Below are 144,179 nucleotides of genomic sequence, written 5' to 3'. Positions count from 1 at the left end.
TCAACTCTTGGATTAAGTTGCCTTACCATCTGAATACTAAACATCATGGGAGTGTATCAGTTACACCCACGAAGATGGTGGCCATTTGTCTTCTGATGGAAGAATGCTCTGAGTGAAACGCCAAGTAACAAACTCCCTTTCCTAAGGTGGTTTTGTTCTGGTGGTTACTCAACAGAAGCAGGAAAGCCATGAGGCTTTTGTCAGCTGTTGCCATCGGGTGGGAGAGCAATCCCATACCTGTGGTATGGTGCGGAGAGTAGTCTGGGTCAGTGCTTGGGGAAAACCTATGTGTTAGCTTGCTTCTGTATCACTTACAAGTGAGATTTTTACTGTTGAGGTTTGAAGATGGATATGTGAAATGTGGGACAGATCTGGGTGTTCTGAACATGTGCTTCCAGTTGTGAAGATGCTGCAGCAGCTCTGAACTGGTGCGTTCAGACCAGAATGTTCTTGGTGATTGGTTCATCCAGATCCTGGCAGTGTCTGTCTGGATACAGCTCAGCTGGAATAGAGACGTAAATAGGAGATAATATTGAAGCCTTTGCTCAGAATTTGCATGATTTTCTGCTGGCTCCTGAAAACTGTTTCAGTGCTTTCACTAAAAAAAGCAGTGTGGATTTTTAATGTTGTGCTTTCATTGCAGCCAGTAGCGCTGTGCAAATGTTTGTTTAGATGTCCATGTAGGGATGTAATTTCTGCAGTGACTTCAAAAGTTCTTCAGATGTGATCAAATGACTTCAGTAGGCTTTTTTGAGACCTTTGTGATTACATGAGTTCAAGATACTCAAGCCTTGAGTTTTAAGACTTTATACACTTTCAAATTGCAAATATGGCATTAATACTGAAGTGCTGTATCTAGTTACCCAGGCGATATGTTGTTACTTTTTTCTTTACACATTACCACCTGTGAGTGTGCTTTACCTTAACAGACAGAGGAACCTTTGCTTAGAGTTAACATTAATCACATATTGACAGTGAAGCCATAAGCATTTTATAGGACATACTATTTAGTATTGATATACTATTTAATATTGGCATACGTAAAGTTTCTTATGGGAAGCAAGAAATAAAGTTTTATTGCTGAGGTGCTGACAATAATGATGCCTATTGATTCCAGCATTTAAAGAGGAAAATTACAGAGTTTCAAGCCAATGTGTTCCTTTCAGCAAGTAATATTTTGCAAATGCCTTGATGGAACTATTTGTACTATTGTGAGCCAGAGTCAATGTCAGGTTGGTACTGCCTGTACTGGAACAAGACACTTTATTGTTTCCTGAATCATCCTGATTATAGAAATGTGAAGGCCAAAACTGTAATAAAACTGGATGATTATTTATTTTCACTCAAAAAGCTGTAGCTGAATTTGTTTTATTTTTAATTCTTTGTGTCATTTACTTTTGATAAAACCATAGTTGATACTTTGTTTTTAAAGAGAAATGTATTCCATAAGACTCAGAATTTGGGCTTCATTAAAATTAAAACCACTTTAGTCTAAGTTTTAATATCAAACTGCCTAGAAATTTATGTGGGTAGAGCTGTTTTAGTTAATTTTTAGTGACTAGCATAAGGTAGGTAATGTAAATCAAGTTATATGTGTAGCATTTGTAATACCTAGAAGAACTGTGAATAAAGTTTGCTTTTTGGCTGCCTAAAATTCCTAGTGTTATTGCTTACAACAAATGTACACATAGCCGTCTGGTCTCTTTGTAAACGATGTGCTACAGATAGCTGCATTGGCACAGATTTTCCAGACTCATCACACTGAAACACCAGTGGGACATGTGCCAAAGGGTTAAGTGTGTAGAGTAAGAGGCAGGGCATGTGATATTCAGCACATCACCAACAGTGAAATGGTTGCATTTTTTGGGGCTCTGTTGTTATTTGTCAAGTTTGTGTAACAGGGCTTCAAAACCTTGTATTTATATTGCTACTTTAGGTGCTTGGGTTTGTGGCAAGAGGCAGAGAGTGGGAGGGTGAAAGCTGTTTGCTTGCATAAAATGCACAGCGAAATGCCAAATTCAGCAGAGGCTCTGTTGTGTTAGCCCAGCTGTCAGCCAGTGGCTGATGGCAGGAGTGAAGTACCCATGCTTGTGGTTGTTTTGGGATTGGGGTTTGTGGCAGGTGGAAATTGGAGTTCACTGAACAGCTGAGTGTTTGCTGTAGTGATTATGGCATGCTTCTGGACTTTGGCTGTAACCCCCCTGCTCAGCTCTTTGGCAGAAGGACAGGGTGATCTGGTCCAGAGACTGAGGTCAGCTGCTTCGGGCTTCCACATCTCTGGGAGACGTGTGGGGAAACAGCCTAGCTCTGAAATGGCTAAAGGGGAAGAAACTGTGATAACAGCAGAGATTAGTAATGAAGCTTTATGCTTCATGCCGTGGCCCTCTGCAGAGTCAAAAATGTGTTTGTGAGCTTTAATGCATGTTGTTTAATGGCTGTCTTTGTACATACAGGGAGTCATATAGGTGTGCATCATACAGGAATACATAGATTAATCAAGGAAGTGGTCTAGTGTGAACAGGATATTGTTAAAAACGTGGGCTTTTCAGTAGCATTTCCCCTCCCGTGTCATGTCTGTGTCTACTGAAATAATGCAACTTGTTTTTTTTCTCAACTTGAATGCTTTAAGCACTCAATAAAACTCACTTGTAATCAAGCCATCTGTATTTGCTTACATTGCTGCTGGTTTTTTTCCACCTAAGTTTCTTAATGTGCTTAAGGTTGTTTTAAGGATATAAAGCACTTCTTATTTAATCTCTCCCAAATCAAAGACTGCTTTCTCCATTTTCAAAACTCTTTTACTTTAATAGCTAATTATACCTGCTTTCCAAACTTTGTGTGAAGAGGTTTGTATGTTTCTGGGTGACTGTGATGTGGGATGGACCAAAGGCAGTCTAATCTTCTGTAGCTGATGAAAATGTGAGCTTTTAAAAATGTTGGGAATTCAGAGAAGAAAGCAGGCTGAGAAGAATCTCTGAAACTTCTCTTAAATCTTTGAGAAGTTGTGGAGGAGATGATGAAGGCGCCTGAAACTTTCATCCCAACAATCAAACGCTGTCTAATATAAGCAAATGAGGTAGTTCCCTTTGTGTGGAGTGGAGGTACTTGAAGGCTGGAAAAGGACAGTGTTTGTCACCTTCTTGATGACTTCCGTTTCCTGCAGAAATCTGAAAGCGCTGAATTCAAGTGTAATTGATGGTTTTACAGTACTACCAGGGCTGTTGTATTCTGATGGTGATGGAGGGCTCCAAGCAGAGCTTTGGTGTGTTAGGAGCTTATGGTATATAAACACCTGTGGGAGACACTGTCCCTTCCGTGGGAAATTTACAATATAGTGTGAAACAAGAAGAAAGTGAGCCTCATGGAAGGATGAGAAGCAGAATTTGGAAGTTAAAGATGCTTGTGTGGTCCTGCTGCATGCAGTCACTGAGCTGTGCCTTTAGCTGTTGTATCTGAAAATGGTTTGTTGTAAGTCTTGCCGGTGATGTGCATCCCAAATGCATGGGGGGGAGAAAAGGGCAGTGGCTGTTAGTTTACTGAGTAACATGCAAAGTGAAATGGGTGTGAGGCAGGAATATAAGAGTTAGGTCTGAGCTGTGTGACTTGGTGTCAAACTTCAAGAGTAGATAAGTAGCAAAGGGGGCATAGCTGGGGAGGATGGAAAACTGGATAAAAGCAAGAAATTACAAAATTCAAGTGTCCTCACAGGAAATAAGATTTTGGTGGCTCCTTGAGAACAACAATGGTGAGGATCGTGTCTTAAGATTTTCAAGTAAATTTTTGATGTGCGGAGGAGGAGGTGACTTGAAGAAAATACATGGCGTGCAATTTCTAGATGCTGATGTTCTGTTCTGGAGTGAAACTACAGCATGTTACTGATTTTCTGAAAGCTGATATTTATATTATTCTGATCCACATGTTTCTTTCTTGGTATACCCACTGCAAAGCCCATAAACACATTTACTTTTTATTTTTCTCCTCTCCAGTTTATCAAGAGATAGATATGTAATTTTATTTTCTAAAGTATTTCTGCAGAGGGGGGAAATTAGTCCATTTTATAAGTCCAGTGTTATTCTACTGGTACCTCTGCTGACAGGGTGTGAGAACTTGCAAATTTGCTGCTTGTTACTATGTTGTTCACACTGTAATAAAAATTTAAAGATTAATGCTTGCATCTATGTATCTAGATATACCAAATGCATTGTGAGTCCGTTTCTACAAATGGATTTTCCCCGAGGTTTGTATGCAGCCTGCACCGATTGATCCTTGGTGATAGCTGTATCAGTAAGCTAAGTTTTAGTAGGCAGCTGAAGTGGGGTATTTGGAAAGTGGCTTTATTGGAATATGGTTCTCATTAGGGGAGAGCACTATATTTAAAGTCATTTTAGCTTGTGACAATGCTGTAGTGCTTCGTGGAGATGATGAGATTACTCCAGGGAGAAGGTGGAAATGCCTCATATCACTCAGCTGTCTCGTGCTGATTAGGCGGTGACACTGTCCGAGATGCCTTTTGGAAACAGGCAATTATTTTCAGCTGGAGAGATGTTAACCAAGAGCTAAAGCCTTAGGGAAGGAAAGGGTGAGCAGGTCTGGGAGAGGGAGGGGGACACTTAAACATGTAACATTTATTTTGATGCTTCTAAGTACTAGTCTCTCTTTTAGAGAGGTTTCACCATTCATGTGGTGCAGCAGTTAACAGTTGCAGCTGACTCTGTGCAGAGTGTTCTCTGTTTCATACTCTGATTTTTATAGTTGCTTAAATATCAGACAACTTAGTGCTAATTTGCATCCTGCTGTATAGTTAGTGAGATCAGCAGAGATGCTTTTTATTCTTGCAGTTCTTTTCAGGTAGTATTGGGGGCTTTTGTGTTGTGTGTTGTTTTTTGGTTGTTTTTTTTTTTAAATTTGTTTGCTTATGGAGGTTTTTATGTGTATGTGTTTGGTTTATGGGGTTTTTGTTTGTTTGGGCTTTTTGGTTTTAATATTGATCTAAAATCTACTTTTAAGCAGCAAAGGGATTTATATCCATCAGGCTGCTGCTGTGCAGTCATTATTTTGTGGCAGACTCATTACTTGATGGCAAAATTCAGACCACTGCCAACTGCTCAAGGCAGCCTTTTGCTATGGTCTTTATGAGAGAGCCACAAGAACAGCCATGCAGTTTGGGTTGCAGGTAAGAAATTAATTTTTTAGGTATTTTGTCAGGCAGTGTGAATGGAAAGCTCATTTAAAGATTCCTTATCAGGTAAATTGTTGCGATAGGGAATAATTTAGTAGGAGCAGAAAATAATTGTCTGAACTTGTAAAATGCCGTAATCTAGGCTTTGAGTGAGTGAGGTTTATATAGTATTGTTGCTGTTGACCGACTGGTTTCATTACATCATAACTAACAACGAAGCTGTCTGAATTACTCAGCAGATTGAGATTTCTTAAACTGACTGTGCGTCATGTTGCCTGTGTGGAAATTAGTTGCAAATGATCTTACATTTATGTGTACATTGGAGAGGGATCTCTTTCTCTGACTAGTCTTCTTAATATCTGTAATAGTCTTGGTTCAGCTTGAGAGTACCCAGGCACACACATGCAGGCATCATCCCCCTAAACAGCAATGTGCCTGTGTTGCTGCGATATGATCTGTGGAAGTTCTCTTTTTTTTTGTTGCTACATTTTGTATAGATACTGTATGTTTTCTCTTGCCATACAGCTTAAATATGAAGAATTAATGAGAAAAACCTTTGATGTGTGTATTGTGTAAATTGCAGCTAGCAGGCGGCTGCTTTGTTTATCATGTGAGTGTGCAAGACTAGTTTGAATCTTGAGAGCTATTTTGAAGTCATCAGGCTTTGAAGACATCAGACTTTGAAGTGATCTGTATTAGTGTATAGGGAATAATCTTTGTTTATATAAGTAACTGGCAGTTGAATATCAATATTTTTTGCTAAAGGACTGTCATGCTGAAGTTGAAAGAATAATGGAGCGGGACAATGGGGACAGGGACAGACCTCGGTTGTGGTTGTGCTCTAGAATGTGTTACTGAGTTTTCTGCTTGTTGCAGTTAAATCAAGCTGCTCTGATCTTGTTTTTTATTAAAACTTAAGAGTATGTGTTACAAAACTAGTATACGCTTTTTTTGCTTTAACACTTTTAAAATTTAACTGTACCTTGATTATCGGCATTATTGAGGCTCACTTGAATAAATGAGCAGAATTTATGCCACTTAAATCCTAAAATCAGTAGGGTCGAGTTTGCAAATACAGGCAAAGCAAAAGGCAAACTAAGAATAAAATATGCCTTTTAGGAGACCTCAGAGTAATGTTTTTATACTTATAAAAGTTCTTTCTTCCTTAATAATATCAGATGAAGTCAAAGCTGATTATGGAGAATGCTTTTACAGTAAGTGAGAATATGGTGGTGACAAAAAAATCGGATACCTGTCTTGAGGACGTCCATCTTTGATGAGAAGGGAGTTTTTCCTGGGAAATGTGATGGAGTAGATAGTGGCCATGGGTCAGGGTGCCGCAAGCACAGGAGAACAGTGTTTGGCCTGGAGGTGGTAGATCCTTCAGAAGGTTTGCCACAGCAGGCTTTTCTTGGTTTTGGTTTGGCTTTTGCGGCTCATGGGAGATGAGGTTTGTTTTCGTGGGTGCAGGTTTGAGGAGTTGGTCCTGTCTGTCGGTGGGAGATGCATGAGATACAGACGTGCTTTTCTCCTGAATGGCTGAAAAAGGTGATACATGATGTAATTTTTGGGTATGGTAAGCTGATACTTCTGATCTGGAGGAGCTCTTTGGAGTCTTGCTCTGCGGTTGGTGCTGCTCACCTCATTTTCTGTCTGAGTATGTAGCTGCTCAGGTGCCATGTGACTGGTGTCTTGCATAACTCCCTCTTTTAAGGGCCTCGGTTTATTAGCGCACTTCTTGCAGACTGTTCTGCCTTTGCTTTTGTACCTGCCTCTTGCACTGAAATTAGTTTTACCCATGTGTTTGCAGGCACTGCAAGCCAGGGGCAAAAGTGCCAGCACTGCAGAGCGGCTCAGCAGGTCCTCTGCTGACCTCCTGGCAGTGGCTGCTGCTGTGGGCCCTCAGTGGGGCTCCTGCCTGCCTGCTGCCTGTGGCCTCTTCTCCCAGCCTGCCTACAGACTGTCTGCTGGTGAATACAAACACACAAACAGGCTGTTATGGAGGCTGCACAAGGGACCTGCTGACTGCCCGGCGTGTCAAGGAGTAAGCTGTGATGACTGCTAGCTAGGAGAAATGAGTGTTCCTCATGTTAAGTTCTGTCCTCTTCTGTTGCTGCTTTCCTTTTGCACAAAGCACGTTTTTCTGGAACTTTTTTTTTAAACCCACAAACACTTGTATTTGCATTTGCAAAATATTTTTTCATTATGCAGTTTTTTTTGTGTACTGAAAATTAATGCTTTTTAGTGGCAGAGTTGTGCCGTAAGTGTAAGCTGAAGAAGTGTAGTTGCAGATTTGGAGTGGACGGTGTTCAGATTTCCTTTTCATTGTTCTGTCAAGAACTAATGGTTAAAACAGTGGAGGTTTCCAGTTACCACATTTGTATCAGTTGACTGTGTGTTTTTCTTATAAATGAAATGTGGCTAACCAGATAATTGGCATCTGCTGTGAGAGAGGGTGAATGGGAGAGAGAAATACCAAAGATCAGTTTTACGTCTTCGCTTTGGAGACCAGCTATTTAACATAGTGCAGTAGAACTTAGCAATTTCAGCAATTCAGAACGATCCTGGCAGTTTCACATTGTCTTATTGTGTGAACAAAGTGGCTATTATTCTTCTGGTTGTTGCTGTTTGCTGTTTGCCTTCATCAGTGTAAAACAAGGTCCACAAGAACTGCTGTGAAACCAACAATCTCTTTTGAAAGAATCACAAACGTTTGGGATTAGCCCAGCATTGCTTCAGCAGTGTGAACAAGGACCATATGGGGTGTGTAGCACAGCATGCCAGAGCGGGAGCCAGTGGTGCATGCTGGCTTTCACAGTTAAAATGGCTTGTAAAAATAATGCTGACAAAGTCACCCATTGCATTAGCTTCCAGAGATGCAAATAATCAAGAGGCTTTGGGAGGGCTGCAGTGGCTGAAGTACCATGTTTTGTTTGGCCTCTGGGAAACCTGTAGCGTAACTAAAGACAGAATGAAGTTTGTTTTTAAAAGTTTTATGGGACTTTGGGTGATAGCATCATGGTTATGAAATTATGTGGAGAGCATAAATCTGCAGTTTGAATCTTACATGTGGGAGGAAAAATTTCAAGAAGCTCAGTAGGGTGCTTAAATTTGCCTGAAAGACCAAAGTAAAGTGCGTGTGTAACTTGACTTTCATGGCTGTTAGATTTTTTATATTAAATGTTGCTTTCAACTTCAGCGGCATCGTCAATTAAAAGTCTGTACCTTTCTAAATTTTATTAATAAATATTATTATATTACTTTATTAACATGTAGTCTAATACCTAACATGTAATACATACTAATATATATTATTACAAGTAATTATAGTAATTACATTATTAATCACATAAATACAAATTTACTTGTCTGGAAATCTAGTGGAGGACAGGATCCTGACGGGCCCTGTTTGCCTGAAGTTGAGATGTTGTTCTGAGGACACCTGAGGAACTTTGAGAAGATATGATAAGTTATACTTGTTTCTTTGATTTGAGAAACTACTAGTTACAAGCACAGGAACCCTGCAGCTCTTACTGTATGATCTGGCTTCTTGCTTTGAGTTTGAGGTTGCCAGAAACAGGCGGAATATTGCAGAAAATAGTCAAGAATGGAGAAGGGAGGCTGCTTGAGCTCACTGTCAACTGATCAGGTTTCATCCATCTTTCTAGGTGATGGGGATTAATTATTTCCTGAATGGACCACCTGTGCCTTCAGAGGCTTAAGGCTTACAGGGCTTCCAGGGGTAGAATTCCTCATCCACACCAGGCACTAGATCAGAGGTCCTGCTCCTCTGCTTGAGAATTTGCAGTCTTTTGGAGGTAAAGGCTAGGGGGTTGGTTGGGGGTGTGTGTGTGTAAGAAAGATCCTTGCATTGTGTTAGCACATGCTGTTGACTTCTGTCTGGCAAGTGATTTCCAGAAGGATGGTTCTTCTCATGTATTTTCAGTAACCCTTCAGCCCATGTGCCTTCATGAGGGGAGTAACAGTGGGAGCACAAATGCTTTGGTTGAATGATAATTTAGAGAGATATGTGGTACCAAGAGGGATGAGAGAGTGCCTTCAAACCACGCTGATTCCATAGGCAAAACACCACATGCTGCTGCTCTCCTTTTATTCCAGACCATCCCATACGGCTTCAGATCCTGTGACAAATTTTGAAAGAGTTCTCTGAGGTCTGGCATGCATGCAGAACACACTATGTCTTGAGGCTGAAGTTTACCTTCCCATTAACTTGATTTTACAGTCTATCACATTCCTGGCCTACGATGAGATTTTTCTCCACATGGGATTTCTCATGAAGGCTCTTAATTTTCATGTGCAGTTTGGGGACTTCCTTTGCATTACCTTCAGCTGATGGTCTGTCCGTGCACTTAAGTTGTAATTTATCTTGTGCTATAATTGTTGTTTATGAATTACACCTGCACTATGCTAGATTTTATCTAGAAATTGAGAAGTAAACTGTATAGCACAATATAGACATAAGAAGTTAATGTGTACTGAGACATTTCCTTTGCATTAGTGTGAACTGTCTTTTAGTTAAATATGCAAAAATATGCAGAGAATGTGTGTAATTATGCCATGCAAGGATGAAGGAGTTAATATGGAGAACTTGCATCAAAATGATTCATGGCAAATAAGAGCAAACTTGGAGGATTGTGGCTTTGTTAAAAGAGACTTGAAATCTAGGTAAGATTTTTCAAAGCTGTGTGTACAACCAAAGAAAAATTAAGAAGATTTTTTCAAGATAATTTTCAGATAGATGACTTGAGTAGAGCTTTGTTCTGTAATGGCTGGGCATTGTGTTTCCTAAGCACATAGGTACTGATGCTTGGGTTTGGCTTCCAACTTGGGAATGGCTTGGGCAGAGTCGTTATGAGAAAAATCTGGGCTTAATGATGACTTTATTTTCCACCACCAAAAAAAAAAAAAAAAAGAGAGAGAGAAATGTATTCAAAACAGCCAGAGGACTCACTGCCTTGATCTTCTCTCTCTGAGGTGTGTGCATGAAAAGTCTTTATAAGCCGTGCATAGGTTGAGACATTTTCTCATTTGAAGGCCGTAGCACTTCAAGCAGCAGGCAGTTGAGTGAGTTGCTGCCCTGAGAAGGGGTTACACTGCGGAGTGATGAATGCTACTGATGCAGGTTTCATTGCTTCTGCAGCTTGTAGCTACAGCTACACTGTAGAAATATAAAGCAAAAATGTGAAAGTTAGGAAAAAAATCATGATAGAACCAGGTAAGCATCTTGGGTAAAGGATTGTTGTGTATCACCCCAGAGTTACAGCAGCTGGTATTGTCCTTGCCTTTTCAGTGTCCTCTCTCTTGCCCAAAACAGAGTGGTGAGGTGGGTGGGGTGCCTGAGGTGAAAAGATGAAAGAAGTAACCAAATACTTCCCTGAAGAAAAGCAAATTGAAAGTGTTACGTTAGCCACTGAGCAACATGGACCTCTGGAATGACTGGGTGAATTTCTGTACAGAGCCCTGGATTTGTCCACTACTCTCATTTTCCCCACCCAGAAAATGGATATCTCCTCAGTTTGTTTCTAATGATTGCAAATCCCCCGTGCCATCTTATTTCCAATGGTTAATTACTCTCCGTCTTGACTGTCTGCACATTTGGTTGTTGATCTTTGGTTTCTGGCTGCTGGATCTTTTCAGTACTTTATTTAATGAAAGACTGTGCTATTTGCAAGATCTGGGTTGCTCGCATGTTGCTTAAAGTGTAGTAAGGTTGCTTTTTCCTTAAGGAAATGGTTTACTGTTAAAAGTGTTGATCCCAGTGTTCACAGAGGTGCATAAATGTCTATTATTTGTAGTGTTAAAATTACAGAATATAGTTTTGCAAAGCTGGAAGTCTTCAAATACTGTAAAATGAGATTATACAAAAAAATAAGTGATAGAGCAGAATCTATAATAAATCTTGCTTGGTTTTTATTTTGATGACTTATTAAATCTTTGAAATACAATGTTAAGTAGCTCATTACCTAAAAGCACAGGTTTAGAACAATCAACATGATTATTTTATATTAAGTAAATAATTTATTTTGCTGCTTTTACCTTTCTATGAGAAGGTTGGAGGAAAGGATGCATGATCATGTTGTTGAGTGGTCTGGTTAAATAACCTAGGCTATTTACACTGTAGCTAATATTAATGCCAAATAACTTTCGGAATGTATTTGTTTTTACTTAGTGTGAATAGAGAGCTAAAGTAGTTGCATGCTATATTACATATGAAAACAGTGTTTAAATACAGGTAGAGTAGCAATTTCTGAACCAGCAAGTGCTGCAAAACTTGAATTAAGCTTTGTTGAACAAATTAATTGTATGTTGGTAAATGTATGCTGATCTGTGAGCTGGAGCCATGTGGTTTGGTGCCTCACCTCACTCCTTCAGCAAACTTGGCCCGTGTCTGCTTTAAGTCTTTCTTTTGCTAGGAAAGAGGAGGGGGTGTTTTAGTAAAGAAAAACCAAGCCCCGAGGGGGACAGCAGCTGACCTGTGATGGACAGCAGAGGCTCAAGGCAACACACTGCAGTTGACAGTATGTGGTGTCTGGAGTTAAGATTTGGGTTCTCAAAGACGTGAGGTGGGGTAAAAGCTGCTTGGTGCATTGCCTATAGGTATACTTTGGCAGTAAAGTAGACCCAGCAGCTGAAGTCCTAATTCTGGACTATGTGTAAAATCAGTTTAGGAGGAGGAAACTCTTGCTAGCAATTGTGTGAAACTGTTCTTGCAGATGATGCTGACTTGTAATGAAAACATGCACTCTTGTATTTATACCCTTACCTTCATGATGCTGATGTGCCTAAGTGATGATTCTCATGAGATGTGCAAATGCAGTCTCAAGTGTCCCCCTTCACAGTAGCTTTTTGTGACATACAGTCTGTCTTTCAGTGCAGTTTACTTTGACGTACACTCAAGTAGGATTTTCTGCTGTAAAGGGTATTTTAGATATCTTATCATAGGGTTTACAAAAGCGTTGCATTTAGTTGCTCACACTGAAGTGCTTGCCCCTCCCCACTTGCACACACTACCCATCAAACATGTTAATCCCCTCCTGCCCTCCCCCCATTGAAGAAGCTTGATACGTTTCCTTTCGCATTAGTTAGGCCTTCTGGGAAATACATGCAGAAATAAAAGGCTTTTCTATAGCCCTTTCTCCCTCAGGAATGCATAGAAACCTGTTCCTTGGATCTGGTCCACAAACTCGAAACTTGATTTTAAGGAGTTGGTGGGGGGGATCTATAATCTTGTGCACATGTTACTGAGAAAGTTCTAACTACACATTGTGGTAGAGGTGTAGGATCTCATAGGATCCCATGAGATCTCATGATACGTTAAAAAAAAACAACAAAACAACAACTCATGTTTCTTATTTGCAATCTGTCTGTTGTGCTGAGGTTTGTCTCTGAAGCGGGTATTTAAAGCTCTCAGCTTTGTAACCTTTGTTTGTCCTTCATCTTTATTAGCAGTGTGTACCCAGTCTGCAGAGAATAGGCTTGTTTTATTTACAAAGATTACTCAAGTACGGTGTTAATTTCTCAGCTCCTCATGTACTCAGTATACCTTAGTATACTTAGAATCATAGAATAGTTAGGGTTGGAAAAGACCTTAAGATCATCAAGTTCCAACCCCCTTGCTGTGGGCAGGGACACCCCACACTAAACTATATATACTTAACTGTACCTTAACTATAGGAAGGGATGTGCCCTTTGCCTTGGGATAACTGTTTCTGCATACTAGTTACACATGCATGAAAACCTGTGGGAGAAGGTACTGCAGGGTTTTACAGCAGTACTGCTATACTGACAGTTGATATCAGTACTGTTCCAGAGGCAGAAAGGCCAGGCTGAGCCTGGTGTAGTCTCTGCCTCTCTGTGCATTGGGAATATAGGAATATGTAGGAATGCACATAGGAATGTCTGCAGCTTGGGGTGGGCTGACCATCATGTTATGAAGGACACAGAGCTCTGAGTTACCTATGTGTCTCAGTGGCTTTTGGGGCACATAGGTGCTGTGCCCTCCTAAGACTTTGTAAAGAGCTAACCTGGGATTACACATAGTGGTAGTGCCAGGGTAAGGAGAATATACAGTTGTGTGATGACTCGGGCTCAGGGCCTGTGTGTTGCTGGGCATGTGTTGGTGTTCATGCTTTCCTCCTCCTGCCTAAACCAGATGTCAGTATGGCTTGGGGCATGCGAAGCATAAAATGCAAGCCCATATTGGCAGGACAGTGTGGTGGTTCCTGACATATGCTTGCCTGTGGGTTCATCTTTACCATGGGCAAAAGCAGAATTGCTTTTTTCTCCACCAAGATTATGTGTGTTGTTTGAATGTAGTTTGAAAGTTATATATGAAACTTATCCTGTGTGAGAACACATATGCAAATATCCAGTGTGACTGCTTTCTTGTTACACTAACTTCAGAACAGCAGTGGTGGTGGTTTACGTGGTTCAGGTGATCATTGCATTCATGAAGGCTTGTGCTTCTCAATGTTGGTGCACTGCTGCCATTGCATATGCCAGAAAAGCCAGCCTGAACTTCTTTTGCCAGTTCCCACTCCCTCTACTTGCTGCCTTGCAGCCTCTTCAGAAGTGGTGGTGCAGCTGCTTGGAGGCCTCATGCTGTGCCACATCAGTGCTGCTTGCTGGTGGTGTGGCCCCACCAGTGATGAAGCAGCACTTCTGTGGGGGCAGAAGCTGCTTCAGCTGGTTTTGCCAGCAAGAGAAGTGTCGGTGAAACCGTGGTGTGATTTGTGTCCATGCTGCGGTGAGTTGGAGTATGAAAATGGGCATCAACAAATTAGGGGGAATGTGACTTGACTGAAGTGACAGTTTCTTCCAGCTGATAAAAATATTTCATAAATACTGGCTTTCTTTCAGTTCTTATCTACTGTGGAATTGTAGGTCATGTTCCTTGGCAGCCACCAAAGGGGAAAATTATTTTGATTCCACGCCTTTCCCTGGAGCGAGAGATGATCATCTCTGTATGACAGGTTGTCAGGTTATCTCTTGTCTCCCCAAGGTTTGGGATGGAATTGCAGAGGATGGGGTGTAGGAGACCTGTTGCATAATGCCCTTCTCTTTGTGATGCTGGCGCTTTCACCTCGTGGCTTGGTGATTTCTGCTCCTCAGCTTCTGTTACGGCTTGGTTTAATAACAGTATCAGGCACCCAGTCTTCTGCTGACAGTTGCTTAGAAAAGCTGGGGTTGTGTGTTTTCTTCTCTCTGATTTTGATTTCAGGTTAGCAATTGGTTTTGTTCATTCAAGCACAGTTTTTCATCCTCTTGTTTGGTCTCAGTAGGTAGTACTTTGTTCTGCAAGCTGACTTGGTTTAAAAATGGACCTTAATTGCAGAGGAGAGCACTTCATAAGGTGAGCAAAGGTGGTGTAACCTGGTCTGTAGGCTTTTGGGTACGCTTTCCAACACTGACCAGCTTGCTGTGACTGATCACCTTCTTACCAATGAACTGGGGGGCCTTTCTGTGCTTTTATTACTGTCTATGGGTGGTGCTTTTTCTTTCATAGCTCACATTCTGCTGCTTAAGTAGTTTTCTCAAGATTTAATATGCTGCTTCCAACCTATATTTTTTAATTACATTGAGCAAGTTGCTGATTTTAATAGGGAATAGTCATTCAGTAATGAGTTTTCAGGCAGTAGGCGGTGGTTTGCTACAAAACTGTATTGCTTTAGCTCATCCTTATGTGACAGTTGCTATGAAGTTTGATCCAGTTAACTCAACACCAAACTAATTATTAGGTAAGAAGGCATAAAACAAAAGTTTGTTTTAATTTGAGAACTGTTAACTTTCTGTGGATTGATACACTTTTTATAGAATTGTATAGTACATAAATATAATATATGGCGAATCTGATTTGTGACTATGGTTGGCTTTTGGGTGGTAGAAAAATTCAAAGAAAAATGTGTTAGAAAGAAGGCTGTTTAACGATGGGGCCTTAATTTTCTCCTTGATTTGAAGTTTTTATTAGGTATGCAGCGACCTTTCTGTATCAAAACTTGCCTCATAGGGATAGAATGGTATGCAGCTTATTCCCTTTAGTCATCTTGCTGAGTGAAGGGCATAGAGGGACAGCCACCAGCTTTTCTTGTGGGTGGTAGGACAAGAGCTTTGCCCCTGCAGTGCCATCTCCCTGGAACGCCAGCCTTTGTGAAGTGCTGTGAACCTGAACTGGGCCAGGCTGGACCTGCTCTGACTGATGGGCAGGAAGCATGTTGTTTCAGTTCCCTATCGGTTAATGACCGAGAGAGGTGCAGTGGTGCCATGGCTCCTCTCAGCACCACTGCAGAAATGGCCTCTGTTCCAAGTAATTTGTGCCTCTTACTGACTTTTACATGGTGTTTTCAATCACGAGCATTTTCTTCAGCTGACTTTCGTAGCCTCTCTTACTCAGGAGGGCAAACCTGTTTTCAGTGGCAGCTTTTGGCTTTGTAGCTTCATGTTTTGTCTGTCTGTATTTCCTCTCCTGTAAATGCTTAACATATATTAATTGTTCTTTGTGGTTTTGTTTCACTGCTTACAGTTTTCCCATCTTAATTTCATGGCTGTTGTGTTACTTACCTTTGTGTTTCAGCTTCCTACATTGTTTCATCTGTACCCTAGTTTAGAATAATAGACATTTAAAAGCAAGAGAAATGCTGGTACTTGGGGAGAATTACAGCTTACATCTACTCTTCTTGAGGTTTATTTTGGAGATAGTGTTAAGGCATGCCTTCATAAACTTAAAAAATGGCTTAAAACTCATAAACTTTTAAGACTTGAGTCTTCAGCTGTCATTTTTGTGAGATTATCACTTACAGGCACTTAACATCAGCCAATCCAAATCTATACTGCTAATAGAAAAACATTTTCTCCTTACGTGAATTCCTAAATCATGTGGGCTCATTACATAACCTGACACTAACTGGCTGTGATAGAATAAATCACTACTATTAGAGGCCCTTTACTTGTCTTAGCCTTTTATTTCTTCTTGTTCAGGGGTTTCTGTCTTTGCTTGTTTCTGAAGCTTTGGGCATTCTTTCAGCTGTTTCACTCTTCTCTGGGAAAATTAGAATGAAAGTATTTATTTTGCTCTTTTGAGTTGGTGCTCACTTTGTCGGCTGTGGTTGCTGTTTGAAGTTAGTGTGGTTGATAAAACATCACAGTTTAGAAAAAGTGCCGCTATGAGTAAGAATCAGTTTTTGTTTTTTAAATGTCTTGCATAAGTTCATGGAACACCACCACAAGCTGAAAATCCCCCTTAAGTTCCTTTATGCAAGGAACCTTCTCCTTACCACCTTCTTCTGGTAGATGCTTTGCAGCTTCTTGTTATGTCTGTTTTTTTACTTGAAGAAAAACTGTCGTATCAAACGTTTTGAAACAAGTGGGTACCTCATTATATGAGACATTTGTCCCATTCAGATGTTTCAATGTCATGTTCTATTCATATGTCTGAAAACTTGCAAAAGAACACTAAATGTGACAACATGGAAGGAAGGGAGAGAGTAAAGTGTCCTTCCTTGGGTGGCATTTTGTGCTGTCTTTTCTAGCTAATGATAGTGGATAAGTAGTATGATGTTGAAGTTATAAAACTGGCACTTATGAAAGGGTGCAATTCAGTGAACAATTGTAGTAGAAAGCTTTTAGTTCTGTAAGAGTGGTTTTTTTGTGTTTGTTTGGTTTAGTTTTTTTTTTTGTGGGCTTTTTGTTTATTTGGTTTGTTTATTTTTTTTTAAGAGTTTTCGCATCTTTAAGTACAAGATCTTTTGCTGCTTTTTGTTGTTGAGAAGCAATGCTACCTGCAGAAGTTCAAGTCCTTGTTGACTGTACAACCGTCGCCTTTTGTTCTGCAGTTGAATATGTAAAGGAAAGACTAACAATGGTTTCCTTATGTGAAGGCTTCTGAATGCACTGTTGCCTGATGGGCAGAGAAGCGTCAGCTTTAATTAATGGACAGGCTGTTAGTACAGTTTGTTCAGTTTGAACTGTGCTAGCAGACCCATTGCTCAGTGATACACTAACCTTCAGGAATATGTTAGGACTCTGCTTTGGAAACCTTTCAGGCTGCTGTATGAGTTGCAATATCAGAAATCCACTGATATTCAGAAAAGTTTGATTTGTGCCAGTAGCTGTGAATTATGATTCATCTGCTCCAAAGCTCCACTTTTGAACTTAGCAGCCAGCTCTTCTGACGGAAGTAAATGGGTATCATCCGCCCTTAGGGAGGGATTTCAGTCACTGATCTCCCAGTTCTGCTCCTCAAGATGGTAGTACCTACATAAATTCATTTAGTAATTGTAATGCTTTCTCTTTATGACCCCCCGATCGTGTACGTTTATAGTGAGATAGCCCTACCTTTTAAAACAAAGTATCAATTACCCATTACTCAGGGGTGAATAGCTTGCAAAACAAAGGTCAATGAAATGCTCCTGTGTGAAGGTCTTGGTTGTATGTTAACTTTTTTCTTTGGTGGCTCTATATTTTCCTGACTGTAGCTTTGGCAGAAAACAGTGTTTTCTGTCTGCTGCAGCTGTCATGGCTATACCATGTGTCTTGGTCAGTCTGTCACTGTTCATTGATCTGCACAGGGCAGCCATTAATTATTATTTTCTCTACCTCTTTCTCTAGCAGTTTTGTATTTAGGATATTCTGATGAGAATACGAGTCTAACTTTGATAGATGGAGATGGAAGTGTTTGATTAAAGATTAGTTTACTTCAAATTAGTTCATTTCAAATTTTTTTTTTTTTCAGAGAATTGTGTCTTTTGGATCAATTTCTGTTGTTGCGCTCCTTGCTTGCTGCCTGAAGTTGCATCAAGCTGTGGGGCTGTGAGACTTGTGTAACTGTAATGCAGGTAGTTTCCATGTTTGCTGTACCAATTGCCTTGGTTTTGTAAATGATCCTTTGTGGTACATTCTTGGTCTTCAAAATGTGGCAAGTAAAGTTTAAACATGCAAACAATGCTTGTTCATGCTTTTTTTGTGATATCCAGGTAGTGAAACCAACTTGTGGTAGAAATTATACTTGCTAAACTTGTGGTTCAGGGATTTATCTGCTCTATCTCAGCACTAAATGGGTTTTGCCATTCTGAAGTCAGTGAAGTTGGAAGACAAATAAAAGTAAGTAAACAGGCTTCAAGGCAGGTGACTTGCCCCTCTCTCTTCCTCAGTGGTCCTTTTTGGGTCCTACTGCTGCCTGTTTTGAAGCATTATGTCCCTGCTGCAGGCTGCTAGCTTTCACGTGGGAGCTCAAGAGGGCTGTGAGAGAGCTGCCATTCAGTGATTTTGTAATCCTCTGTGAGCAGCTCAAGTCGAGACTGGGAGTGGGAATGGAGTAGCGGAGGGTGGGTATCCCCTGTGTGCTGCCAGGGAAGACAGGCTTTGAAGGCAAAGGGAGCCCTTGTGGTCTGTCCACTTAAGAGACTGAAAGTTTAGTCTCTGGGATGGCAAGAAAGCAAAGGCAGCATGATCTGCATGATCCTGCTCTTCTTAACTCCAAATCTGTTTTTTAGTACATCTCTGTTAGAGGCTTTGATGTGTTGTTGATGCTGTTGTAGATCAGAAGCCTTTAACTCTGTGTGACAAGTGTGTTTCAGTGATGCTCAGGTTGGTATTTTTGAAATGTATTCCTACCTGTGTGTTCCAGAAGCACAGCTCCTGTATTTGCACTTTATTCAGTCCTCTGGCATCAACACAGGGCTTTCAGAGCTGCATGGTAGAGCCTTTCTGTATGCTTCTCACCTTCACCGGAGCTCAAACACAAGTTTACACTGAGTTCAAATAAAATAGGTTGATGTTTGGCAGCACTTTCTCACTTGGTTAGCAATAGCGCCCTAGGAGCTGATTAACGCTGTGTGTGCTGTGAGCTGAAGAGTGTCAAGTCTCTGGTGCAAGTGTCAGAAGGAAAATTATGTGCAAGAGACACAAAAGATATCCTCATTCAAGTATAGATTAAGGAGGCAGGTGGATCAGTGGAAACTCCAGCTTATGAGGAACATGTTAAAGATGCTTTGTCTCATGGCAGCAACTGGTCTGGTAGCTTCCAATCTATTTTCTCTGCTTGGCAGAATTTCAGTCAAAGCCTTAATGCTTTCCAAAGCTGAAGTTCTGCACAGTGAAAAAGATGGAGCGTATTTTCCTTGAAAATCTGCGGTTAAATGAGCTCTTACTTGTTTCCCTGCACTAGTATTGAAACCTGTCTGGCTCTACAGCGAGCTACAGTCAGAAATTTATCTGGCTGAGAAGTGACGTCGTAACCTCCATTTCTCCCCATGAAAGCAAGTGGGTTAGTGTTTCAGCTGGATAAGTTTCTTGAACCAACATAAACTTTAAATTTAGTATTTTCATTTATTTCTAAGAACAAGAGAAAAAAGCCTCTGCACATATGGCTTTCTGCATCTCTTGTACTAGCATATAAGTTGCATATTTTATGCTGCTGAAGTGTCATTCCAGGTGCTGTCAGCTTGGTGGTGGTTTAAAGTCTGTGATTTTTCTTTTTTTTTTTTTTTTTTTTTTCCTTTCTGGTTGTGTCTGATGTTGTTCTGGTCCCTTGGATGGTGGTGTTCTGTCCCTGATTGTGGAGATGAGACCTTGTTTGCTGCTGGTGAATTTCTGCATCTCCATTATTGCTCTTCTAGTATTTGTTCAAATTCTCTTCCCTCTCCTGCCTGACACAGTTCAAACAAGTGAGCTCTGAGGCTTTTCCGACTAAGCAAACTTTAGGCAGTTGGTAGTTTGCAACCCCTTTAATCCTTGATAAATAACACTGATCAGACAACAAGGGGGAGAAAAAAAAAATTGCATATGGAGGTATGATTCTAGCCTGGAAGATGGTTTTGCTTGATTTTTTTTTTTATATATCCCAGAAGGATGTTCTCCAGAACATGTCAGATCTGAGAACTGCAAAACCAAGTAGCAGTATGGGTTCCTGCCTCTCAATCTTTTTAGCTAGGATTCCGTGTTAAAAAGGAGGTGTGCTGGAGGTCACTGTTTCTCTTTTTGTTGTGTTGGTGGAGAAAACTGGCTTTCCCTCTTGAAGTCTAGGCTGGTACAGTCTGCAGCAGGGGACAGTGCTGCAAGATTCCCTTGCATGTGAGAAGAGGAAAAGGAGATGGATGAAGGTGCTGTTTGAGCAGTAATTTGCTAAGTAACTGTTAACTACCAAGCACAGATTCCCTTGCCACCTTTTGATGGGAAGATCTTTTGCTTCCCTTTTGAGCATTGATAAGTGTTTTGGCTTCCTATTTTCTGGCCTGAAATCAGGAGTGTTTAAGGACTGTTTCATGGAACTGTGTGCTTGGTGCATTCGTAGTGCTGGTGTCCAGATGATTTGCAGCAAGATCCATCCTGCCATCAGTCTGCCAGATGTGCCTCTCTGCACAAAGGGTGAGGCTGAAGTGGGTCAGTTAGCAAAGCTTTTGCATCAGGGCACAATTTCTCAGGCCAGCGCAGGGGAGGAGGGGTATGTGTTTGTGTGTTTTAAATCAGTGAGTACAGCAGACACCCTACTTAAAGCATTTCTCTATGAATTAGGGAGGGGTGGTTTTGCTTCTTGGAACAGGAGATGCTGTGTGTCAACAGTCACAGCACCCTGTTGATGCTTACTGCTTGGATTTTCATGAACCTCATGTTTCAGTCATTTACCACATGCAGAATGAGGAAGTGGCACAGTTTGCTGTGGGAGAGCTGGCTTCTTATAGATGTCAAGTTTTGGGCTTATAAAGTCCCTTTGGAAGCTTTGGCCTAGTTTGGGGATCTGTCAGCTACATACTATTGCAGATGAGTTAGTGCTGCCTGGAATAGTGGGAGAATAGTTGCTTTTGGAGAATCCCTGTGTTGGAAAACGAGATTACATCTTAGTCGCTGCAGTATCTTTTCTACTTCTGCTAATCCATGCTGTGAAATCCAAAAACAAGGCTGTCAGCCTTGCTTTTGTTGCTGTATGTATGTGAAAGGCCACATTTGGTAGGCATACCTTTTTAATGATCACAGGTCAAGGGCTGGTTTTTGTTACAGAGAAATGTGGTGAAAAAAGCCTGATAATTATGATAATTCTGGGGTTCCTTCATGTTACAAGAAGCTTGACTCTGTGAAGAACCAGCAGTTTGACAGAATGTCCTGAAGTATGAGCACAGAACTGGGATTTTATCACTCAGTGCTACAAGAGCAGAGCAACTGTTCACACTCAGGTTCTGGTGTGGAATTTTGCTGAATGTTGTTACAGCAGTTTTACTCTGAACTTTTTGCCTGTTCTCTTGTTGTAACTCTGTTGGGCACTAGATTACTGAAATTTTGAATATGCAGTCTTAGTACGTTAGGTGTGACACCAGCTGAGAAACGGTGTCTTCTGAAAACTGCCATTTAAAAAAAAAGTTTGGGAGAGGGATTCTTCTCACTTTCCTGTCCCCTGCAACCCAGAAAGTCTTGCCATGGGAAACAATGAAACCCATAACAGGCGTGTTGTATATTCAGGCTCATGCTCTTGGTTGCTGTCTGTAGGATCTGCTCCCCATATAAATAAAGTTATATATTTTTTTATTATGCTGATCACAGTTTTTGGTGGGTTTTTTGGTGATGATGATTTTTGGTAACAGAACATAAAGATTAATTGTGTCGGAAAACGATCTGAGAAGTGCTAGGCAAAACTGAAGGCTCCATTGTCCTTGGTACTGATGAATGCATTTTCTGTTCATAGATGACTTGCAGCACTATGATTTTCAGAGTCTTCTTGGAAACACAGCAAAACAGTTTTTTACCTTTTTGAACTTGCATTGTGAGTTAAAAGGTGTATTTTTTCATTTGGAAAAGCACACTTATGCTTATTTATAGTGCCAGGTGCAGCAGAAGTTAATCTTGTGCTGCAGCACATCTCCCTGAAAAATCATGTTTTAAGCCTGCTGCCAGAGGGGTGCTAACAGATGGGAAACTGGAGAAATGTACTTCCGAGTATGGAAGTGTTACATATCTTTTCTCTGTATAAAAGCAGTAACTTCATGTAGGAGACCTACCTGTGCTCAGGGTTTGTTCTTGCCTGGTTGTGCCTCTTCTAGTACTCCTACCCCATACATCCTGAAAGATAAACAGCATCCTGACAGCTGAAACCAGCTGCTTCAGGTGTGTGGTAGTTAAGTCCTGTGATAGCCTTTTGCTATACTCTGTACAGCAGCTGTTTAAAATCCCTTACTCCTGGTTGGCATTTTACAGATGGTTGGATAGAGTTTTTGGAGAATAAGTGAACATAAGTGTTCAATTCCTTGTTTACATGAGGGTGTAGCACTGAGGTATTTTAAAATTGTGAATCAGTTAGCTTCATTGAGTTGACATTTATTTACTTTACACAAGAACATATTCAAATACTTAAAAACAAGTGTTGCAAGATTCAGTTTTATATGTGCATTGCAATTTACTATTCTGTTGCCTTTCTTTAAAATGCAAATGTTACCGTAAATGTTGTCAGTGATGATATATGCAGATACTGAAGTATTTTCATGTACATATAAGGAAAATGTTTTCAGTAATGCTTCTGGCTTAGCTTTTTGCAAAGGTTGTAGCCTTGGGATGCTAGCCAGGCTTTGAACTGTAAAAGGGAACATAAAGAATGCAGGATGTTTTTAGAATGGTCTCAACTGCGAGCAGATGGCTTCATTAAATTCTCTTTAGGTGGAAAGAGAACAGTTGCTCCTTTTCGAAGAAAATTGGCTGGAGCAACTGCTTTTACGTGCCATCCCAAATGTGTAGCAGGTAGCAAGAATGCTTGTACAACGAATTCGTGGAAAGCAGTGGCACCGTAAACATTCAAAAAATAGGTGCGTGAGAGTGGTGCCTGCAAGTCTGAATATTTTGTAATTACACTTCGTGTGTGTGTTTTAAATCTTGGACAGGGGAAGCTCTGCTTGTTGCTTTGCTTTTTCACCTTCTTTTCTGGAGAACATTGAGGAAAACTACATTTATAACTGAATGAAATTATAAATGACTTGTGAAGGAGAATGGTATACAAAAGGTAGTTTTGTTCCTATAAAATACAAAGACTTATGGTAGAAGTGTATCAGAAATGGTTCTCAGGGTCTCAATGTGCTAGCTTGGACAAAAGTTAAGCATGGACAGTGTGAGCAAATGTTTGCTTTGCTTGGACCTAAACTGTAACTGGGTATTTTATGCTCTTGTTTCCTCCCTACCCTCCCACTCTTGAAGTTAAAATCAACACTTTGGAGGTTCGAGTCAAAGCAAATGCTCTGTGATACATTTTTTTTTTGAGGCTGAATAGCCTGCTAAAAGCAGAAATAAAATTTCATGTGTTGGGGCTTGCCTGTTGGTATATGGTGTATTCTGGGGAATACTTAAGCTTTAACCAAGCTGCTTGGTTGGTTGCCACTCTGTATCTGTTAAAATGCCTCCAGCAACTAATCTGGGACTGTGATATTGAGAGGCATTTGTTGTTTGAGATGGCCCAGCAAGGGGAATGCCTTTATTTATGAAACTGGTTGTACGTCAGTTTGTTTCACCATATTGCATCAAATGCTGTGTAATAGTTGTGCAGCAATTTCTGTGTGCGTGTTTACGTATGTTTGTATAATAAAGCAAGTCCATATTTTTTTCCTCAAGTTGCTTTTTAAGGGCAAATTTGTAATGTACACATATGTTGCAGAAACTGCCTGAACCAGACATCATAATAACTACTGTAGCTGCAGGAGAATTTGTGCTTAATTAGAATCAATACATTCCACAATGAGAGAAGAAAATGACCTTGTGTTTAGAAGGATGAATTGTGTTTAGAAGGATAAATTACTGACATGTTACTGGCCTTGTTCCAAGGTTTTCCCTGTGTTATTCTCACCCCAAATTCTTCTTTTAAGTTTTATATGTCTCTGCTTCTAAAATAACGTATTTTGTGGGAGTTCTCCAAAACTGTGTAGTACTAAGAGGAGCTGGTTGATGCTATTATTTTGATAGAATTATGTGAGCAGATCCACTCTAAATATAATTCTGGGCCTAGTTATCTCATACCTGCCACTATCTGTAAATCTTACCCTGGTGCACCTCCGTCAGACCTGAGTGTCTGTATCAAGGCTATAAGTGGAATGCTTTCTCCCACCCCATTGTATATCAGATATTTTCCAAGATGCTCAGGATTGGAAGCATTTTTAATCTCATTTCTTGTCTCCATCTCCTTGTTGCTGACAGGTGCAGCAGTGTTGCATAGGGGTGAGGAGACCCTAATGGTCAGTTTTACAGCCCAGATGGTATCCCATTTTCACCTTTCCTTTGAACAAAAACTGAATGTTAACTACAGTTGAGGTACATCAACGAGTTTTAGTAATGCATGCTCCAGGCTTTGCACATCCTCTGGACCAGAACTCAGTCATGTATTTCTGTCTGTCATTCTTTTTCGATATTTTGCAAACATCTCACAACAAAGACTGCTAAGCCACTTGGACATCTGGGCTGAATCACATTTAACCAGCTTATGTGAGCAAATGTTTCTACCCATTCACATAGCGAAATGCTAGTGGCAAAGCCTGGGACATTCTGCCACGGAGATGAACGGCTTAATGTGGTTATGATTAACTAAATTCACTCAGCTTGTTCTGACTCTGGGTTTTTCCTGTGAAGGTGGAAACGGTTGCCACTCTGAAACTCTAGGGTTTTTTTATTTTTAAACCAGGGGAAATGCTCTACTTCTACACTAGCTTTTGCCAGCCACAGAACTGCAATAATGGAAAGACTGACTGTAAATGTATCGTATCACAGGTCAGGTGTCTCTCATGTCCAGTCAGCCTTGGTTTGGACCAGATAATTTACCACATCTGAAACATCATTTGCTGGTGGTGATAATGTTTTCTTGTGCTGGTGGAATAAATTACCAGCTTCCTTGAAACTGGAGCAGTCATAGTGATCTGTATGTTAAAAAGATAAAATGTCCACTAAGACTGGCGTATTAATGGTCCTAGGTTGGAGTTACAGTCTGCCTGGTTTCCAGAGCTTTCCTAATGTGCAGAAAAGGAGAACAGACTGGCATTCTCATATTCACTCCTGCAGCTCCGAGTCTGTTGTTAGCACTGGGGCTTGTTGGTGGGAGCGGCTTCATGGTGATCTGACTGCTGGAGGAAGTGGCTCAAGAGCGAGGCAGGAGAAAGGCCAGGCCTCTAAGGATGCAGCCTTAAGTCATGGTTTCAGGTTGTGCTTAATTTAGTAACTGCAATTGCCTGTTTGTCATCCTTTTCCTCCCTTCCCCAACCCCATGTGCTGCTGCTGGTTCACTTCAGTGAGATCTTAATGATGATGAGACTGTAGGATCTCCTGGTTAAAAATGTATTCTTTGTCTTGTTCCTCTGAAGTAGCTTTCCACTGAAAAAGCTTGCTGTTTTTTTTTTTTATTTTTACTTTCTATTCCCACCGTACCCTGTGGCCATCACTGTGGTGCATTACTTGCCCTGCAACCTGTACTTATTCTGTTCTGGTATTGCAGTGTCTTTTTTAGTGCTGAATGCAAGTCCTGCCAGTCAGCAAGGCACTGTTTACTGGCCAGGTAAAAAAATTGAGGCAGTTTTACACTAGTTTCCTCAAGTCCTGGTTGACAGGCAGCATCCCCTTGTGTAGATTGAGAGACTGAACTGTGCTCCCTGTCATGAATGCTGTCTAAACCCTGGCCTGACTGTGGTTTTGGCTGCAAAAGTTGAAATAATACTTGACTTTCTGGCCTTATCCTCCCTCTGCTGGTGATCAGCCTTCTGCAGTCTCCTGGCTATAATTGTCATAGCCAGGCTTTTCTGTGACTTGTCACTCCTACTAATCCAGTAGAGTTTAATCTTTTGAACTACAAACAATTGACATTATTGATTTAGGGTTTGTCAATAACATATGTTCTCTAAGCATTTTTATTTGCTGTTTTTCAGTTAAATTCAGAAGTAACTCTGCAGCTCTGAAGACCCCTTTGTTGAAGAAGCAGGATTTCTGTTTTGGTCTTGTCTTCCAGCTTGCTTCAGTAACATGTTGAAGTGTTTGCTTTATCTCCTTTAATAGATCACTTTAAGATCTTGTAATCTTATTTGTCTCAATATCATAGCTATCGAGGGCAAAGAGCAAAGGTCTAGGGGGTATTTATTAGGTTTTCACCTGAGAACCATCATCCAGTTCTGGGTATTGTAGTGCCTTTGTCATGTTCAGGCAGCAAGGTGATCCAGGTGAACATGTGTTTATTTCTTGAAATCCTGTGTCTTTCCTGTTGATCATAAGGTGTCCCAGAATAGACCATGCACTTTGCTGTCTGAGGGACAGTGCATCTTGTTGCTTGTTGGTTTTAAAATCTGTCACCCATTCAGGAGTGAAAATGATGAAATGGGACACTCCAATGGCAATGGGACAGAGTTGTCCACCTTGGCTTTTCTAGCAGTGAGGGAGGCAGTGGAAGGAGGCACTGTCAGAAGTGTGTGGAGATGGTCTCATTTAGGGTACAGGGGAATTCTGAGGATGCCATTTTAGCCACAGCTTTTTGGGAAACTGATATCCTGCTGCTTTAGCTGCTCTTACGTGTGTTATACCGATGAGAAGAAGTAGATGATACCCATTCTTGTAAGGTGGCGGCAGAATTTGATCATTGCTGCTGCTGTTACTGTGATGTTTTTGTATGCAGTGTGGTATTAGTCTGTGTGCAAGCTGTTAAAGACCAGAGAGGATGATACTCGGAGAACAGGCATATTTTCAAACCTGCCTGTACTCATAGGCATAAGACTGAGACTGTAATGTCTCTGCCGATGGTGATTTCTAACCTTGTTTGTAAATACTGAAAGCAGCTGTGGGGTTGTTGGGTGCAATTGGAAGAGGCCTGTGGTGCTGAATGATGAGATGGCTCCAGGTGGTGAGGAGGAGGATGGCGAGCAGCAGAGATCCTCACAGGGCTGTGCTGTCCACTTTTCAGCCTGTTAGAGAAGCAAGAAAATAATGTTTATTAAACTTGTGCTTCCCCCCTCCTAATTCCTAAATGGCTTAGGAGGAGAAAACTATTTTATGAGTGTCATAAGCATTAAGAATTTTAAGCTGAGAGCATTAAAATGAACGTTTAAGATGAAAATGGAAACTGTATGTGGTGCAGACTTTCACTGTACGGTGCAAATTCTAATTTTCAGTAGTGACAGGAGAATCCTTATGACAGTAATGTGGATCTTAGTAGGCAGTCTTCTCACCTGTCTATTGGAGTTGCTGAAGACTTTTTAAAATTTTCCTGGTAAGTAAAACTTACTGTGTTTGAACTGTTGTTCCTATGCTGTAATAAGAAGAGGCTTTCCTTGAGTCCATCATTAACACTTCTGTTGGCTTCCTGAGCCTGGCTTTCACTTTGAGCCACTGAACACAACAGGAGCTGGTAGAGCTCTGCTGAGCGGCTGTTTCCCAGGCATGGTCATCTTCTCCTGGTTTTTGCAGTTATGTCCCTTGCAGGTGAAGCAGTACAGCACAGGCTTTTGCAGTCTCTCTCAGGCACGTAACACTGGCTTTTTTTTCAGGGAAGGCTAAACCTAACATATGTCTGTGAGAACTAGAAATGTGCTGAAGCACTGTACAGGAGATAAATGCCATTGAGAAGTTCTGGGCCATGGATGGGAAGACCCATCACCCATGGAGCAGGCTGAGAGATTGTAAATCAGTAGCTCATCTTGTCTGGGATCTGACCAGATGGTCCTAAAGGACATGCTTTCATCTCTTGTGTCAGGCATGAAGGACTCCTACAGGAAAAAATCCTGTAGTAGGGGGGATGAAGCAACCTGTTTTCATACCCTGAGAAGCAGCAGGAGATACGAGATCTTTAGTTCCCTGTGAATCAGCAATTGTGTAATGAACCTAGGAGAACATCAGCAAGATGAAGCGTCTCACACTGTCACACTACAGCAGTGATATAAATAAACCTATTTTTTTACCTTTCCACTAGTTTGTCATTGTCTTGCAGAAGGTTAATTTTGAGCAATACTTTGAAATGTTAATGTGTGAATACCTCATTTCATGCTACCAGAAAGATAAGCAAGCAAGGGCTTTTTTCCCTGCTGGAGAGTGATGTCGTTTTGTATCATCTGAGATGACCTGCACTGTGACAGTATTTTGCTAGAAGTCTTGAGGGGAGGGGTCAATTGTAGTGAAATTGGATAACTGTTGGATGTCACTTAAATGTTGGATGTGCCACCAGTCTTTCAAAGCATGTTAGAATTAAAAATATTTCAACCTGTTCAGATATTTTTGAAAGAGCCAATGGTAAAATGCATGATACCCACCATGTTAGAAAGATAAAGAAGCTGTTTGAGCATAGGTGCCTTTCTTTTTTCTGCAGAATAGCTATTAATTTTGGGCTTTCTCAGAGGATGTCATGGAAGTTTTGAGGTCAGTTAAGGATCAGCTTGTGTTATGCCTTGAGGTGTGTATTGGGTTGACCTTGCCGGTGGACTTCTCAGACCATTGCACGCAAACCATAGTGCAGCTTCTTGTGTGTCACGAAACAGAAAATCCGGTGTTGGCAAAAACACGTACCACATTTCTGCTAAGCAGAAAGACATTTGCAGCCTTTAAGAGCAAGGAAGCTTAAGTGAAGCTTGCTATTTGAAATCTGCCTTGAGGACCATCAGCAAACAGTCCGGCAGGAAATGGGTGTCTTAGCAACAAAAATAATGAAAACTGTCGTTCAATCTCCAACTGTAGAAGAGCAGTAGCAAAGCAGCCAATAAATGGTTGTTAATCTAAAGAACTGATACTCAGTTTGTAGTCTGTGTACTCCTGGGTACCATGGATGACTTCTAAGAGATCTCCAAAAGCTACTTAAGAAAAACAAGCTGATTGCAACTGGATTCAAATTCTCTGTGCAAGCCTGCACATCCTGTAGAAAACTTAGAGATGAGTGGTTTTCAATTTCTAAGAAAATTTTTTGCTAGACTTAAAGGTGCCTATTAATAGTTTGCAGCAAAAAAGACTGTTAGAAGTTCCTTTGTTCATAAATAACATTGCTAGCTAAGCTTTCATTTCAATACTGGGGCGTTGTTTTGCTTTGCTGTTATATGCTGTTTATATTAGTTTAAAGTGAATACTCCAATTAGAGAAAATAGAGGGAAGCATCAAGGGAGAGTGAGAAGGAAACTAATGTTAAGTGAGAATCATTGTTCTGTTTACTATATTAAATCTGCCCCTATTAAAAAAACAAACACAGAAACCCCACCAAAACCCCAAAACAACAAAAAACCCAAAAAAACCAAAACAAAAAAGAAAAGAAAACACCAACAAACCAGCAAATGAGCTTCATAATAATTGAATTTTAAATGTAGGAAATTAATATATCCAAAGATAACTTTGAACTTGAATGTTTAATTGATTCAGATTAATATGGAATTAATTTTTTTTTTTTTGGTAATAGAAATGTCCTCTTTATTTTACAGGCTTGCCTGAGGACTTTGGTTTGCTCTCACTCTATTAAGTGCTTTGGAAGAGAAGGGTATTTTGCAATACAGAATGACACTTGGAGTATAGAGAGTGATGAAATCTTCTTAAGTCATGTCTCTGCCTGTTCTGAGCCATGCATCACGAAAGAGGATATAGCTGTCTCAAGAATGTTCCCCTTTGTGTATCTTTTAGTGATGTGATACCTGTAGCTGCTGACCTCAGAAGGTTATAAGGGAATACAGGATAGTAGGTAACAGTTCAAGCACCTCTACAGAATCTGGTTCTGTAACTGCCATTGAATTCTCTGACGTACCTGCCTAGGCTGGGATTAATTTTTGCATATGGCTGAGCTTAACCCAGTTTTTCCACTGTGACATTTGAAATGGGAAAGTTGTAAATAGTCTGGGGTGGGGATCTCTGGTTTGAGATAAGATGTGGGTGGCAGCTGCTGCTGCATTTGGAGGTCAGCTTCACTGAGGAAGGCTTCGTGTTTCACTGTTGAGCCCTAAACCTTGAAGGAAGCACAATAAATCTTGTCTTGCCGCTAATGCTTTCATATAATGTTACACTTCTGCTTCTCTGCAATACTAAATAAACACCTCAACTGTAATGTTCAAGGGCTGGAAGCTTGAAGTAATTATCTGTTTTGTCAAGAGACTTTGAGACAGGACTTCTGTAGAGTGCAGGTCTCACATAGATTTTTCCTTTCATAGTGTCCTTAATGGTAGTGCAAACAAGATTCTTACAAGTTAATCATCAAGTTTAATAATTACTCTCTCTTGCTACATTTCATTTGGCGTAAGAAAAAGCTCATTTTAGGCTTGGCCGGAGTTAAAATCCCAGTAATGCTCATGAGAATGTTCTGCAAGCAAAGCTTCTGTTAATCCCGTTGCTGACATGCTCACACATAATTTGATGTGAAGTCTGAAGCAATTTTACTGGAAGACCTGCACCTGTGTTTTTGAACCCACTGAAGGTGGTAGTAGGGGCACACACTGATACCCTGTTACTAGATAAAGGTCAAAATGACCTTTGCATTGTTGATAGCAACGCAAAGGTTATATTGAGGCAAGAGCAGCCATGATTGATGCTCTGAAGCCTCTTAAAGAGAATCTAGCAACACATGATAAATCACTGTGTCTAAGTGCATTCTCCTGAAGTCAGATTTGTTCTTTCAAACTCCAGAGCTGGTCTTCGCTGTATTGTTGCTAACCAAATTCTGCAACAAAACATCTATGTTTAACGAGTTCAGTTCTGTACGATCTGATTCGTAGTTGCTGGTATGTGTAATTTCCTCGTATACCTCTGTGCAGATTCTCTGGCTGTACACAGCTAAACGAACAGCAAAGGTTAGTGAGCGACAGTACAATAGCGATGATCACCATCACAGCAGTGGGGATTAGTAAAATCTGTGCCTGTGCTGTCTTTGAAAAGCACTAGCAGCTTTTTCAAAAGTACAGTTATGTTACTTTTCAGCATAAAAAATGGCAAGGTTCCTGTAGAGGTTTTAACGTGGGGGAAAAAATAGGAGCTTGTTAGTGAGCTAGCATAACTGTAAGCACAGCAAAACCCCAAACTTTTTGAAACGCTTGCCACAGAAACTGTTTGCATTAGGTGTTTTTGTTACCATGAAATGACGATTTCTTAAATTTTAAGGGTATTTTACTGCCTTTCCATGGTGCTTGCCAAATAAACGTAAGTTGCAGTCTGAGAGTGGAGATTAATCTCCTGTTGAGATCTTGGGTATTTAAAATGACCTTTGCAGTGTGGTGAGAATTCTGGATTTTGACCCTAAACCTGGCATATCCTTAGTTGTGTGGGGTTGGCTGGTACATGCAGTTGTCCCACAGTGAGTGCTCTTTGGCAGTCTTTCAGAGGCAGCTGGGTATTTTGAACATGGAAGTAAATGTAAGGTAACACCCTTGTGACCAGGGTTTAGCTGATGAAGGAACTGTGACTTCTTACTCACCACTAGCAGTATAAAGCAAATTGTTTTCATAATAATGCTGCAGCAGGAAAAGAGTAATGTTTACCATCGGGGAAGTAGCCCTGTCCTCAGGCTTTTCTGACTTTAGTCTTTTGAAGATCTCTTCCATCAAACAGACTTGCAGAAAGCTCAGTATTCTGGTGGGTGCTCTGGAGCAACAGAGAGCTGCTTCCTGTCCATCACAGGCTGAATTTCAGACAGCCATCAGTGCTTTGGGGTTTTCTTTTGTAGGCCAGGATGCCTCAGCTCTTACTTGCTTTTTCTTACTCTGGCCCTGGGGAGAGGCTGGGAGGACTCAGAAGGAGTGTAGCACTTAATGAGCTTTTTTCCTTCAGGAAAGCTCAGACTCAATGTCTCCAATGTTGTTGCGTATACATTTCGTCTGACACAAGCAAGCTGCTACTGAAAGAGGCATTGTGGGTGGCTTTAAACCATCCTAACCCAAAAGTAGGTTTTAACTTGTGGAAGTTGATCAGTCAACTTTACTAAGTGGTTGCCCAGTGGCACAAGCTTGGGCTGGGAGATGGGAATGAATGGAGGCCAGGGGACACAGAAGTTGCCAGAGGTAGGCAGGACAAGCAAGCAGGCTGAAGCCCTTGTAATTGTAGGGGAAAGAGCAGTTATCCAGCTTGTGTCCTCCAGCTGCATTTTGGAGATCCAGGGAGTGAATTTTAAGACATTCACCCTGGCACATTGCTGGATTTCTGATGTGTGTCTTAAAACTAAGATGTTTGCATTATTTTGTATCAATTCCCAGTTGCTATCTATGTATTGAACTTACAAAGTCTAAATATGCTGTAATGATATGAGAGTATGGCTAGAGGAGTGGATTGCCACACACAAGTGGAATACCTCAGGGGAAAGAAGAAAACAGCAGTAAGCTGGTGACAGGCTAGGTGTGAGAGCTGAGCATGTCCAACTGCTTGTGTCAGTGCAGGGAAGGCTGCATTGCTGCTTGGTACTATTCATGCTGTACCTGAAGACAAAACTTGACATTGTTGTCTGAGGGTCAGATGTCAAATAAGATGTTTCTATGTCTGTTCCATTAATATGGGGATGAGCAGCTCTGAGGGAAATCGTCAGTTTTAGTGTCTTTTTGGTTTTGTGTTTTTTGTGGGTTTTGTTTGTTTTGTTGTTGTTAATTTTTAACCTGTAGCATGTTCTCAATGGAAATATATTTGGAAAATCAACTGGCTTTAGTTTAAGATTCTGTGTGCAACTTTATTCCCACAACTTGTCGACAGGGAAGAAGGAATTGATGTTCTACGTAACTCAAAATGCCCTGTCTGTCTTGTGTGTGGAAATGTGAGACTGCTGAAACTTGCTGCAGAAAAAGCACCTCACAAAAACAATACTTTCATGTGGTCACTGGTTTCAGCTTGGTACTTGGAAAGAGAATTGACACCACTTGGTGGTGACTGTTCTTCAAGTAGCTGTCATACAGTATTTATTTTTCTTAATAAAGAAAAAAAAAACAACCCATGGCGTTTTGAAAAAGGGCTTTACTGCACCACCTTCAGCATGTGTGCATGCCTGATGTAGGAAAAATTGCACAGTTTTCACTGTTTAGCCAGCATGGTTCATGTTAAAGCTGATTGTGTGTAGTTGTATGTAGAGGAGCAGCTCTGTGGAGTGGTAGGTGAAGTGCTGAGAGCAGCAACGCTGCTGTGTCCTTGCTTCCACCTGAAACTGAAACCCCAAAACGTTAACCCAGATCCACTTGCCAGTTGGATGTTGTAGATCTTTGTCCCAAGTGAAACTGGGAATTCAGGAATGTGTGAGTTTCCTGCAGTCCATCCTGGTTGTTTTGCAGTGGAGTGGGCATGTTTTTAACATGATATGAAGTATCACCCTAACCAGTCTAATGACATTCTCGTTATGTTATGACTTTGTGCAATTGGACATCAGAGAGAGCAGAAGGTAGTTATAAAGAGGTGTGTATGATAAGGGAGTTGTAATGCATGATCAGTAAGATAAGGATATTCAGAAGCAGAACCATTTTTACCTGTCTTCATGAGTCAGATTTCCTTACATAACTTGGAAAGCTTTAGGAAATCCCTTTTTATAGCTTTTTTTTTTCTTTTTTTTTTTTTTTTTTTCCTTTGGATGTAAACAGTTCTGGTTTGTTTTTACAAAAAAGGAGGTAAATTCCACCTATGAATTCTAATTGTTTTTAATAGTGAATACTGCTGCAAGGTTCAACTTATGAATTTCATATAACCAAACACAGTCAAACTGTTTTTGTTGTTTCTCCGCTGTTTTGAATAACTTGGTCCAAATTCCCTACTTCAGCAACCTCACGCAGCTCCCTCAGGGAGGCTGTGCTGTTACTTACGCAACCAGGGAGCTTCTGTCTGGCTTCTTGAACTGAAGTCTTGTGTTTTCCTAGCACAGAAGCTTTACTCAGGACGGGCAGGTAACCCCCTGCCAGAGCTTTTCTTTAGTAAGTTGCAAAACGTTTTGCTGTGCAGGTTGGAGAAGTGCTGTTTTTCAGTCTTGTGTGCTGAGATGAAAAGTACTCTTACTTTTCCTCCTCCATCTAATGCTAGTTCATTGTAGGGGGTGGTGGTGGGGGGTGGTGGTGGTACTGAAAACCTCTACTGTATGGGCAAGGTGGCTTTTGTATTTGCCTGCTCTCAAAGTCAAGAAACTTCATGGTCTGGTACCTATCAGTAACTGACATAATTTGTTAAAATGTCTTGAAAGCCTGAAAAGTGTGAATCCGCTACTGAGTAACAGGGAGTTCCTACCTTATCATGATGGTAAAATACTCTGTTCTGTATGCGTAAGACTCCTTTCCATGTCTTCACATTGCCTGCTTTTTTTTTTTTTTTTTTTTTTTTTTTGGAAGAGGCCATGCATTTCTCAAGACAATAGAGGAGAAAATGTCAAGAAAATAAAAACGCTAAATGCATAACACTGTGAAGTAATGCTGGGGTGTTTTTGTCATTGGAGAAGGTCAAAAAAGGAAATGCCAGAATAATAAATAGCTGAAAAGAGACAAAATATGTGATCTAAGCTCTTAAGAAGTTAGGTGATATAATACAGCATACTGTATTTTAGCTTTAGCTTTTTGGGTTGCTGTATTGTCACAGTGAATATGAAAATGCATGACATTCATTCACTGTCATGCTAATATTATGAGGAATTTCCACATAATTTGCAGCTGATAGTCTTTTGGATAAGGCATGTCTGTGAATCGAAGCTTGCAGTGCAGACTTTGTGGGCTGTTTTGGTTGATTGGTTTGCAGTGTGCTTCATTCTTTCTGTTTAAGAACATTAACCAAAAATACAATCAATTTATACTTTGCTTACTATTATTTTTCATTGAGTAGCTAAAGTAAGATTTGGCGGCTCATCTTCTGTTTCTTCTTGCCCAGTCAGGTTTTTGCACCAGCAAATAATTTTCTGCATTGCTCCTTTTCTGATAGAAGAAGACCTTGTAAGATAAAAATGGATGGCGCTTGTGCGGTGAGAGGAGAGACTCCTTAGTGCTGACCTTGTTGAAGTTAAAATGTATTGAATACTGGAATGCTCCCAAGGACCTCTGCTCTTAAGATTTATGTTCTATATTGGCCAAATTTTTCTAATGCTACTTCTGAAAGACCTTTCACTTCCCTAAGCAAACGCACCCTGTTACAAGTGGTGGTTTAAGAAGTTCAGTCTGAAGCCAAGTGCTGCTATTTGCTCTTTTCTTTGCGCAGTTGTGCATCCTTTCCTTTCTCTAGTGTTCTGTGTCCCTTTGTCTCACACATTTGTTGTGCTGGTGCCCTCTGTCTTTATTGATTCAGTGATTCAGAACCATTACCATGGTTTTAATGAAAACTTTATTAAAATAGCCTTGTGTTGCTAGTTGTATAATACTGGAGCTGTAGGAAAGTTAGAATTGTGAAATACATTCAAATCCTTCCTGAAGAAGGGTAGGGATGCATAGATGATATCATGAATGCTCCCATCTGGTTTCATGAAGCTAGGTTGCTTAATTACATTTCTCTTTGGAGGAGCTCTGTTCTCAGCAGTCGATGGCCTAACCTTGATACTTGTATTTTCTCACTGGGACACAGGGGAGGGATTTGTAACAGTCCTGGGCTCTCTGTTTCCACGGTAGCCTCTGGGTTGTTCTTAGCATTTCTGAGGATGCTTGTGAGATCTGAGCAATGTCAGGGTGACAGAGGAGTTGAAAGCTGAAGATCCCAGTCTAGTTTGGGCTAAACTGGAATGACTGGTTGAGATGTTTTTATGGAAAGTGAAGCTTCACAAGTGGGAAAGAGGAAAAAACATTTCAGGCTTTGCTGTGTAAATCACATAGTGTGTTTGTTACTCAATTACCCTCTCCCAGTATCTGGCACAGGGGATTAGCAGGCATCATCACCAGTTCCATCAAGAGAAAGTGGGAGCTGTGGAAATTGCTACAGTCAACAACAGTTATTTTGATATGTCAAATCCCGAATTATTAAAAGTACTGATCATCATACACACGGTTTGTGTATTTTAAAACTTTAAAAGCCAAAATAGCATTTGCAGGAACGTTTTTAGTGTGCTGTCTGCAGGCAGCATGTGCAGCATTAGTTACACATAGCTATATGTTTGTTTAGCTGTGGCTTCTGCACGAGTGTTTAAAATAGCTTTTCTAAGAAGGCTAGCACATGCAGGTTGTGCCTAACATGAGATAAGGTAGCAAATATACGTCCAGTTGCAGTCGTCAAGGTATTGATCTGGTAATTGTATTTGGTAAGGTCAGTGAATAGTGCTGCAATACTACAGATATTCCTAAACTTAAAATTTGCCTCCATGCTTTCCCAAGGAGTTCTCTGAGTAATAAAAATTTGCTTATAGGCTAGTTTCCTTCTGTATTTTCTTTCTTTTTCTTTTCGTTTGAATCCCTAGGGCCTGGTTACAGCAGGCATATGTTTGAATACTGGATTAAAGAAATGCTTCTGCTCTGGATGTTAATTGATATGCAGAAGGAAGTAGTACAAGTTACATTTGGTGGCTTGTTCTTTTTTTTTTAATACAAGTGGGCTGTGACAGGCAGAAGTACCTTGTAATAGATTAATGTGCTTTGGAATTTGACAGATTAGAGGACAGTCCTCAAATAAATATATGCAAAAACACACATGTGAAGGATTGTGGCTCTTTCATGAAAATTTTCCGTAAGGTGACTATCATGTTATTCTACATAATATATTCCAGGCTGTCTTTCATTTATAACTCAGTAGATGTTCTCTTTGAGGACTTAGTTACAGTTGTCAAACTAATGAGCTTTTCGTGGTGTAATTTTTTTTGTTGTTCCTGTACACTCCTCCAAAGCTTAAGTAATTGTTACCAGAAGAAAAAGGTTTGGGTTTTTTTTTGTTGTTTTCTTTTTTTCCTCCTTAAGTTACACTGAAATACAGTTTTCACTCTTAAAACCCATCAGTATTTAAGTTTTGTTAAGGAGCTCCTGCAGTGCCTGATTTAAAGGACCAGCTGTGGGGCTTTGGGTCAAACAAGAGGACTTGAAGGGTGCCTGCAAACCTGCAGTGCTTACATGGATGTTAATTGCATGCTCAAGTCCTGGTTGGATTAAAGACTTTAATTATGTCATTGCTTTCGGCAAGTTGTGAGTAGTTACTCGTGTTCAGCATGACTACAGGTGGTGTCCTGACAGGCAGCCAGCAGCAGGGTCATCAAAGGAGAAAAGTCAGTCCCTATGTGCAAAGCACCCTTCAGCTGAGCCTGGCCACCCTCACACCCAGCCCCACATCCGTGGGCTTCTCTGCCCCAAACACCGATGGTTAGTGGCCCCTTCCCAGGGGGCAGTCCGAGGAAGGATGTGCTGCTCCTGGGAGCTGGGTTCTTGAGCTAAAGTGCTGCAACTCTGAAGTCCTTGTGTCTTTTTTGCCTCTCCCCACCTCCACAGAGGTTCAAGGGCTGGCCAAGAACTAGCCTGGGCTCCAGCCATGTGCCGGTCTGGCTTTCAGGTTCCCAGTGGCCACAAGCCCTAGGTCAGGAGCCTCTTGTGGAGACACAGGAATGTCCACAGTAGGCTGTTTTGAGAGCCAGTGAAGTTTGCAGGTCAGCTAATTTGTTGCAAGGCTTTTGTGAGCAGTTGGACACCTACTGTAGCTATTTATTTAGACGTGCTTTGTTAAAATGAAAGTGCTTGTACAAGCCACAGGCTGCTACAAGTCCTTTCTCAGCAGTGGTAAGAGAATTGTATTTTCCCCTTAAGGTACCTACAGCTAAAGTGGATGATTATATCTTTGCTCTGCAAGCAGAAAGCCATAAGGAAGCACACTAGGATCTAAAAACTCCGTTTAGCCATAGTGACTGTGGTGGCTGATGGCCTCTTGTGGCAAGCAGCGATTTTTGTGAATTTTAACTCTCCACTTAACTGTTGAGTAGCTACAGCTGTAGAGATGATCTGGTGTAAGCTGGCTCATGTAAAGCTTCATAACTGGTGGCATGATTCACAGTTTGCCAGCTCTGCTTTTCTCTGCAGAATGAAAGGTAGATGGTTGCTTTTACAGCAAAAATAAACCAGTTGTATCCTGCTAGTATGTGAAATATGTCCAGCAGGTAATAGCATAGATGGCCTACGGATTTCTGTGGAGTATCTTAGTGAAAAAACATTGTGGAGAGAGTCAGATGAGATTCCGCTCTCAGTAATATGAAGGATACAAAAGATTTTGAGAGAATTTTTTGTAAGCAGAGTGGGTTTTGATGTACCTGTTTGATATCTGCTGCTGTACTGGCAGGCACAAAATGTGCACTGTTGAAGACAGTGAAGACAGTTGAAGAGCAGATACTACACCATTAAAAAGCTTCTGTATAGACTCTCTCTTTTCTTAGAGACCTGCAAAATTGAGCTGTTCCTTGTAACTTTGGCCTGTTTCTTTTGAGCCTTTCTGTCTTGTGAGCCTTTCATTACAGTCTTGTGGATCAAGAATCAAGTCTTCAGATGCTCAATGGAAACTTACTTAAAGTGTACCTTCCTCCCATTTGGGTCTGTGGGAACCCCTTACTGCAGACTTCAGTGAAATCCAGATCAGACCTATGGTGACTTGTATTTAAAAAACATTGTCTCTTCAGGCAGCTTATGCCCTTCTAAAAGCAGTTGGGTGATCAGTAGGTAGTATATATGCTAAGAAAAAGCTGCTTCAACAGTGTTGTAAGTCTGTATATTTAGAAGAATGTTACCTAGAACAGTGTTGGGATAAATGTGTAGTGCACCCTGTTGAGACTGCTTCAGGGTGGGCCACTGTTTTCCTTTGATTACACCAAATTAAATAACAAACCCATGAGGCTTCATCGTAAATATCCAGATATTCTACTTCTAAGCTTGTGCGTAATGAGGTTGTTCCATAATGCAGGAATGTTTGAGCTGCCTTATATGGATTTAGTAAAGGTAATTGTTTGTGGGGCTGGCTGGTGTCTAACCTTTCTGAGCTTGCTTTGTATGTCCCATACCGATGTAAGATGGGTCCCAGCCTCTTGCCAGGATTAGTAATTGCTACTGCAATGCAAATGCTGAATAATTTTACTGCGTAATTACCAGTCAGCTTAGGTTAAAGGAAACAAATTGAGTTTGAAAAGGGCTGGTGTGTGTGTTTTTTATCAGGACTGCTTAATAGATTTTTGTGTTAAGTGCATTATCAGGATCATGACTTGTTGGATGCAACTGTGTCAGTTCTGGTTTCTGTCAGAAACTGCCTGCCCTGGTAATCTGGGAATTAAAAGCCAAACTTTTGGGGGAGGATTCATTATAATTCCCATATCAGAACTTGCCCTTTGGGTTTATGTGGTAACTATGTCAAACCCTGCTTCTCATCTTTCTGCAGGAAGGACGTGTTTCTGACTGCTTTCCAACTCCAGGGATGTGTGGAAGGCTCCGAGGGGCAGCAGGTACGTACAGTGAAACAAGGGGTATCTCCCCACTTCCCTCCCCAGCAAGGGGGCTGTGGTGGATTTGTGGTGGCAGTATTACAGGTGTCTTGTTAGTAAAACAAATAAATACACTGCAAGAACACCAGGGACTTAATTCAAATGGAAAAACATAAATAAGGATTTAATGATAAGCTTGATATGTTATTTTGCATTGCTTCAAGACCAGAATATTTCTCAAGAAACATATTAGAAAAGGGACTTTTTTACTTGGGAACATACTGTATTGTAGAATACCAGGTTGGAAGGGACTTCAGCAATCACCTGGTCCCACCTTTCTAGGCTATGTGTCCCAGTGCCCTGTGCAGCTGAACCTTACAAGTGCCCAGTGCTGGGGAATTCACCACTTCCCTGGAGAGGTCACTCCAGTGGCTGATGGTTCGCGCTGTGAAAAATTTTCCTCTTGCAACCAGTCAGAATCTCCCCAGCAGTAACTTGCACCCATGATCCCATAGCTTTTCCATGTGACTTCTTGTAAAAGGGAGACACTGTCTTCTTTGTCCTGATGTTTACCTGTGCTTTAGTTACCACTGAAAAGTCTCAGCTCAGGATTGCAGCTCTCCTGTGTTACATAGTTTGTGTGTTGTGTGTTACGGGATACAGGGCTTGCTTTCAGAGAAGTGTGAATCTTGAAAGTTTTGCATAACACCTAGGGTAGTTTACTTAAAAGCTTGCATGCCTGTTAATTTAGACACACAGGTGTTTTCACCATTAGTTGCCAGTAGGCTTCTTCAGATTACTTTGACTGACTTAGTCCTAGATTATAAATATTCTCTGCTTTAAGCTCAAGTATTTGTTTTCTGAATACTACTTGACGGAGCATGTATTGTGCAGAATCAGGAAAATATTGTCTTCACGGAAGGTTTCAGCCTAAAACTGGGAATTTTGGTTTCCTCCAGCAAGCTTTGTGGTGGAGGTAAAGTCCGCATCACATTACCTTAAAAAGCTTCATTTCATTTGTAAGCACCTGGCAACTGCAAAGTATTACTGGTTACAGTTTGAAATGTAAATAATCCCATGCTTTACATGTATGTTAGTCATAAAGGGCTGCTGGTCTGCTAGTTTTAGGCTTTAAAGTAACTCAGCAGAAAATAAGTCTATCCATATTGTATCATACAAAAAGATTGTTTTTCATGAGGTATTCTAAAAATGGCACTGTGTTTGAGGTTTTGAAAGGGTGAAAACTAAAGCAAAGGCTATATCTGGTCTGTCCTTACTGGTCTAAAATAAACTAACTGTATAAATAAAGCTCAGCTGTCAAAGGTAAGTTGCATAGTAATTTTGATTACTTAAAATACAAGCATTGCAAACTTTCTTCTATTTTTGGAAACAAAACTCTGGGCAAATTGGAAAAAATCAGGCTTAAGCAAAACATCACATTGGGAGTTCAGTGGTTTGTTTTTTCCATTTGTGAAGCCTTAAGATATTTTTTTTATCAAATAGGCATCACTGAAGCAGGTCTGTATTCTGTTACAGCTTTCAAGAGCCTTTAAAGGAAATTATTTTGGGACAGCTTGCAATTTATGCCCTCTGACAGAGGGCATAAATCTGTTAACTCCCCCCTTTTTCTGCTGGAAGAAACAATTTGCTCATGAATTTGCCTGTCTCCACAGATTGAACTTCATATCTCTCATCATAGTTAGTTATGAGCTTTACAAATGAATATATATATATACATGTATTTTATTTAAAAATTGCAGGGTAGGATGGCTGGAAAATGCTGTCTTGGCTTTTTGCTCCTGGTGATGAAAAAGGAGATGCCTTGCAGTCAGTAGTTGCTTACTTTGAGGCCCTTGCTTGCTGTACTAGGATAGCACGGGGTGTGAAAGTGATTTCATGGAGAACTAGGGAAGTATGTATGTTAAGGTCTTCTTCCGAGCCCAGAAGAACGTGGACTTTTGTCTGGCAGCCTCACCAGGTCTTGTGGTCATACAGTTGTGTGCTGTTTGTGCTGGGGAGGAGATGGCGGCGACAGCACGGGTGGGAGCATAACCACAGAGTAGGTGGGGGATTGCAAGAGAAGATAACCCCAGTGAGGAAAATAAAGTGCAGTACAAAATGAGAGGAAAATGAAATTATGTGGGTGCTTGGTGTGCCTCAGGAATCATGGAAAGAGTAATGGGATTAGGCCAGGAGGGCCAGTGCCCATTTGGCTTTCTGCAGGGAGAGGCTGCGTGCCCTGTATAATGCTGATGATCTTTTCTTGGGAATTGAAAGGATCCCAGCTATAGTGCTAACTGCTGCAGCTGTGTCAGTAAATTTTCATTCAGTTTTACCTTCATAGAGAAGATAAAGATAGATCCATTTAGCATTTTGTATAACACTGAGCAGAATTCAGAGGTTGCACAATGCAGCTAAGTATTTATTAGAAGAATAAACGATTTCAAAACCAGAGTTGCAAAATTGGGCATTTCCTAACTTTGAAATTCCAGAATGTAGATAGCTTTTGCAAGTATCATGTGTACGAGATGGACACGTGAATCCAGCTTTACCCGTGCTGACTGGGGAAGAAAACATGTACCTCTGGGGTTTTGCAGTTGCATTTTATTACTTACAAAACAATTAATTTACTACTAATGAAGGTTTCTGAATTGACATCTGTGAAAGATTAAATCTTTTGTTCACAAATACCTCTTTGTGCTTACTTTGCTTCTGTGCCCTGGAGGATCAGTTGTCTCTCTGTGCCCTGGAGGATGGCAGTCGTCTCTCCCCGTTGTAGGTTTTCCAGTTTCTCTCATTGTGAAGCTAGCATTTTGCATTTTTCTAGAAGATGGACCAGAGCACTGTTTCTTTGATGCCCACTGACACAGGCGATGTGAGAGCCAGATGGTTGTTGATGGTGGTAGCAGTCAAGATACTCCATCACAGCTCCCTGCTTTCAGAATTTGTGGTAGTATTCTGTATTAGCACTTAGGCAGACTGAAATTTTTCTTTGTAATAGTTGTGAGTTTTCTGTTTTCAGAAAGCAGAAATCTGTCTCTTCCTGTTTCTGTGCCTGTACATTCAAATTATTCATGTCAGCGGGAATGTTCACAGCTCTGAACTTCCAGCTGTGCTCTGCCAAACTGGAAGCTCTGTTGATTGTTTAATTCTTCTGTGGTTGCTCTGTTTTCAGTCACCACAAATACAAGCATTATGGAAAACTCATGCAAGTAGCATACATACTATTTTGCTCCAGTTTGTCATTTTGCACTTATATAAAATCATCCTCAGCAGGGCGCCTGAATTAGTTACTGCTTTAAATATACTTCAGAAAATTTTCAACAGTTTTACAGAAAACAGAAAAGTAGACTTGTGGTCACGTTAATAAGAGTTTAACTATGTAACTGTTTCAAGTTTCTTTCTGCTTTACTACTTAAATGTTCTTGTTTTGAACTAAAGTGTGGCCCGTTTTCATGAGTAGAACCAAAAGCATTAGGAGACCTAACTTTTCAGAAATGCAGAGCCCTCAAATCTTATCAAAGCCAGTGAAAACTGATGGAACTGAACTAACCTGGAAATTAGGATATTGTCTGGGCCTCCCCCCTCCAATCCTTCTACACCTTGTGTTACATAAAAAAGGATTCATATTAGATTATGGATGACTTCCCAGTGCATGTCAGTGAAGGAGTTATTCCAGATAATTTTCAGCACAGACAAAAGAGGAGGGGGGTGAGGGAGAGTAATTAGATTGAAGGCTAAATTAAAGGACAAAGTCCTAAGTGCATTTGCATCTCTATTTAAAGTAATAGGAATGAGAACAGAGTGGATCTTGCACGATTGGGCACATAACATTCATTGTAGTTTGGCTCCTTTTTTTTTCTTTTTAACATGGAGAATTTTACCCTAGATTGACAAATAATGTCGCACAGATCAATCTTACTAATGCGAAAAAGAGCGTATCTTGCAAACCTGTACAGTGGGAAGGAAATAACAGAATTCTGCTTCAGCAAAGTAGGCACTAACTAATCCAACCAGACCTTCTGTCCTCTTCCAAAAGTAATGTACTAGGTTTCAGACTTTGTTGTAGTTTTGCTCTTTGTAAGGTAGGTTAGGAGGGTAACTGTGCCTGTAGGGGAGACGCCGAGTTTTCCTTTACAAGGGCATAGATTTACCAATGCTACTTTGAAGTCCAGAAAACTTAAGAGGATTTGAGAAGACTTCTCTGGAGACCTCCCTGCCATATGGTTCTGTACATAAATGTTTGCTTATCACTGGGACTGATGCTGAATAATGATGTTCTGGCTATCTCTTTAAAAAAAGAGAAATCAGGAGTTAACTGGGAATCGATTATTTCATGGAGTATTTTCAGTAACAAACAGTGGCATCAAAAAAAGAATTAGGACTGTGTAGAAATAGCGGCTCAGAGATCCTTCTTCAAACTGCTGTTTTTCAGCTTACATTTCCATTAAAATAAAACTGCCAAACTGCCTTGAACTTAATCACTGAACTACTCTTCACTCTTTAAATACTTAACTTGTAAAGCTGTTTGCCTCAGAATAGCCTGTGTGATACTTTGCAACCCTGATGAGTGGGTACTTTATAACAAGTTGAAGAGCAAATCATGGAATTGCTTATGTATGATGACAAACAGGAAGAGTGCAAAACAAGCAAGCCTAGTAAGCTTAACTGAAAATACCCCACCTTAAAACCCAGAATTAATATGATCCATTACAAACAGTTGGATCTGATCCAAAGTGTTTACCAAAACTAAAAGAAAAAACTTAAGTCACAGGTTTAGCTTGAGCAGGTTGTGGTTGTGTGTGTGTGGGTTTCTTAGCAGACAGAAGATGGGTAGGAATAAGACTGATTTTTTTAAATTTTTTTTCCCTTTCCTTGGTTTTTTTTCTAAACCTTCCCTGTGATCATTTGGTAAACCAGGTGTAAAAGCTTCTACTGCATTTGTACATCTTTTACTCAGCCACATGGGTTCTGTGTCTGTAGCAGATCTGCTGGCTGCATTTTGAAGAGGTTCCTTGCCTTTGCCTGCTTAAGCATGGGGCCTCTCCCTCCCAGAGAGGCTATGAGCATCATGCTTGTTTTTGGAGACATTCTTGCTGCAGCTCACCTTAGTTTTAGGTTTTTAAGGGGTTTTTAGGTTTTAGGTTTTTTTAGTTTTTAACTTCTGTCCTCCTCAAGTGCTGCCCCACTCCTCTTGAACACTAATAACTCTCGCTTTCCTTCATGCTGGATAACCTTTGCCTATCACAGTTCTAAAGCAGTGAGTGGTTTTGTAGATTGCTGAGGGACCTGAGTAATGGGTGACTTGGAGACAGAATGATGTTCATAGGACTATCTAACAGATTTAGTATTTAAGCATTTTCTCCCTTTATTTTTGTAGGCAGTGCATTAGCTCTTTGTTTCTGTAGCCATCTTACTTTCTGCCCCGACACTCCTTGAGTACATTAATAACAAAAAAAGACATTGCTAAAAATTCCTAAGGATCCCAAGGATGGGAGGTGAAGAGGTGAGGCAGGTTTGTGTAACTGATGCTGAAGGTGAATGCTGCACTTCTCATGTTCTTTACTGTCTGAACTTAGTCATGGTGATTTTTATCTTTATCATTTATCAGAGAAGTGGGATTTTCTTCAGCTCGCTATTTAAAGTAATAAAATATGTAGAGTCAAATTTGGTTTATTAAACATAAGTGGCAGTTCAAAATATTGATACCTGGCATTCTAGATTGAAGTGATTACTTTAAACTATTGCCTATTTGCTGTGTGAATGTATGGCTTGTTTTCAGGAATTGTATTTTCACCAGTTAATGTACTCTTTAACCAAATTAAGATATGCAGACAGCTGCAGAAGTATTGCAAGATCAGTGCATACAATGTGCTATTTTTGGCAGTACTCAGTTTTCTTTCTGTTCTACTTCTCGCTTCCCTCCTCTCCCCACAGCATCGTTTATTCTGTAACGAAACAGAAGAATGCGCTCAGTTGCACTTCTCAGCAGCTACACAGCCTGTGGAGAGTGTGGGCTGTCTCTGTATGCAGCATCCTGGAAAATGTGCGTTCCCTTGAAGTGATCTGCTGAAGAGCACGTACAAGTACAGTTGCTCCAGCCTGCCTTGTTGCACTGATTTCAAGCTCTGAAATGCTTGATTTCTAATAGTCCCTGGGATATACATTTCTTCTGCCAACGAAACGCTACCTGCTGCAGTTATCCAAGGAGCCCCAAAGAGCAAGAATGCTGAAGATGGCTCTATGCGCTTTTTATGCAGTTTGGGGTTTTTTACTGGAAGTAGCAATAGCATTTGGCCCAGTACCGAGGATCACTTGGGAACACAAAGGTAAGAAGAGAAACTGTAGTATTGTGATATGGGACATTGTCACAACCTCAGGGTTTCTGTGGGATCTGAAACTTGTTGAGGCTGGATGTTCTTCAGGCTGCTTGCTGTGTGTTTGGTCAGGTGTTGGTTGCTTTGGTCATCTTATGAAGTGCTTAGGACAAGAATATTCAAAAGTGATTCAGACACTGGGTTAACTGAGGTTCTTCCAGGTCCCTCAAGCAGATCTGAAAACAGCTTTTTAAAGGAGAAATTTTGATTTTGGCTTTCTCAGCTGAAGGATCCTGCTGCTGAAGCTTGCTTCAAAAGAAAAACAAAGCTAAAGGGTTCTCTCTTCTCTCTGCACAAAAGGAAGTAATAGGGATCAGAAAATCCTTTAGCTTTTGGTTTAATAGTTTAGCCTGTATCTGAAAAGACCTCTAGAGCAAGGACTAAAAAGCAGTTATTTGCTGCTGTTTGTGAATTACTTCACACCCCACACACCCCGCATGTGGCATGGATACTTTACATTTTACAAGGGTTTGTGTTTGGGTCCTCCTTCACTACTAGTTAGTTAGCAACAATTACTTAAATGTGCTGTAACTGAACAAAACCAAGCATGTGGGTAGTGTGAAGAAACAGCGCTAAATAAGGATGTTAAATACTGAGCAGTTGCAGTGTAGGAAAAAACAGATGGAGATAGAGAATGTAGTAAGCTTATTTGAGATGACTGTAGAAAGTGTTTTCCATGTTTATCGGCATAGCAATTAGCGAGTTGCTGATGTAGCTTTTGGGAAAGAATGGTCTAGATGAGATTTGTAGTTCTTGCTTACATGATGCTCCTATCTTGTATAATAGTTAAAATTTGGCAAGGTACCATTTAATGGTATTATGGTAATGTACTGTAGACCCATACCCAAATTGCTCAAAATAAATGGAATTTATTTTCATTCCGGCTATTTCTCCATGTCTCTGTCTGCTAAAGATTGTTGCATTTAAACATGGGAAGCCTGCTTTGAACTAGAAGGGGAACTTAGTTCAATGAAGGAATGAACATGTGGAGTGGTATGAACCAGTTCATCCATTTAGGGAAAATTTTCCTAGCAAGTGAAAGATCTTAAAATTACATGCCTGAGAATCTAGTTTAAGAAGAATGCTTCTGCAGTATTACAGTTGAAAATGCTATTTCTAATGTTAGAATTGGGAGCCATAATACATTGTTTTCTGCCTGTTTGTTAAAAAGCCATGCTTAATTAATCTTGTGGTAGTCTCTTGCACAAAATGCAGTTTCCCAAGCTTTGTCATTTTTCCACTATGGCTGTACATGCAGAAAAAGTATTTTTGTATATTAGTCATTTTGCGTCATCTTTCTCCCACCCATTCTGTTACAGTCTTCATAATTCCTCATTCCACTGCCTTTTCTCCAGTGTCTCTCTCTCATCTTATTCCTTTTCATCTTGATTTTCCCTAGTGTTACTTCTTTATCATGTGCGCTTCACCTTTGGTCTCCAGCACCAACTTATTGATCCCCTGTAAATTGTTCCATTTTATCTTCTGTGTCTTCTTTCTGCTGTGCTCAAGTGTCATCTCTTAAGGCGCACAATTTTCTGTGAGCTTTGTTTGGGGCACTTGCGAGGTGTGTGGTGACTGAGCTCATTTTCCATGGGAGGTGGGTATATGGAAGGCAAAAGGTGAGGAAGGACCTGACAATGGATGTAAGATGGAAGATCAGGCAAAAGGGAATTAACAGGTGGAAAAATACGAAGATGTGAGTTACAGGAATCAATATGAGAGGAAATATTTAGGTATTTGCAACTGATTGAGAAGTGGGGACCAGTGATTTTAATGTTGATGATGGGGGCTCCTGTTTATGCCGAACAAAACTTCTGATAGCTTTTTTGTCTGTTATGTGGGTTGTCCAAACTAACCTTTGTTGTTTCTAAGGTATCAGACAGCTACTAGATAACTTGGAAAAATGTCACATAAACTTGACCCTAAGTGATCCTGTTTCTTCATGTGGTGATATTTTTCCACTTCAACAGAGGTCCAGCTCATACATTTTCATGAATTGGAAGTGTCAAACTATTCAACCTTGCTGTTAAGTGAAGACAAAGATATTCTATATGTAGGAGCCAGAGAAGTGATCTTTGCATTAAACGCAGTGAATATTGCTGAAAAGCAGCACGAGGTATGGTTTTAATACATTATCATCCATGTAAAAAAAAACCCAATGAAACTTCATGTTTGGCTTCATTTCCTGGTATCAGTAGCACCGCACTTTAGGTTTGGCTTAATGTACCTAAAAGAGAAAATACTATGTGTGGGCTACTTACTGGAAGAGACTATAGAGTAAAATACTCCATCAGATGACAGGAAGAAAGAAGTTGGATGTAAACAAGGAATTAGAGGTCTCCTTAGGTATTTTCTTCCTGGGGACAGAATGTTGAACTGGAGGGATTTTAGTATCAAGTGTAATGGTGGTTTTTATGCATATTTTTATTAGCAGGAATGGGCCATCTTCTGTTCAGAGGTAATCTAGTCCAAAACAGAAGCAAAGTTGAAGCTTGCTCAGGAGTAGCAGGCTTCAGACGTGTTTCACATGAAATGAAGGCCTGTCCTTGCAGTTTCAGCTTCTGTTTTGTGTCTCTAGGTGTGTCTGCTCCACAAGTGGTGGTGCAGACAGGTCTGATTCAGCTTGTTCAGAGAAGTACTTTGGATGTGCTGACACTGGCTTCTCAGAGTAGATGAGCCCATGCAGAAGGCTGCTAACATTGTATTGTTTCCAGTCGTTCCCAGGCTGCTGCTTCTCATCCCATCAGCAGCACAGGCTGACGGTTAGAGGCACGGCATCATGTTCACAGGTGGTGGTGGGCAATCTTCACCAGTGTATAAAACTTGTTTTAGGAGTGCATGTAGCTGTCAAAGTTGTACTCTCCACGTAGCGTAAATCCTTCTATTAAATTTTCTTTGACCTCCCCCCTCAAGTGTCTTTCATTCACGTATAAATGAAATTGAGAAGTACTTAAAATGGAGAAGTACTTGAAACAGTTACAGTTGCATTTCCCTAATGGTTATGGTAATGGCAACTTTGTTAGCAATTTGAGGGAAAACATGATTAACCTGAAAGATAATAGCAGTAGTTTAACCCCAGTTAAGGCACATGCATTTGAAAGTGTCACCTTTTCTGGAAAGAATGGCTTTGAACCTTTGAAAGCTACTTGCAAAATGGCTTGCATTTGCTGCAGATAGTTTTAGGATTGCCTTTTTTGTGTGTTACTGCAAGATCTTCAGACCGTGTGTTGAATTAAAGTGCTTTGGATGTGCCTTTTTGTTGCTTTTTTCCTCCACTCAGTTACACTGGAAGGTCACAGAGGATAAAAGGACTAAATGTGCAGTCAAGGGCAAATCAGAACAGGTACGTATTTTTATTGAACTTTGGGAAAAATGTTATATGTTACACTTCAAGAGGAGTGATGTTAAAAGAAAAAAGGCTCCAACTGTTTGAAATTAAAATTTTCAAATAATCACCTGATTTTTTTAATTAACTTCAGCTTTAGAAAAGGCAACGTTCCTTAGTCTTCCCTCTTTCCCTCCTTTACCTTCCTCATTCTTAGCTCATTTTTTGCTGGTGAATACTGTTTGAATGTTTGAAAATCCGAACACACCCTAACGTGTGGTTAATACTACAAGTTTTTCTATTGAAATGATAAACCAGCAGTACTTTCACTGAGGTAATTGATAGCAATTGTGGTGTTTTGTTGTTGCAGTAATTCTTCCTCAGCATTTTATTTCAGAAAACGACTGATAATTTTGTTTGCTTTGCTTTAGGGCATAGGGTTTACGTATTAGGTCAGTGCTGTTCCACCAGCATATTATTCACAGACAACATACATCCTTATTGCAATGCTCAGCGGGTGTGTCCCTTGTGGCAGCAGCTCTTCGCTGGTGTGACTGCTCAGGCAGCATCCCAGCACCTGAGCAGCCTGGTCTCCTGCCAGATAGGCAGTGCAGGCAGCTCAGCCCCTGGGATCCCACAGACTCCTCGCCATTGCCAGTGACCAGGCTGGCTTGCTCATTTTGCCTTTCTATGGAGACGGTTTGCTTGTGGCAGTTGGCTGTATGTGTAGCACCACTTTATTTAGTGATACAGTAAAGTGAGGGTTTGCTGTGCAAGACTGATGGTCAGGCTTTTAAGCACAGGTTGAAAAGTGGAAGTCTGCAAGCCCTGCAAATACAGAAAGCAGTCCTGCCCTACATTTGCAAGGATTTGACATCGGCACCTGACAGCTTCTTTGGTTCACACTGTTATAAAATCCCAGGTGCTGCATCCGGGGCTGATAGATCTCCTGCATTCGTGGGGCTCCTCAAGATGGGAGTGGGCTCTCTTTCTCTTGGCTCAATTTACTGCCTTTCTTCAACTGACAACCATCAATAGATTATCCTAACATGAGGTGTGGCAGGTATTTAGGGGCCATTTCCTCCTTGTCTGCCTCTTCAGGAAGTGGTGGAGAGTGTCATTTCTGTTCTCCAGGTTCAGATGGGCTTACTAGTAATGAAATTCAAACATCCACAACTGAATACGGGAAATATGAATTTCTCTCACATGCATATAGTTTAGCGGGTGGTGCATGCATCACTACCACTCCTCTGCAGAGATTATTAGTGTTAGGTAGACGGAGTGTTAGACCCCAAAAATAGGTACTTTGCCAGCAGTCCAAACTTCCTTTCTTTTCCTGCCTGCAGTTTAGCAAGTCACGCTTATTGCCATCCATACTTTTCCTTCACTGTACTCATAACCTTTATGAGTCAGATTTATAGTAGCTGTGATGTTTTACATAGTAAAAACACTTGTTTGCATAGTAAAATCAGTAGTTTCAAAAGAATCAAGGTATTAAGCCACTACTGCTATTCCTTACACTAAAATGGGCAGTCTTCTCCCCCACGCATCACCCCTGTGCTGTTTAGTGCTAGCAAAAGGCATTTATGCAGCTGTGGAAGGACCTCATCTGTCAGAAAAAAGCTTAGCTTCCTCACCTAATCCCCAGTTTTTTGCCATACCGAACCCACCATACAGTTGCAGAAATACCTCGTTTGGCTCATAAGAAGGAAGAGTAACTACAGTGTTTATTCTTGCATAAGTAGTTTATGAAACTACAGTCCAGTGGTGGTATCGGGCTGTGTTACCACCAAGGATTAAGGGGTGTTGTTGATACTGTTTTTTTTCTCTCAGTGGGTGTTTAAGGGGCTTTTTCTTGGTGGTTATTCTGAAACTTTATGGTGTGCTTTATTCAAGGCTTTGACTCAAACTCCTTGTTCTGTTTCTGAGCCAAAAGAATGAAGAAGCTTCCTTGGATGAGCAATTGATATCAGGGACTGGGGTGGTGGTGATGGTGGGGTAACCCCAAACCAGCAAAATGGATACAAGTGACAAGGCTTTGTAGCTAATTTAATGGTATTAGAGGTTTCTCTTAAGAAGCAGCCTTGAGTATCACTGTTTTATCTAGGCTTGCAAGGAATTGCAAAGTCTGAAACTTACTCCGTGCTTAACTGGGCATTCCCATGTATTGGATGTGCCTTTGGAGCTTGTGCTTTCATGGAACAACTTGAGATGCACCTTGCTGTGTATATGTTACTTGGTCATGCTACCCTGATAGATATACTGAAGCAGCTGTGCACTACTGTAGGAAACCAGATACTGGGGGACCACAGCTCCTGGAGATTGCAGGGAGAAGGGTGTCCCAGTGGTGATTGTATTGCCCAGCTTTACTGGTGTGGCATAAGTAGTGGCAACAGATGAGCTGACAGCACAACTTTTGTATATTTATATTGGAAGCTGTGGTTTATCAGCCTTTTCTCATGCTTTATTACAGACAGAGTGTCGTAATTACGTGCGTGTGTTGCAACAGCTGAACGATACTTTTCTCTATGTGTGTGGAACTAATGCGTTTCAGCCAACATGTGATTACCTGGTAAGAATGTGCATACAGTTTTGACCCAGTAACTTACAAGCAGCTCATTTAAACAATGAGTTAATCTTCATTCCTAAAGACTGTTGCAATTTCAGTGCTGGTTGTAATGTTTGGAGCATTTATTGCACTGTTCCACAGTAATGATAGAGGATGGAAATAAATTGTACTGTTCCTTTTTCAGAGCACTTACTGAATTATTGATTCACCTTGTTTAACTGTGGATTTACTTCTTAGCTTTCACAATTCTTTGCATATTGTGTGTTAGCATAAAAACAGTTTCTAAAATTGAAATTACATTCTTTGTGACTTCCATCCATTACTGAATGTCCCTGAAATTTCTCGGATTCCTGTCTCTACTTGTCTTGTCTCTGCTCCTGGCTATGCCACAGCTCCATAGTGCTGAATGCTTGAGAGTGAAGTCTTGGCACAAAATCAACTCACTTTTGCTGCTGACTCTTGTATCATTAGCCTTACTGTTTCTTTTAATTCTGAAATTGAGAAATCGTGTAATTGTTCTTTTCTCACTCCCCTGCCTGCAAGTTGGCCTGCCATCACCTCTGGAACATTGCCAGAAGTCATTGCCTTTAGCCTTCAATATCTTCATTACACAGTGTAACTGATCACTTTCCCAGTACTGAGGCTACAGTCATCTTCCTGATCCTCATTCCTTTGTTTTTTAAGCAATTTATAAAATAGCAGCGGAAGTACTCTGTTGCTTTCTGAAATTTAGTTAGATTGTGACCCATCTTGAAAATGGCTGAGTCTACTTCAGAAAGCTTCTCTGATTTCTAAACCTTTCCATTTTTGTGCAGGCTAATCCAGTAATTGCCAGCTCTCTCCATATATCAGTTAACTTCTGCCTTTCCTGCTGTCTGGCTTTTTTTGGTGCCCTCTCTTGAGGTCTGTCTGGATTTAACTTTTCATCTTCTGTGCTTTTCTGCTTCCACCCACAAATCATAGGATCACATTTCCTCTGTCTGCTGGACTCAATAAAATTTTCTGAAAATGCATATTTGCCTTTTATCATACTACCAAAAAATGCCTTTGCTGGAAGTTGATGATGTGGTCCATTATTTAGTGTTAATTCTTTCAGTTACCTTTGCGAGTGAAGTAGCTGAAAGAAAAAAGTGCTAACAGTTGTTCTGTGGTTTTCAACTTAATTTTTTGCAGAATTTAATTTCATTTGAACTTGGAGGTAAAAATGAAGATGGTAAGGGCAGGTGTCCATTTGATCCTGCTCAAAGCTACACGTCTGTTATGGTTGGTAAGTTCAGACTTTAATGCCTCATTATTATTTATAAAAGTGTTTGATATTTTCCACTGTCATTCTCCAGGCTCTCAGTATAGAAATGATAGATTGTGTCCGTGTTTTTACATCTTTACTGTGTATTCAGGTAGACACTAAAATACTTACGTAGTCAAACTTAGCGTGTTTCTTAAAAGGAGAATTTAAAACTATGTTATTTTGTAAGCAACTTTTTAAAAAACTAATTTTTAAACTATATTTTCAGGTGTTTAATATATTAAGTTGAGGTTGTCTCGGTGTACTTTCACTGCCTTTGTAGTATCAATTACTGTCATTCCAGTAAATGTAACAAGTAGAAATTTTTAGCTGTCCTGAAGACTTATCTATGAGACAGAATAGGGAAGTGAGAAATATATTCTGAGTGTATTTCTGTATAGTTAGATACTACTCAGTCTTGATTTAATGAAATCAGAGTTCTTGGGTGTACTCTAGTGTCACAAGACCATAAAAGAAAAGCTCAAAGTAACACAAAATGGAAAATAAGGAAGGAAGAACACACTCTCCGTATTGTTGTGTAGATTCTTAAAAGTTGAGTTTGAATAATGTTGGCACGGAGGGAGTAAAATAGTTGCAAAATTTGTGTAATTTTTGAAGAAAATTTACATACCGATACATAAGTCATAGTTTACATGTTAAGTGTTGAAGTACCACAAAAATGATACTGACTTTTGCCAGTTGCCAGTGTTAGAGCAATAATAATCCCAAGTGTGGAAGTGTCAGCCTTGGGAATTGTAAGGAGAAATGTAAACATAGAAGACATGTCTGGGGCAATTTAGAGGAAATCCTTGTTTATCTTTTCTTGTGGGAAGTTTAAGCTTACATAGTCTCCTGAAATATTTATATAACCTTTTTGATATCTAGTACATAAGAAAGTCTAAAATATTTGTTCTTGTGTTAAAGATGAGGAGCTTTATTCTGGGACTTCCTACAATTTTTTGGGAAGTGAACCTATCATTTCACGGCATTCCCATCAAAGCCCTCTCAGAACAGAGTATGCGATACCTTGGCTTAATGGTAAGTGGGCATGAGAACTGTCTGAATCAAATTGTTCTTTATTCTTCAGTGTCACACAGAGTCTAAGTGCCTCCCATGAGTTAAGGGGCAGTTGTTTAATATCTCAAAGATATTGTTATACTGGCATTCACTGATACGTAAGGGTGTGCCCTCAAGAAACATTATTTTGAAATATCAGTATTTTTATAGCATTGGCAATGAAAACAGTTTTACGCTACACAGGCTTCAACTTGATGTTAAAGTGCTACAGTTTATTTTGCATCTACTTGTTAATCCTCAAGGTAATGTGGCATGGTTATGATAAGAAGGGGAATGGTTTTGGTCTGTAACAGGCTTTCAAATGGAGTTGATTGTGGTTCCTGATGATTTCAGTTCCTGAAATTGAGAATTCACCGAGTTTTGTGAATGCTCAGAGGTTTGTGGCTTTCTGCTAAAAAGGGCGAAAGTCATGCAACCAAGAGATGCATTAAGTAGAAAAAATACAAAATACTGAGTTCTGTAACACATGTTGTAACGATACTATCATTTTTAGTGTTTCTACTAATAGCTGAAATAGGGGAGCGGTGTGCAAGCGAGGATACCTTTCCAGGCCTGTTAGAAAACTGCACTTGAGGCTGAAAAACATTGGAAGCAATGACATATCAGACCATAGAGGTCTCTTAAGTATCTTAATGCTTTCATGTAGGGTTGTGGGTTTGTGGGTTGGTTTTTTTCCCCTCTATTTCTATTTCTTTAGAAATGCTATTCATATCATGAACAGCAAACTGTATGCAAGTCAGTGACTGGAGAGCCTATATGCAGTGTGAGGCTTGGGTGAAAGAGGACTCCTAGAGGGCCGTTGAGGGAATCAAGTTAGTAATTTCATGTATAATATAAAATTCTTCTCTTTGTATTTGTAGAGCCTAATTTTGTTTTTGCTGATGTCATAAGAGCAGACCAAAACAGCACAGATGGAGAAGATGACAAGATATACTTCTTTTTCACTGAGGTGCCTGTGGAGTATGAATTTGTTGGAAAACTGATGATTCCAAGAATAGCTAGAGTGTGCAAGGTGGGACGTAGTTCTGTTTACTTTAACTAATTCAATTTATTTTAACTAATTCAAGTAGAACTTTGTGTGTGTTAAAATGGCATTTATTATTGTGGACTTACTGCCAATTAAATGGAAGTGGTCAAACTTGGTGAATCAGCAGCTTCAATTAGTTATTCAGAACTGAGAATGCCTTATTGTTGCTTTGGGAGCAAATACTTGATTTAATTTTGCGCAGTGGTAAAATTTCATGAAGCTGTTGGAGCTGCCGGAGCCTCAAGGAAAATGGTCACCAGCAGCCTGATTCTGTCGCATGTAATGTGTTTAAACGTCAGTGTGTTAGGCTGGTTCAAGTATGTACTTCAGGAGTGCTGGTTAAAAATCTTGCTGATGAAAAAGGTTATTTTTTAGTAGGTTGATTTAACGAAAACCTTTTCACTGGAATGTATCAATTTCCTCAGGATTTTTTTTTTTTTCCCCCAACAGGAAATTTATCTAGCAATTTCATTTTGATGAGGTTGAAATGTTTTATTTAGACCTTACTGTTTTATGTTTAAACATGGAAGTCAAAACATCAATAACAAGTTAGTGCTCTTGAGATTTCCATTAAACAAGCAGCTGGAGACAGGTTTACATGAGGCTTATTGTGGCCCTCTGCCCACTGGCAGCTTGTGCACTCCTTAAAAGGGGAGTATTGTGGAATATGAGAGCTTTATTGCTGCTGTTTGTCTGAAACGGGAATCAATGGCAGGTTGCAAATCTATAAGCATTTATACTTAAATTCTGCAGGTTTCCTCTAATACTTTCCATAGGTAATATGGGAAATATTAGTAATGTTCAAATATGCCCTGCTTTTTGAAGACAAGTAGCAGAGCTACAGCTTGAGTACTAAATATTTTTAAACATTTCTAATCAATGTATCTTTACTACTTTAAGTCTGGGTACTGCAAATCCTTAATAAAGGTGGTAACCATTTGCAGAATTAGGCCATTGCTGCATTTCTTCTAAGGAAATTGTTACTATCAGGCAAGTTCAAGTGCTTATCATAACATTAGAATTTAAAATCGCAGTTTAGATGTCACAGAACAATGCAATGCTTCTTTCTTGTCTTAGGGGACAGTATAATACTTCCATACTTATTTTACTTGTTCTAATAAGCAGGTTTTCACTCATCTCAATTTTCAAGTGCTGCTGAAGTATGGTTCTTTCTATAAGTCTTATATCTCATCTTCCCTGTGTGCACTGATAGAAACTATTCTGCAATATTTTTGTTGACTAATTGTCATGCGGCTTCTTTATTTTGCTGTGTTAACATTTATTGATGTGCCTGTGGTGAAATGTTAGAAAGTAGCAGGGCTCAGGAATTTTGTACTACAGAGCAGTGGTTCTTAAATGCAAAAATGATGCTAATTCTCCTCACAAACACCTTTTTATTATTATTTTTTTTTAATATCAAAAGAGGGACCAAGGAGGATTAAGGACCTTGCAGAAAAAATGGACTTCCTTTCTGAAGGCCAGATTGATTTGTACCAACCCTGATAAGAATTTAGTTTTCAATATTATCAATGATGTTTTTATCCTCAAGTCTTCAACTTTGAAGGAACCAGTGATATACGGAGTCTTCACACCACAACTGTAAGTGTGGTACAGCCTTTTCCTGGATAAGTACTTTTAATCTCAGTTGGTTACCGTGATAAGTAATAATTACTCCTCTGGTTTTCTTTCTTTCATTCTGAACTTTTAGGAATAACGTGGGGCTGTCTGCAGTGTGTGCATACAATCTGTCTACTGTCGAAGAGGTTTTCTCAAAAGGAAAATACATGCAGAGTGCTACAGTAGAACAGTCTCATACAAAGTGGGTACGATACAATGGGGAAATTCCTCATCCTCGACCTGGTGCGGTAAGTTTGTATAATTTTGAATCTGGTAACAAAAAATAAAAAAGAGAGACTTTTCTTTATAATGCTTAGGACTAAAGAAACTGGTAAATATTAGGTAGCTGGCCTGGATACTTCTTGTTTTAAAGGCTTTGTAGAAAAAATACTCAAGTGATTTATTCTGAACTTTATTTCTGGAAATCAAAAGTGGGATTTTTAAATCTACAGTAGAGTTATGTGCTGGTTTTGCATTTTCATGACTTTGTTACTAACTTTCTAGTGGCAAAATAGATGTCATTATACACTAGCCAACATCAAGTATTTTTCAGGTCAGTTGAACAGAAGTACAGCAAACATTGTATTGTCTCAGTGGGTTAAGCAGGTTTATCCAATACAGTGCATTGCCGGCAAACCAGCATGTTCATAGTGCTGGTTCTCTTTCACATTTCTCTTAATTTCTTACATTCACTGCGGTTGCTACTGTTGAATGAGGTGACAGTTAAAAGTAGTTAAGAAGCAAGAGGTTCTAAAGTGTATTTTGGGCCCAAATAAAAATGTAGTCCAAACCTCAGGGATTTGTACATCACAGAAGCTGAAGTGCTACAAGACCTGAGGACCCTGCTCAGTAGAATGAGTATAATACTGGCCAGAATAACGCAGAAAAGAAAACGCGCGTAGCTGCTGTTAGTTGTCTCTCTTTGGTACAAGTAAATGGTGTAATTTGGTTGTCACTCTTTTTTGGTTTGTTCCCCTCACTAGTGCATAAACAACGAAGCCAGAGCATCAAACTACGTGAGCTCTCTGAATTTGCCAGACAAAACATTGCAGTTTGTTAAAGACCATCCCCTAATGGATGACTCAGTGACTCCAATAGGAGACAGACCTCGACTAGTAAAACGAGATGTGAAGTACACCCAGATTGTAGTAGACAGAGTCAGAGCACTCAATGGCTCCATATATGATGTTATGTTCATCAGTACAGGTGGGTTCTGCAAAAGACTTTTTTTTCAGTGGTGTACTGATTCATTAAGCTGAAGTATGTTCAAGAGAAACTCTTGAGTTTCCATATTTACAATGCTTTTACAGCAGTTCGTGCTTTCATTAAAAAGTAAGGGGCGATGGTGAGTGGAGAATCTTGCATGCTTTGAGAAAGCAATGCAGGAAAAGAACTGTAAAACTGCAATGAGTGCAGCAAAACCACATCTAAGATAATCCTTAAGTGGTCATTCTTTGTTCCAAAATGTTATTTTCTTGCTCAGAGGCCCTTACAGTGACAAATTTAAGCATTGCTATTGGCACACATTGTGTGAAATCTTCAGCTGAACACCAAGCAGATTGAGTCAACTTACAGCAGTTGTGCAATTTTTTCTCTGGCTTTTTATTTTAAGGATCTTAAATATTTTACTTTGTTGTTTCAGATCGAGGAGCCTTGCACAAAGCTATCAGCTATGAAAATGGAATGCATATTATTGAAGAAACACAACTTTTCCCCAAATTTGAGCCAGTTCAAACTCTCTTGCTTTCATCCATAAGAGTAAGTGCTATAATCATCACATTATTCCTCTCATTTTGCTCTTCCTCAAAACTTTTCAGTACTACCTTATAACCTTGTTATGACAAAAAAAGGCTGTCACCGTGCACAAAGGCTGCATCTGTAACTCCTTGTGCTGCAGCAATATTATGTACTGCCTGCTGCATTTCAGTGTCTTTGGTAGGTGCAAGCTTCTAAAAGTATGTAGAAATGGAGAATGTGGAGATTGGGGTACAGGTGTAGGGATCTTTACTGTGATTTCATGTGCAGAAGCTGAAAGTTGTGGTTTAAGGTACCAGTTTTCAGGTTAGGAGTTCTGTAAAAATCCTGACCCCTTGTGGCCATTGCAGATCCGTGAGGAAAAATCCTTTGGGGGGCTTAGCAGAGGAGTAGTGTATCTTTCTGAGGAAATAGACCTAAGATGATCGAACAGTCTTGTGTATTAGAGAGACTCATAGGTGTATAACCCAAATCTTGCAGGCTCCTGCATGCTAGATGTATCATTAGAACAGTCATGTTAGTGCAGTGGGGGATGAGGACTTCTGGTGAGGTCCTGTTTGTCTGGCAGGCACCAGCTGCAGCTCCAGCTTGGGGGTACAAGCCTTGCCGCAGGCTCCAAACCCAGCCTATTAATCAGTTGCTTGGTTTAATACTGGGTTTGTGAGAGTGGGAGGATAATCACTCTGTGGACTTTTTACATGAGTTACACTTCTGACTGTAGTTACTCAGACCAGCAGATCCATGAATGTCTATGAAATTACCACCTAAAGCAGTGATTTATAGTATCACACCCCTCAAACTGGTGAAATTTTAGGGTTTCTTAATCTTAAGGAAAGAATAACTCTTGAAGTGTCTTGTAGTAATACTGATATTCAGTAGCTACCTGGGGATCAATAAAAACTGCAGCTAGGCATTTAGCAATACTGCCAAGATATCTTAGAAACAGATTTTATTTTTGTGTGATACTTAATAAAAATTTCAGTGCTTGTAGATTTTGTAAAGATAGTCATATTTTTTATGTATTACGCATCACACTAGCAACTTAGATATATACACAGTATACGTATGTATATATATATGTATAAAATGTTTGCTGATGTCTTCTATTTTATCTGCAAAGAAAGCTGAATGCCTTACTTCGACTAGAAGTTTCGGCATTTGCTTTATGATAGACGATAATGATAAGAAGATAATTTCAGCAATGAGGAGTGGAGATTGGGTCAAGTGTGAGTCATGGAAGATGCATAGTTGTGGTACCACCCAAGCAGAGATTACTTCTGCTCCCCAGCATGAAAACACAAGTTTCTGCCTTCCTGGACATCACAGTAGCAATCACAGTCAGTTGCTACTGAAGTCATTTGTCAGGCTGGTATTGCGGTATGTGTAGTGGCCATAATAAGGATTAATCACAGGAGGTTAATAGTTGCTACTTTAGACCTCTCTGGAGCCAGTCCTTTCTGAACACACTACTGCAGTAGTCTTCAGGCCCTTCCCATGATACATCTGCCTTGTTTGGAGAGTAGTGGGCAGTATCAGATGAGCCTACGGTAGATCCTCATAACTCCTACTTTACTGAAAGATGTATATTGATTTTAAAACATGAAATTTCTGGATGAAAGACTGCATTTGAGTGTATGTCTCTTGAGGCTGATTGTCTGTCAGAGTCCATCTTCCAGTAGTGTGAGCAGATTCTCTTTTGATACAGTTTTGACTTTCATTGTCCAGTGTCAAAGAGTTTCCTTGAAAGCTGTCTGCACACTTCGTATGAGATGGATCCAACCTGATTTGTGCTTAGTCTTGTAGCTTACTCTAGAGAACACTGCTAGCCAGAATGCATCATTTGTTAGCTTGATTTTAAAACACTTCCTCATGACCATTGCATCAAAGAGACTAACCAGTCCTGAATTCTCATGGCAAAACCTCCTTACATCCTTAATGAAAGAATGATAGTGAGCCCCAAACCCTAAATTCATTCCTAAGATGCCCTGTTAGTTGAGGCTGTTTCTTATGTCAAGACCAGAAGTTTGCACCACGAAATGAGGTTTCAAAGAATGTTTCTCTACTGGAATCTCTTGGATGTCTGCCCGTCACTTTGTGACCATATTCCTCCTGCCAGAGTCACTGCAGACGCAATCCCTGAGTACATTTCTGCATACTGAGATCTGTATGGTTGCAGTACAGGAAAAGCTACTCAGTGCTTGGATCTGGCTCATTTGCCATGACAACTGTGGTAGGGTGCTGATAAATCCACTCGGTATTCTGCTCAGGATGAAGGCAACCCACTGCCAAGGTGGAGTGTGCTGTTCAGCTTTGTATTCACAGCCTCTCAAAATGACGAGGGGGTCGGTTGCTGGTGGGTTTGGGTTGCAGCGCAGGCTCCTTTCTTAGGGCTTTGCATAATAATATGTAAATTCACGGTGTACCTTTTGCCATTGGTTTCCCTGAGCTTTGGAACAGATGAGTGAAATAAGGAAGCTGCCTGCCTTTTATGAGAAGGATGTTCAGGATAAGAGTGGTCTTTTCCTGTCGTGCTCGGGGTAATAATTGTTTGGGATGCCCACCCGCAGTGGGTGAAACAGCTATTCTGTTTATATCCCCCTTTTTCTTTTCCACCTTTTCCAGTGCTATTTCTTTTGAATACTGTCCAGTGTTTCTCCATGAGTCCCAAGTAGGTAGCTGCATCTGACTCTTGTAAGGCTGCTGCTGATGTGGCTGCAGAGACCCAACTGGCAGAAGAGCTGAGGGCAGTGATGCTGCTTTGGTTAGCAGGAGCAGGTCCTACGTACAGCAGGCCTTGCCTGTTCAGGCTTGCATGTGCCTGCTTCAGCCCTGTCATCAGCACAGACTTGCCTTGCCTCATAGGAGGATTGTCAGTGCATTTGTATTTGTGGAAAAACTCTGTGATGAAGCCATGGTTAGACGTGGTTACTTTCCATTCTCATAAACTGTATCTGTTTCAGGTTTTTGTTCTTTTGTCTCTTTGCACTTCAAGCCTAGCTGAATATTTTCCTAAGCTTCTTTTCTAAGGTAATCAAAATGCTTGTTCTGCTCCTGTTTCAGTTTTTACAAATATGGCTGTTATATATGCAACTCTTTAAATTGTTTCATGGGTTGGTTTGTTTGGCTTTGAAGAAGTGACTGGCTGTGTTGGTTTTTGTGCTTTGTTTTTTCTAGGGCAGAAGATACCTCTATGCTGGTTCTAATTCTGGTGTAGTTCAGTCTCCAGTTGCATTCTGTGACAAGTACACCACTTGTGTTGACTGTGTTTTAGCAAGGGATCCTTACTGTGCTTGGAAACCCCATGAAGCTTCCTGCATTGATATTTTTAAAGAAAATGAAATTGAAAGGTAATGGTAGCCTTTTATTACCTTACAGTTACAATCAGTATTGCATCAGCCTTGCCCGTTATTGATAGTGCCATTTTTTTAAGCTGAATGTTTTCAGACTTTTTCTTATCTGTTTACGTCTGCTTGTGCTGTTTAAATAAAATGAATCTTGCTTAGGACAAGAGGATAGGCAGGCTGTAGGAAACAAGATTTGAAATTGTAATACTTCCCTTTTACAGGAGCTGGATTCAGAACATAGGTGGAGATGCATCGTCTTGTTCTGGTGAGTAGGTCATTGAAGAGCTCTTTCATGCATCTAGGTGAAGTAGCGAAAGCTGCGTTTACTTTGGCTTTTTTGTGATTGTCAGAACATTCATTTGTATTTTAATAGGTATGATACTGTACTTTTGAATATTTGAGCACCGGTACAGCCTGCATGTTGTCTTAAAACCCTGTGTTTGTATGCATTTCAGTGTGCAGTGCACAAACTGCTGAAATGAACGGGGGCACCTCAAAAGCGACTTGTGAATGAAAGCAGTATTTGCCATAAGTACTTCTAGTGCAGAGGCCTCTGTCTCTGTGAGACCACATTTGACATTCGACTGTGAGACTTCATAAGTGCTTGGTTATTGCGGCTAGATCAGAGTAAATTGTCCCAAAAAAAGCTGGTTTTCTGGTGAGAGAGAAGGGTGACTCAGAACACGATATAGAGCAGCTGAAGTACCCTTTGTAGTGATTTAATAAAAGTAACCACAGGTCCTTTCTTTGTAATATATGCTGCTGCCACCAGATGAAGGAGATCTTAAGAGTAGTGTTACAGGAGATTTTTACTGCAGTAAAAAAAACTCTGAGGAGTTTGATTTACTCTAGTTTTATTTCTAATTCAAGCAAAGCATGGACCACCATGAGAGTTTTGCTTGTTAGTTTTTCATTAATTTATGGTGTTGCACTGTGGATGTGCCATAAGCGCTGGTATTTTTTTAGAAGAGAGTGTAAGTTGAGTAACAGCACTTTGTTCAGTTCCTTCTTGGGTACTTTGTAGCTGCTGATTTACTTAAAGTGCACTAATTGCATATAAAGTGATTCCAAATTCAGCACCTTGTCTCAAACAACGACTCTTCTCAGATGCACACTCAGTTGCAGATCAACAACATGTCATCCTTATTTGGAAGTGAAGGCAGTCTTAGAGTTTGAGGTGTCCTATCTCCTAGTCTGTCTTGATAGTCTCGCAAGCAATTGTAGATTGGTATTTTGCTAAGATCTTTGCATGCTGTCATCTTGGTCTTGTGAGGTAATCTGAATGCCTTAATCTTTACGTTTCTGTTAAGACTATAGCACAGTCTTGTGAAATTACACAAATTAGAGCAAACGGGAATCATTGCTGATACTCTGCACATTTATTTTGATGTTCCAGATAAAGTAAGCGAGAGTTCCCTACAGCATACATTCAAGCATGGGAGCACAGCAGAACTCAAGTGTTCTCAAAAGTCCAATCTGGCACAGGTAGTTTGGAAGTTCAAAGATGATGTGCTGAGAGTGGAGAGTCCCAAGTACCGTCTGCTGGAAAAGGCACTGCTCATCTTCAATTTATCAGAAGGAGACAGCGGTGTTTACCAGTGTTTGTCAGAAGAAAAAGTGAAGAATAAGAAATTTTCTCAAGTGCTGGCTAAGCATGTCTTGGAACTGAAAAAGATCCAGCATACCACGGTGGGCCCCACCACGGCAGCTGCACCAACAGAAGGTAATAGTGATGTGCCGAAAGTGTCAGCTGTATCAACTGAGGGGTCGACCGCTCACACTTTGACTACTCATATGGTACCAGTAACAACAGCAAGGATAGTAACAAAGCCCCTTGGCTCTGTTCTAACAAGTGCACCCTCCAACACAGAGCTCTTCAATTCCATTCCTGACGCGGTCCCGGAAAAGACAATGTTCCTCAAGTCAAATGATAACTTCCTGTTGATGTTCCTCTTCCTCTTCTTTTTTATTCTGTTCTTGTGCCTGCTCTCCTACAACTGTTACAAAGGGTACTTGCCAGGGCAGTGCTTGAAATTCCGCTCCATCATGCTGCTTGGTAAGAAGAAAAAGTCAGATTTTTCTGACTGCGAGCAAAGCGTGAAGGAGACGCTGGTGGAGCAAGGCAGCGTCAGCCACCAGAGCGGGGAGCAGCCAAAGCCAGCACATGACACTGGCTATGAGACTGAGCCCGACTGTGGGAACGGCCAGCTGCAGGCTGGGGATTCACAGGCATCCCGAGAGGCCAAGGACAAGCCCTTCGATGTCAAGTGTGAGCTCAAGTATGCCGACTCGGACGCAGATGGGGACTGAAGGACCCAGTTGTCTGATTGAGTGGTGGAAGTCGGCTGTGGTCCCGTGGCTAGCTATTTGAGCACAGAAAGCACGGGTGTGACCGCTGAGCCGTAGTGGGGATTACATGCTTATGCTGTACAGCAAGCCAATTAGCATTCAGATCTCGCCAGATTAGAGAAGTAGTGTTCTTGTCTGCGGACCATAGCATCTTGTGTTGTACTGTCTTTTACTTTTTTTTTTAAATGGCCAGTTTCAGATCACCATTTGTTTGTTCCCAATTTTACCCCCAAAGAGCGCTTTGCTCTCATGAACGGTTATTTGCTTGTTCTTCAGCCCTCTTCTTCCAATAGGATAAAAGTAATTTTCTAATTCAGTTGGCTTTTAAAAGTACTTCAGTCTACACATATTCTTTGCTGACATTAAAAAGACCTAGTTTCATTTTAATTCCAAATTGGAAATTAAGTTTAGTTTATCAGATTGGTAAATTATAGACTTTGTCCAGATTGGGACATTTTTTTTTCCTCTTTGCTTCTAGTGGTTACTTTTAGTTTTATGCTTTGTGTTTTGACACACTAGGTCTCTTTAGTTGTTTAAAGTTAATTTTTTTAACTGCTTTTTAAGTATCTGAGATTTTAAGGAATAATGGGGATAGCATTGCCTTGATTTGTGTGAGTCTCAGGGATAATCTTGTTTAAAGGCTTTTTTCTTTGCTGCTTTCTAGCAGTTTAGGTACAACAGTATCAATACAAAACATGGAGTAAATGGGGGGAGGGAGGAAGTTATAGGTTTAGGAATGCTCTCTTATATTTTTTCCCTTCCCTCCCCCTCAGCCAGCAAGCTGGACACAATCGTGTTCTGTTTTCTGTACAAGACTGAATTTCTTTGATTTTCTTCTTGGCTTTATTTTATTTTGGTTTTTTTTTATGAAACAGTGCAGGCAAGCAGATATCAGCAGTCACACACAGAGAGGTTTTTGCACGGTGGAAGCAGAGCTGGAATCAAGAAGAATTAACTACAATAATTCAGCTAGTGACTCGCTGGAATGGACTGTTACGATACAGCCTGATGAGAAAACATTGCCGATTCTTTTTCTTTTTTTTCAGATTCAGAAATAGCTTCTTTTTGTGACAAATCTTTGCAGCGTCACCCTTTCTGGATGACACCTTCCCAATCTCCTATGCAACTGGAGACTGAAACTGGAGCTGCTCAAAACAATCAGTTTGAACTCTTTATGTGAATCATGCCTGCAATCGTGAAAGTGTGCATTTGTTCTCAGCCTGGTTCACAGCAGCACTGTTTGTCTGTAAAAGCATTTTGTGCGGTACAGTCTTGAAGAATTGTTCCTCTCACTGCATCTTTCTGTAAATATTGCTAGAAGTAGAATACATTTTAACAGTGAACAGCAGTATGCCTGGGCTGCTTTTCTATGTTGAACTTTCACGCGAATATAATTTAGACCATCTTAGTGTAAACAGTTTATATTTTATAAGATTCAGTTTGGTTTTATTTTTCTATTTTTAATTATGTACATATAACAGAATAAATATTAAAATAAATTGTATTATACCTTGACTTTTATGAAACTTGACACAGTGACACTGCTTTCCATATTGCAAGCACTGATGCTCCTTGTGGTTTCCTTTAAGGAGGGAAAAGTAGTTACAAAAGTTTCAGTTTGGAGCAGATTCTCTTCTCAGCTTTAATTGAATGGGTTATAACCCGGGGCAGGGTGGAAGGATGGAAAAAGAAATGTGGGTGAAGGAAGAAAGCACTCTTCTCTAGGGGCTTCGGGATGCTTCCTGTCACTACTCTTCTAAAATTCATTGTGTCTCTGCATTATTTCTTCAGTGTGATGTATTTCTTACAACTTCTTTCCTTAGTACCCTCTTTTTTCTTTTCTGTCCTCTTCTGTCACACAGCCTCATCTCCTATACCTTTCCCTCCTACTGGTACCTCCTTTTTGTCCTGTGTTGGGAGTGACTCATCTCCTTCACCCAGCAGTACCCAGCCTGATGTTTGGTCTAGCACAGACTCTGTAAAGATCATGTTGTTGCCACCTTTCTTAAGTGACCAGGCACAGCATGTTAATGTCCGGGGACCCTTTCACCTCTTCTGCCAAGCCACAGGTAAGTTGGAGGACCCCTGTCTAAACCAGCAATTTCTTCATTAAAGGTTTAGATATATTGTCATGTACTGTGTATAGTTTACTTTTTGGATGTTGGAGGGGGGAGGAGGGAGAAGGAAAGAAAAGAGACCGTTTCAGGGTATATTATCAATGTTACTGTTACTGAGAATCTGGCTCTGTGAATGCTGTAAAATGCAGGCTTTTATTTAGCAGCCTACTGTAGTATGTTAATAAACAATTTTAATAGGCTCACTTGCACACTTTGAAGGAGTTCACTGAACCATGATTGCATGTGGATGTTTAGCAGGTAAATATTCTTCACTTATCAGTATGTATGCTATTTAAAAATACACTTCTGTTGGATTTGTATTTAGTGTATGTTTCTGGTCTAGGTCAGTTACTCTTCTGTCTTATTTCAAGTGGTAAAGTACTTAGAGGAATGACAACTTCCATTTTATGAAGAATGTATTATCTGAAGTTCACAGGAGAGGGGCAAAGCTCTTTTCTGTATAGAAATTCAACATTTGTCTTTAAGTTTTTGTTTGGATAGTAGTTGCCTTGTTCAAGTTAAATGAGATTTAATGGACCTAAATTGGTCTTAAAATGTAACCGTATTCCTGAAGAGATTGTAGGTAGAGATTTATTTTTAAAAGTAGCATTGTTTTGTATTGTGTGTTAGTGTTACACAGAATCAGATCAAAAGTATAAATTATTTTTAGAGTAGGTTTTAACAAAGGCATGATTTGTATTTCCATGGCTAAAAAGAACAACAGTGGGATGTAGGTTCTTTCACAGAATGGAAACACAGAATCATTTAGATTGGAAAAGGCCTTTCAGCATTAATTTGTTCACTGTTTCTGTGGACAATTCAGAAACTTTTTGTTGTCCACCATGAAAAGAAATTGTAATAATAGCACAAAGGACTTAAACAGTTTGATAGTGCTGAATATCTGGATTTATTTTAAAATTGCTTTTTTTGTCCAGCGATGTCCATTTTAACATGATAGCTGTGCTGCTTTTAAAAAACAGGCAGTAATTGTAATTTGCCTTTGCAGTGAACTTAAGCAATAAGGAGCAGTGTCCTAAAGTCAGCTTTTGGAATTTACTCCTGAGGAGGTATGGATGAAGACTGGAAGAAACAGCAATCAGGCACCTAAGAGGTGCAGGGATGGCAGAGGCAGGGACAAGAAGAGCCAGCAGCTGAGGCATTTCCGACCACACTCAGAGTGGGGAAGGACTGGGCTTTGTGATATGAGTGGGGGGCTGATCCCTTTGGGAAATAAGACATTTGGCTACTACATCACACCCTTTCCCAGAATTACAGCTCTATTCTGATCATTTAAAACAACCAACCACCAAAAAAAACCACAACCGAATAAAGCCCAACCAAACAAAAATATCCAACAAACAGGCAAATGAACAAGCAATAACAAATGCAAACCAGCAGTTTACCTGACTCATGCAGATCTTTTGCATCTTTCTGGGACCTGCATGTGAGGATGTATAAACTTATCCTGGGTGGGGTGGCTTAGCAAATACTTCTGCTAGGAAGCCCTGTGCTTGGATTTGCTTGGATTTACTTTGATTCCTTTACTGCCTGTTGATATTTCTTTATATAAACATAACTGTAACGAAACTTCATTTCACTCAACTATGCACATAAAGCAAAATGAGTTTACAAGGAGCAGAAGGGTTAAATGAGACTGGCAGAGTGTTAAATGTTGTAGCCAGTCTTCTGTGTAAATGATAGGCACCAGCAAGTGTATGATGCAAGTACAGATTGCCACATCATCCAGTCAAAAACCTGAGGTTTATTTTCAGTCAAGTTTGTAACATTTTTATGAGAATTGCTGAATGTCTTCTTTTTTTCTTTCTTAATTGTACATGTCTGTTTCAAGTTGTCTGGAAACTGAACAGGAGTTGGTGAGTTCTCTTACTCATTTGTTACTCATCCCACATGTTTTAACCTGAAAGCTGCCTAAGGATAATACTTTACAAGCTTGTAAGTCTCATTTCAACAACATTAAGTTAAAGTGGATACAGCACAAAGAGCCACATGCACACACTTAGTTTTTTCTGGGAATTTAAGTTTTTCAGGAATGGAATACTCCTGCCTTTCCTGAAAAGGAGGGGACACTGCTCCCTTCACAAACTGCTCCCCAGATTCTCTCTGCTCCTCTGAAGAGTCTCACATCTACACATTTCTCCAAAGACCTGTCTGTTAGAAACACACTGGCAAGCCTTAAGTCTCCTATCTTCTTTCTCCAACACTGTAGAACTTTAACCCTTTAAAGGCATTTGAGGCAGGCTACAAATAAATTGAACAAAATACTACACCATTTGTTGCTAGGGAGAGGCAGTGAGTTGATGCTGTATATACTTGCTTTATGATTTCTCTGGTGTGCTCTGTTGAATTCAGGTACAGTTGAAACAAGCTGTTTCCTAGCAGTTTTGGTTCTGCTTAAAGATGTTTTACTGACACCTCACCTAGCTGTAGAGCAGCATTTTCTTGACCTTAACTTCACAGACAAGTGATGAAGGTACTGGAATATCCTGAGTGTGCCGAGCAACAATTTAAATAACATTTATAATCAGGAATAGTGCAAAATGCTATGCTTTATTTGTATTTTTGGCCTCAGATTCGAAAGCTCTCAAGCATCCAAGATTTGGATGGTGTCAAGAAGTCTAATCTCCTCCTTTAGCTCCTCTGAAGCTGGAGTTTTTCCATAATGTTTTCTTTTCAGTCTCATTAAAATAACCCCGGGAGTGTGAACCCCAGGTGAACAGTCTGCAAACTCAGCAATATGCTTTAAAGGAGTTATTATTTCATGGAGTTACTGAGATGAATGTCTGATAACTCCCGCATACAATGCCTATTCCCTGTGGCCATGGTATTTTAAAGGGAGTGCAAAACAGCTTCCCACATCTACATGGGAAAAGATGCGTAACTGACAAGAATGAGACTTGCAAGTGATTCACTGCAGTTTTTCTGTCTTTGGTGAAGCTTGAAGTTGCACTGAAAGGTGTGGGGGGGAGGACAGGGAGAGTTATGGTGCCCTTCACCAAGTGCTGCTGCGAACTGGGTAAAATTCTAGATGAAGACTATACCTAGAGTGAGTCCAGAACAGACCTTGTGACCCTGTTGGCCAAGGGTTGGTTGTACTGTTATCATGAAGTGCTGTGCAGCATGGGTCTGGGCAACGGGGCTCAATCCCTGCTCCCCAGGGTGTTCCCAGTCTGCCCCAGGAGGAGGAGCAGCTCATGCCGGAGGCTGACTTGCCCATGGAAATGTGTAAACCTTCCCTCTGGAAGTGGCTCTGTAAGTTATCTTGGAGTGAGGCTTCCTAGATCAACCGCATTGCCTGTGATGCCCTGGGGTGATCTGGTTGGCTGACCTGGCACAAAGCATTCAGAACTCAGGAGAGGCGTGGAGGTGCACAGCACCCAGAGCAGAATGAGCCTGTGAAGGAAGGGGCTTTGTGCTGGACAGCAAAACGTTTTTCTAAGACTACAAATTACAGCTTTTTAGTTACAGCGTGTCGGTATCTTAAAACTGAGTTTACTTCAGTTGTCACTTTGTTCTGCTCTTACAAGAGCACAAATATCAAACAGCAATTTCCCATGGACACACACTTCTGTTTCAGAACCAGTTGCAGTTTTCCAGTGTGGGGTGTTTTTTTGTTGTTGTTGTTGTTGTTTGTTTGGGGTTTTTTAGTGGCTTTTGTGACCTGCTGTATAAAATATTCCTCAGAACATCTCTTCATGTCTTCATCAGTGTTTCTTAGTAGTTATGCCTGTGGACAGATGTATCATTAGTTTTTGAAACCTGAAAATAGTTTAACTGTTAGCTTAGAAAGGAAAAGCTCTGCATTTCCCAGAACAATTAAACCCTCTGCACAAATACTTTAAGACTTTCCAATTTTCTTTAAGTGTTTGTGCAGTGTACCTGTATTTACATGGTGATGCTTTGTTGCAACAATAGCCTTGAATTTGATCTCTGTGGTTGCTTAGTAATCTGTGGCTGGTTTGTCTTTATCCTCATCTGGGAATATTAAGTTTGTACCTTTTAAATAGTCCTGTATCGCACTTTATAGATTACCTTCTCCTCAGACCTTTGGTGTTCTATTGCATGCTGTCTGTGTATGACTCAGTTTCAGCATCTTCACAGTAATCTCACAGCAGTGGTCAGCTTTTAATTCTGTAGTTTTGTACCACTTCTTTCAGTGATTTCTGCACTGACTGAATATTCGTCACTTAAAGACATCTCGGAGTAAAACCATTCCTTTGTGCGGATCTCTGATATGCCACCTGGTTTTTATTTTTTGAGATGCATCTAGAATATGCATCATCCAAAAGATGCATCTCAAATAAATCTCAAGAAGTTGAAAAAATTAAGATTGTTCCTTTAATAACAGAAAAGGGCTTAGAAGTCGTGACATAAAATTATAAAATGAAGTAAATATTGCAGACCATTTTTACATAATACACATACATTAGAATATCTTTCTTGTTACTTTAGATTGCAGTATCTCAGGGCTGCAGTTATCTTACTAAGACATTGGCACTTTTCTTTACAGTCACCAGGGTCTGCTGTGGCCCTCTTACATGCAAAACTGGCAGCATTAAACACTTTTGTGTTGGTGTTACCCGGGCTCTGATGGCTTCCTCCATTGGAGACTTCTGTATCACAACTGAAAGTTAACATCTGTGGGGACTAGAGGATGCATCCTAAAATTCTGTCATAACAGCAGATTTTGGAAAATTTCTGTGGAAATTTCTCTTGCTGTGCTCTTTCACCTGTAAAGGCTGGAGTCAGGCAAAGAAATATGTGGAAAGGAACACACACCTCCCTTTTAATGTTTTCTTGTAAGGACTAGAATAAGCTCAGTTGGGGAAACCTCCCCTTGTTTGGCTTAAATTTGTAAATGCTTAAAACATAATGAAACATTAGAATATCTTTCTCCCTGTGAGGAAATTGTGTCCAGTTAGGAGTTGTAGTTGTGGTCTGTAAGTATCATTGGTGTGTGATGTGCTTAAAACATTCCAAACTGCATTGCGTGTTGTAATGTATTCCTCCGTATACCAGTAGGTGAGTGTTCTTGCACACTCATTGGTAAATTCATGTGTCAGTAAAGGGTTTAGGTAAATTAAGCCCACCACATAGTTTTAAAAGGGTTTGATTGGTATCTGCAGTTTCAACAAGCCATCCTTATAAGAAAGTAATTTGTCAGAAAGTCTCTTGAGACTGAGGAATACACCAGGTGCCCCTATGGAGGAGTACCTCTGTGAAGCACCAGCTCTGCTCCTTAGTTGATCAACTCAGCTCGTCAGCTTACTTTTGGAATTGAGTGCTGCACAGGCCGTTTGCAGAGATGACCTGATTTGGTTACAAAACGGGCACTGTTCACCATTTCAATTTAATATACATGTGATTATGGGGGGAGTGCAAGAAAAAGGTACTGCGGAATCCATGGCAGCTTCTATGGTTTGACTAGGTATATATAAAAGGAGAAGTTTGCTTCGCACTGGAGGCTTGGAGGTCCAGATGTAATTTCTAATGACTTTTGGCTTGTGTCTAATTTCAGGAGAGATTCACTTTGGTGTGTATCTGCTTCTGTGTACCATTTGCTTACAAGACCTTTACCTGACCTCCCAGCTAAGTCTTTCTTCTTTAGAAATGCAACATAAATAGCTAAAACTGTTTTTCTCCTTACTAATATGCAGCTCTCATTCAGTGATGTCTCAGCCAGTCCTGCCTAGTGAGATGTGGTGGAGTTGGTTGGGTGTCAGAGTCTCTGGAGCATAACCACACTCTGTGTGCTCCTCCTCAGAACTTGTTGTTACTCAGGCAGCCCGGTTGCAAACCACCTACCTGTACACTTAATCTTCTTGTTTTTCCAGGGAGAGCTACAACCTGTAGGCCTGTGATAACTAATCCCTCCATGTGATGGCTGATAAAACTGGGTACTGATTTGGAACAGAGGTGTCTCCTCTTTTTTAACTACTTCAGCAGCAGTTGCTTACCAGAGTGTCGTGGTTTAAGTCCAGATGGTAACTCAGAACCACACAGCCACTCGCTTACTCCCCCCTTCTTTCTCCACCAGCTCCTGGAGGGATGGGGAGCAGAATATAAAGAATGTAACTCCCACAGGTTGAGATAAGAACAGTCCAGTAACTCAGGTATAACACAAATCACTACTGCTGCCACCAATAATAATAATGATAAGAGAAATAACAAGGGAAGAGAATACAACCGCTCACCACCTGCTGACCAATATCCAGCCTGACCCGAACAGTGATCTAGCCTTTCTGCGTAACTGCCCCCAGTTTATATACTGGACATGACGTGCTGTGGTATGGAATACCTCTTTGGCTAGTTTGGGTCAGGTGTCCTGTCCCTGCTTCCTCCTGGCTTCCCCTCCTCCCTGGCAGAGCATGAGACTCACAAAGTCCTTGGTCAGAGTAAAACATTCTGACCAGCAACTGAAAACATCAGTGTTATCAGTACTGTTCCAAGGCTGAAAGTCAAAAACACAGCACTGCACCAGCTAGTAAGAAGGAGAAAAATGACTGCTACTGCTGAACCCAGGACACAGGTGCTTCAAAATGTCATTGTTCCCTCTGTGGATGTGAAAATCTTATTTCCAGTTCTTCACCTAGATCTGTCTGGTGAACAATGGAGCAAAAGCCATAGCTTGTGCACTCTGGAGAGCAGCAGTGATTTCTAGAGAGCATGTTACTCCCTCAAATATATTCTTCAATTCTCCAATTGACATAGTAGGCATGTTAGTTGATAGGAGGGCTAAAAACTAGTGAGCAAGCTCAAACTGGAACCTGGTGTTTTTTCTGCCAGTCCTAATTCTAGATGCTAGTGCTTCGTTTAATTACTCTGTAAAGACAGTTATCTGGGTTCATGCTGCAAACCCTTCTCTGGGCCCACTCGGAGAATATCCGAATAAACGCTGTTCATCACAGGGAGCGTGGACAGTTATGAATCACATTTTAATCTCACAGCCAGGAGCCATTTTCCCAACCTGCTTTTGCATTGCACCCTGAGAAGGCAGATGTGGTGTCCTACCTCCAGCTCCATGCACTGTGCCTCATATCCTCTGATGGCAGACAGCTTCTCCCAGCTTCTGTGATTCACAGGAAACACTTCCTGCTTTTAATCTGCCTTGATAAGGCCACGTCAGCTCGTGGTGGTGTTACACCAAGGGGTTAGTAACTGACAAAAGCACCAGATTTCTGAAGGAGCATCTCATGGGTTCCTCAGTATGAAATATTTGGTGTTTGAAGTAATATTCTTTGTTAGCATTTCAGAGAGGTCTGTTTTCCTGGGATTTTCCTTTTTCATTGCTGTCAACCTATTCCTAGTTTGTTTTCTAAGAAGTATTGCCCTATTTAAAAAAACCAAACCAGCCAACCCCAAACCCCCCAGTGACGCGATGCAGCCTGCCAACCTTGTACACTGTTTTCAGAAAACTGAGGTGATGCTTGCCTAATTTAAAGATTCCTTCTTTCCCTCCCCACTTTTCCAATCTGTTTCCCTCCTGATGGCTGCATGTACTATTTATTTATTATTCTGCTAGCATGTCAGCAGCAGTGGCTGACTCCTACAACTTAAGAAACTGTGACCAGCCTTAAATGTAACTTTCAGTCCTCTGCGGAGTAGTGCTGATGGCTGCTTTCCATGTTAATGATTGACTGACCTTCTGTGCCAACTCTGATCTCTGATTTAAAATAATCTTTCTGCACCCAGATTATAGCGTCTGTTTAAAACTTAATCCCTGCTCTGGATGACAGCTTTCCTGTATGATCTTGGTTTTCTGACATCTCGGATGTTTAGTTCAGTCGCATTTGGTACAAGCCAAAGCTGTCAGTTAGATAGCAAGCATTAAATCCAGGCATCTCTTTTTTAAGATTAACCTTATTATTTTTTATCTTCTGCATGTTTTGAGCTTTGGAAGGGGTTTTGGTGTGTACTGGGGGAATAAACCTAAACTTCCTGTCACTGAGGATAGCCTCTGGTAGCAGTTCTGTGTCTAGATCATAGGAATTTGTGTGGACATCTTGTTACCCCGGCAGGATTTCTCTGTGGGATACCTGTCAGTTATCTTCACTGGATTTCAGTTTGCCGTCAGGTTTCAGAGATTAGTTTTGCTGGGAAAGCTTTTAAGAAGTTTAGGCTTGCTGACAGCTCCTGCTTTCTTTCACCCGACTTACCTCCCTCTATCTTGAAGTGTTTCTCTGAATAATTTATAGGGGAAGCCTTGTTTTAATGTCACCCTTCGAGAACCATGTTAATAATGAGGTGAAACTGTGTGCTAAGCCAACAGCAATGGGGTAGCACTTCTGAGTGTTTCATGGTACAGCTTCATTGGGTGGCTCTCAAAATGCCTATGCAGTTCTGCAAGTTGCAGCATTCAGCAGGAGCTGGCTTGGCCAGTACTCCCTCTTGCTCCCCCACCCCAGGTTTATGTCAGTGATCTCTACTTGATCCATAATCTCTTTCTTTCAAATTAGTATCTCCAAGCTTTCTTGCAAGCCATACGTCTATTAGGATTTGATGCGTGTATGGCAAATGCTTAATTTGGTACAGTTTATCAGGGTGCACTAGCATGCTGCTCTGAATCTGTGGCTGTTCCCTTAAAATTCTTTGTATCTGGTGTTACTTATTATTTTAACCTTAAGATCAAATTTGCACCAATAATTCAGTGACTGCAGTTAGACTGTGGATAAGAGGTTACAAGCAGCTGCAGTGATTCCGGTTTCTAATGCTATCTATGGCTGCTGAGGTTTCTCCTTGTGGAAAATGTTGTGGCAGAATAATCTGGCTATTAAATGCATGGTTTGTGCAAACCTGCCTGACCCGACGTAGGTCAGAGAACCTATTTTGCCAGCGGAAACTACCCATACGGTACCTGGCCAGTACCATTTCACTCCAAGTGCTGAAAGCAGAGGTAGAGAAAATGAAACCTATCCAGAAAAGCAGTAAACACTTTTCACAGACACTGGAAATCATGAAGGGCTCACGCAGAGAAGAGGGATAGTTCAGACAATGCATCAAGGCTTTTTCATTTTTGTTTGATAACTGTTAACTCTTCCCCTTCTAAAATCGTTAGTGTGCAAGTTGATAATTAATACTGTATTTCTGAGACTGAAGCAATGTTTTCAAAGTTGTCTGTTTATAATATCTTTCACTGTTGCTTAAACATAGCTATATACATATCTGAACTGATGTGCTGTTTAATTCTCTGCTTGAATGTACTGTTTTAATAAGATGACCTTTTTCAATCTTTCAAGCATTCTTAAAACGGATGGCAAAGTAAGTAGATCAATTATATTAGAAGTTCATATTTTAAAGTTTGCACTAGACATGTAATTAATTGGTACTACAGCAAGAGCTGCAAATGTGGAGTATATGTTCATATTTATTCCTTAATCTTCAAAAAAATACTTCTCTATTACATCTGAGTCTGAATTTCTCTCTCTGGAGTTGCAGGAAATACTTGCATTTAACAACTGTGATTCAGAGCTTTTGCAGATAAAGCTCTATTGCCTAAATAATAAGGTTTCTATTGCCTAATCCTGAAGAGGAAGTTGAAGTAGAGAAAGTAATAGCACAGTGCCTGAAACCAGAAATACGATCAGTAAAAACCCTGACTGGTGCTTGAACTTCAATTTTGCTGTTGACTAATTTGTATCATACATTAGATGGGGATGAGTGTATCTGTGGGGATTTCCACAAAGGAAAGAAAGGGAGGGTAAAATTGCCCAATTTTTAAGTGGCTGACCTGAAGAACATAGCTGGCAGAATTTTCCACATTGGGAAATGGTTGGATTTTAGTCCTTTAGTGAAATGTGTGTCTAAGCACAGCCTTTGACAGATTTCTGGAACAACTGTGATCTTTAGCACCAGCAAACAGAGCAGCTTCTCTGGTGTGAATAGTGACGCTTGAAGGCAGTTTAGGAAGAGTCCCGCACAGAACATACCTCTTCCTCACATGGTCCCAAAATGGCATTTTTCTCAAGTTGGTGGATTTAGGTAATGGTCCTGTTCTCATGTCTCATACAAATAAGTTTGTGAGCTTATGGCTTTACTCAAGCACCTGGCTTTTAGCTTTGCAGTGCTAGAGTAGTAACTCTTCTGTGCTTGGAAAAGTTCATCCTGTGGCTTGTGCCATATGTGGCATTCCCTCCTTTTACTGATCTTCACTGTGGTCAAGTTTGTCTTAACCTCTCCTAGCCAGCTTGCCCTCTGCAAATACTATTGCTTCATTTTATTTCTGCATGAATGCCATGACAGACTGTGGCATCTTTTAGAAATTATAATCCAGACTGTTTTTTGAATGTAGGTTTCTACTCTTCAAGACCTTTTTGTTGTTGTTGTTTTTCTTTCTGCTGTGCCTGTATTTATTTACTATTCCTCTGCTTTGTCCGAACTCCCAACTTCAGCACTTGTTTACTGAAATAATTTATCCTTGGTTCCAGACTTCCCATGATTTTTACATGTAACCTATCTACTGTTACTTGTAGAACACGTACTCCATAGTACATGTACATAGTGACATGTAGAACACGTCATCCATAGACCGCTGTATTTTCAGAACGAGTGTGTGCCAGGCTGTTTTAAGTTCAGCATATGCTTGCCGTCTCCACTTTGTCAGTGCTGTCGCCAGTCCCTCTTGAGATTGTGCCATTTCCCTCCCTCTCTCTTTCCTTCAGAGATAAACTCTGTACCAGGCTTTCACTTGATGAGGTTCTTTGTCATTCAGCCTTACTACCACTACTAACTTATGTCTCTGTATTTGTAGTATATTAGTTTTATTTCCAAATGACTTAATAATTTAACACAATGTCCTGAGGAAGTGCCAGATGTAAAGAATACTTGTTTAACATCTAAATTTAATTAGTTCTCAGGGCAGTAACCTAGAATCGGATCAGCTAGAGAAAAATGACACATCAGTTTGCAATTTGAAATGCTCATAGTAGAAGCTCACCTAATAGGTTACCTGTTCTGTCAAGGACATACTTGCAAAAATAGTTTATTTTCTTTTGACACCAAATTTCTCTTTACATCTTCTCTTGCTAAGGCTAGCCTGGATCCTAGGTCCTGAGGGAGAAATAGGCATGTTTTACATATCAAAATCACTTCGAAGTTCTTAGCTTGGCTCAGAGGTCTCATTTTAAATGAGAAGGCCTGGATACTGCCAAGTACACTTCAGCCAGCCTTGCTGGTTTTCTGAGAGCAGCTGTTCTGTCCTCTGGGCTACTGTCAATCTCTGACTTACTCAGATTCAGTCCTCGCAGGTTAAGACGAATAATAGCAACAAAGATAAAAGATTGGATTGCTCTTTGTTGTTGATCCAAGCTTCTTCCAAGTTCTGTCTTGCCTAATTGCCTGCTGTGACTAATGGTCCTGTGCCTCTTCCAGTTCTGCTTCCTTCATTATTAGTTCCAGCATCTTTGACACACTGAGTTCCTGAACTTCTTCCTCAGATGGTGTCAGCTTTGTACCAGAAGCTAGCTTGGTCAGCAGTAGGTTATCTGGCCTAGCTCCAAAGGAAATGGTACAGGCAGGTAGATGCTGCTGATGTTCATCATCTGCTTTATCATGTTTGTGGGGCATGTTCCCCCTCATGGGAATCCAGATGGAATTTATAGACATGAACTCATTTACAACTTTGGCTTTACCATAAATTACCAATGCTAGCTCCATTTTATCCCAACTTACTTAAGAATTTCAGCTGAAGAAGCCTATGAAATATTACAATCAGCTATGCTTTTGAGCCTAATTTTGAGGTCTTGGGTTTTTGTTTTCTTTTCAAAGACTTGTATTTTCTTACAAAATAAGCTGACTGACATTTTTACAGGCCCGGATGGCTCCTATTTTGTCTGGAAGAAGAACGGACAGAAGATGAAGGCATGCATCACTGAGCAATCTCATATGCTGTTTGATGGCAGAGTGCACGTCTTGAGTTGGGTGAAAGATTCAGTATCAGAAAATACAGAATATAAATGTTCACTCGTCTCAGAAGCTGGGAACACAACATCAGAAGTGCTCATCACAGTGGAAGATAAAGGTAGGCTGGTTTTGAATGTAGTTAGCATTTGGCCTGACCCTGACATGAACAGAGCTCTGTAATTTTCACCCATAAAACGTGTGTATCTGAAGATGGTAACTCTTACTTAACGCATCTGCTTTAATTGTTTATGAAAAGGTTTTAGAGCCACCAAAATTCCTTCTACAAAGGACTAATCTGCCCATTAGCAGTTACTTTCTAGAAATGAAACTGATAAACTAATGGACACAAATTAGAAGTCAGATGCGTACTAGAGCATTAAAAACAGGCACTCTGGGGGAAAGCAGAAAAACTCTTTGATGCCAAGGAAGTCAGATGGCAAAGAGAAACCCCCAGACTGCAACCCAGGATGCTAAAAAAAGCAGATTATCAGCAAACCACGTGCAGTTGGGTGAGTTCCTACTGCTTGCTTTGGACACTAACAACGCAGGAGGTCAGACCTAACTTCAGCAGCTCTGCAACATCTTTGGGTACCCACAACTGACCAGGGCAACTTGAGCAACATTAGCAACTAGCTTTTGAGAACTTATCCAGGCCTGAAGAAAGTCTGAACAGTGTTTAGGAAGACAGCAGGAGTGATGAAGTTGGCAAGGTAAAGTTAAAAATAGTTAGCTGGTTAGTAAACATGAACTTGTCAGGAACAGCTCAACTCTTCTTTTTTTTCAGTGATGGAGAAAGCAGTAGGAGTTACACAGTTGTCTTGCTATCACTCCAGTTACTTTGAAGTCTGTCTCGGTAGCAGAATGAAGGTCATCTCAATGAAACTACTGTAAATGTAAAGCAGAGGGAGGCTTTCACCATGCTCCAGAAGTACTGTACACTGATGCTTGTGTCCTGAAGGATAAACAGAAAATACTACATCTGTGTATGTTGCCACCAGTGTTACATTCTGCAAGAAAAACTGGCAGATAGAATCTGAATTAGAATTTAACCAAGATGCAGCAAACAGCCCTTAAGTTCTCAGTGGATTTAAGAATAACTACATAACATTACCAAAAAATGAAGAAACTATGAACTGCACATGGACAGCTGCATCGTATCATTCTTATCCCCAGGTGTGGTTATGATCTAACTGCAGCATTCCTGAGCTGCTTGGATGGGTTTGAACCCTAGCCTGCAGGTCGTATTTTTTTAGATATTTTGGATTACAGGTAAAGGCACTGAATCCGTTTACTCTGGAGGCTATAAAGTTTGCTGCAGAGGGGAAGAGACATGACCGTTTCTACAGACCTTACTTCCAAGTATCATGAGAAGAGGTAGAACAAAATGAAGGACAAAATGGTGGCTTTCGTTCCTTCTTTCCCAATCCTCCACAGGAAGTATTACAACTGAACAGATACCATCCACTTATTTCATCTCCATGTACAATTCTCAGATAGTGCTGGTCAGGATGGATGGGCCAAAGAATTCCATACCTGGAGAAGTGCCATCAGTGAACATGACAAGATGATGCAAAGCTGGAGGAAAACATGGGTAAGAATTTCCAGGAATTTCCCACAGTGCTTTCTACATGGTACACTACAGTCCCGATTTTATAGTCTATGATGCTTCTACAACCAAATGTATTTATGTAACAGTGATCAGTGTTCCTGTACGTGTCATCATTCTTGACCCTCTCAGCATTAAAGTCTGCTTGATTTGTGACACCTATTATAGTTATGACAGCTTGCTCCTTCAGTCTACTAATCAGTCATTAATCCTTATCCTGCCTGAAACAGTTAAGTCTGTGTATATGGAAATAGTAGATTAATTTCAGCACATCTGTACACTAACTGGATTGCAGAGACTACTGAACTTCATAAATGGTACTGTCCATCAAAGCTGGCCTTCCTTTAAAGAACAATAGCCCAGAGCTGGCTTTTAATATTTTTCACCAGCAGTTAGAACAGATCATAAACTGATGACCAAAAGATTACTTTTGATACCTTCTGTTTGCTGCAGGTGGAACAGTTAGTACAGGCAACCTTTAAACCCTATGTTAACTATTAAAGCACCATTAACACAACATTCTGAACTTCTTTCTTCTTCAGGAGAGCTGCAACAAGAAAAACAGCCTCTAATCCACAAAGGAACAAACAGGCTAGAAGGAGAAATGTATGTAAGTTAAGCACAGCCAGCACTCTTTTAATATCACAGCTTTCAAAGACTTATTTTGTAATGCTGGTATTAAAATGGCTATTCAGGAAGATCACCTGAAGCTTGAGGTTGGAGAGGGTATCTTTACTGCACCAAAGAATAACTAAGTTATGTGCCAGAAGAGGTGCCAGTCATCCCATGCTGGAACTATCCCTGGTTTTCTGATGCTAGTTATTTCAGCTTAATGAAGAACAAAAGTGGTTACAGTAAAAGTTGTGCTGCTCAAACAATATAATATGATGTACGGCTTCTGTTTTGAGTTCATTAAGCAAAGCAGTTAATTTTGGGCTTGGGGATCTTGGCATATGATTTAGTAGAGATTAATAATAAGATGTGGATCACCTTTATTTAAAGGCACTTTAACTTGGCTACTTACTTTCTTTTAATATGTTTACCCTTACACTCGTTTCCCAGTCTTTTGAAAAACATTCCTTTCAGGTGTCAGCAAGTTAATATGTTCTAACACATTTCTTTTGGTAATAAAGTTTCTGTACCAAATAAAGAAGTTCTGACTAATGCTCAAAATACAGAGAGATTACAGCGCACCCAAGTTAAAAATGGTGAATGAATTCTAACACTATTCCTAGTGAACAACTGCAGAACGAAAATGTGAGGGCCTACTTAATCCACAGTGGAACTGTTTTCCTGCATTGCTGTTTGAAGTTCCGTCCTTCTGCATCTAATAAAGAAATGTCTAAGGCATTATTCAAGTTTTCTGTCTTATAATCTCCTCAGTGGTTTTCAGCATTCTGGAAACAAGTAAGATGCCATCTAAGAATCACTGTAGCTCGAGCCCATGGAGACAGCTGCTCCTAGCAATAGCAGAAAGCGTTATACTTCTCCCTAGATTATCCTATAACAGGCAAGATTTAAACCAGGTTGTTTCCCACAACGAAGAAAACATTTTCCTCAGTTTAAGATTTTAACTGAATGACACCCCCAATACCAGACCACACACGAAACACATGCAGGGTGAAAATTTGTATTCAGGAACCATTTTCACTATTTTTTACATTGGTAATCATAAATTGATGCAGACTTCTGACAGGATTCAGAGGGAATCTTTCCCCCACATTGTGTTTCTCTTCTGACATCTTTTATGGCTCAGGGACAGCTATAGAAGATTTTTCTTGCATTGTCCCTCCTTTATGTGTTCCATAGATTTCAAGCAGGCTAAAGTTTAGTTTAGTGGTGCTAAGTGAGAAGGTAAGGCTTTGTAAGATTGAGGTCAGAGTTTTAGATGAGCACGGCTGTACTCTGCCTTGTCTCTGCAGTGAAGTACTGCAAGCAGTAAAAATTTTGCTACACTCTAAGAAGAAGAAATAACTCCGTGCAATTTTGAACAATATGTTCCATTTCCAAAGTAACTTTTCATGCCCTTCTACAGGAAGAGAACAGGAAATACAAAAAGAAAGAAAAAGGAAAAATGAACTGCTAATGTGAATGGCCCCCCATTCTATGCAGTGACTTAGTTGTTTCAATGTTTTAGATGTTTATCAAAGTGGTACAAATATGAGTAAATCAAACTTACCTCTGGATCAACAGCTGCTGGCCAAAACCATCTTTCATCACTGGGATGTTTCACTCTTAATTTCCATTTAAAATTAGAAGAAACTAATACAAAAAGATCATCATCATAACCAGTGATCAGCTGTGCACTGCAGCTTAAGGGTGACTTCCCTTGCCAACATTCCTCCCCAAACCTGACATTTCAAGTATCATTAAATGCCCACCAGAAGAATTCAATTAAGTCACAACCATACTTTATAGAATCAATATATTGTAACAGATTTAATACAATTTACATTCTACAAAATGGTTTGAACTTCAAAATTATTCAAAGTTTTTATGCCACTTCTAACTTCACAAGGCAGCTACTTTCCAAATTATTGCACTACAAATGTTCCATATGTGAAGCACTTACTTAGACACACTTCAGAGATGCTGGCAGTAGCACATGGCATCTCTATCATCTTTCTGAACAACTGCCAAGTTACATGTGCATCCTTCATTACTTTCTTTAGGCTCCAATTTCTTTCTTTGTTCTCTTATATCTGCAACTTGTAAACACTGGTATTTATATAGGACATCCCCACTAAGGTGCTCCAGCATTATTATGAGCACATTTTGTTTTTTTAAGATAGATAGAAATTTTTACCACGTTAGGTACAATCTGATATTGGTCAAAAACTTTTTCATATATGTGCCAACACAACCCCGAATTGAAGGAATGAGGAGTTTGTCAGCATGGAGAAGGTACAGATAGGATGGCAGGCTGGCACATATGCTGTCCTTCAGAAAACAGCCTGTAACGTCAAAGCAAGACCTATGACAAACTAATCTCAGAAGCAAAATCAGCTTCATGAATTTCTAAAGACAACATTTTCACTGCAGGCATTTCAGACCTTTGTAGTTTATACTCTCCCTTATACCTGCTGTACGATCCCAGAAGAACAAATTTACCACAAAGAAGAGCTGACCAGGGACTTTGTCATGATGGTCTTCCTTAATTAGCTTCAACCAAACAAGCTGCCTACCAGAACACATTTCTTGCTGACTGGAGGAGAGTGACACCAATGCCAGCCTACCCATCTGAGCAGGTTTCTTCTTCAGAAGAAAGGAAAAAAAAAAACAACCAAAGCAAACCCACCAACAGAAACCAGGTGAAGTTCTTTAAAAAAGAGTTACAAAAAACAAATCCCAAGTCCCAACCTTCTGGCTCATGGTATCTCTTCCCAAATAAAATTACTCTTCTAGCAAGATCTTTTCCTATGTTGCACCACTAACAAATCAATGCTAGTCTATAAATCCACTCCAAGTTGTTTGGGGCTAAGACAGTTTGCTGTTATCAGCTGCTACAGTGATGAACCAAACACATAGAACATAAAAGCATTAGCCAGTGCCTCATTTGCTCCAGTGCCTCATTTGCTCCAGTGCCTATTTTGCTTAGAGGGACTCAGAACAGTTTACTCAGCTGACTTCAGGTATTTCTAGATTATTGTATTTTACTACCCTCTTCTTAGGGGTCTGAAAAAATATAATTAAAAGGCCAATAGAATTGGATCTGGATTTACTGATGCTCTGACATGGCGACAGTGAATTCAGAAGCTGCGGCACCCTTTTCCAGTTCCAGTGCATATGGTTTATACTCTTCTTCAAGTTTTCTCCTCCAGATTTTAACTAGGGAATATTAGAATAAACAAACAGGTTACTGTATAATAGTTGAGGAAATACTTAAAACGAAAAGTCAGATTAATTCTCTACTTCCTTCTCAGTGTAAGTGCTGAGCTAAGTTGGCACTCTGGTGTGATACACCATGTGACATCAGATGGCCCGTGAAAGAATACTTTAGGAGTGATGGGATCCATTGAAGTCTTTATGTCCAGCCCTCTGCTCAAGCAAGGCTAACTATGAAGGTGGACACAACTTCAAAAAAACCTCAGAAGTTTTCAACACTTTGAAAGAAGTTTTAAGTTGCCCATTGCCAGTTTTAACTGTTGCTGCCTGGTGACTGAGCAGAGCTGCAGGAACGTGCTTCTGGCAGTAGAAGGCCTTTACAACACATGAACACTTTCAGACAGGAAGATGCATTTCAAACATGCTTCAACACAAAACTTAAGTCCACCATAGTTATAGAGTGTGCATTTCTAGAAAAAAAGCTTAGAGGATTTTTTTAGAAATAGAAATAATAAGGAGCTCTGTTAAGTATCTTTGGACAAAGCAATGAGGACCACCTGCCATGAGTGGATTTCAGAGAGGAAATTTTCTCCAAGACTTTTATAAAATTAGGGGCAGCAGGGGGAAATCACAAAGGGTAATTATTTCCCACCCCTACTATCTGCTAAAGTGACAGGTATCATTTGTTCCAGTTAAAATGGTAACACTGAAGAGCACTTTGAATGAAAATTTAATCAAACCCAAGTCAGTAAACACTCACTATAATTTGGTACATCCTCATCGGAGTCCTTGGAAGATGTTTTGCCAGTTTCTGATAAGCCATTTTTTTCATATTCAGTGGTTAAGACGCTGGGTTGAGTTTCTCTTGGTCCTCCTTCAGCTTCTTCCTCTAAAGCTGCTATCATATCTTTGTAGGCCTTCCTCGCCTCTGTTGTCAGTTGTACCATTCTATGAAAATGGTCCTATGTAAATACAAAATATTAGTAGAGCTTAAATCACATAGTAAGTTTTATCATCGCCATGAAAATGTATAATGAATACTCCTTATAGAACATATATACGTTTGTACATAAAAGTAAACCAGCGAAGTACATATAAAGATATGAAAACTCACAAGTATTTATAAAAACACCCATTCTCTTGAAAATAAAACCAAAAAAACAACAAACATGTAGACGGAGGAGTGGGTATCAGGAAGAGGTGGTCACACTACTTGTCTGAACTGTGCTGAGTGGCTGTACTTCTAAAATCAATTTTTCAGATGAGCCACTGGCTTCTACCCCGACTGGGATAAAGTGTGCAATATCAAAACAATCAAACAAAGCCTTAAAAGTCACAATATTTCCCACCCTCTACAAGTAAAAAGTAAAGCTAAACAAAACCATGAACCTACATATTTCAGCTTACCTGAGCTCCATCATAGCTAAAAATTCCCACCACACTCACAGGCACTGCTTTGTTCAGACATCGGCCCAGAGCCTTGCGATTCAGGGCAAAAACAAATGGGATATTCTGTTCACAGGCACAGTCAATAATATTGTGTAGAGTCTCATCCAACCCACCTGGAGCAGATAATAAAATTAGCAAAGAATGACAATATTCAAGCTAATTATAAATAACGGACAGTACTGTTAAAAGTACAAAAGCAAAAAAAAAACCCCAAAGCCCTAAGATTATGGAGCATTTTGAAATTAAGAGTTTACAGGAAAAAATACATGGATAACAGCATTAGATCTGAATTTTAATGGAGAATTTGACTTTTTTTTTTTTTTAATTAATTAGCAGTATCTTTAGACTACCTGTGCTCTGTATTTTGTTTTATGTGTAGTTTAATCTAATTCAGTTTTCTTGTAAAAGACAAGACCGGGTTGCTAAGAAATTGCTTAAGAGTTAACAGAAAGTAATGACAATAATTACCACAGATTTTACACAAACTATTACTGACAACTTATTGTCAATCTGAAAGATTGCAATAAGTATGCAATCTGAAAGATTGACAAGAAGACAAAAGCAGGACTTCTTGTGGCAGCACAGCTGGCATCAGTAATCTTTGTCCCTTCTCAGCTGTACAAGTGCAATCTTTTGTGTGGCTGCAGTGCAAATTAATAAGCAGAACCTAGTTTCAGGCAACTTCCACCACCCTGGGTAGTCTTGATTTAGCTCATTCTTCAGCTGCACAGCAGTAAACAATCTGAGTAAGAAAGGCGTTTTTATATGACTGATTTCAAAGGCTACTCAAATAAGTTCCTCCAAAAATAATACTGTCAGTATACAGAGTCTGCTTTTTTGCATTTCTTTTATTAACAACCGTATTTACCCTTTGACTGAATCTTTTCGCAGTTAGGAGAGATGATGACACACTTCAGTTTTTTCAGCTTCAGGTGTTTCAAAACTTCTCTGAGACCCATAACAAGCCTGCGTTTTATCTTGGCCTTTACTGGATCTTTCTGATACAAGCGATCTTGGAAACGAACCAGTTCTTTTAACAGATCTGTCACACAATTGTCAACTTCTTTACTAAGTACTTGGCTGCAATAACTGGAAGAAAGAATCAATTAAATGTTAAACCCCCTAAAATTACAAATATGTAACACAATATGTAATAAGTATGCAAAATTTAAACAGTTTACCTTCTATTCTATATCTTTGTCTTTTTTTCTATTTCCACTCCAAACATACTTGCTATATACATGAAAACAAAAACTTATATACAACTTTTTTCAGTGGCTAAGAACTTCCTGTAAGTTTTGTTACTTGCAGTATCTGGCTCCCCTATCAAACTATACTGAAAAATACATGCACACATGTACAATATTTATGTATTATACATATATTAATATGAATAAATACATATATACATATGTTTTTCTCTTGGAGCATTTTTCTGAGGACATTTACTTTGACCTATATCAATCAAAGTACAGCAACGAAAGTAGAGAATTTTAATTTATTTATATAAATGCAAGACTATTTATAGCAAAGACGGAAATCTGGATCAAATTCCTTCTCCCCAGCACCATTTTTTTTTTTGCCTGTCATCCTATTTTACTTATTGGACTATAGCCTTGTGATGCTCTTGGGAAAGGATAAAAATGGATGTATTTAATCCTTCCAGTATTTCTTGGGAAATCTTTTACACGAAGAATCATTCAGTAAAGAAGGATCTCAAAGAGAAAACCTGAAGATATCTCAACTGCAGAGTCAACAGAAAGATGCCAAGTTGCAAGTTCACATAATATTATGAGATACGAGACCATAAAATCTGTCCCCAATCTTAAGAGATGCAATTATCTCAAAACTTTATTTAAGTTTTTATTTACTGTTTCCAGACATACTTCACTAAGTCTCAAAGACAAATCTATTAAATCACTGAAATCTAATCCAAAGACAAAATATTCTAAGCTTTGCTGAATGCTCTACATCCTGTAATAGGCATAACAGAGTTACACTGTACATATTCAACTCAAACTGTGCTTTTAAACAGTGTTGCATAGACGCAGATTAAGTAATTTTAAATGCAGTTAGAAGTTATATTAGAGCTAACACATGACATCAAGAAGATAAAGAATGGGTGCATCAATATTAACTGTTACTGTAACGCCAGCTGCAAAAATCCCAGTGGTGCATTTATGGGAGGAAAATTAAAAGTTAGAACACTGCTTAACCTAAAGTAACTATTTTAAACTGTCATGACTGGATCTCCTACGTCATCACATATAGTAATGACTATTTCTTCTTTTATAAGGAAACATGGATACACATCTGTTTAAACTAAACTGAACGTGTTTGTGCATAATAACCCATAAATCTTCCTTTCACTTCTCTGCCCAGCCACAGCATGCAGATGTCTGGCTGATTACATTCCTTACATTTTTGTCATTTGGTCAAGTAGCAGAAAACCAAAGTACACACTAAAAATAAGTGTACTACTCGTTTTCTTAAATATTAAGCTGGTACTCCATTTATTTAAAATAAGGTACTTTAACAGCACATCCTTTTCCTTCCTTAGCCTCTAATGAATTTCTCATCCCTTTTTTTTCTTCAAGGAACATGCATTTTGAAGGGAGAATTACAAAAATGCACAGACTATTTCTCTGTGCATAACACAGACATAACACTTCTCTGTTTGTGTGTCAGCATAGAGAAAAAATGTGAAAAAAAAAAAAAAGGAACACAAAAAGAAAAATTAGAACCTTCAGTTCAAACTCCAATTTGTGTTACACAGAGTATTATCTTGTTTCAAAACTGCCGTATCAGTGATACTATGGAAATACATCAGTACAATCAATACTTACTCTCTGAAATTCCTGCTGTGGATTTTTGGAAGATTGGAGGCTGGCTGCTTTGAGGTCATAGAAGCTTTTGTTGATTCCTTTACCCCTGTGTTCTCAAGAAACCCTTCGGCAACTTGCGTTACAGGAACAGCTATCATGTAAATAAACGTATCTCAATGAAAAAATGCAAAAAGCATTGCGAAAAGGCAAACTTGTCAAGTATATCTTGAAGTGTCATTACTTCAGTATTACAGCACTCTGTGGTAGCAGAGAAACAGGTCATACATTTCTTTTTCTTTTTTTGATCACAGAATGGTTTGGGTTGGAAGGGACCTTAAAGATCATCTAGTTCCAAACCCCTGCCACAGGCAGGGATACCTTCCACTAGACCAGGTTGCTCCAAGCCCCGTCCAACCTGGCCTTGAACAGGGATGGGGCAGCCACAGCTTTTCTGGGAACCTGTTCCAGTGTCTTACCACCCTCACAGTGAGGAATTTTTACCTGATATGTAATCTATGTTTACCTTCTTTCAGCTTAAAACCATTCCCTCTTGCCCTGTCACTACATGACCTTGTAAAAAAGTCCCTCTCCAGATTTCTTGCAGGCACCCTTCAGGTATTGAAAGACTGTTACAAAGTCTCCCAGAGCCTTCTCTTCTCCCAGCTCAACAGGCCCAGCTCTCTCAGCCATTCTTCACAGGAGAGGTGCTCCAGCCATCTGACCATTTCTGTTGCCTCCTCCAGACTTGCTCCAACAGGTCTATGTCCTTCTTGTGTTTGGGCTCAACAGCTGAATGCAGTACTGCAGGTGTGGTCTTGCTGGAGCAGAGTAGAGAGGGAGAACCACCCCCCTTAACCTGTTCCTCTTGATGCAACCCAGCATACGGTTGGCTTTATGGGCAGCAACTTCATGCTGTTGGGTCATGCGGAGCTTATCATCAATCAGCACCCCCAAGTCCTTCTCCTCAGGGCTGCTCTCAATCCAGTTTCCACTCAGATTGCACCAACTCAGGTGCAGGACCTTGAACTTGGCCTTGTGAACTTCATGAATCTTGTTGAACTTCACTTTATTATTGTACCTCTTTTTAAGCAGATTTGTCAAAGTACTAAGTGTGCTGACTATCAAATTTCCATCTACATACTGTATTATAGCTTTCTTTTGAAAGATACCTGCTTGACCATCCGGCGGAAGCGTTTTGTCTTCAATAATATTTTCTGCAGACTTACAAATATTATCTTCATCTTTTGGTACTGCTGTCTGTACTAACAGGTGTTGCTGTTTTCGTTGTTCTCTTTCTTTCAGAATAATCTAAAAAATATAATATATATGTATGTATGTAAAACCCAAATCAATTCACTGTCACACAGATAACACAGCAGTTTCTCTCACCAAGCATTACATACAAGTTCTTAAAGAGGTTTGGCACTATCTGTCAAAGTTTACAATATTTGGGGTTTATTCTGCACATAGAAAGAAGGAAATATATTCCCTAGATGTACACAGAAAAGTACGTTCTCCTTGATTATTAGTGTCTGGATGGAGAAAACCATTACTAGGGATGAAAGGCAGAACTAAAAGGTAGAGTAACAAATTGCTTCAATGCAGAGAAGCATGTGAAAGTCTCCCTCTTTATCATTCTTCTTCAAACTGTCAATTTGTGGCAATTCAGCCAAACACTCAAGTACATACATACACGTATATATGCACAACTCCTCTTTCCCTTTATTTCCCTGTTATTTATTTCCCTTTAGTTCCCTTAAGTCAGACTAATAGATTGCTGTCTCTGCATTTGCTGGTTGAGGAAAAAGAGAAGAAATTACCATGGATAGCTAAGCTGTATGGTACACAGAAGGAAGGAAAGTACGACGCATGTTGGATCCAGACACGTTACTATAGGTGAAAGCAATAATCAGTTTCCTGCAACTCATCTTCCTTCTCTGCTTTTATATCTGCTAAGAAGCATTTACTGTATGTATGACCACTAGCTCAGCCCGGCTACCCAAAATGTGTAATTACATCACAGAACCTAATTGCCAAATAAATTTCTCCATTTGCATTAGTCAAAGATGAACAAAGAACAAAAAAAAGTGTCCTTAGAACACAGTCAGAACATAGTCAGAACACAGATATTACACAGAAAAAGTAATTCCTGTCTTCTCAAATCTACTTTGAAAAACAGATTACATGAAGATATGACAGAAGACACAGTAATTAGTATCACCCCCTACAGTTTTGTTACATGTTGTATGTTGTTTATATTGTGCAGTTCTCAAATTCCATTAATCAGCACAGACTGACTACTTAATTACCTTCACTAGCTCTGTAAGAATTGTTCTAGATCAAAAAGTAACCCTGCAATGGAGTGTTATCTCAAAATCCCCTGCATAGAAGACATGACAGGAAGCAATGTGAATGGGCAAAGAGGGGAGATACAAGAGAAATATCCAGGTGGATCTAATACCAGTTGCTACAGAATCACCTGAAGTTCTGGCTTGGAAGAGCACAGAAATATTAAATTATATCTTTGATCTTTTCTCCCAAGTCCCACAAATCAGCACAGCTTTTCCAAACCAAACAAGGCTTCTTTGGATGCCCCCCAGAACCAACAATGTGTTCACACTTCTGTAGTGGCACTTTTTCAGCTATCAAGTGATTTGAGTGAGAAAATATATTCTGGGAGAATTCGTATGTGCTACTTAGCAAGACGCTGCTCTTCTCCCCTCCCTTCCCTCCCCTTTTTTAAACCAAGGAAAGAATTTAGACAAGCAGAGGCTGAGATGCAGATCTCCACTCCAGAAGGTTTAACAGACTCACAGATTAATAGTGAATTTACATTAGCCTATGTTGTACTATTTAAGGTAAAAATATGAGCACCTTTTTAAGAGGTGTCGGTCTCTTTGCTTTAGGGACTTCTCTCTGTTTCCCTTTCTTTACCAAAGGAGCACTGGAATCCAAAGGGTTATGAGGCATCTTTCCTTGGTTTGATCGGTGACTTTTTGTGGCTGTAGTAGGTTCTTTAGAAAGCAATGGTATGGCACCACCAACTGAAATACAAAAAAAAAAGTCTGCATCAGACAACAATAACAAATACCTAAACCACTATCCAATACAAGTTTAGTGACAGGATTAGGACTAGTATACACATACTAAATTTTTGTTGTGTTTTTATTAATAATACTTATAGGCAATCCTCTCTCATTAACTCTCCAAAGCAGAATGTGGCAAAACACTGCACTCCAAGCTACCTTCAAAACCACGCCAAAGTGGCTTGGTAAACCTTCAGAAATCTCCATGTTTTATGACAATGGCATCCTCCAGAGATTCTGCATTGCATTAAAATAAATACTGAGCTGCAGTATTGCAGATTTAAATAAACACGTAAATAATCTGTAACACTTACTTCTACCATTTGTTACACCTTACTGAAGTTGGATGAAGTTCATTTGCAGATGGGTAATGAGTAACTCAAAGCTACAACTAAGTCTCTTTCGCTTAACCAGCACAGGTCTCAGAAGATGTCTACTTTACATGCATTTTTCAGAGGATTTAGAGCACAGAAACGTTAAATGACTGGCAAAGTCGCTGAAGCTGGACCTTCCACACCATGACTTGACACCCTAAAAACTATTCTCCCTTTTCAACTGCTATTAGTAGAAATTGCTGTATCCTGTGACAGCACTTCGTCAAACTTCAGTTACCTGCAATATAAACCAGGTTACATTAGAAAGTCAATGAAGAGGATGAGGTAAGTATCAGTGGAATGAGTTTGACACCTTTGCGCCTCAGGCAACCTCTCACCCCTAAAAAACACTCAAAGCTTCTGGCAGCTTGTCTTGAGCCCTCTTCATTTACGGCTTTCAAGGTATTTATATGCTGATTCTCCAACATCACATGCAGTACTATTAGCATGAACAGTTTACTTCATAAAACTGCTACACTGCAGCTTTTCTTTTGTGGCTCTGTAACAAAGGCAAATTGAGAACACTGCCAAGAACGTTGAGCTGTATGTTAGCATAGGTGGCTACAAGAATTGAAGCTGGATTTAAAGCAGTACATAAGTATGCATCTTGCAGACACATTATATTTCCTTCACTGCGTACATCACCTCATTCATTTCAAATTCAGAGTTCTCATGTTCCTGAACTTGATGGCTTCAACAGTTTGTGTCAATTTGCACTATTGATGCATTTCCAAAACATAATTTAAATCAGAATAATTACTACATTACTATGCTGTCCCATCCATATATTATTTCCCAAATTAAGTAAATCTGGTAAGTGGAAAAAAATAATTTTGTCTGCACACTCCGTGCCCCTCTTGTTCACTGTGCTAATCTTCTGGTTACAGAGGTCAGCACAATGCCACTTTTCAAACTAAAGCTAAATTTTGTGTAGGCACCAATTTAATGGGTGCACTGACTGTTCAAGTAAGTGCAAACCTGAGGCAACATCTACTTTATACTTCCAGGATATGAATATGACATACCAATTTCTCTCCTGTACCAGATTAAGACACAGGCAATTTACTCTTGGAAAATAGGTATTGCGACCCGTAACTTTCTGCTCCACTATCGCACCAATCCACATACTGTATAATTTTACAGAAATAAACGCAGTTATTAGCACCTCTGCAGCACTGAGTCTGGCTTCAGTTACAAGTCTTCAATTACAGAAGAAGTGTTTTTAAAAGCATCTTACAATTTTTCTCAGTCACTGATGGAAAACTCATTGAGGCTTGGTATTTTGAGCTTTTTATTTCAAGCTCAGCTATCATATTGTGAGATGAATTCTCTCATGATTAGCTCTCTTTCTGAAATATTTTAGAAGATTCTTTACTCAAATAAGGAGATAAAATTTATCACTAAATTCTAGCAAATACTGTTTCTTTTTGCAAAATATACTCCACTAACACAGCCAACACTAAATTTTGATCTACAGTACAGTCACTGAGCTATTTGCTTCTGCTTCCTGGCTCTGTATCCGCATGGTCTGAGAGTCTCTCCATCACTAAAACCTAGCACTCTGTTGACAGCGATTATTCCATAATTATCAGGCATGGCACAACTCATCCTCTGGCTGGGCTGACTCATATAACCCCTCTGTTTGCAAAGGAGCTTTTTCATATAAGTTAGAGCTCTAGGATTTTAGAGGAGCATAAGAAAGCCTTTGTTATCTGCTTAGCCCCTTCCTGCAGGTTCAGATCACAAACCTGTTTTTAAGAAAAAAGCAAAATCTTCCACAAACATAAGCATTTTTGTCAAAGCCAAATTTCAATCACCTTTCACATTTATGTAAGGTGTTCTTTTTTACAAGTCATTCTCCTAAAGATTTTCTTTCCCCAAGTCCTCCTCCAAACAATTCAAATCGCCATGCTTTGAAAATATTTTTTTAAAGACCCTTCATTTTCTTTTGTCTCTTTTGAACTGTGCTCCTGCCTGCATATTCAGACATCATTCTAGATCAGAAATCCGGCTACATTTAACTTTTGAATACTTAAACTCAAATGGAAAGAAATTTCACTGTAACCAATACCTGAAAACACCACAGGTTTAGAAGACTGTTTTGACTTCTCTGTTTGCTGCTTCTGCTCCAAGACTGCCAACATGCCACCCAAATCCAACTGCACGGGAATTTGACTCTTCTTTCCACTGCTCCTGGATGTTTCCTGAACAAGTTCAGTACCAATTAGTAATGCTCTCCATTTCAGAATGTTATTTTGTAAGGTGTGTAATACACTCCTAACATTTTCATCCATGATACCTTTGATTTTAAACTTAATACAATGAAAGTACTTTGACATTTAAATACACATAAACTTTAATGTGAAAAATAAAAAAAATCAGAAACAGCTCAAATAACTTGAACAGCTATTTGAACAAAACATAAAAGCATAAAATAATAAAGGAGGTGCTTTATGTTGGGCTCCCACTTTGGTCAGACTGCCACCTATCTTTGAAAAAGAAAAGGCTTACCAGAATTGAAAAATAAAAGCACAGAAAAATTACTCTGTGAATCTTCCATGCTATGTCACTGCAGTTCACATATATCATTACCTTCAATGCCTTATTATGAAGAGTTGTCATCACCTTTATGCACACATCCTTACAAGTAGTAATCTTTCTGTCTGCTTTGAAGAGAAGGCAAAAGTGGTGTTCCACACTTGGCACCACATTTAATGATTCAGAATATAAAAAGATTACAAATGAACAGACTACAAAAAGGCAAACTATGAAGGCAGAACATACTAAGCAAATGACTCTCAGATTCTGTACTTCTAGAAGTCTTATCCTGGAGATCAATTCATTATAGCTTCTGTTAGAACAGGGTTAAGAAATGTGACCTCCTCTTTCTGAGCCTAGGACCGCATCTTGCATCGGAGTTACAGCAGAACCTACTCACCAACAAGGAGCTACTTACTGAGCTCACTGATGCTCTGTATGTCTCCTCCTTGCCCCAAGCTAAGTGGATCTCCTTGCCTCCTTGTCTTAATCTACCAGAAACACTTTTAAGAGGTTCCCAGCTCCTTAAGACAATCATTTAGGAGTGGATTTATGCCATGATCAAATAAGACAGGTGAAAGAAAAATTCCTGATATCTGGAACTACATTAGTAGTAGACATTAATGAAAACGTAGTACTTTTCCCTAAACACTCTATCACAAACTGAAAGCTAGCAATTACTATTACCGAGTGCTTCTAATAAAGAGATCTTGTCACATCTCAAAGTATGAACGACAGTGTATGAATGCAATCGCAGATGAACTTGGACTTAGTCTTATGTTTAAACATGCTAATTTCCTTTGTCATTTTGAAATTTATTTTCAAACATGAATTCAATTACCTGCATTTTCTTTCTTTCTAATATAGAAGACGAAGCTTGCTTCCCTAACAGCCCATCCACTTTGGGAGTTCCATCTACTGTGGGAGACCAACTATTTGAAGGCTCTTCTGTTAGATGAATCTTTTGAAATTCAGAGACAAAAGGTGATAAGGAACAGAAACAATTTAGACACATGGAAAAGGGTAAAGTGAGGTGATACCACATACAAATGGAACATATACACTAGCATTGAGTGTACCCTCAGCAAGTTTGTGAATGACACCAAGCTTAGTAGCACAGCTGATACGCTTCAGGAAACAGATACGCTTCAGTCATCCAGAGTGACCCTGGCAGGCTTGAGCACTGGGCCTGTGCAAAGCTCATGAAGTTCAGCAAGGCCAAGTACAAGGTTCTAGACCTGGACTGGGGCAATCTCCAGCATCAGTAGAGAGTAGGATTTGAAGCGACTGAGAGTAGCTCTGCAGAAAAGGACTTGGAAGTATCGGTAGATTAAAAACCGAATGTGAGCCAGCAGCGTATGCTCGCAGCCCAGAAAGCCAACCGTACCCTGGGCTGCATAAAGAGAAGCGTGGCCAACAGATCCAGGGAAGTGATTCTAACTCTCTGCTCTTATGTGTCCCTAGCTGGAGGCCTGTGTGCAGTTGCGGGGTCCCCAGCACAACAAAGACACGGACATCCTAGAGCAGGTCCAGAGGAGGGGCACAAAAATGGTTAGAGATGGAAAAGCTGTATGGAACAGCTCTCCTATCATAAAAGGCCTTGAGAGTTGGGGTTCTTCAACCTGAAGAGGGGAAGGCTTTGTGAACATCTTACTATGGTTTTCCAAAAGTGTGATCATCTATTGGCTACCATGCTACAGACTCGTGATTTCCTTCTTCTTTTTCAGATTTGGAAGAAAAAAAAACAGTAAGGCAGTTTCATCTTCAGATACCTGTTACAGAGAGTATGAGTGGCTTACTGAACATGTCTTTACAACTTTATAAAAGCATATATCCTACATACATTTACAAAGCTAAAAGGTTTCTATCATCTAAGGTGCAAGTCTGAATAGCATTTTATAAGAAAATTGGTTTGAGCAGCAATCTGTTTTTTGCTGCTCGCTCCTCCCTGTCAATGTAATTTACTGCCTCAAACAAAGAAAACAAAGGGTTTCTTTGCATTCTGGTGTTGGTTTTGGGAGTTTTTTGGTTGTTGTTTTTTTTTTTTAACCACTAATATTCATAATGAAACAAAACCAATGACAAACATTTCTAGCAGCAAAACTAGTTTCAAAGAAACAGAAACCTGGAATTTTATATTTATTATTTATGTGATTTACTTTGCAAGAACAATATTTCTAAATATTTCTAATCTTGTGATTTAAGCTTGGGATCCATTCCCATATTGAATGAATTCCCAAATTAATATTTGGGATTTATTCCACTCACGGCAAAATAACTCAAAAAACCCCTGAGTTTATAATTGATATTAGACTCAAACACTTACCCTTGCACAGCTTGAGAACAAAGTGTTAACACTATTCAGATGCCCTTGAAATTTGATTATACGAACCAACAGCAAACACAGAAATTAAAGTGCTGTACTATTATTTTTATGACATGTAAAATTAAACTAGAACACTACCTATAGGAAAAAAACCTACATAAACACAATTCTTCTCAACTAACTTCGGGTGTACACAACAGAAGTGTCTATACTGGAATTAGCAGCAGTTCAGAGACCAAAAAGGTATTTCCTTTGGTACAATACGAATCTACTGAATACAGTGATTAGCTCTTCATTGTCCACAGGGTACTTAAGAGGACTTCCATGGGCAGAGCCCCACGTCATAAACACCAGGCAAAAAAATTCCACCTTTAGTCGCACTCAAAACTTGTAGATTTTTACTGCTTATTTTCTTAACATTCACATGATGTCGTAAGATAACTTACTTCAGACGGCTTCCTGACAGCAGGAGTAAATGATGATTTCTGAGATCCTAGCCTGTTTCTTCTATCAGATGCAGCCACCAGATCAGGAAACTCCTCAGCATCCTGCACAAGTAAATCAGAAGATAATAGAATCATGGAATAGTGAGGGTTGGAAAGGACCTTAAGATCATCTAGTTCCAACCCCCCTGCCATGGGCAGTGACACCTGACACTAAGCCATGTCACTCAAGGCCCTGTTCAACCTGGCCTTGAACACCATCAGGGATGGAGCATTCACAGCTTCCTTGGGCAACCCATTCCAGTGCCTCACCACCCTTACAGTAAAGAACTTCCTCCTTATACGCAATCTAAACTTCCCCTGTTTAAGTTTAACCCATTACCCCTTGTCTTATCACTGCAGTACCTAATGAAGAGTCCCTTCCCTGAATTAGGGAATAATTAGGGCCTAATATAATATAATATAATAATTATAATATAATAATAATATAATAATTAATAATATAATAATTAATAATATAATAATTAGGGCCTAATATAGGCCCCCTGAATTACAGGTCTAATAAGAAGTATTAAGTCCATATTCTCAATCTTGTTTTTCCTACATGAAAACTATTTTCTCTATGCTTATCAAAAATGCTCAGCATCATTTGTTTCACTGTACAAAAACTCAGAAGCCAAGTACAGTGCCAGAAATTATGATCAGCACTACAATGTTTAAGTCATCTATGCAGCGGCTATTTCAGGGCTTTTACAGCTTACAAGAGAAACTTCCAACAGCAAGCTGTTATTGCTGTCAGCTGACACAAGTAATTAGAGGTAAATGGCTCCTAAAGGAGTGTTCTTCAGATCATTTAACAGCCTTCCAAACAATTTCCCTATTCTCCCAGTACCATTTCCAGCTGTGTAATTCTGCCTTAAAACGTGTAAGTAGCCAAGAACAAAAAGGGCAGGCAAAAGGGTAGCAACTCTTGACTACAGTATGGAAATAAACAGATATCTCAAGTGATTATGTAGGCTTAGATACAGGAGTAATTTTATTAGCAGAGGAAACATTATCCAGACTCTGTATTAACTAAGCGCAGACAGGCTGGAGCTCACTCTACACTGGTCACCTTATATCCACTATCTCAATCATAATGAACCTGATCCACCAGCTTGGTTTTCATTCCATTGCTTCTCCTCCCACTTTCTGAAAGGCCTTTTTAGCTGTGATACAGTGCTTCTGAACACACCATTTATTTTGCAGCCTGAAAGACTTCATTTAAGCAGCCTAAGCTAGGAAGCTGTAGCGTAAGGACTGACATACTTCACGCAGTGAACTATTTTTAAAGAAGCTTGGGAGTATGCCAAAAGATGACTGCAAGAAAAGGAAAAGTTTTTCATTAACACACTCTTTGCTTAGGGATATCTTGAAATAGAGCTAGTACCTTCACATTTACACAGACCTCACTAGAATTAATTTTTATTTCAGTCTGACCAAACACTTCTTGAATTCAAATAAAATTCTGGCATTTCCAATGTCCTGTAACAGAATGAATAACTACACTCTAGTGTTCAGCGTGATGTTACACTTCCCTGTATTTGCTCTTAACTCATCACCTGTAAGAACCAGAGGGCATCCAACAAAATGAGGACAAAGATTAAATAATTTCTTTTTTATTTCCTCATCACTTCTGATTAGCACTTAGTCATCTAATTTACAGACTGAGAAGTCCTAGTTTATTCTGTTTTGCCTCCCACAAAAATTGCTTCATATCTGATTACTTTTGGAGCCTTTTATCTATCTATTTCAGTTCAAGTATGCGTACCTTTTTATGGAGTGAGGGAAACACAAGAAAGCAAAATCCACACTATATTTAGATTGGGCACATTCTGAATTTATGTATTATCATAATCCATATTTTTTTCTATTTTCCTAATAATTTCCAGGACTGATTGCATGTTTGACCAGCACTGCCAGCACCGACCTCAGTATCAATAGCAGCTTTAATTTTTTCAGGGGAAATACTTAGCTTAGGGTCTATCACTGTGTATAGAAAAACAGGATTACTTTTCAGCACATGTATTAATTTATGCTCCTTAAGAGTGTCTATAAATGAGTGAGTTTTATAAACATCCTGGGTGGCTGTAAAGTTCTGTATGATCCTTTCATGGTGTTCTATTTCAAGAACATTATACAAGTATCTCACCCATTTTTCACACTAATGAGCACACAAGCATTCCGAGCAAACCAGGAGGGTCTGAAAGCTGTCCCCTGCTGTCACAACAGATGCTGCATCTACATCACACATTTCAGTGCAATGCGTATGTTCTGTTCCATGATTCTATGCCATTGTTTACCATTTTTGTCTTCAACAGCCCCATTACTATTTTCTGTGAATACCGCTACTCCGTTTACATTCAGGTAGTAAGTCATTTACAGGTCAGACACTGTATGGCAGCATACAGTAAAAACAGGGATGTTCTCATGAGAGAAAGAACCTGCAGATCTTCGATTCTACTTGTAATTGTCTAACAAAGACATCTGTAACAGTAATTTCTTGTGCTGTTCCAGGACAATGGATGGCATCATGAAAAGAATGTGTAGCCGTAATTCTGCTCCATGCTCCATGTACAGAACTGAAGCCACCTAGGAAGGCTTTCTTATGCTTTTATTTCACAGACTGAACATTATGTAACACCCGATCAAACTTATAGATCAACACATGTTCACAGTGCCGTACAATACTGGGCTTTCAATGAAGCACAGTTAAACCACAGACCATACAATTCTCTACTGTGGGAGAGCCTGAAGCCTTCAAACCACCTATGCACAAAAGTATCAAAATACTAGTATGCATATATTAATTTGGAAAAAAAAAAAAAAAAGGAATTAACAACCAGGAATGGAAGAAATGACAACTGTGTTACACAGAAATTGCTTCCAAATGTGATATGGGTAGAACTGTAATATCACTATCACATTCTTTAAAACTGTGGCACACTATGGTACTCACTATATTCTCCATCCCTTGCGCACTTTGCTCTCTGCAACAGTTACTACAGAATGCTTTTAATTTAGGAAACTGGACTTTTATTGTAACTTGTTAACACGTAGACGCTCAGATGCATCACTCCAAATTTAACCCTAAGACTTTTGTACTCCTCTGTGCTCGCTGAATATGTGACAAGTCAAAAGGCACAACTATTCCTTACCAGTAACTTTTGACAATCATCTCAACTGAAATGGACTTAAACCAACATCCTCTGCAAACAGGATTTGAACTTAAATTTGTACAAAGCTGTGTGAACACCTGGTCTTCTAATACATTTATGTAACTTAAAAAAACAACAACAAAGATCTCTTCTTGGTACCTCAATCCTTGGCGGTTCCTGTATTATAATAGATTCATTTTGAGCTTTCTCCACATCAGTGGGCGACTTTGTTTTTTTCTTCTTTTTCTTCTTTTTTTTCTTTTCTGACCCTTCTTCAGGCTCAGTTTCACTAGCGTCAGTTTTTGTTTCTGACTGCTGGGAAAAAATCACAAGGTGTGATTAGAAATTCATTTATTTCAGTACCACCTACCAAAATAAATACAAATGATCACACTTATACAACTAAAGGGTATCTTAATCAATCCAGGCTAGGACATTGAGCAAACAGGAAAATTCAAGATCTCTTAGAAATTTAGAGCTACTAGAAAAAGAAATCTTCATTTGAAGCACACTGCACAATTATCAAACTATATTGTGTCTACTGGGATTTCACTAGGAAATATCCACTCAAATAAGGCAAGAGTTTCATGCTTCATGTCTCATTCTGAGGGAAAGGAATCTGAAAAAAGTCCAGCCTAAAAGCTAAAAGTTCATGTTGCTGGAGTAGCGCTGTCTTTTTGACATCTTGTTATTCTTTTCCACTACAAGCGAAGAAAAATGTTAATAAGGACAAGGTAACTTTATATTACTTCTTAAAAAGCTACATTAGAAGTAGACACTGTACAAAGACTAGGAAAAAAATGGCAATGTCTCACATCAAGAGACACAATCACACAGTGCCAGAAATTGGCTTAAGCAGACAGTTCTCAAGTACCTTCACTTCACTATCCTGCTTGCCTTTGCCTCTGGAAAGACCTTCAGGTACTGGTGATGACACAATTTTCTTCGGGGGCTGTGAAAGTAGCATGGCCCAAGACACATGTGGCTGAGCAGAGCCATCTGCAGGTGTTTCAGGAAATGCCATTAGGAAAAATACAAAGATGTCTCAAATATATTTCTCAAATATTCAAAAGAACAAGGATCAAGCGTTAATCAAGAACTAGCAAATACAGCAGAGCACCATATCTCTTCTGAGGAAGGACTGAAATAAGACACTCACACATTTCTTTTCTCCGGAAAGCTTTCTAGAATTGTAACCACCCCATATATTGTCCATCACTAAATACATACATTTAGCCCAATCAAATTATAATTGGAAATCACAGTAATTACATACAAATAATTCCATGTTCATTTTCTAAGTTATTTTTCTTTAAAATAATGAATTTTAGCTATATTTATTCACAAAATTCTTTTGATATTTATCTCCCTCACACAGCTTTCACACAAAAGGCCACATCAGTAATTTCTACTTTCTAAAAACTCCATAGTTTTACAGACATTTGTACTAGGTGAAAGACCTCCTAATGTGCCTCAGTGTACAAGAACATAACCCACCACCACTCAGAGGTATCAATGTTTTCGAAGAATTCATAATTAATTTTGTAACTATTCCTATCACACAGCAATTACAGAACAAAATCTATTTTTTTCTTTAAGAACAAGAAAAACCTTTCAGTGAAAAACTGAATTGTGCAATGGGTTTACATGGCAAGGTCTTGGTAGTAGGAGGATGCTGCAGGGGTGGCCCCTGTGAAACAGTGGACTCTACCAGCCCCAGCTGGCTTCAAAACAGACCCAATGCCAGACACAGCTGAGCCAATCAGCAGTGCTGGTGGCAGCTCTGTGATAACGTATTTACAAAAGGGTAAAAACACTGTGCAGGAGTTGTCAGAGGAGGGATAAGAAAAGGTGTGAGAAAAACAACCCTGCAGACAGCAAGTTTAGTGAAGAAGGAGGGGGAGAAGACCCTGGTGAGACATGCTGTGCCCTTGTAGAGGAAGGAGCTGGTGCCCTCTCTGCTGACAGAAGCTGCTAAGAGCTGACTGCAACTCCCATCCCACTGTGCCACTCGGGACAAGGAGGAGGCAGAAGAGTCAGCAATGAAGGAGTGAAGATGACCCTGGGAAGAAGAGAGGGTGGGAATAAAGTGGTTTTAGGTTTGGGTTTGTTTTGTCACCATCTGACCCTGCTTTTAATTGGCAACAAATAAATCTTTGTCAAGTCTGCTTTGCCTGTGACGAGTGACTGGCGAGCCATCTCCCTGTCCTTATCTTGAACCACAAATTTTTTTCTCTCATTTTCTCCTCCTGTCCTGCTAAGGAAGAGAGCAGCTGGCTGAGCCTGGCTGCCAGCCAAGGTCAACCCATGACAAACTTCTGCTTATTATGGGGGACAGGAACTGAGGATGGTGTTAGAAGAAAAACATTATCAGATGACTTTAATGTTTCTGGAATAACTCTATCTTTAGAGGACCCTTCAAAACACTTTGGCAGACTAAGCTGTCCTTTCTGAATCCTTACCAAAGGTCAGTGGGAAGACAAGCACTGAACTATCCAGACTGGTGCATGTCTGTGTACACACAGAAATCTAGTGAGAGGCACTTAAGACAATTCAATTCATAATGCACGTGATACCTCCAAGACAGAGTGCTACTGAACAAAACCTAGTCCCACATAATTCTGGATTTAAGGATTTCAATTAAATTTAAATATTTACTTGAAACTAGCCACTTGTTAATGTGTTGCAGTTTATTAAAACAAACCCAACAACAATAAACAAAACCAAGTTCTGCATCCCCATAGCCAGACAACAGGTAAATAAAAAAGGGGCATTTCAGCATCATGTTTCTCCACAGCTACACTTCTTAGTTCAAAAAACCTGACAGAAATAACATATGCCACAGAATAATTTTGGGGTACATACTAGACTCCAGACTGCCAGCTATTTAAAACAAATCTGCTTATCTAGACTAATCAACTATCTGCCTCTCATTTACTCTAGTGAAAAAAATATAATCCTGGCAGGTGTGTTAGACTAGATGATCTCCAGAGGTCCCTTCCAACCCTAATGATTCCGTGATTCAACAGACTTCCAATAATCAATATGCATTACTTTATCTCCTTTTACACAACATGGGTGACAACTACAGCAACACTTGCCCTTGAGCAACAGCGACACAACAGAGTATTCAGTACTGGGGCCAGTCCTGTTTAATATCTTTACTGAGGATGTGGACAAGAGAATTGAGTGTACTCTCAGCAAGTTTGCAGATGACAAAGTCAAACAGCAGTACTGATCTGCTTGAGGACAGGAAGGCTCTACAGAAGGATCTGGACAGGCTGGATTGATGGCCAAAGGCCCATGGCATAATAAAGTTCAAGAAGGCTCAGTGCTGGGTCCTGCACTTTGGTCACAACAACCCCATACAACACTACCAGGCTTGGAGAAGAGTGGGAAGTTGCCTGGTGGAAAAGGACCTGGGAGTGTTGGTCGACAGTGCCTGAACAAGAGCCAGCTTGTGCCCAGGTAGTCAAAAAGAAACAGTGTAGCCAGCAGAGTCAGGGAAATGATCATCCCTTTGCACTCAGCTGCACTTTAAACATTGTATTCAGTTCAGGGCCCCTCGCTAGAAGAAAGACATTGAAGTGCTGGAGCAGGTCCAGAGAAGGGCAACAAAGCTGGAGAAGGATCCTATGAGGAGCAGCTGAGGGAACTGGAGTTGTTTAATCTGGAGAAAAGCAGGTTCAAGGGGGAGCTTATCACTCTCTATGATTGCATGAAAGGAGGCTGTAGCGTGGTGGGTGTTAGTCTCTTTTCCCAAGTAACAAGCAATAGGACAAGAGGAAATGTCCTCAAGCCGCTCCAGGCAAGGTTTAGAAAGGGTATTAGGAAAAAAATCTTCACCAAAAGGACTGTGAAGCACTGGAACAGGCTGCCAAGGGAAGTGGTTGAGTTCTTGTCCCTGGACCTATCTGAACAATGCACAGAAGTGGCACTTAGGGACATGGTTTAGTGGTGGACTTGGCAGTGACAATTAAGGATTGGACTCGATGATCTTAAATGTCTTTTCCAACCTAAATGATTCTATGATTCTGTAATCCATTTTAATCTGCTGATGAAATCTGTCAGCAAGAATGAGCAATAAGCGCTCATCACATCTGAAAGAAACTGGTACAACTTCATTCGTTCAGGTTTTTTTTCTTCTGTAATGAGTTCGCTGTTTAATTCCTCTTTTATGTTACACACCAACAGCTCTTCAGAACACTTTAGTTTTTCAAACTGATGAAATGCAAGCAGTTAAAATACAGGCAAATAATTTGTGTTTGGAGCACTTACCTCTACCATCAAATGAAGAGGGAATTAAGCTGGCTACTGTTTCATCTGAAGTTTTTGTTGAAGCTTTGCTTTCTGCAGAGGAATCTCTCTGTAAAACAGGCAGCCAGGTATCTTAAAAGTAGTATTAAAATCACTGACCTAAACAGAGCTAAACATAAACCCCCTCCACTGAATTAAAAAAGTCCTCAACCCGTGCAGATAACGGTGTAGGGGATTCTGTAGCCTGGCTTTTTTTGTTGCTTTTCTCACTGAACCCATCATTTCAACCCTATAGCACTATAAAACATAATCAAATGCCTCTCCAATGCTGTAAAAGCAGGATGATGACTTCTTACATTTTACAAAAGCACCCAAACAATTATTCTAAGAACTAATAAAATAAAGTTTTAATGTTCCAAATACCTTAAAAACAAAGTCCATCATCACACTCAAATTAGCAATGTAAAAGGAAACACAACTGACAGCAGCAAGATCTTTTTTCCATCACAGGCAGTTTTCCACTCAAGACACTGGAAATAATATACTGTTTGGATCTTTCAAGATTATTAATTTTTAATCACAGTTGAAAAATCTGATTCAGTGTATGCGACATGCTGCTGAATGTATCAGTATTGTGTTTACTAACAAATAGAGAATCAAGGAAAATCAAAAAGAATAAAATTAAATGCTTTTTTTTTTTTTTCTTCTTCTGGAGTTCTTTTTCTTATTTTTATCTTTTAGCACAAAGCAATTACATTATTTTTATCCATTAAAACTATTGGATAAGTGACTCCTTACCTATTTTTTTTCCAAGTGAGAGAGAAAACAAGAAGCTGTTAAGAAACCTCTGATACAGGTATGCTTCATACAGGCAAGCTAGAAGTCTAGACCATACCAGTACCAATCTAAATTTTAACAGTACTTGGCTTTCCCCTATCTACTGCCAGTACAGACAACAGAAGAATACTGAGAAAAAGGAGACAGGAAGCACTAACAGCACCCACAAAAAGAACTGTAAAATCTCTAACTCAGAACTTCCTTGCTTGCAAGGTGCTTAAACTACCACACTGAATGCAAAATACTTGCATTCAGAAATGCTTGAACTTTAGGCGAGTTATTTTTATGAGTTCTACAACATTAAAGTATCAGCTAACCTGTGTGTTCAACCAAAAAGACATCTGTGGTTGACTAAGGCATGTAATATTACTTCCCGCTGGACACACACGTCCACTCCTATGCTGTGCATTCTCATTGCTTCCCAAACTCTGTGACTTGTGGAAATCCAGGATGGCAGTTTCAAATGCAGGTACAGGAAGAGACTCTGTTTTTCGAGTCTGAGTTGACTTCTTGTTTGTAGTTTTATTGAACCTGTCTGAATAAAGCATGTAAAGTCTCAGTAATTAAACCTGCTTGTGATCATTTCAAGGTATGTTGTATAGCACACTAGTTGACATAACTATAGTAACCATCACAAGAACTATTGCTACACATAGCTCATATCAAAAAAGACAAACAGACAATGTAACAATTATAACCAACAGGTATAAACACCACCTACTCAACACACAACTGTAAATTCAGATGCTTGCTTAGGAAAAATTTCATATCAGTTTACACAAACTTGTTCAATCAGCAAAAAGGTTTAAGTCACCATCCCTTGTCAAGAAGTCACACAAGAAAGAAATCCTACTTCTTAGTTATTCTAGGTTTAGAAACATGGTCACGAACTGGAGGCCACATCACAGTCAACCATTTCACATCTATTCGATGTATTTCTAATCAAACAATACATTCATACCTGGCTTCATGGAACCCCTGCTGCATGCAGAAGTCTGGTACGAAGTCTTGTTCACAATTCTGACAGACGAGTCATCTCCATCATGCCTTCCCTTGTCTAATTTTTTCTCACTCTCTTTGGGTCTCCCCTGCTGCAAGTATTTGTGACATATTTAGTTGATTTTATTTGAACTTTGTAAAGTCATCAAGTTTGCCTTGAGTTATAGTTAACTACCTCTACATGTGGAGCTTGACCACCAAGGTAATACAATATCGTATACCATAACCACAAATAATCAATAAAACCAGGAACAGCCAGTTAAAGATTTGTTATTTAATACTATCTTGTTAACTGTGCCATTTTTAGCACATATTATAGCCCAAGCAAGACGGATTGATTACTCCTTATGTATCTAGCATTTCCACTAGTTTACAATTGTTTGGTCTTAAATCACCCAGACTGATGTTCTAAAACTGCTTCTTTGGGAACAGGACAGAAATCTCAAAAGCATTCAAAGCTTTCGACTAAACTACGTATTAAAGGCAAAACTAGGCAAGACTGATATCACAATATCCAGAACAATCAGCGTAATGAAGTAATTGGAAAAGATACAACTACTTAATCACAGTAAAGGAAGCACGTTCACCTACACTGTGAAGTCCTGAAAGCCTTGTGATTCTCACAAGAAAATCTGGCAGAGCTGGCTCAGGAACCAGAACAAGGCAAGGAACAATCACTTGGCTTGTATCTCTGCAAAGTATACTGTATCAACCTAGATGAGTGGCTTACCTCTTTCTGATCACAGGATGCTGGACTAAATTCAAAGTACATCTGGCAGCAACATTATTTTCTTGGATGGTAGTACAAGGCATTTCCTAGCCTCCAAAGCTAAACTGTTAAAGCTTTAGGAGATGTGTTCAAATTAATGCAAAGCTGCAAAGACCTAACATTTCCCTTCAAGGTCACAAAAAAACCCCACAAAAAACACCAAAACCCCCCAAAAAACTCAAACCAAAACAGGGAACAATGACAAAAAGACTGTCAAACTGTACACAGCTCACCTCAAGCTCCTACAGAGACTACAGAACTCCTAGTAGCTAAACTAAGTTTCTTCATATTGTATCACCTGTGCTAATGCTGAGCTAGTTATCTCCCCAGACAGCTTCAGTGTTTAAGTTTTCTCTCAGCAAGAAAACTACTGATTTTAGGTCTCTAGCCTTTGTATGTTATGTCTAGCAATGCATGCTTAGGACCTAGTCTTACAGTCTTTTCCTTCACAAATGCTTGACCACAGTGAAGTTACCAGGTCTCTGACTAGACAGTAAAGTCCACCAGAGGGATGTGACTGAAGAACAGATTACTTGAACCTGTTGGAAACAACAACAGCCTTTCAAATCCAAGAGACACAATGTCTAACCACAGAGGGAGATGTGTTAATAATGTATTCAGGTTTTTTCCTTTATTTTTGTATTTCAAGGAGTTTGTCTACACTTTTGTTTGAAAATATTATCCAAGTTTCATGAAATTTATCCCCTAACAGGCACACACAAAAAATGACATTTTTACTGAGCACCTGCTTTACTTTTTGATTTAAAGAGAGTATTTCTAACATGAACCTTTCTTCCCTCACCATACCAACACAAGTTCGTACTTTCCTATGGACTACTTTCTACCCGTACCAGCTCTTGGAAATCCTTCAGTGACAGATGTAGTCTCATCACTAATCAGCCACACAGCTGATTACAGCGACCAGGTCTTCCTTAACTCAGGTTCATGGAAGCTGCCACTGGGCTTAAAAAAAAACCCCTTCCACTCACCTCCTTAGGCCCAAATAGTCAAAAAAAAAAAAAAAAAGAAGAGTCAAAAAATTAAAGTACTGAATGGTTTGGTTTTTGCGGGTTTTTTTGGGTTCCTGCCTTGAAGCTGCTCTCTGAGGAAAGAGGATTAAATTCCCCTCATGTTCTAAAAATAATGCTTGAAAAAAAATGTGGCATTCCATAAGCTTTTTTTGAAGTGTGACTGGGCACATTACTACCATCCTCTTGAAATGATATTCATTACAACAAGAACAGAGTGATTATTCACTTTAAAAAACAAACCAAACATTTAGAAAGACTGATTAAAAATAAGAAATAGTTTTAATTAAAAAAAAAAAAAGTATTTGCTCACCTTTGAAAGACTCTTACTCTCTTGTCTGATTAGATACGTTTGCTCAGCTGATTCACTGACTATTCCTGAACCATTAGAGTGTGTTGAGTTGTTACAGCGATACTGTGAGCCAGCTACTGGATATGCATTTGCAACAACATCAGGTGAGTAAGAGCAGCTGGAGTATTCACGGAAGGCAAGATCTCCCAGAACACTATGTGATGAACATTAAGAAAGAGATCAGAAGTCATTCCAGGGCACAACTTCAGCATACACTTGTTGCCTAAATAAACATATCATTCCGTGGCTGAAGAATTTGTTTAACAAGAAAGCTATATTTCAGAAGAAAACTATTTCATGTTACTTCAATTAAGTATTCAGTCACTGCTGTGGACTGCTTTAAAAATAATTAATTTTGGTTTGGGTAAACATGCAGTTTAGCAGATATTTTAAAACACAGATGTTTTATCTGTCTCCAAGTTTCAAAGCTAGTCTGCTTTGCAGTTACAGTCCTCATTTCTGTTTAAAGTTATCAAGATTATTTATACCTTCTTTCAGTAGGCTTTTTCTAGTGGAACAAACCAAAACCATAGTCAAACTACATGACATGCATTACATACTTGACCACAACAATGTAAGCATTAAAACCTGTCTTATAGTGCTGTAATAACAAAGTAGGAGTATAGCATCTTATAGGGTATAAGACAAGGGCTCAAGATCAAGAATTAATAGATGAACTACAATACAGAATTACAAGATAATCATTAACTGACCTGAATTTAACCATCATAGTTTATGAAAACATGTGCTTGGGGCATGCTTTTTTCCTTCAGATGTATACTCAACATTCCCTTCCAATTTCATCCTATAGTTTGGACAGAAGCTATATGCTGAGATCTAAGTTTGATTAGTGAGAAAGGAAATTTCTCAGCTTAAGCAAGCTGAATTTAGTTTTAAAACCTGTTCACCATGAATGGGGTCAACCTCTGAATCTTTGGTAAATAACGAAAACCAGAAAACAAGAGGCTTCAGATAACACATTTCTTACTGCTTGCTGCAATTCTTACAATCATAGTTCACACACAGGGAAGAAAAGTAACAAATGAAGAATCAAAAAAACAACTATGTCTCAGTTCCAACAAGGGAAAACATTCATCAGAACATTGCTGTTGTCTGCTGTTGTTTTTTTAATGCTAATTAATTTAATGCTGAAGCTGTGGTTTTTGTAATGCACAGGTCAGGCCATACTCACTTGAGTGTTAAATTTCTATTACAAATCAAAAGGGGTTGAAAATACTTAGATTTCAAGTAGGATAAAATAAAGGCCTACAAAGAATGAAGGTGTTCACTAAGGCTCTAACCTAACTTGTTACAATGCACCAATAACTTTGCAGAAACTGCAAAATTAATTCAGTGCTTAAAAGTTCTGAGAAGCACGCAGAGAACTATGTAGCATCAAAACATTCTTACAGGACTTGATTATTTCCTCTCCTGCTGTGTGGGCTATTTTCTAGCTTGCTCTGTGGTTAACAATACTTTTTTAAGTCTACCATGAATGCCTTCTTTTTCCAGGCCTTATTAGAAAAAAGCCTTTGAGAAACTTGTAGCATTTTTACTAAAACTGCCTTTCTGAGGATGCATGGGTTGCGGAGCAGAGATCCAGGAGGAGCCCCATACATCAATAAAATGCTTTACAGCATCAGAAAACTTCTTAGAAGATCTTTCTCTTCCTTTTACGTGACTATATTTACCCCAGCCTTGTCATAACACAATCATCCAAGGACTGGATTCAGCTCTTTCTAAAGTACAAACAAACCAGATAATTACAGACCAACAAATCCTCCTTAATGCTTTGTAACAATACGGGTCCCTCGAAAACAACAAACGAGGTACTAGAAATAACACCACAACACAACTGCAAAAACCTAAAGCATTAAGACAACACACAAGTGTTTCTAGTTACAATATTAAGCCATGAAAGCCTTGACTTTATAAACATATTCAATGTCCAAAACAAGAAGATTAAAATCGCCCAAGAAATAAGAATCAGAAAATATACATACTTATCCAAAGATGGTTCCCGAACAAGCGGGTAGCATGTAGTTAAGTACCTAGGAAAGGCAGATGCTTCTGAGGGTTCTGACCATGCCGCAGTTGCCTCCGCATGCTTTGGAACAACTAGTTTGACTTCTGCTGACAACGTGATGCCCTGAGAAACAAAACATTTTTTGGCTACATGCATCTGAAGATTAATGTTGTAAGCGAAAAATACTCAACCTTGTCAGCTTAACTGTCATAGGAAAGCATTAGTTTGCTCTCCTCTAACAAAACATGCAAAACAACAAAGCTCATCAAAGGAAATTGAAGGAGAAACAAAACTAATCAATTCTTAGGAGAACCATGAGTGCTCTGGAAAGTTATTTTCTTTAACACATTTAACGTGAAATATTCACCAAGGTCAGTTATGGAAAGAACAGAGGTTTACTTAATAAGAGATGCAGTAAATGCTAATAAATTAATTCTTACTTTAGATTTGAGCCAGGTAAGATACAATTCATAAATACAGTAGCACTAATGTAAAATCATAGAATCATAGAACAGTTAGGGTTAGAAGGGACCCTAAGATCATCTAGTTCCAACCCCCCTGCCATGGGGGTGGGGCCATAGTTCCAGCCATGTCACTCAAGGCTTTGTCCAGCCTGGCCTTGAAGACCACCAGGGATGGAGCACTCACAACTTCCTTGGGCAACCCATTCCAGTGCCTCACCACCCTCACGGTAAAGAACTTTTTTCTTATATCCAATCTAAACTTCCCCTGTTTAAGTTTTAACCCATTACCCCTTGTCCTGTCACCACAGTCCCTAATGAAGAGTCCCTCCCCAGCATCCTTGTAGGCCCCCTTCAGATACTGGAAGGCTGCTAGGAGGTCTCCACGCAGCCTTCTCTTCTCCAGGCTGAACAGCCCCAACTTTCTCAGCCTGTCTTCATGCAGGAGGTGCTCCAGTGCCCTGATCATCCTCACAGCCCTCCTCTGGACTTGCTTCAGCAGTTCCATGTCCAAACGACTGTAGGCAAAAGCTATGGCTCTTCCCTAGCAAAATAAAACCCCCAAAACCCCACAACTCCAAACCAATCCCAAAAAACCCCAAACCTAATTTTTAACAACTTCTAGTTGTTTTACTTCAGAAAAAAACTGCTGTAAATTGCTCCCTTCTCCCTTTCATTCTCACCCTTTTTCTCTCTCCCAGAGTTTTGCAGTTTCCGTGGCAACCTTATTGCTAAGGGTGGGCTGTGACAGTAAATCAAAATCTGGAAGCAGGTAACAATAACACCTTTGTGTACATATGTACTTTAAGGTAGCCTGTCCAAAATAAATACTTCATTACATAGCCTTAAGAGGTATTTTCCATCTGTTCTGAATTGCCATTGGCTAAAACTGGATATGTATATGTGGAAGGTGGTCACTGAAATGAGACTCAGTAGTTACTGCCATTACACAGCTTTTATCACCCTAATACATGACACAAGTAATTTCCCTAACTGATTGTGTATTTTGGGGTAACTGCCATGCTACATGAAACCTGAGATTCTTTTCACTTGTGCAAGCAAGTTTCAGTAACTGAATAATGCACAAGGCATTTAAAACCATTTGGAAGGTAATTTCAGTGCTTGACCATATGAACTGGACTCCCTGCATTCTCTGGTGGTTCAGCAGTCACTTGTATCATAAACGATTAAAGACCTCTGACAGCCTAACATAAACTACAACTAACTACAGACTTTTCCGGTTTTAAATTTATCAGGCATATCCACATATACAATGAACATCCATTGTAATGGTGACAAAGAAAAGGTTAAGTTGGCACAGCTGAGTACACATATATGAACAGCATAAGCTCAGGAAGCAGTTAAAGTAAAGCATTAGTGAGCAACTGTTGAGGGTTCTTTATTCACTAAACACACACCGTATCACAGGAATCAACTGTGACTGCAAGCTAACCACTAAAGACTCCCAATCCTGACCAGAGCATGTGTGTTGCAACGCCTCTGTTACTGGTTAGAATTTGTGCACCCATCTTTAGTGGCTGGGGCGTCTGTGTCCTTCCAGCGGGCTCTCCTTCCTCTGAGCAAGAAGCGGGTTTGACATTCATGCTCACAGGAAGCATGAACTGGGGTTCACACACACCCCCCTCCCCCCCCAACACACACACCCGCCGAGCTCAAGCGGTGGGCAGTGACCCGCTGTGCATCAGCTCAGGCTTCCTCCCCCGTTCTGCCCTCCCAGAATGCCTCTTCTTCCCCGCCCGGAATTGAACGCCGACTGGAGGCGCGGTGCCAGTCACCCGCCCCGCTCCTCCGGCCCTGCAGCCACTGACAGCGGCGCAGCTCGCCGCGGAAGCCGGGGCCGCTACGGGCCGCGGCAGGCAGCCTCCCGATCCCATGCTGGGATCCCCGCCTTCGCAACGGGCTAGGAGGAGCTGGGGCGTGCGAGGAGCCGCCGCCCCCCTTACCTCGCCACTCGGACCCGGGCGCGGCCGCCTCTCCGCGGACATTGCGGGGCAGGGGCCCCCGCCCCCAGCGCGGTCAACTGCCCCTTCCCCGACCGACCCGCCCTCTGTGCAGCGGCGCGCCGCGATGACGTCGCCACTGAAAGGGGCGGCAGCAGGTCGGTCCCGCCCCGCGGACGAGGGGGAACGGGGTTTTCGGTAGAAAGAGGCGGGGCCTGCAGCCCAACAAAGCCCGCGGAGGTGACACGCGGAGCCGGCGAGCGGCAGTCCGTGGCCCAGCGACAGTGGAGGGAACACGCAGGGCTCCAGAAGGCTTGGTCCTGTCCGAGCCGCCCTGCCGCAACGTGCAGCCGAGCTTTGTCCCCAAGAGAAGGGGCAGGAGGGCATAAAGTAGGCACTTAACCAGTTATCAATCAGGTTTAAGGGTCAACCAGCAGCAGTGGGACATGAAGAGACAATACCCAGAACTCTGGTGCCAAAGCCTCGGGGAAGAGTGGCAAAGCACAGCTCAGCACGGTTCTTACTTACAGTTTCTCCAATTAGGGTGTCTGCTGAGCCCCTGGAAAGCTCCACTCCACAGGGTAAGACTGTAAAGTCTGACACTTCAGCACCAAGAACCTATTACAGACCATTTAACCACCACCGAGCTAACAGTCAGCTTTAGAGGAAAGACCACAAGGGTTATTTCCTTCACCAAATTTGGCAGGGTACTTACCTCTGTCATCATTTTAACAACCTTAATTGCAAGCACAAATTACACAGATTGAGCATGTACTTCATCAGTTAAGCTACAAGCAGATGTTTCTGGTTTTCTTGGCCTTACAGATCCTACAGAGCCATGATACTAGCTTGCATTTGAAACAAAGCAGACACAGCTACTGATACTAGTTATTCTACAACCAAATATACCAGAACACCTTTTCTGAAAATCTGGTTGTATAGCTGCTAGTACAGGGTCCCAGGATGCCACAGTGACTCTTTTGAAGCAATTTATTGCATGTCAGATGGAGTCCTTCCAGCAGCAAAACTTTGCTGGCACATAGCTTCCTAAAACAGAACTGATCACTCTTGCTAGCGCTGAGCTCATACTATCCTATAACCAGCAGCTGCTTTTGTGAAAAGCATTCAATTCACTTTGACACTAAGCCACTACTGCCTAAGGATGCAAAACAGGAAGTGCAGGCTAAAAGCCCAGACTAAAAAGTTCGCAGCAGAAAGATAAACCAATAATATCAAAGTAAATCAAACTAGCATAAGAAGAATATCTCTATGAAATATTAAGCACTATTTAACACCTTAAGACAAGTCTGTACCAAGTCATCCCTGAACATTCTGCATTGGAAGGGACATACAAGGATCGAGGCCAGTTCCTGACTCCATACAGCACAATCCCAAAGTTAAAACCGTATCTTTGAGGGAGTTGTCCGAACATAGCTCAAACACTAACAGGATCAGGCTGCAAGCATTTCCCTGGGGCCTTATTCCAACGTTTGACCACCCTTTCTGTGAATAATTTCTTCTGAACTTCTACAGACACAGTATTAAGCCATTCCCTTTTGTCCTATCACTAGACACCTCCAGAGAAGCAGGATGACAAGTAGTCATTGCAGAATAATACCACTATAACATATATCAACTACAGCATCCCATAACTTGAGCATGTCGTAAGTCACTCTGAGCATTACCTATTTCTGCCAGCCTTCTTTCCAGATTGCTGGCAGTTCCCAATTCAACCAGGTTTAGGAACTTTGGCCTCTTGGACAAAATAATTCTTGCAGAGAAACAAAACAAGTCAACTGGGTTATATTTTTTTTTCCTGAAGTAGATGGTAATAAGTTCATGTCTTAACATGTTAGACAATGAATATTTGTGTTGTTTGATGAATTAAAACTCTAGGCACTTAGGGTTCAGAGCATTAAAAATACTTTATTTCTAAATTTAGAGCATTAAAAATAGTTTATTTCTAAATTCATCAGGTTTCAACACGGTATGCTTCAGCACAAAAGCCAAGTGCAAACACTGAACACAGGACAAGTGACAATTTAATCACAAAACGTATTAAAAGGTCAGACAGGCACTTAGATTTAGTAGTTGAATACTTCACCCTTTGAACACCACAGCAACCTACTTGGAATTTCACTCAACTGAGCTTTTGTTGCTGTGATTAATACAGTTCATCCACAGGTATGCTTTGTACATTTTAAATTATTCACTGAATACTACCAACATATATACACTCATATACATAATTCCAGGAGATGACTTATAGATAGTGGTTCATTTCTGCTTATTTTTTGCAAGAGGTCTTCTGAAGAGGAGAATATGCGGTTCTGCAGAAATAAAATTGAACAGTGTCAGTCTGTCCCCTAAGACTTGATTACAGAAAATTCTTCCATTTAGTAAGTCTTGAACAATAGTTGAATTTCACTGTCAGTAATAAACAGATCAAGAAGCCCACAAATATGGCCCCATGTGTAGTATTAACAGAGCAACTTTTCAGTAACCTTACAACAGTCAAACCAGTGCTTTTGAAAGTTTTATACAAGATGTTATCATTGTAAACAGAAGATACCTGCAGGAAGCAAGTACTGGAAAAATATGGAAAAAAACCCCCTGTATTTTAGTTAGTATTGTTATTAACTGTCTCTCCACAGTAGTCTACTTGCCAAACTCTGTTACTTTAACTTATACTAGAAAACTGTAGTGTCAAGCATCAACAAAAGCCACTTCAGTTAATACTGCCATTTTAAATTATTAACCTGACTTAATTGTAAACTCTTAAATTGTAAGATTCCAAAAAAGCCTAACATGTCAAATGTGCTCAGGTAAGGGAAACACTGGAAGGTTACACTAATTTCTTCTTGGAACTTCACATTGCTGGAATTCAGCCATCACCAGTTACTTTTTAGTCAGGCTTGTCAAGGGTAGGTTACCCTGAATGGCTGTTTTCATCCTACCTGGTAGAGTTTTAGGTCTTCACACTCCAATTGAGAAACTGCTTTTAAGTGCTGCTTTTAGTAGGCTCTGTAACTAGAGTTCAAACTGTATCGCAGACACTTCAGGACATTGTCTACCTGAGCATCTATTAAGATTTTGCATAAAAAGTAGGCATGTCAAATTTTTGCTTTAAGGATATGCTGCTGTATAAAATTTGCTTCAGTCGCCAAGATACTGGTATTATTCAGGAGCTCACAAGAAACGTAATTCTATAGGCAGAGGCAAGAACAGTTTCCAGTCTGGCATGTTTTGTCTACATGTATGTCCTCATACCAGGACAAGGTTGGCATTTTACAGTTCTGGGAGCAAGATGTGAAGGTTTAAAATAGAGGCTGTTATGTTGCCTTTGTGGACAAAAGGCTAAAATAGCAAGGAGATAAGAAGAGTGAATTCCAGCTGGTTTCCACAGCAGAAGAAATTATGCAGTACACACTTCAGCTGTGCACGAGGCAGTTGACATTTCAGACTTTTTTGCTCATGTAGCTCTGCTCAGATGTGCTTACCCGGCTCATGGATCATATAGTGAACCCAGCCAAGACTCTGCTTAACACCAAGTCGTCTCCACTCCTCTTCAGACATAAGATGGGATTTTGGCACTTGTTTCGAAAGTTCGCTGGGCAGCACTACATGTCTGTAAAGATTTAATTATTAAACACACACAATATACAGTAATGCCTGCATACGCTAGAAAACTTGCACAGATCTACACTGTAAGACAGTAAGCAAGTTCAGTTATGAATACCCATGTTCTCAGTAGAGAAGCCTTGGATGCTAACCCATACCACTAATTTGGTTATGAAGCACCTGTCCCAAAACCCAGTTTTAAAACACTTTGTGTACTAAGCATTACATCTATAATGCAACTTTGTATTGAAACAGTCAGCCTAATTCCTAAATAATGCTACTTATATAAAAGTATGTGTTCCTGGTAACTGGCTATATCTATTTCAAAAATAAGGCCTCTGAACTTTTAGAATGACTGATAAACTCATTCTTGCTTGTATTTTGCATTTTGTAACCAACAGTGTATTTTCCACAGAGACAACAATGCTGGTTTGAAAAGAACATGAACACCACTTAATCACCTCATCTCTCAGCTGACAAATAACTTACAAATGCTTTCCACATTTGCAGTTTCTTTTTCAGTTAACAGAAAGCAAAGCCTTCAATCTCTTTTTTGATATCGTAAGAGACAGCTGGTAAGAGCTGTATCTTCACAGAGAGGAAAAGAAAATTTGATTTATAGCAGCACTTTCAAGCGTGCCTAGAGGACTGAACTATACTGTTGTTACCAGTTATAATCCAGGAGTGGTGCTGTAACACAGCTTTGAAAACTAGCGGTTACAACGCTGACTGGCAGGCTTTATGATCTACATCTATTAGTGCTGTGTTTTGACGTCGCCTCACGAACTGCCTTCGAACCTGGCGCTTTAATCAACACGCGTGCTTCACCCGCATTCAGAGCGCGAAGCGGGACAGCACAAACCAGTCTCCTTAGCTGCGAAGCGCGTTCCCCGTTTCAGTTCCCTACGGCACTGAACGCGGCGCACGGCGGGCCACGTCCGCCGCGGTTGCTGCGAGCGCCACCAGCGGAGCGGATGCCTTTGGCCACCTCAGGCGCTCTGCGGCGGTCGCTGCCCAGCTCTCGGCGGCAGAAGCCGAGAGCTCACCGCCGGCACCGCCGCCCAAGCTCAGCCCAGCTCGGCCACAGCCATTTCGCTGGTGAAGCGCGGGTCTGCCGCAGCCTCCTTCAGCACTCTCTGGCTGAAGCCTGCATTACCCGCTCACCAGAGCAGGAAGGGCCGACCGAGCCATCACCACCCCCTCCCACAACTGGTAGAAAGCTGCACAAAACTCCACCACGAAGAGGCGAAGCCCGGGCGCTCCCCAGAGACCCTCCGGCCCCACGGCAACCAAAGCCACGCTCACTGCCGCCAGCGGCGGAGCGCAACTCCCGAGAAAGTCGTACAAGCCTCGGGAGAGGCGCCTGCCCAAGCTCCCTCCTCCCCAAAGGCCCAGCAGAAACCCGTTGCTGATCCCCCCAGCAGCTTCGTACCGGTACTCGTACTGCTCGTCAGAGTACTTATCGGAATAGTAGATGTAACTGGAGTCCATAGCGGGCGGCAGCAATAACAGCGTACCAGACCACCCCTCCCACAAACACCGCCAGAGCTGGCCTCCCAGTTCCCCACCCTGCTACCGTTTGAATCCAACTACTCAACTCTTATTGGCGCGGCAGGGCGAGCCAATAGCGTGTCACACCGCCACGCCCGCCGGACCCCCGCGTGACTCGAACGCCCGCCCACCAATGGCAGAAGACTGTATGGGAGCGTTACGTCCGAGGTGACGATTGGGCGGGGCGCAGGGTCGCAGTGATTGGCCTGCAGCGGCCGGGCGGTTCCAGCAGTTTCTAGAGTGTACGGGGAGGGGAGCAACGGGGAGGAGGGGCTGAGGGGAGGCTGGGAGGGTTGGAGGGGCTGCTTGGAGTCCGCGGGTGCGGCTACAGCTGTGGTAGAGAGGGCGAGTCTCCTCCCGCCTCTTTAGTATAGCGTAAGTACGTATGTGCTGTGTCCTGGTGGCACCTCTACTGAGTACCCTGGGGCCGGGGAAGTTCTGTGAGCAAGTCCTGGTGCGGGGCTGCGACTGTTTCGCAAACACGGCTGCGCTCCTGCCTTGAAAGGTCGTGTGGCGTCTGCCCTACTTAAGCCGGTACTTGCTCAGAGTGCAAACAGAAAATAAACATGGTGTGCAGGTGTGTTGAGAGCTGTATGGTGGTTGTGGACACTGTTAACACGTTGCAAACGCTCTTATCCGCCAAAATAGCACGGTAACCATGGTAGTAAGTTACCAGGATTTTGTAAAAGGCAGTTCAGTTCCTAGAATACGAACTTTATTTTCGACACCAGGCTTTTTCAGTAGGTAAAAAACTGAGGTTCTGCACTTTACTGAATTCCAGTAGTGTTTCTTGCACGTACGCTGGGAGATGAGACAAGCGCGGCAGGAACGTTGCCGCAAAGTGTGACACCACCGTTGCTTTCGTAAGCTTCTGTGCCCCCTGCCTGTGATCTGCTGCCACCTCTTCTTGCTTGGCCTCTAGTAAAAGAAGACTAGTTAGTTTTCTGCTACCAGGAACACAGGTATTGTGTGTGATCATGTGATGCATGTGCCTGAAAACTCTTCCGATGGGGAAGAAAAGAGTAATTGAAGTCATGTGAGGCAGGAGCACCAGCATGTAGGGGCAGGAATCATTGTTCTTAGTGGTGATGTTCCACTGGTGCTGCAGCTTCATGTCTTAAATGCTGAAGTTTAAACCAGCCTTCCACTTTGTAGCCGTTAAAAGGAGTGCTTGTCATAATCCGGCAACTGTATTTTTCTCTGGACTGCATGTTGACATGGGTCATTTACAGGCAAAATAAATTCAGTATTTTTGTACTGGTGTATTTAAATGGGTGAAAATCTCTTCATTATCAGAGATCCTAAGCAGGAATCAATTCCAGTAGAATCATACAGGTACAAACCACCTGCAAGTTTTCTAAGATACAGGTTGGATTATTCAAAACAGAGTATATTTGTTTGTTGGTTTGTTTATAGTTTGCCTCAGGGAGCACAGCTTACTTTTGAACTCTTATGGCAGAAAGCGCACAACAATTTCTCTTAGGAACGGTGTGTAATAGCGGAAGAAAAGATCACTATGACAAAGGGGTTCTGCTGGATGGAGACTGTTTCAGCTCTCTGCTTTGCTTATAACCTTTTAGTGTATCTCATGCATATTAAGCATGAGGGAAAATTGACCTTTATGGAAACCCATGCATAGGCCTCTTTTAAGTTCACTCAGAAATTAAAGCCTGGAGTCTCTTTAAAGTAACTTTTCCTTTTATTGCAAATACTTGTATTTATCGAATAATAATTTTGAAGATGATTAGAAGGTGTTTTAGTCAGATACTTGTCCAGTTTACCTTGTGACCCATCAAATTGTTCTGAAAATCCTTGATCCTCAGGATTGAATAGCTGTATTTGTCAGGCAATTAACAGGACTCCAAAACCTGGACATAAAGCTAACAAAACTAGCATACGAGCCTTAGTAAGCCAGGATTATGAGATCTTATTTAGTATTGGAGTGCCATTTCAACTTCTTTTTTCGTGAATTCTTTTCCCTGGCAAGATTTAAAAGCGCTGGTGAATGATAAGTAATGCAACAGTACCAGGAATCTGTGAAGATCTACTATTAATTTGGTATCTTTTTCCTAAAATGAAAACTAATGTTAGAGATATCATTTCTAAGACTACTAAAATAAAGTAATAATCTTGCTGAGTGGTAAGCTTGTTAAATAGTGATAACTGGGATGCTCGGGGGGGGACCTTATCAATGTATGTAAAAACTTATTTTGAAGGTAGGGTGTAAAGAAGACAGAGCCAGGTTCTTTCCAGTGGTGTGCAGTGACAGGACCAGACACAGTGAGCACTAACTGAAACATGAGATGTCCCCCTTGAATATCAGGAAACACTTTTTTACTGCGAGGTGATGGGGCACTGACAGAGGTTACCCAGAGCTGCTGGACTCTCCATCCTTGGAGATCTGCTAAAGCCTTCTAGAGGTGGTCCTGGGCAGTGGGCCCTAGGTGGCCCTGCCTCAGCAGGGATGTCAGACCAAATGACCTGCAGAGGTCCCTTCCAACCTTAGCCACACTGTGATACGGTGTGAAACAGGGTTCTTCAGTGTTTTCTTTGTCATGTTGTTACACACAAAGGCTGTGACAGTCACACTGCAAAGAAGGGAATAAACTGTTTTGTATCCATTGTGGAGAGAACAAAAACACATTGTCAAGGCACCTTTGGGCTAGAAATGTTCTGGTTTTGCCAGGGATAGGGTTAATTTTCTTCCTAGTAGATGGTGCACTGCAGTGCCTTAGTCTGAGACAATGCTTATAACACACCGATGTTTCAGTTGTTGCTAAGTAATGCTTACCCCATCAAGCGCTTTTCAGTCTCCAGTGCTCTGCCAGTGAGGAGAGGCATGTGAAGCTGGGAGGAAGCAGAGACACCTGACCCAAACTAGCCAAAGGGGTATTCTATACCACAGCACGTCATGCCTAGCACATAAACTGGGGGCAGTTACCCAGAGGGGCAGATCGCTGCTTGGGTCAGGCTGGGTATCGGTCAGAAGGTGGTGGTGAGCAATTGTATAATATACAATTATATATAAATATAATAAGCACTGGCGTTTATTGTGTGGGTTTTTGTTGTTTGGTTTTTTTTTGTTTGTTTGTTGTTTTTTTTTTAAAAAAAACCCTTTATTTTCACTTGTATATTCTCTTCTTATTTCCCTTCTCATTATTATTATTAGTAATAGTTGCAGTAGTTTTACATTGTACTTATTCAACTGTTCTTATCTCAACCTGTGGGTTTTACATTCTTTTGATTCTCCTCCCCATTCCGCCTGGGGGAGGAAAGTTGGGGTGAGTGAGTGGCTGTATGGTTCTGAGTTACTGCCTGGGTTTAAACTATGACAAGACCTTAGGAGACATTTCCTACCAGTACCTAGTTTAATTATCTAAAACATTTTAGAAAAAAAAAAAAAGCATGCTGCAGGAATATTTTAGATTCAACTGATTATGTCTCTAAGCAGTGATTTCTTTGAGGCCTGCTTTCTGTGGTTGAGTCATTTATGTCTTCACATTGAAACTTATGCCAGCACTGAACTGTAGAACAAATTTTTTAATTTTTTTTTCCAGTGCTCAAGAACGACCTTTTAATTTGACTTGTAATGCATCTTCATATTCAAAGAAATTAGTTTCTGGAATTAGGATCGTTAGGTGGTGGATCCAAATCCTGACTATGAAGTGTCTGAACCAGGTCAAAGGTGAATCAAGCCACAAATATGTTCATTAAAGAGAAAAGCTGCTGATTAGTTCTTACCATACACTCATACTTGTGTGTTGAAGGCATGTGTTCCCTGCTCATTGCAAGGGGGTTGGACTAGGTGAGCTTTGAAGGTCCCTTCCAACCCTTCGGGTTGGATTTCCATGGTTCTATGATTCTACGAAAGTATATATCAAAGAAATATGCCATATTACAGATTGATGAGGGCCTGCATGGCCTCATCTGCATGTCCTCAGGGGCAGGACATCTGTTAGGAGAAACACATGAGCTGCTCGACTGGAAAGAATGCTCCTGCTCAAAGCTCTGTCCAGTTAGTTCTTGCTGCTAAACACAACATAAAAATGGCAAAAGCATGAAGAGAATATTCTTGGCCTTCTCTGTCTTCTGTAGGTGTTACGCAGACACAGTTTTGAGCGGCAATAATCTGAGTCAGCATAGAGCCTCTTCAGGACTAAAGATGGTCAGCATGATTTTTAACATGGTTTTTTTTTAACAGGGGTTTTTGAATGATTTTGTGTATATATAGAGAGGAGCAGATTTAAATTCATCGTGTAACCTGTTGCTTGTAACCAAGGCCATCTGCAGAGTTATGTGGGTTGTGATAAATAAAAATGTGTTATAATGAAAGGCCTGTGTGCACCTTACTATTGCACGTACAGAACTCAGAATGTAAGTTATGGTGGATAAATTATTTTCTGTGCTTTTTATCAGAAGGGGAAGACAAGTTTCCCATCTGTGGTGTGCATAGCATTTCCTAATTATAACTGTCTGCTGCTTTTTCTGTTCAATTTTGTGAGATATTTGGAAAATTTAGGTTAAATGTACTTATGCAGTGGTTACGTTTTCAGTGTGAATCACATTCATAAAATATATTGATGAACCGATATCTGTGCTTCTATGTTTTTCATGCTTCCTGTGGAAGGAAGGCTCAAACTGTTGTACTTTCTGTCAGTTTTTGATCCTCCATTAGCTTTTTTTGAACCTGTTGGCAGGTTTGTTCAAACTTAACAGAAATGTTGGTAAATATTACTCTTGCAAGTTTCATGACAACAGGTGGCCAGATAAAGCAGAAGCATTCTGATGGGGGACAACGTAACAGGTAAACTCACATTTTACTAGACACCAAAGAATCTAGATTGGAAAGGAGACAATATAAATGCCTCAGTGGTAAATGCACTTCAGCCTTTGGTGCACATGCCTTCTGAGACAGTAAAAACAGTCATTCACAAGCCATGAGTCAGCAGAAAATCAGTCTTACTTAGTTCTGATATTCAGTAAACTTTATTTGATTGTGATTTTATTTCCAGCTTTGTATGGTATTTGCCTAGCATTTCACAACACAAATAATTGTCAAAGCACTGATCCTACAGGCTTAGGCTACTCATATGCATAATATTATTTGTCTTTGCAGGCTTTATCTTCAGAATCAGTTTACCTCAGTTTAGATACTTAAATTTGTATTTATTACCTTACTCAATCTGAAAAATATTTTCATAAGCATGGAGTTGTGTGCTAACTAACCTCCCCTGGGTTGATGAAAACAATAGGTTATTTTTGGTTTGTTTTTCAGTTCATACAAAAACGTGAACTAGGTCATGGAGAAACTAAAAAATGATGCAATGTATACCTGGTTTAACTCTCTGTAAATAAGCTGGTGTGTTGAAAATTCTCCATCTGAATTACTGAGGATTTCCATCTGAGAGAGGATAAACTGACTTGAGAAATAGAGCCAGTTATGCACGCTTCTTCCAGTACCTGTGCTGGTTTAAGAACTGCATTTTGAAGGTGTTCTTGAATAAATTACTCCCAAGTCATAGTAAAGCCCAGCTTGCAAGGTGAGTGTAGAGATATGAAGTATTTTCAATACATTCAGATCCTTCCTGATCTTGGGAGGCTAGTGTTGATCTGTGTCATTTCATTGAGGTTTCATTCTCTTTAGCTCTTTCTATGGATTTTCCTGTGGAGTGATCAGAACCTTGTCTGAAGATTACAGCTCAGATTTGAAAAGTAGCCACACTGAAGTATTCCCGTGTTAAACAGAATCAATAATGATAATTTAGCAGACAATGATTTCTATAGCAACTGATGCTCATATAACAAATTCAGGATGATACTGTATAATGACTGGAGAATCAAGCTCAAGAAGATGCTGTCAAATGAGGCACAATCCTGCTCAAATTTTTCCTGTAGGCTGTGCAACATGTCAGTATTCAAAGTGGACCAGTGGCCAGATACCTGCAGTGGAATCTTTGATTACTGGATTTTTTTTTGACACCGTGGTTAAATAGTTTTGAGTAAAGGCTTTATTTAAACTTAAAAATGTAAGTCTAGACCTGACAAAAGGTCCTTTGAGGCTAACATCCCTCTGTAGCTTTCTGTAATGGATGCCTTCTGAAGTCAAAGAGTGTAAAGAGTCAGAGAAGTATGTGATGGTACGTTCCCAGATTACTCTAGACTCTAGGAACTACCAATGAAGAATTTCTTTGCAAATGATAGGCCCAGGTGGATTTTTTTGTTTCATAAATTTTCCAGTTATCTTTGGACCAAGCATCCTGTCTCCACAGCATCTTCTTGGAAGGAGTTCCATGGCTAAAGAAGTTCTTTCATGAGAACTATTATGTGAAACAAGCACATTTGTCTTATGTTAAATCTGCTGCATGCTGCGTTTTGTATTGTAAGAGCATGTGAATGATTTATTGTCTCAAATGTTTGTAGTTTCCAGATGCAGGATTTCTATACTACAGGATTATAGGCTAGGATTTTGAATTTGAGCTGCATGCATAGGCTCTTTTTCCTCCTCCTCCCCTCCCTTTATATAAATATTCCTCACTGATTTTTGTGATGTTACTCAAATGTTTAAAATTAATCACTTGTAAATTTTGTACATACACAGCAGTGAAAACAAATGTATGTAAACTGAAAACACATCTATTTGCATGTATTATAAAGCCTTTAAATAGTTTGCTACATAATGATGTTTAACGTACTGGATGACTGAATTTAAATTGAATGGAACCTGTGCAAACCATGTATATACAAATAGTTTTTCTTACGGTATTGTAACAATGTAAGGTTTAAAATAGCCACTGGAGGGCTCACTGATTTCATGTTAAATGACAAGCTGGTCTTTGAAAGCCAGTAGTTGGCGGCTATTGGCTAAGATTGTGTTAACTGGTGTGCTACTCATTTGAAGAAGACTGGATGTTAGCAGAATGCTTGCAGATAATGGGAAGAGAGCACTTACATTGCTTCTCAAAGAGTAACACTTCTCATTAATACTTGTGTCATGGTGTGGGAAAATTTATAAAGGTTTGAAAGATAGGAGGATCTAAATGTCATAGAATGAACATAAAGTACCAGAGTTCTCACCCGTTTACCATAAAAATCTAAAAAGCCATCCTGCCAGGCAGCCGTGTTTCCCCGTTTTGAGGAGCCATCTGCACATCTGACTGATTTTTCCGTCCCTCCTCTTTTCTTCAGGTGACAGCAAAGCCTCAGCAATGAGTCAGGCCCTGGGCTGTAGCCTTTTTGGAGAGCTTTGTAGAGCTGGGACCAAGTGCCACACATTTAATTGGTGTCAGTTTCTTCTGGCATTCTGAATCAAGTCTCTTTCATTGCAGTTAAACAGAACTTAGTTTTCAGAAACTTTGGCAACTATGAATTCTGCTGAAATATTCTAATAGATTTGTATTTTCCTCAGGTGTTTTTTTTGTTCTGTTTTGGTTTTTTTCCTCTGTATATATAGGAAGTTTTGCTTGGCTGTGTAGATTATCATCGTATTCCTGATAAAATAAATGCAGCTAGATAGTTTATATTCAGTATTGCCATCTTGCTTGAGTTTACAGCACTATTTACCACTGCTCTGTGGGATAAACATGTGCTGAACAAGACGCTGTTGCTGGAGTGATTTTACTGGTCATTCTTTCTGTTCCTGTGGGTATGAATTGTCCCAGAACTTCACTAAGTCTGTTGCTGTACTTCATGGAAACTCATCTGATTTGTTGTCCTACAGTGGTCATTTTCAGTTCTGCCTGTTTCCAAATATTTCCCTTGTACTGAATAGCCATTTGAGTTCTTTTCCATGATTTTGAATTTTGCAAGCTAATTCTTTTTTTATCCCTGCTTATATGTCTCAACTTTCAGTGTTCCTGGTGACTCCCTTCTTTCTTTATTTTAGATACTGGAACAGTCATCCCCTGTTGCAAGGGATACAAGTACCTTTGAATTGTCTTGGCAGGTAAACCTCTTGTATCATTCAAAATTAAATATATGTATTTTTAGTTGCTTAGTGTTTAACCCACATCATCCTGACAATTTGTTTTCTAATCATTTATCTAAAGAAAATTATCCATCAATTAAATTCTCCATTATACATTACCATGCAATATCCATACAGAAAAAAAATTCACGATTACATGTAGATGGAAAGAAGATTCTACATGGAAATAAATTTTGTCAGTGTCCATCCTTCCTACCACCCAAAGTAAAAACATCTATTAGACACACCTCTGCATTGCATTTGCCCCACTCTTGCTGTTCATGGGCCGTATTGCAAATCTGATTCAAAAAAGAACTTCTTCAGATGGCTTCACTTCTGAAACTAGTGTATGTTGTAAATATGCTTCGTTGCAAACCTTGTCTTTCCAACTGTATCCCGTTCTCTAGTGAAAGGGATTTCCTCTATCCTAAACTATTCCAGTTAGAAGAACATAGGAGAACTTGACTTTTTTCAGCTATCTTAAAGATATCCTTGACCGAAGTTGCTTGGCCATACTTGCATCTTGCATCATTACAAATGTGTGTATACAGACTTACCTTTAAAAAAAAAATTAAAAGTTCAGCAAATAGAGAAGAAGCTTAGGCAAACTGATTCAGTTGTTTTTCCAGGTATTAAAACTTAATGCCTCTCCTTGTTTTTAGCAGCACATCAGCAGTGTTGTCATGGATACTGAGCCAGGTCCTGTTTTGCCAGCTTGCAGATGTGCTAAAAATGGGATTTTCCCTTCCTACCTGTTAACCATTCTTATGGACTTGGTTGAGGGTCCACTGAAAACAGTGAAAAGTCTTTGGTTACCTAAACAGATTTTGGACTAGGGAGTAAGTGAATGGTAGAATATTAGCAAATGTTCTGTTTCATAATAATTACCAGATATTTTTTATTCCACTGTTGAAAATTACATAAAGGTTATGAGCTTTTTGTTATGCTGGAACACACCGAACTTAAAGCTTCTGATGGCTTGTATCTTGCTGTTCCTCCCATGGTAACCTGTCATCACTGCAAGAGAGGCACAAAGGGTCAGTATTAGGTCTTGGGGCTACCTTTTTGGAAATGTGGGGTTTTTTTTAACTTTTATTTTGGAGCATAGTCTTTGCATCAGAAGTTCAAAATGTGTGCTGATGGCGGATGCTGTACATTCTCTTACTGTTGTTATCTTCTGATACTTTCAGCTCAGAATAAGTGCTCTGGGAGCATGCTCCCTCGCTGGGTGGAGTTGGCTGCAGGGACCAGGGCCAGGCCTGAGTCAGTGCAGCTGAGGGTGGTCCCTTCCCACATAGCTCCCAGGGCTATGGAGAGGCTATGCCAGGGCTGACCTCTGCATGCAGGAGCTGCTTGCAGTTGAGTCTGGACCAGGCTACAGTCCCTGCTGTGTCACAGGTATGTCTGTGCCCAGTTAGGGACTGTTGAGCTGCCACCTATGTTGTCACACTGGGCTCCCAGTGGCCTTTTCCTTTAGGGAACTGATGGTCCTTGCTTTTCCTGACAGTAAAATTTTTCAGCTGTATCTTAAAAACTTTCATGTCTGTAATACCTACTCTTTTGACTTTTACCGTAAATTCAAACCCCATCAATACTATGTGCCACCTTACAGAGAGAGCTAGCAGGATTTCAGTTTCTCATGTACAACAAACCCTTTTTCCAACTCACCCTGCCCTCTGTGATGCTGGAATCGCCTGCCTTTGCGACATGGCACTGCCACTCCTGACTCACTGGACCCCACATCCCATCTGATGTACAAGACAGAACTGGTGTCAGTGTGACTTTCCCTGTTCTCAGCTTTAGGCCAGATGTTGAATGATGTACCACTGTATCTCAAAATGAAATACAGTGGTAGCTGTATGGTCACCAATGGTAGCTGAGTCTTTATGAATTGTCTCTTAATTTTTTTATGGTGAAGTTCCCTAAACTTACTGCTGGCCATGGTGATTTTAATCTTAGGTGAAACAGTAAAGGGTGTGAAAAACAGAAGCTTTATTCTTTGCAATGTGAGAATACTGTTAATTCATTTCTTTACATATAGAGTATTTGATAATGGGGTGTTTGATGATGTAACCACTGAAGTGCAGTAGGCAGAGGAGAGAGGATGTGTAAGCTTAATTCACATTTTTAACTGAATCTGCTCTGTGGCACTGTACATAAATCTATGCCTGTGGGAGGTGCCTGCCAGAATGCATCCTGAGCATTCCATCCCTGTAGTGCACAGACCGAGGACTGGCCATTATGTGGCACAACTTTTATTTTCTGGGAAACAGCAGTGGCTGGTGGAAAAGGCTTGCAGCCATGTCTTTACTGAAGTGTAACCTGCGAGACAAAGTTGCAGTGCTCATCCAAACTGGGTTAGAAATTCATCTTTCAACCTCCTCCTTAGATAACTTGCATGTCACAGTGTTCTGTGTTAATGACCATAGCTAGTTTTCTCCAATAAAGCTTTCCAATAGGGTATAACTTTAGTATCAAATCATACAGCTGTCTTTAGAAAGAACTAGGATAAATATACTGCTGTTGTTTTGCAACTGCCATATGATAAAGATACAAATTTAGAACAGTAATGTTTAAAAAAGCCATAAAATGCATTAAACTTTGAGAATGTACTTATTTTTGACTTAAAAATCTGTTTTGAAAAAGTACAAGAAACAAAACTATGAGTAAGGAGGGTGTATTTCCAGGTACAAGGTAAACTAATTGTTGCCTGACATTAAGTCACAGTTTTTTTTGTTTCAGCCTTACAAAACTGCTTACAAAAACCGCATGCTCTGGGTAGACTCTATTCTACTTAGAGTTTGGGCCTTGACAGATATAAAACATTTCATTTCATGTCAGAAGAAATGAATTTGAAAGACGTTGTATTTTCAGGTCTCCCATTTTGTATGTATGCATAATGGCAAAACATATCTGAGTCCCCATCCTTTGGAAAAATTCAGATGACACTGAACTGCTATCATATGTGGGGTGGGTGTGCAACAGAAAAAGAAGATTAAATAATAAAGGGTAAACTCTGACTTGTTATCGAGCCTGAAAGCAGGAAATGGAGTTCTTTCTCCATGGGTTCCAGTTGGCAGAACTGCTCAAGCACAGTATGGATCTAGATGCGTGGTTTTTTTCTTGTGAGATAGAAGGTTGCACATGGGAAGAATGCTATGGCTTGATCGTGCTCTCTTTTCTTCTTCTTTCTATCAGCTAATCTCTGTGATGATGTAAGGAAGACCCCAGTGAAACTAGGGCTAATTTGATTTTGAGCGCACAAGAGCAGTTTAAGCTTAGAATAGCTTTATGAGTAATGTATCTATCTTTAGTGACTGATACGGGCTTTCATAAAGATAAAATTAGTATATGCTCTGAATTTTCTTGTAAAAGAAACTTCTAGTGGCTGGAGAAGAGATGAACCTGTTGTCCCTCAAAGCTAATCCTTATGGGTATTACTTGGCTTTTAATGGCATTCAATATTTATGTCAGCAGTTGCATGCTGAGCAGTGAAGTTTAGACTTCAAAATTGCCAGGTCACACTTCGGGAGCACTGAAGTGTATTTTAAACAGCAGAATGTGTTGCATCTGTAAAATACCAAATTGCTTTTCATTACAGACAGACACTTTTCCCACAACCTGTGTATTCTTTTATTTTTAATGTAAAATATATATAAATAATAAATCTATGAAATCTCCTAAAATAGTATCTCTGGAGTCTTACTCTGACATTATTGTGCATTTTTGTGTGGCTTAGTGATGCCTGAGGAGTCTAAAAACTTTCTTCAGTATGTCTTGTAGCATAGGGAGAGTTACCATGGTACCTTGTAACAATTTTCCAGTCAGCAGATGGAGCCACAAAGGGAAAAAGAGATTTGAGTGAAGAATTTTGGAACACAATAATACTAAAATAAACTTACTATAAAAAAAAATACTCCGTATGATTGTTGAAAAATTAAAGCAAACAGTCCTATAATGTATCATCTGTTAGTTGAACTTGTGCTCTCATTTATATGATCTGTACATAATCAAAGTAAATAACAATAAATTAGTAACGACTAATGACAGCCTTTACTTAATTTGGTGCTGTATCCCCTTGTTTAAGCCCTCACCCTAATATTTGAAAGAGCGAAAAAAATCAATTTTCAGGATGTTTAATATTGTACTTTCTCAAAAAGTAAAATTAGAATAGACCTGTTGGACTGGATGTGGGAATCAGGAATATGGTGATTTAACATCTTCGTAGAGTTCGTTTGTCAGTGTAGTCAGTTCCTTTCTGGAGATGGAGTGTGAAAGGGAAAAGGTCTTCCTGAAGGATATTAGGTCGTAGCAACACTCCTCACCAATCCGTTGAAGACTGATAGAGATGCTGAAGCAAATCCACAGTTTAACCAAATTTTCCAAAGCACATATTTCTCATTATTACCAAAAAATATTGCTTTGCCCTGTTTCAGAGTGCCTTATCACTTGTGGGGTTTGTGGTGTTTCCAGGAGATGAGCTAGATAGTGAGACTTTAAATATGTTTAAATAGGTTGCTTTTTTTAATATAGTCATATGATTGAGCTTTTATAACTACAACTATGCTTGTTGAAGGCATACTGTTTTAACAGTATGGAATGCTTTGTATGCTCCAGTTTCAACTTGTCACAGGAAGGATGTTCTTGTTGAAGATGATTTTTTTTTCCTTAGATTACAGTATGTATATTGCAATATGGATTGTACAGTCCAGTAACCTAGTGCTGAATGTACTCTACTCTGGCACTTCAAAGAACAACAGGAGAAGTGGTACAGTAAGAGGATGAAATTATTTTTATCCTTTTGTTTGCTCTACTTTTATGATGACAAAAATAAATATCAGGGAAGAGTCTGAAGCTCAGTCTAAAATCAGCGGTTCTTCAACAAGTATTTTGGCTCCCGTCAGAATTCTTTCTGCTGCATGAAGCAGATTAAAAGGAGGAAACCAAGTATTTTGCAACACTACAGATGTAACTATGTAAATGTGCCACAGATTTTAACTTGGAAAAACTATAGCTTGAACCTTGCTTTCCATGGTTGTTTGTCTTTATATTATGGTGCTGTTGCGTTGTCTGTTAATACTGTGTCTCTTCTGTGAATGAGCAGAGAATTTCGGTATTCACAGTGACATCTTTGGAAGCATTAAATGCATATACAGGCACTTTAAAATGGCAGAATGTAATTAGAGCTGTGAGTTTGACAGTAATTCCTACAAAATTACAATATTTTCACCATGCAGAAGGCAAAACTAAATGAAATGGATGTTGTTAGCATCTGGTAAGCATGATCACAGTTTTTTGAGATGGTTGGCTGTCATATTTATGACACTCTGAGTGAAATCTATAGCTGTGACTGATTGTGCCCTACCATTCAATTGCTGGATCTCAATCTGCCACATTTATAATTTAGCATTATGGAGGATGCCTCTTCCTGCAGCTCAAAAATCAGGAGGGAGAGGAGTGCAAAATCACTTTAGTCATTCAAACAAGACTGCTGTAGAGCAATCCTACATGCAACCACATGCTTAAGTCCTATTATTTGGAAAGCAACTGTGAAGTGTTTTCCCAGTGCAAATAATTGCCAGGGACAGAATAGGTTCCTTGAATTCATTTCTCCTTCTCCATTTAGGATTAGGAAAAGTGCCACTTTAGTTCTGTTCCTGCAGATACTCTGGTCACCTCCTTGCTTCTGTTGTACCCTGTTCTGAGTATTAACTGCAGGCTTTGCTGCATGCATGACTTACTAGCACATGTGCCCTAGATTTGAAAGAAGATTCATGATTTGAGGTGGCATAGGTAATTTGAATGAATTCTTGCATTCTTCTAGTTCTCCGTGCATTTCTGTCGGTGCACTAAATAATACGTTCACATCATAAGGGTGAATATGTTTATTTCTCAGTCAATAGAATCATGGACTGGTTTGGGTTGGAAGGGACCTGAAAGCTCATCTAGTTCCAGCTCCCCTGCCATGGGCAGGGACACCTTCCACTGGAAAAGGTTGCTCAAAGCTCCATCCGACCTGGCCTTGAACACTGCCAAGGATAGGGCAGCCGCAGCTTCTCTGGGCAACCTGTGCCAGCGCCTCACCACCCTCACAATGAAGAACTTCTTTCAAGCATTTAAACTATAAGTCAGAATATGTATTTACCCACTTACTTCTTTCCAATCATCACAGGTATCCTTCCAGGATGGTTTAGCTCTGTGTGAAGCCCCCTGCTCTATGGGACTTTCTTGGACTGTAAAATTACAATTTTTTTTATTTCTTATTGTCCATAAGATGTATAACTGAAATATTAATAGTGAAGATGATGATTAGAAGGAAGATAAGGGTAGTATGGTCCCAGTTTGGTTTTAAATTAATCTAGAGGCTCTGATTTGCTAGGTTAAAACAAGTGTTCTGAAGCACACAAAGATTCCTGTAATCTTCTACTATTCATGCATCATTGTTAATTAATGGGCTTCATTGGACTTACCTGGCTCTTCAGAAATACTGTAATTAACTGAGAGAACGGTGTATCTGCTTGCTTCTGATCTTTATCTTAGATATTCTACAAAGAAAATCCTATCCTAGTGAATAGTGAGCAGCTAAAGATTTTATGGGAGAACTGAAATGCCATTCCATTATATACTTGCACAAAATGTAGTTTTATTCATTAATTTATTCATTTATACATTACTTCACCTCCAAAAGATTTGTTACCCTCTCACAATGCAAGTAAGAAAAGTATAAGTACCTCTTCTGAAATGTTTATAATGTAGGATCCATCTGCAATAAATTCCAATTTCTGGAATTTATGTTTCTATATGTTTTCCCATAAAAGATATATATATATATATGTTTTCCATAAAGCATACATATTTTTTTATATATATATATGTTTCTGCATAAAAAATATATTTTTTAAAATATATATTTTTATATATATGGAATATATAGAGAGACTATATATGGAATATATATATTGCATATATATAAAAATATATATAGAGAGAGTATATATATAATATATATGGAATATATATCTATTTTCCATATATATATGGTTTCCATAAAACATACATACATATTTTTATATATATGTTTTTCCATAAAAAATGTAGACCTGCAGCTTCACGAATATGTTTTTTGGCCTAGGAGATAGGGCGTTTTGTTTTGGTGGGTTTTTTTGTTGTTGTTTTTTTTTGTTTGTTTGTTTGTTTGTTTTGTTTTGTTTTTGATTGCTTGGGTTTGGGATTTTTTTTCACATTTGCTTGGTTCTGTTTTTGCAGTTGCACTCTATGTTTTTGCCTTTATTTAGTCAATTATATTGGGCCCAGGAAATGTATTGTTACATTATATACACTGACTAGATAGCTTCCTGTATTCATATTTTTAAACTATAGATGGTTTACAAGGAAAAGGCAATAAGTGCCTTTATTTTTCCTATCACCATTTTTCAAGACTTGCTGTAACATCTTCTAAATTGTTTAACTGTAGCTGTCAACAAGTTCTTTGTCAGGGATTTTGCTTTTTGAAGTAAAATAGATAAATGATGATACCTTCCCAGGCTTCCTCTTACTAAATAGCGTGTGGGACAGAGCAGAGGTTTCAGCTGTGAGAATACAAAAACCTTAAACACCATTCAAAGTATTTGGATGTTACGGATATTTTTAAAGTATGCTAAGCTGTTAGGTGGACAAGCTGCTCACCCACCTGTAATTATATATATATAAAGAAACCAACTCTGCTGTGCTAGTCTCCTAGAGAATACTTTAACAGCTTTTTGCCACCTGGGGAAATACGAGGAGGAAGAAAGACAAATTGTCTCTTTAAAAAGATTCTAACTACAGAAGGAATGATGATTAAAAGGCTACCAAGTTGCTTCTCGCAGAAACAGCTAATGGGAAGATCTGAATTAGGGCAGAGAAGTATACAGCTCATTTAATGATTACATGGAATTTGTTTGTTCCAAATGTTATTCAAACATTTGAACTGCTAATATGCAGATAGCTTCAGTCTGAATTACTTGAGCAGGCATTCACTAAATGTAATTCAGCTGTGGTAGAATCTAATCAGGTCTCTGTTGCTATCTCTTTCCATAGCATGTAGAGAGAGTTTAGAATGACTAGGTTTCTAACTTAAGCCTCTCCACTAAGTGCCTGAAATTAGGTGTGTTGCAAATGGATGTAATGGACATGCCACTCAATGACAAAACTGGCTTTGAACCTGGAAACTCCCACCTGCAATCTGTATATTAACTTGTTAGAGACATGTGCTATATATGGGTGGGATAAAAACAGTTCTGCTGTTTATGGTCATGTTGCATTTCTGGTGAGATGCAATAATTATACTTGAGATGGCTTTCTGTGGCTATTTTAAACACATTGAATTCTCACTGACATATCTGAACTTTTCAAGCAATAGATCTCATTCATCAACTTCATTTGTTGCTCTGAAAAGACTTGTGTTGGTCAACCTCTTATTATCTAGGCAGTGTTTTTTCACAAATACCACAAATCATGAATTACGAAAGCTATCTTATTGTAGCCAGCTTTTGTAAAATGGAAATTTCTTCTATGCTAGTAACATTGAGAGAATATCCTCTTTTCCATAAAACTCGCAGTCAAAAGTCTGGTTTCCAGCGCTGTCAGCAGTGCCCTTTTCTCAAGTCAGTAACCTTTTCTGGGCTAAACCCTGAAATGAACCTATCATGGATATGACTAGTGTTTTATGACCTGCTGATGATAAATGGAGAATTAGTCTTGTGTTAGTCTTCCATTCCAGTTAATCATTTTGCAATTTTGAAACAGTAGTGGGACGTTAATATTATATTCCTTATTAACATTAGAAAAACTATTTTCTCCTCAGTAATGTCACGCAGTTGTTAATGTCACACAAATTGACCTTACCTAGGAGCTAGGTAATCTTGGATCCCAACATAAATAATGTTTACTGTTCTAAGGTGATTTATCACTATGTTGATTAATTTCCTTCAAAATACAAGGCAAATGTTTTACAACACTGGCAACCATTAGTACTACATCACTGGGACACAGGACAGTTCTTTAGATTAATTATATCTCATGCTGTCCCATTATAGCAATACATTTTTATACTAGTTCAGTGGAAAGGGTGACCAATGAAGAGCACAAAGGAGAAACTGCCATTTTAATTTTCCAGTATTTTTCCATATCAGATTCTCTCCAGTGACCTCCTTACCTTTAACACAAGTGGAGGAGGAGCAGCCTGTTACTCAAACTTCCATACTGGTTCCTAATTCTGTATTTGGTAGCAGTGTGTTTTTGAAAGGACCATTCTCATCTATGGGAGCTTTTTCACACTCTGTTTAGTATAGCAGTAAGATAACTTTGTTGTGTTTTATGAATTTTTCCAATAAATTGTTTAATGCTTTGTTGCAGTTTGCAAGCTGGGAACAGTTTCCTTTTAAGAACAAGTATTAACTAGGATTTTTTTTTATTATATTTTTTTATTTTTTTCTCCAAATAGTCTTTGAGAATATTTTCAAGTCTCTGTTAAGAGACCTAGTTGCCCTGTCCAGGGTAAAATAACCTGCTTTTCTTTGAGGATTTTGGTATTTTTAAGTTTATCAATTATTTCTAAATTAAACTTGTCCTATTCCAACCATTACTATATTTCGAAATTTCTGCAGTCTTTTGCTAATTTATTCTTCAGATACACTTCTGGTCTGATTTTCCTTTTCCTTCCTTCTGTTTTCATCTTCTTTTTAACAACCTCTATGTAATTCTCTTTTTTGTACTTTTAATCTGTGAGGACCTTAATTCTTTTTCTCATGTGCATCCATTTTTTTCTGCAGATACCATTTTTCATTACTTCTCCAAGGAAGCATATTTAGTAACAAGGTTTGTAGTTTCAAAATCTCCTTAGGTTCTTTTTCAGTTGTTTGGGTTTGGTTTTGTGGTTTTTTGTTTTGGTTTTTTTTTTTTTTTTTGGGTGGGTTTTTTTTTTGTTTTTTTTTTTTTTTTTTTTTTGTGATAAGAAACTAGTTTTTTCTCATGCCTATTTGCTTTAAATCTGTGGACAGTGTTTTTGGATTACTTCTGTCTTTCATGTCAAAATAAAATGAGTTTTTATTCTGATAACATTTGAAACACTCAAATTTGTTATTAAGGGATTCTTCAGCTTTCAAGCTTTTTTTACAGGATCATTATTTTTCATGATAAATGGAAGCTAAAATCCTCATCAGTTGTGCCTGTGCTTGGATATAAGATATGAAGCTGTAACATCTGCTACTAAGAATGATGTAACTGATCTGGTATTTAAAAATGCCAGAGTGAGTAGGTAGTTGTGGGAGATGAGATGAATACTTCAGCAGGTGCCTTGCTTTCAAGTAACCATGGACCTTAATATGGGATTATAGATATCTGACTTTTTAGCATTTATTGGTTGATTTTTTCACTAGGGTCTTGTTTGAGTTTTAACCTTTTGGATGTGCTATACAGATACTCAAACAAGCAAACAATCATGCTTAACAAAGTAGTTAACAGGCATATGAGGTATCAAGCCAAAGATAGAATTCGCAGTAAGTAAATATGGGACAGAAATAGGAATGTGAAGGCAAAGGAATCTATTTCAGAGCAGGGAGCTGTTCTTGTGCTTTAAAATACCTCAGGAACAAACAGAAAAAAAAACGAAGGTTGGTTTTTTTGCTTCACAGCTAAGGTTGCTTTGCTGTAGATTTTACACCTTTCAGTGTTCAGTTTATTGGAATATTTCTTTTCAAGATTTTTGTACCCCAAATACTACAATGTGTTGCATTTGCTTTGCTTTGCCAGTTAATGAATACTTTTGTATGAGTTGGGGTTTTTTTCAACTAGAAGTGATCATTAACAACACTTGGGAGATCTAAGCTGAACAGAAAGTGAAATCATTTCACTTTAAGGCTAATACTTGCTATTTTTATTGCACCCAAAGGAAGAAATTTTACAAGAAACAAGGGGTTTTTGTGTCATTGCAGCATTAGTCATAAGAGCTACAGCATTAACTAAAGCCTGCATATACACCTACAGTGTAGCATTTTGCTCTTGTATGCTGATACTGTTTGAGTCCTCTCATCGTTGCCTTGAATGCAGCTCAATTCAGCACTGGATGCTGCAGTCTTCTATTGTGGTGCAGGTCACGTAGCAGTGAATGAGCAAGATTGCATGAATAATGTGCTTTTTATTCAGCGATTGGATAAAAATGAATGTCCTCAACACCTACGTACATCCAATCTCCACCACTTCCTGTGTGCTTATTCTTCCTGAAGCTTTAATTATTTATCCTTGGAGAGAATTTGACAGTTACAAGTAGTCACGACTCAGTCAATTAACCCTACAAATACCAGAACCAATCTCCATGTCAAGTACAGTTGAATGTCTTGTGGAATCAAATGTTGATTTTTGAAGTGTATGACTCCCTGTTAACAGAAGAAACCTGGCATCCTTAAATACCACATATTTTTAAATCTAGTGCTGCCTTCAATGAAATTAAAGTTGGTCTAATATTCTTGCTAATTTCAAGTCTTTGAAGAGTGTGACATGCTTTAAGCACTGACATTGGCATTCTTCAATGAAAACGCAGTTTCAGGAGAGAATGGTCAAATAAGGGGGAAAGCAGCGTTAGTTAGCAAGTTGAAATATGTACATAGTTTCCCATCATATAATATTGCATAGTGATGAGAGAAAAAAAAAAAAAAAAAAGGTAAGATGTCTGCTGATTTTGCTACTTGGTATTTATAAAGTGTTCAAATTACAGCAAAATTGTGTGCATAGTAGGAGTCAGCATATCAATATACATCAAGAGAAAAAGAGCCTTAGAAATAAAATGCTTCTCTGTCTTGGTTACATATAAAAAGAAAGGGAGGGAAAGCATGTGTGTATATGTGCCTATAAATACATATACATTTTGTCTACTTGATCTGAGGACGAGAAGATTATCAAAGAAACAGTAAAACTATTTTTCATGTGAACATTTTGTTTACTAAAAATATTTGTTATATGGCTGCATTTTAGATGCTAGTGCTAGAAAGGCCAACATTAGGCTACATTGCCAGAGCTTGTTTTTGCTAAGAATGTTGTCTCCCCTGCCCACCACTCTCCTTGGCAATACTGCCCTGCATAGCCTCAGAACTCTTTTCATTCTTCTTTCAGTGAGGGCTTCCACACTTTTACATCAAAATTAGAAGTAACAGCAGAATATCGTTACTCATGAGGTCCGTAATCAGGATCCAGAAACTCGTGTATGCTTTTACCTGTAAATTGTGCCCTTGCTCTGTTGGATAATGTTACTGTATTATCTGAATGGACTGCATGAATCATGGCAGGTGAGGACAAATCTGACTATAACATTAGGCTGCATAATGTTGGAGTATGCCCAGTGCTGGTAGCTACTAACATTTTTAAGCCTTAAGAGTTACCTAGAAAACTGCCTCATCTACCCATGCTAAGAACAGGCTTGAAAGTGTAATGTGAGGTGGTTTTGTGTTGTGCTTTTTCTTGCAAACATTTGGGTGAGGTAATTAGATTACATTAGCAATTTACCCTGAATTTTGACAGTCCCTCTGAATTTCTATTAAACACTGGTTGTTTTCCTTGAAAGTAACACAGTGGTCCAGTGAAAAATTAATTCTCAGAAGACATGTTCAGAAGACATGCGGTGTGAAAGATCAGAGTAGGTATTAACAGTGGCTCCTTTTTACCTTTGGTTCTAGGTATTATTAACGATGAATATTAGGAGTAAGCTTATTTCAAGCATGTTGGTAAACTGCAAATTGCATGGCGTCGTATTCAATGCTGTTGAAATGAATGTCCAACAGCTGGACCAGTTGCTGAGACCTGCCAAAATACTGAGGAATCCTGAGTTTTGTATTCTAATTCATGATAGTAATCATGGTCATGGTGAGGTGAGTCTTTGATGCATGAGCTGAACTGGTTCTAATTGCTTTAGTATGTGGAACTTGGCAAATCGGCAAACTCAGATTTTCAATTTCGGAGTGTTAGTATGAGAGATATTAACTGAGATAACCATAATAAAGACAAGTGTACCAAAGTACAACGATGTGCTGAGGTACTGTGAAGTGGTTTTTTTAAGCAGTTATGACAGGTTTATCCCAGTCTGCATGAAGACAGATGAAAGGTAGTTTGGCATATTTTGTGAGATAGATCAAGGGCATATGAACAGTCTCAGGATTGTAGAGAACAGAGAATATGGTCTGAAGCTCCGAACTTAGATTAGCAAATCATTGTTACTCCTAAATGTAAACACTTCTCTGTGGCATACTGCGAAGTCTTTTCACTCCAACATATTGACAGCAAAACAACTCCTGCTACTAACCATGTTGGTTGTATTGCGCATGTCATTGATGTTATCTGTGAAGTTTTGCAGTACTGGTAATATGCCTGATAATACGTAGGGCATGTTTATTAAAAGCATTAGATTTTAAGTTTTTGTTACGAAGAATTCACCTTTTTTTTTTTTGTTTGTTTGTTTGGGGTTTTTTTAGTCATCCTTTTGATCTGTTTGCTGCTTCATAGCTACAAGACAGTTTTGTGGGCATAATTAAAAATTACAAAAGAATGAACCATGTGATCTTCCCTACACTGCTCATGCATCATGCGTCTGTTCATGCTGCATCACCTGTCCTGACATATATCCTTTTCCTTAAGTGATGGAAACATCATCTCTGCTGCAAAGGACCGCCTCAAAGCTGAAGAAGATGGGTGACCTATAAGTGACCATTTATAGACTGCCTCCTTTCAAAAGCATGAAAATCTGATGCGGCAACTGAAGCAGGGTTGCTGGTGGGTGCAATATGCGTCTGAACAGATGAGACAGGTGAGCAAGACATTGCTGTCTTCTTAAACAGGATTAAGTTGTGGTCTTACGTTCTGATGGCCCACACATCTCACTGAAGTAACATGGCCTTGCAGGGACTTAGATACAAGTTTTTCATTCTCCTTACTCCCTCTTTTAGGTGTGATTAGCAGGTTGGTGATCTAGTTGCCCATAAATCCTAATGCTCTAGTGAGAGTTAATGTGCTTTGTAGAAGGGAAAAGCTCCTTCCAGCTTCTTTTGCAGCTTGGACAGCAGAGGGCAGGTGTTAGTTTTGCGTGACTGAACGTTTATTGTGTGGAATGGCTGTGTGTGTACATGGGATGAAAGTGTCTGCATGTGAGTTACAAAGATGTTGTATAGAGCAGTTAAATGTAATTTCTTTTTCCTGCATATAGGACTTTTTTTTTTAAAAAAAAAAAAAAAAAAAAAAAAAAGTTCTACTTTTTCATGAGAGACTTTTGTCCAAAAATGTTAAAATTAAAATGCTACTGGCAAGGTAAGAAAAAGAGTCAGTCCAGGAACATTACTAGCTACCCACACATCACTATATTGAAACCTCCTAATATAGTTTTGTTCGCTCATTTCACTGTTGTCATGGCGGTCTGTGAACATTCATGTCGATATTAGAGTCACTGCACAGGAGGCAGTTGTATATTTATTCTGACACAGAATTTGTGCAGTAGACTTATTTTGGCATTATTGAGTTTTTAGTTTAATTGTACTTAAGGATTTTGTAGCCACCTGGCAATCCTAATGCTTGTATCTAGACAACAGATTTCTGCCAGTTTAGATATGCTGGTCAGGCATATGTTAGTCAGGTGCTGTGCAAAAGCAGACTCTTAGCATTTACACAATGTTATGCGCAAAATCATGGTTTTGCTGGTATAGTTTCTTGCATTTGGGTAGCTTAGTGGCTTCAGCAGGACAAAGCACTGCTGTGGCATTGTTTTGTTAATCCTAGAGAGTTAAAGTGCCGCTAGTCGTGTTAAAATAGAGTATAGGCTTAAGGGTAATTGCAGTTTATGGTGGCCAGTAGTAACTGTTGGAGAAGAGGTAAATTCAGTGGCACATAATTTCATAACAGTATAGATCCTTACTCTTTCCTGTCCCAGTCAAAATGAATAATAACAGTAGACAATCCACATTCATACAATGCTAACATGTTGACTGTAATGATAGTGTACAGATAGTCTTGCAGATGTGCTGTCATGTAAACTTACCGAAAAACCTGGAGATACAGCAGTACTGTTGCTGGCAGGTATTACTTAAACTTACTGAACTACCTGGAGATACAGCATTACTGTTTCTGTCAGGTATTAAGAATTATTTCAGTTCTCTTAGTAGGATCTTTCCTTCTGCTTTACTTACTTCCATAACAGGCCTTCTCAGGCTGTGTGGTAGCTTCAACGTCTCTTTCTCCCATCTGGAACTGCGAGCTGGGATCTATGTCTGCCAGTGCCTGTGCACGTGCATATATACACATGTCTGCAGATGCCTCTTCTGGATGACTGTACCCAGAAAGACGTTAACCATCACTTCAGGTCAGATAACAAGCAACATTAGTGCAAACAGGTACAGTGACTCACGCCAGCACTTTGTACTAATGATATGCAGCATAAGACAGAGATGACCATTTAGGCTGTCTATTGGGTTTCAGTTCTTACAATTTTGATTATACCCTTTTAATTAGGGGAGGGGAAACACACGGATTTGGGAAAGTTCAGTATTTTTAATTTACTGCTGTCTCCTCAGGCAAGGTACAGTTAGCCCTGCCTGATGCCAGAAGATATAAACAAGAGCATTGTGCATTTTTCTACATCATCCTTTCCATTGGTGCTTTTCTTGCCAGTATTTAGCCATCCTAATAAAGGGTAGGTAATAGATTATGAATCTTCTTATTTCTATACATGCAAACACATATTTGTATGTATACTGTATAATCAATGCATAATTTTGTGTTATTTAAAAAAGAAAATATTAATAAAACTATTTAAATGTTCATAAAAATAAACATACTTTTTGATTGGCAACCAATGGTATATATTTTTTTTTTAATAAAATAAATCTCGTAAGTTTTTTTCTGCATTTTAGTCAGGTTTTCTAAGAAATCTTATACACAAATTCAGAAACAATTAAAATTGCCAGGCTTCAATTTGAATTGGGAAAAGTTGTGATAAAATTTCTCTCCTATTGAAAACAATAAGAAGCTCAGAACTTCATACAGATTTTTTTAAAGCAACTTCACACACCATTCTTAGGAAAATAAGATATAAGCAGAATAAAAAGATAAGATATAAACAGAATTAAAACCCAACCAAACAAAAAAAAAACACCTACCAAAAAGCACAAGAACAAAAATAGGCACCTTACTACAAAGTAGAAGAGAACAACTGAATTATGCATCTCATGAATGAATACCAAAAAAAACTGAGTTAACAAAAAAATAAATGACTGGCTTTGTGGAAAGAAGAAAACATGAGTGGAAGGTATTTCTTTGGGAAGCAGAGTCCCTGTTTAGGGTAATACGCTGACTGGAGTTTGGCTTCTGGTGCAGAGGGCTATGGGTAGCTTGGGACAGGGAGAAAGAAGAGTGCCCACAAAGGGCTGTGGCAGGTACAGGCAGCCATGGAGACATGGCTGAGCTTTAGGTTGTATTTGGGAAATAAAGCGCTATTACACTGCTGTTATTTCTCTTTTTTACTTCAGGGACTCGCTTAGAGAAAGGAAAAATTTGCTGTAAAATGTGGGTTTTCTTAAGAACAGGTCCCATGTTACAAAGTTGATTTAGTGCTGGTTTGCAGATTTTAATGCACTCCTCTGTCTGATCCTGCATTGCAAAAGCTTAGTGTCATGCTCGGATTTGGGTATTATCTGAGATCTGTCTTTAATCTGAACTTTTATAGTACATTGACTTTTAAGAATAGACCCCCAGGAACCAGGAATGGAGCAGAAGGAGTTACAAGTTTCATTTTCTTCCAAATATTTCATGTCATATTTCACAGGGTGAAAGTGTCTTAAGATAGAATTGTTTCAGTATTTTCAGCTAACAAAAACTAACATCCTCCTTGTTTAGGGTCAGCTTCTGGCCCAAAAGTGAAACATCCACATGGAAATCTATAGGCTTATTTCAGACTTTAATTTTACATTCACACTGATGTAACTTAAGTCAGAAGTTGATCATTAATGATTAATGATCACTGATTTTCAACAGTAATACTTCCAACAATGTAGTTTTCCAGAGAAGTAACTTGCAGAGCTGCAAACACTGCTCCCATTTACTGTCACAGCCCATCCTTAGCAATAAGGTTGCCACGGAAACTGCAAAACTCTGGGAGAGAGAAAAGGGGTGAGAATGAAAGGGAGAAGGGAGCAATTTACAGCAGTTTTTTTCTGAAATAAATCAACTAGAAGTTGTTAAAAATTAGGTTTGGGGTTTTTTGGGATTGGTTTGGAGTTGTGGGGTTTTGGGGTTTTTTTTTTTGCTAGGGAAGAGCCATAGCATTTGCCTACAGTCCTTTGGACATGGAACTGCTGGAGCAAGTCCAGAGGAGGGCTGTGAGGATGATAAGGGCACTGGAGCACCTCCTGCATGAAGACAGGCTGAGAAAGTTGGGGCTGTTCAGCCTGGAGAAGAGAAGGCTGCGTGGAGACCTCATAGCAGCCTTCCAGTATCTGAAGGGGGCCTACAAGGATGCTGGGGAGGGACTCTTCATCAGGAACTGTAGTGACAGGACAAGGGGTAATGGGTTAAAACTTAAACAGGGGAAGTTTAGATTGGATATAAGGAAGAAATTCTTTACTGTGAGGGTGGTGAGGCACTGGAATGGGTTGCCCAGGGAGGTTGTGAATGCTCCATGCCTGGCGGTGTTCAAGCCCAGGCTGGACACGGCCTTGGGTGACATGGTTTAGTGTGAGGTGTCCCTGCCCATGGCAGGGGGGTTGGAACCAGATGATCTTAGGGTCCCTTCCAACACTAACTGTTCTATGATTCTGTGATTGTTTTTTTTTTTTTTTTGTTGTTGGGGCTTTTTCTGTGCAGGAGAGTAATCCAAGGTCTAACTCAAACACCCAGCATGGAAAAAAAACTGAGTGAGGCCAGTCTGGTTTTTTTTTTTTTGGGGGGGGGGGGGGTTGTTTTGTTTGTTTGGGTTTTTTTCCTGCAAAATGTTTTGAAGTAGAGATACATAGTCATGGCTCTTCTTCATTACACTGATGGAAACTTCAGTGCCCTTCAATCTTTCTGCCAGTTATATGATGAGTTTCCCATGAAATCACAAAAACATGTAACATAGTCTATGTGCAGGTACGTTGGAGACACAGAGGAAGACAGACTATGATGTAGTAAGTATGTACAAACAGAAAAGAAATCAAAATCATTTAGAAAGATTTTTTTATTAAAATAGCTACATACCTTCTTGAGAAGGTTAGATCATAATCCTTTTTAGCTTGGCTTGATTTTATCTTGTTTGTCTGTAACTACATCATCAGAGGTTGTCTTACATAAATAAAGCTGAATTAGGCTGATTAATACATGGATAAGAGATTTCTGGTATATATCTAGTTTGTGCAAGGAAAGCTGGTATTTTCCCTTCTGAATTAACTGATCAAGAGAAGAAATGTCCCCACAGGATATTAGAAACCCTTGTACTATCAAAATA

At 39.8% G+C, this 144,179-nt stretch overlaps 3 protein-coding genes across 10 annotated transcripts; 1 reads left to right on the top strand and 2 right to left on the bottom strand.

The window, feature by feature from the left end:
• Nucleotides 1-45,672: 45,672 nt before the first annotated feature.
• Nucleotides 45,673-80,373, top strand: SEMA4D (semaphorin 4D; the record flags this gene model as incomplete). Of its 2 annotated transcripts, XM_080637816.1 has the most annotated exons (17): nucleotides 45,673-45,766; nucleotides 47,785-47,930; nucleotides 49,095-49,157; nucleotides 51,613-51,711; nucleotides 52,882-52,975; nucleotides 53,918-54,031; nucleotides 54,931-55,082; nucleotides 56,521-56,696; nucleotides 56,806-56,962; nucleotides 57,698-57,920; nucleotides 58,357-58,472; nucleotides 61,644-61,816; nucleotides 62,035-62,078; nucleotides 63,210-63,536; nucleotides 78,104-78,313; nucleotides 79,689-79,786; nucleotides 80,344-80,373. In XM_080637816.1, 17 exons carry the CDS (start codon nucleotides 45,673-45,675, stop codon nucleotides 80,371-80,373), a joined length of 2,316 nt encoding a protein of 771 aa, XP_080493942.1. The 2 variants fall into 2 exon arrangements, with proteins under 2 accessions (XP_080493942.1, XP_080493941.1); XM_080637815.1 differs by lacking the exons at nucleotides 78,104-78,313; nucleotides 79,689-79,786; nucleotides 80,344-80,373 and having other exon boundaries at nucleotides 63,210-65,426.
• SECISBP2 (SECIS binding protein 2) lies at nucleotides 77,299-112,651 on the bottom strand. 7 transcript variants are annotated; one of them, XR_013958779.1, is made up of 20 exons: nucleotides 112,558-112,651; nucleotides 110,110-110,255; nucleotides 108,068-108,260; nucleotides 105,920-106,049; nucleotides 105,276-105,493; nucleotides 104,143-104,230; nucleotides 100,739-100,863; nucleotides 100,024-100,179; nucleotides 96,671-96,772; nucleotides 94,740-94,859; nucleotides 93,432-93,564; nucleotides 90,775-90,944; nucleotides 89,070-89,208; nucleotides 87,922-88,051; nucleotides 85,944-86,164; nucleotides 85,034-85,188; nucleotides 84,387-84,588; nucleotides 81,981-83,629; nucleotides 79,544-79,770; nucleotides 77,299-79,147 (listed from the first exon to the last, which is right to left on the bottom strand). XR_013958779.1 is itself a non-coding variant. In XM_080637814.1 (18 exons), the coding sequence occupies exons 1-18, from the start codon at nucleotides 112,597-112,599 to the stop codon at nucleotides 83,520-83,522; spliced, it is 2,580 nt and encodes an 859-aa protein (XP_080493940.1). In that variant the 5' UTR covers nucleotides 112,600-112,651; the 3' UTR covers nucleotides 80,091-83,519. The 7 variants fall into 7 exon arrangements, 1 of the variants encoding a protein (XP_080493940.1); XR_013958780.1 differs by having other exon boundaries at nucleotides 79,544-79,728; XR_013958782.1 differs by having other exon boundaries at nucleotides 100,024-100,176.
• Nucleotides 112,652-114,533: 1,882 nt separating this feature from the next.
• CKS2 (CDC28 protein kinase regulatory subunit 2) lies at nucleotides 114,534-117,737 on the bottom strand. Its single transcript, XM_080637129.1, has 3 exons — nucleotides 117,608-117,737; nucleotides 116,055-116,182; nucleotides 114,534-114,884 (listed from the first exon to the last, which is right to left on the bottom strand). Exons 1-3 carry the CDS (start codon nucleotides 117,664-117,666, stop codon nucleotides 114,832-114,834), a joined length of 240 nt encoding a protein of 79 aa, XP_080493255.1. The 5' UTR covers nucleotides 117,667-117,737; the 3' UTR covers nucleotides 114,534-114,831.
• Nucleotides 117,738-144,179: the final 26,442 nt, after the last annotated feature.

Source organism: Psittacula echo, assembly GCF_963264785.1.
Source record: "Psittacula echo genome assembly, chromosome: Z".
Taxonomy (NCBI): domain Eukaryota; kingdom Metazoa; phylum Chordata; class Aves; order Psittaciformes; family Psittacidae; genus Psittacula; species Psittacula echo.
This window is presented reverse-complemented; position numbering and strand designations above follow the sequence as displayed.

What these genes read in the sequence shown, in the direction of transcription:
- SECISBP2 (XM_080637814.1), bottom strand. Translation starts at nt 112,599, where the DNA reads ATGTCCGCGGAGAGGCGGCCGCGCCCGGGTCCGAGTGGCGAG. An exon ending in CGGGAACCATCTTTGGATAA is followed by an intron (nt 108,261 to 110,109) that starts GTATGTATATTT and finishes TTCATCACATAG; the next exon opens with TGTTCTGGGAGATCTTGCCT. An exon ending in AGAGTAAGAGTCTTTCAAAG is followed by an intron (nt 106,050 to 108,067) that starts GTGAGCAAATAC and finishes AAATACTTGCAG; the next exon opens with CAGGGGAGACCCAAAGAGAG.
- CKS2 (XM_080637129.1), bottom strand. Translation starts at nt 117,666, where the DNA reads ATGGACTCCAGTTACATCTACTATTCCGATAAGTACTCTGACGAGCAG. An exon ending in GACGAGCAGTACGAGTACCG is followed by an intron (nt 116,183 to 117,607) that starts GTACGAAGCTGC and finishes AAATCTTTACAG; the next exon opens with ACATGTAGTGCTGCCCAGCG. An exon ending in CTATATGATCCATGAGCCGG is followed by an intron (nt 114,885 to 116,054) that starts GTAAGCACATCT and finishes TTATTTCTGCAG; the next exon opens with AACCGCATATTCTCCTCTTC.